The 121,896-nt window shown below is 49.0% G+C and overlaps 1 protein-coding gene across 1 annotated transcript; it reads left to right on the forward strand.

The window, feature by feature from the left end:
* Positions 1-1,813: 1,813 nt before the first annotated feature.
* LOC140428852 (zona pellucida-like domain-containing protein 1) lies at positions 1,814-121,591 on the forward strand. Its single transcript, XM_072515506.1, has 11 exons — positions 1,814-1,848; positions 5,674-5,786; positions 15,343-15,563; positions 16,821-17,002; positions 17,102-17,174; positions 30,275-30,372; positions 30,462-30,542; positions 32,596-32,767; positions 92,267-92,381; positions 105,791-105,820; positions 121,214-121,591. Exons 1-11 carry the CDS (start codon positions 1,814-1,816, stop codon positions 121,384-121,386), a joined length of 1,293 nt encoding a protein of 430 aa, XP_072371607.1. The 3' UTR covers positions 121,387-121,591.
* Positions 121,592-121,896: the final 305 nt, after the last annotated feature.

A 121,896-nucleotide genomic window follows, 5' to 3' on the forward strand; every position in this document is an offset into this window, starting at 1 on the left:
ATGCTGGGCTAATAAGCAATGCCCACATCCCGTAAATGAACTTTTAAAAATGAGCTAAAATTCTATTACAAACAAAACAATTAGAAATTCAGGGAAAAGATAAGGATTAAGAGATAAAGATAACAGAGAAAGAAATAGAAATGAAGAAATTTGAAATGCAGGAGAAAGAAAAGCAAAAAGAGAGAGCATTTCAAATGAAATTGAAATGATAAAGCCTGATGTGGAATGGAAGAATTAGTACTGGCAGGAAGGGAAAAGGAGAAATAGGGAGAATTTCAGCTTAAACTGCTGGTAGTTAAAAAAGAGAGACTAGAGCAGGTTGAGGAAGGAAGTAGTTCTGGACATGAACCTAGTGGGGAAATGTTTAAATTTATACAAGCTCTTCCAAAATTTGATGAAAAGGATGTGAAAGCATTCTTTATTTTTTTCGAAAAGGTAGTTAAACAGATGGAATGGCCAAAAAGATTTGGACATTACTTTTACAAACTGGATTGGTAGGTGGAACTAGTGAGGTGCATGCATCATTGTTGGAAAATAGCAAAATAGTTTTGAGTGTTGGATACTGGTATTAAAGATAAAGAGAACATAATGAAGACCCGAGAGAAGTCATTATTTTCGAAGAATTTAAAGATTCAGTTCCTTTGGTCATTAGGACACGCTGAGAAGAAAAAGATAAAACTACTAGACAGGCTGCAGAGTTAGTTGCTTATTACAAACTGGTCCATAGAACCAAATCTTTTTTCCATCATCCTTTTAAACATGAGAAGGATAGAAAGTGGGAAGGAGAAAAGGAAACAGAAATAGTTGAAACATTTGGGAAAGGTGAAGAAATTTCACCTCCGATCAAAAGGGAAAGTGTTGAGGATAAAAGTGACTTTTGACACCTAAGTGTTTCCATTCTAACAAAGTGTGACATATTTGGGCAGATTGTTGGAAATTAAATGGATCACCAGTTACAGTTGTAGGAAAGAAAGCACCTGAAAATAAATGGCTGTTAAATTGTATCACGGGTGCAGATGAAACAAGCTCTTTCAGGATCAATGAGAATGGGGGATAGATCTCAAGATAGTTCAGATATTATTTGAGTACTGGAAGAGGTTCTGGATGTTTTGTTTCAAAGGGAGAAAGTATTCCCTTACTCGTCTCACAAAACCAGTAAACAAATTAAACTTTTGAGAGATACGGGAGCAGATCAATCATTGATGGTAGCTGATGATACAATTTGTATTCCAGGAAGTTTTATGAAGGAATACATATTAATAAGTGATATTAATAGAAGTATACCTGTTTCTTTATGTAAAGTTAATTTAAGAAGTAATTTTGTTAATTAAATTGTTACAATGGGAATTATTGCTAAATTACCTATTGGAGGAATAGATTTCATCCTGGCAATGATTTGCCTTGTGGAGTCAGTATTATGATAATGACTGTATTGCAACAGGCAGATCATGGTGATCTTAACAAACTTTTGAAAACTACAGTGGCAAAAAATGAGACACTGCAGATATCATGCAATTGAAGGAAAACCTGATTAACACAGAAAATCAACTTTCTTTTTTTTGTTTTTTTCAATAAATTTAGAGTGCCCAATTGTTTTTTGTTCCAATGAAGGGGCAATTTAGCATGGCCAATTCACCAAACCTGCATATCCTTTTGGGTTGTGGGGCTGAGACCCACACAGACATGAGGAAACTGTGTAAACTCCACACAGACCGTGACCCAGGGCAGGGATCAAACCTGGGTCCTCGGAACTGTGAGGCATCAGTGCTAACCACTGTGCCACCATGCTGCCCGGTAAAACCAATTTTCACCTATGAAAGAGGAGTTTGTGAATGAAAAAGAGAACTGGTGAGAACAACTGATCAGCCAGGAAAGGTGGAACATTTGGCTGAAGACTTGAACTGTCGAAAGGATAAACTTGAAGTAGCAAATTTGGCAATGGTTGATCTTCCATTAAAAATTGGTGAACTTCAAGCATCAGATGTATTTATGAAGTATCATGGAAAATGCCTCAAACAAGAAAAGGATATTCTGGTAAATCAGAATAATTGGTTGAATGCAGGGTTAAAAAGCAAAAGTAAACAAATTGTTAGATAATCGTCGTGAGAACAATGAGATATTTGAACTTAAGCAAAATCGAGGAAATGAAGGAGAGGATGGATGATATGGAGTGTTGCAATTCCAAACGTTGTTCCTGTGAATAAAAACTCAATATCGAATTCTGACCCAATTGAGCAAAGAACTGATCCAAGTAATATTATTGATGTATCAAAGTCAGTAATGGATAATAAGAAAACAACCAAAATATTTGCAAAATTGGAAATTATGAATCGTCAATCAGAAGGATTGAAATTGCAAAGTGATCTGGTCAGTGACCAGAAACTCTGATTTTAAAATGCTTACCGGTGATGTTACACAAGGTGTACTAATTGGAAGAAATGCATGTGAATAGTTTGCCAAAGACCATTCAAACTCTACTTAGAACTGGACTGAGATAGTGCAGAAATTGTGCAAAAAAGTTGAAGGATCAGAACGAACTATGAAACTTCAGAGCAAGAGGAAGTGATTGACATGGCTCAAATATAATTTAAAAGAAGTCATTTGAAATGGGACAGGGAGAAACAACAGGACCTCAAAATGTTCAAAGAACTAACAAAGCAAGAGTATTATACTATTCTGAGTGACCATAAGCATCTGAACAACATTCTTGAAACGGTTAAAAGATTTTGACAAGAGAAGAAATGAAATGTTAATGCATAAAAATTGACATTTTGACTTTGTTAAATTGAAATCCATATTTACCACATGTGAATTTGGAAAGTGGGCTTGAGAGTGGAACTATATCTACAAGTGGAGAAAAGAAGAGTTGCACTGTAGTCATAAATGAAACATTCTTTTCTGTGTTGAAAACTGGAAATCAGAAGAAAAAAGAAAAACAAGATCTGAGAATGATTGTGTTACCATCTGATGATGCTGTTGAAGTCTTTGTTTTGGTAAAATCACTGTGATTGTATATTATAACATGTGTAATGGTGAACTAAGAAAACTGTACTTGTATGATGTACGTTGCGTGGTTAGATATTAATCATGTTAAGTTTGTGTAAAATGAATGTAACACCAGTGTAAAGAAATCTTCATTATTATGAAGATTTCTTTCATTCAAAGGGGGAGATACTGGGAAAACAAAGGTAGTTTTAAGGAATTTATATTTGTATCAGTAAACATCAGAAAGAAGATATAGTTTTCAGTGGATTTAATTTAATTTAATGTTTCTGTGGCTGGAAGGGGTAAATCTATAGTTAGATTCATGTTGGACAAGGTGTTTATATGTGTGGGCATTGGTTTCAATTCCAACTGTGATTCTATTGTGCTTCGAGAGGGCTGTTGTATGAAGAGTAAATAAACCAGCAATGGTTGCTTAAAAAGTAGAGCCTTGTAAAGTAAAGAATCTTTTAAGCTTTAGTTTAGCCAATTTGATTGCAGTTGGAGATAGGTAGTGAGAGAGGAGGTAACTCACACAGCTCTGCTAGAAGCAGTTGGTTTTAGAAGGCTAAAGAGGGAACATCTTTCTCAGCATTGCCAGGAGAAAAAACACACTATCGAGCAATGGTTAAGAAAACAAGGCCAGAAACTTAGAGTCCAGCTCGTTAAAAAAAACACAGAAATGAAGAGAGGTTTCCAAGAAGTCCAGAGTTTACAGAACCGAGGAAATTGAGAAACCAGACCAGATTACTGTTCAGTAAAATCACAGAGAGTTGAAAAGGCATTGGATCATGAGGAGCAAGAAAAATATTTGCATAGTGCTAAGGTTTGTGAGAAATTACTACAGTTTAGGAGGCCTTATTTGAAATAATTGTGGAAATCGGTGGCCAGGCCTTGGAGTTTGTAGCAATGCCTTTTGGAAAAAGGAAATCTGAAGGAAGAGTTGTAAAACCTGAAGGCAAACCCTTAATGGAAGCAGCGGAGGGAAAGCATCATTTAAGAGAAGATTTGAAAGCTTAACTTTTGAAAGCGGAATTTGAAATCAATGGCGTGGAAGCTGGAGTTCAGTGAGACAAAATGGCTCATGGTATAAGAATCATCTGGGGGGATTTTGAGAAGTCCAGACATTTACTTGGGTTCAGAGAGGTGTGTGTCTTACCACAGACATTTCATGTGCTCAAAAGTGACTTTGTGGTGCTAATGAGGTCTTGTAGATTAAAATCTGTGTGTAGTTTTTAGGCTACAGGGTGAATAAAGGAGTATTGTATCATAATCCATTTTTTTCATGTTCAATATTCTTTATTTCTTGTTGTTAAAACTAATTAGCAGTCCTGTAACTCTGTCCTCCATGTTTACTTTTTAAAAGTAAAAATTACGGAGTGGGGTCTGCCAGCCGTGTTTTCCCGCACGGTGCACCCCTGTTGGCAGCGGGATTCTCAGTTCCCACAGCCAGCCAATGGGTGTTCCAATTGTGGCCACCTCATGCCGTTAGGAAACCCACGGGCATGGGTGGGCTGCCAATGGACAGGAGGATCCCACTGACGGAGAATTCCACTGACCGTCTTTTGAGCCAGCGTTCCTTCTGTGATCTTGCCGTCTAGTTGGAACATTAACTGGGATCCAAACAATACAGTTAATTTTAGATGTTGTCCCAAATGCATAGTATCATAAAATTTACAGTGTAGAAGGAGGCCATTCTGCCCATCGAGTCTGCACCAGCCCTTGGAAAGAGCACCCTACCTAAGCCCACACCTCCACCCGATCCCCGTAACCCCACCTAACATTTTTTGGACACGAGGGACAATTTATCATGGCCAATCTACCTAACCTGCACATCTTTGGACTGTGGGAGGAAACCGGAGAACCCGGTGGAAACCCACGCAGACTCTGCACAGATAGTGACCCAGGCCGGGAATCGAACCTGGGACCCTGGAGCTGTGATGCAACTGTGCTAACCACTGTGCTGCCGTGCCTGCAAACAAGTTGTTTCTGCAATGTCTTAGTTGTCGCTGGGTGGTCAATGTAACAAAGCTACAACTTATCTCTGAGATTATTATTATTATTAAACAGTGGGATGGATCCATGTGAGGAACATTAAATCAGGCCCACAATCACCATTATTACACTGACTATTGGAAACAGCAACAGAAGTAGGAAAATTCAGGTTGATTAAATTGTTCTAAATTAGCAGATGATTAACACCTGCAGTAAAGTCACAGCTGGAGGGAGTTTTAGCCTGGTATGACAGCGCCAATTCAATTTCCAAATACTTTCGGGAAGGTATATAGCGGAAGTAATAAAATAACAATCCTTAGATTATTTTAATTGTTTCAGCAGACAATTGTACATTCATTTTTACACTGCAAACTAAGAAAGAAAACAAACTTGGATGTATATAGCACCTTTCATGGCTTCTGTACATTCCAAAGTGTTTCACAGCCAAGGAGTACTTTTGAAGTGTGGTCACAGTTGTGATGCAGGAAATGCAGCTCCCCCCCCCCCCCCCCCCCCACCCTCCCACCACCACCGTCATGCTGCACTGGAATAGGGGCCTTGATTATTGTACTCAGGTGATGGAGCAGGAGCTCAATTTGGAACATCTTCTAACTCAGAAGCGAGAGTGCTACTAACTGAACCACAGCTGACACTGGCAGGTTACACTTATGCAACTTGTTCACTTTTTTTCAACAGCTTTGCAATGGAACATTTCAGCTTTCTGCTGCTATTAGCTATCAAGATACATTCAGCAGATGCACAATTCAATGGGTACAACTGTGATGCTAATCTGCACAGCAGATTCCCTGGTAAGTTGGATCCAAAATTGGCAGGACGGAGAGGATAATGGCCGCTGAATGTTTTGTGAGTGGACGGCTGTTTCCAGTTATGTTCCGCAAGACTCAATACTAAGTGCTTGCTTTTTGTAGTTTATAACAATGTTTTACACCTAAATCTAGGGGCATGATTAAGAAGTTTGAAAGACAATACAAAAATTGACTGTGTTTGAAAGTGAGGAAGAAAACTGGAGACTGCAGGAGGTTATCAACAGATTGGTCCGGTGGGCAATGGAACTCTGTACAGAGAAATGAGATAATGCATTTGGGGAGGACAAACAAGATAGACAATAAATGGTTAGATATTGAGAAGTTAAAAGGTATCACGGGACCTTGGCATGTATGTCCTAAGACCCTGAAGATCGCAAGACTTATAGATAAAGCCATTATGAAGACATAAGAGATACTTTCCTTTATTAGATGTGGCACAGAATATAGCAGCAGAGAAGATGCACGCACGGCAGGATTTGGCGGGATTCTCCATTCCCGAGACTAAGTGTTGACACCGAGGCAGGATTCGTGGATTACCACGCCAGCAAAACTGCCGTCACACCTGGACCAATTCAGCAAATATGGAGGGGCTTGCACCAATGCCACGTGGAATACAATTGATTCCAATGAGAAACAGCGCCAGATTCACTGGGTCTGTGATTGACACTCGGGAGGCTGACACACTGCAGCCGCATTTACACATTACACTCCCCACACACACTCATCCCAACCAAGATCGCACTGGTTGCGCTGGAACGCACCCATCCCGCTGATGGGTCGGCTGGGTCCAGAGGGTACCTAGGGAGAGGCCCTGGGGGGACACCTATACAACGAGTAGCCCTAAGTTCACAGTGGGCAGTCAGCAGCATGCGCAGCTGCATGGCTGTCTTGCAGACCCTGTCAAGAGTGCTCCGTGCCCGTCCACCCCGACCCCGCAGCCCATCTCCTTGCCACCCCCTGCTATACCCTCTGGCCCTGCCAGAAGCCCCCCGATTAGCAGCACAGCTGTCAGCAAACTATGGCGATGTTCAACACTTTCCAAACCCCCTCTGTCCCCCTCAGCAGCCACGGCGCCTGTTTCACAATTTTTAAAAGCACAAGTGAACCTTACCGTCGGGAATTTGCCACATTGGAGGTGAAGCATTGCAAAGGCCCCGGAGGATACTGGGTCAGACTCTCTAATGGTATGCCAATGGAATTTACTGTACATGCATTCTGGAATGCTTTGACACCGCTATCAAGGCACAGGAGAATTGCGATTTGGCGTGAAACTGGCGTCCGCCACGATTTTGGCGTCAAAAACAATTCTCCACACAATCGCGTTTCCTAATTCTGAAGTCGGCCGACGGAGAGCCCCGCCCTCAGACTGTATAAAACTCAGGTAAGACGGCATCTCATGTGCTGCCTGCAGTTCTGACTCTCACTTTGCAGGAAGAATGTGATTAGGCCAGAAAGGGTCGTGGTAGGTTTAAGTCCATGTTACCAGGACTGGATAATTTTCACTTTGGGGCAAAGCTGGAGTTGTTTAATTTGAAAAAAAGAGATTAAAAGAAGATTTAGTTGAGGTGTATAAAACTATGTGATACCAAGATAAAGAAAATAGAAAGAATATATTAATTGTCCCAAATTTCCTGGGCGGGATTCTTCAAGCCTATGCACCAAAATTGCAATCGGCGCGGGGGCGGAGAATGGGCGTTGACGCCGAAATCCGCCGTGACACCGCTCCCGCGATTCTCCAATCCCCGGAGAAACTCTGTGGATCGCACGCGCGGTTTATGCGGTGGGGGAAGGGGGCCATTGACACAGGCCCCCGCGCCGATTCTAAGAGGACAACTGGCCGAGTACCCGATGGCGTGGTTCTAACCACGTTTTACCTGTCGGGAACGGCCGGCCGGCGGCTGCACACTCAGTTCACGGCCGCCCTGTTGGGGGCGGGGGGATCCTTCACCAGGAGGGGGTCTCACAGACGGCCAGGCAAGCAATTGGGCGGCGGGCGGGAGCAATCTCAGGGGGACCTACATTTTTGGTGCCGCTCCACGGGCTGGGTCCGCCATGTCGTACAGGGCGGCCAACGCAGTCTGCCGCCGTGCGCATGCACAGACTCCCGACCGGAAGTACAGGGCCCCGTATCTGCAGCTAGAGCTGCGAGAAGCACCCCGGCGCCCTGCTAGCACCCTCCAAATTGGAGAATCTTTCTTAAGGAAAGTCCAGAGTGAAACGCCGTGTTTTGACGCTGGCGTGGAGACATAGTCCCATTATTGGAGAATCCCACCCCCTGTTTCTGGCAAGGTCCCAATGGATTAGTAAACAGCAAAATAAAACACCATGGGTGCAATTTAATGGCTGCGTTTCACTTAAGCGAGAGCGTGACAAGGTCATTAAATCACGGGAGAGGCCAAAACAGGAACTGTGCCGGGCACCAATCTGAGATCTTACAGGACCGCTCCCGTTGGCGAAATCGGGATCCCGCCGTATCATGGTGGGAAACTAATACTCACCACCTAATCTCTATCTCTATCCAATTGCGGGATCGACCCCCTATCTAACAGTCTCCTGTGATCTAGCAAGTGGTCATGCGGGCACCAATTAGTACTCCTTTTTAAAAGCGTGAAGCTGGCAGAAGGGCTGCCGCGGTGGCCATTTTCGCTCACAGGCAAAGAGCCCTGGGGCACTGGGGTTGCTGGTACGGTGCTCAGAAGGGGGTGAGGGTGCCAACGTGGGGGCTAGCCTCAGTCAGGGTGGTCGCCATCAATGTGTGAGGGATGGGTTGCAGAGTTGGGGGGGGGGGTTGGTGGCAGAGCAAGGGGGTGGCCACCTATGTCCTGGGCTAGGCTTGGGGAAGGCAGAGAAAAGATGGGCATCTCAGCACCCGCGGGTTCTCCATGTCAAGCCCCAGACCGTGTGGTCCCATTCTGCAGACAACTCCAACCCATGCCCTTCTGCCCCACTGACCACCCATAAACCCATTGACTACGAAGTCCTCTGGTCGTGCGACTGAAGACTGTAGCTAATAGGGAATTGACAAACGTAGTTAAGTTTACACATCCCAAATGGATTCCTGTGGCGGGCCATGTAGCATGTGGGAGTTATTACCTAGCATCCCAATCAAACTGTGATGCTAGGACACTGTGCCTGAACACTGCAGGAGGCAACACCGAGGACGCAGTGGCCAACATCCGATAACCCAGTGGCTGAGCCCCAGCACCAGGGACATCTCTGCGACCAGAGGGTTGGCATGTGTACCGGGGAGGGGAACCATCTTCCCTCCCACAGTCCGAACCTCCTCAATCCCCACTGACTCCTCCAACCCTGCCCTATCCTCCTCTCCCACACTCCAGCCCCTCCAAAACCCCCCCATATACGACTGATCCCCTGGGGCCTCCGACCTCTACAACCTCTTATAGATCTCCTCAAAAGCGCTCTTCACCTGCTCCAGCGCAGCCACCAGCTCACTCACCCCATACTGAACCTGAACAATCTCCTGGGAAGAAGCCTGCCGACAGAGCTGTAAATGGACGCGGTGCAGTTGCCAATGGTATTCACCAGTCTGCCCAACCCCCGCATGTTCCACATTACCATTTGGACTCCCCTTCCTATCCGCCATAACCATCCCACGGGACATACCTGCCTCCCCGCCAATTTCTTAGGTCCACCGTCTTCCCCAAATGGTCTTCTCATAAACCACACCCTTTGTTTGGCTCACCTTGGCTTACCACTTTCCATGTAGACAACAGGTAAAACTGCAATTGCAGTTCCTTTCTATTGGCCAAAAGCGCCGGAATCGGATCCCCCGCATACTTCCCATCCATTTCCAAAATGTTGTCAACCAATCACTGCTGCTCCTCACCTTTGCCTCAAACGGGCTGCGCTTGCCCCTTACCACCGCCTTCAGAGCCTCCGATACCACGGATGAGAGACCGCCCAGTTTTTATTGAACCCCACATAATCATCAATTACCTTTGCCATCCTCACACAAAGGATGGCCTATTAAAGGCCAGCCGCCTGCCTTCTTGCCAGCTCCACCATAACGCCCTGGTATATATGAATACAACTACCTTTCCACCTCAGTTCCCGTTTCTACTTGGTCCATTACAAGACCCTTGTCATAGATTATCATACAATTTACAGTGCAGAAGGAGGCCATTCAGCCCATCGAGTCTGCACCGGCTCTTGGAAAGAGCACCCTACCCAAGGTCAACACCTCCACCCTATCCCCATAACCCAGTAACCCCACCCAACACTAAGGGCAATTTTGGACACTAAGGACAATTTATCATGGCCAATCCACCTAACCTGCACATCTGTGGGAGGAAACCAGAGCACCCGGAGGAAACCCACGCACACACGGGGAGGATGTGCAGACTCCGCACAGACAGTGACCCAAGCCGGAATCGAACCTGGGACCCTGGAGCTGTGAAGCAATTGTGCTAGCCACAATGCTACCGGGCTGCCCCGTGCTGCATATCTCGCCTTGTGTCCTTGTTCCTCTTTGGCGCCAGTGCTCTGGAGCGACCGTGCCTGGATGGGCCCGGCAGTCTACGGGTGTCACCGGTGACATGGTGCCAACCTGTTCTGCCAGCTGCCCATCGGATGCGCCAGGAACAGGTGGGGAGAATTCAGAGATGCTGTGGTATTCTGGAACCTCACGAGTGTGTTCCCGGCATGGGCCCCATCAACTCCTTCTTCCTCGGGGTGCCCGTGGCCCCCGGATTACTCCTTGGGATAGGGGCATGGCCAGAGTGAGCTCTGGGAGCTTCGCCGTCACCTGGCACTGCCGTTCTCGTTCCAACCAATCTCCATGCTCCCGGCCATGGAGCACAGGCACTGTCCCACAGTCACTCAGTGACCGGGTCAGCTCCCTCTGGGACTGGCTAAGGTCAGCCAGCGGCAGGCCAATGCCCTCGATGCCCGTAGCATGGTCCATTATGACTGGGCCAAGCTCTGGAGCGTAATGTCCATCTTGCTCTGATACATGCCTGCCTGTGACATGGCCACCCTGTCCTCGCCTTGGTCATCGCCCACACAAAATGCTCTAGACCTTGGACATCTTGACCCATGGCCAATACCTTTGCACTAAAGACTTCCACTGCAGACGGCAGCCATGTGGTGTTGGCCTGAATAGCACGCATGGTCGGCACTGTCTCCTCCCCCTGCAGGTTGTTGGAATCCTCCAACTACACGTGCAGGTACTAGATGCTCGCTGACACTCTCTTCTGTGGTCCCCGGCTCTGTGCCTGCATCTTTAACACTGATGGGACCGCTCTTTCCAAAAGCCCGAGGCCCGTCTGGACGACAGCTAGTCCCTAGGGTTGGGCTGCCCTCTGACCGCCTGCCCCTGGGAGTTCCTACCTCCACCTGATGTACCACTACATAGAACATAGAACATAGAACAATACAGCGCAGTACAGGCCCTTCGGCCCACGATGTTGCACCGAAACAAAAGCCATCTAACCTACACTATGCCATTATCATCCATATGTTTATCCAATAAACTTTTAAATGCCCTCAATGTTGGCGAGTTCACTACTGTAGCAGGTAGGGCATTCCACGGCCTCACTACTCTTTGCGTAAAGAACCTACCTCTGACCTCTGTCCTATATCTATTACCCCTCAGTTTAAAGTTATGTCCCCTCGTGCCAGCCATATCCATCCGCGGGAGAAGGCTCTCACTGTCCACCCTATCCAACCCCCTGATCATTTTGTATGCCTCTATTAAGTCTCCTCTTAGCCTTCTTCTCTCCAACGAAAACAACCTCAAGTCCGTCAGCCTTTCCTCATAAGATTTTCCCTCCATACCAGGCAACATCCTGGTAAATCTCCTCTGCACCCGCTCCAAAGCCTCCACGTCCTTCCTATAATGCGGTGACCAGAACTGTACGCAATACTCCAAATGCGGCCGGACCAGAGTTCTGTACAGCTGCAACATGACCTCTCGACTCCGGAACTCAATCCCTCTACCAATAAAGGCCAACACTCCATAGGCCTTCTTCACAACCCTATCAACCTGGGTGGCAACTTTCAGGGATCTATGTACATGGACACCTAGATCCCTCTGCTCAGCCACACTTTCAAGAACTTTACCATTAGCCAAATATTCCGCATTCCTGTTATTCCTTCCAAAGTGAATCACCTCACACTTCTCTACATTAAACTCCATTTGCCACCTCTCAGCCCAGCTCTGCAGCTTATCTATATCCCTCTGTAACCTGCTACATCCTTCCACACTATCGACAACACCACCGACTTTAGTATCATCTGCAAATTTACTCACCCACCCTTCTGTGCCTTCCTCTAGGTCATTGATAAAAATGACAAACAGCAACGGCCCCAGAACAGATCCTTGTGGTACTCCACTTGTGACTGTACTCCATTCTGAACATTTCCCATCAACCACCACCCTCTGTCTTCTTTCAGCTAGCCAATTTCTGATCCACATCTCTAAATCGCCCTCAATCCCCAGCCTCCGTATTTTTTGCAATAGCCTACCGTGGGGAACCTTATCAAACGCTTTGCTGAAATCCATATACACCACATCAACTGCTCTACCCTCGTCTACCTGTTCAGTCACCTTCTCAAAGAACTCAATAAGGTTTGTGAGGCATGACCTACCCTTCACAAAGCCATGCTGACTATCCCTGATCATATCATTCCTATCTAGATGATTATAAATCTTGTCCCTTATAATCCCCTCCAAGACTTTGTCCGGTGTGTCCGGTGTGCATCAGGTAGTGCCCCAGGAGCCTCTACACTAAAGGTGAGTGTCTCTGGGGTGGTGGAGCGTGCTGGTGATAGCAGTGACAAAGAGTTTAGTGTCGTACCCTGAGATGTCGTGGGGTTGCAATGGGGGCACGGGTTACCAGCAGGTCCTGCCCTATCACCAGGTGAGACTCGGGTTGCGGTGGGAAGGGCCCCAGATGGACCCGCCTCGTCGCCAGGTGATCCTGCAAGACAAAATGCATGGTTAGATCGTGGATAGGCATGGTGTGGGGGGGGGAGGGGTGATTCATGTGCCATAGAGCCATTCCAATTCGTTGGGGGCTCACTTTTGTCTCCAATGCCAACCACCGCCTTGGCGACTGCCTCATCTCCAACCCCGCCAGCCAGATCCAACGATCTGTGCTCTGTGACGGTGAGAGACTGCAGGTCCTGTGGGCCCCCTCCGGTCATCTCCCGCTCCCTCCGTTTGTGGGCTGCCTTCTCTTGGGAGGGCAGATAATGCACATCATTGGACCAAGGTAGCACAGAGAGTCTGCGGCCATTGGCCTGTATGTGCAGGGCACACAGTCATGGCGGGCGGAATGGGTGTTGGTATGTGGTGCAGGTTGCGGTCTGAGCGGCCGGTTGGGGGGTGGGGCTCGATCGCCCTGGGGGGATTTCCCATCCTCACCCAGCACTGGCTACTGGTCTGCTGAGTGGGGCTGTATGGTGGTGGGGTGGGGGGGAGAGGAAGTTTTGTGGGTGTAGGGAGAGTTGGACAGAGTATGGTGCTAAGGGCACGGTGGTGGTGGTGACTCATCCTGGCTGCCCTGAGGAGGTTTGTGTAGCTTCTTCCTGCACTGCTGCCTGGCCCCAGTAGTGGGGTCCACGGCACTCATGGCCTCTGCCACATGCGCCCAAGCCCGGTTGACATCTGCAGATGGCAGCTGCCTTCTCACCCTGGGGAACAGGTGTCCCGCCTCTCTTCCTTAGCATCCAGCAATGTCTCCAGCTCTGCATCTGAAAATCTCGGGACCTCTCTCCATGGTGGCATCTTCTTGCTGGAATGAGAGTGTGTGGGGAGTGGAGCTCCAGCTTGTCAGGCCCTCCAGTGCCAATCCCAACTGCAGCCAATCCGACACTGATTCAGTTGGAATTTCACTAGTTCCTTGTGGCGCCGGTGCTGGTCTATTAGCATATCCTGAATTGCTCTGGGACTGGTGCCACTATTAGGGCCGTAGAACACCTGGGATTGAGTCCTGGCATCAGCACTTAGGCTCTCAAATGGAGAATCTCACCCTTGGTTCGTCATTTGAAGTGCTTTAATTTACAGACTGGAGCAAGACAAAGTGGGATGGGGCTGGATCACTGCTCATTGGCTGATGCAATTAATGGGTGGCCTCTCTCCATCTTTAATTTTTATGATTCTCTGATTAAACAAAATAGAATGTACATAAAATATTTAATGCTTTATAACGTCAAACAGTAAATTCCATCTGCCTGGGCTGTGCTCAAAGCTGAACATTTCTAATTTTACTCCGTAGTTTCTGTCATGGTGAAAAGGCTGTCTGAAGAGAGACTCTCATCCAATTCATTCTGTATTTCATATCTTCAGCTTGCTCAATTGTAGCAGCTTTTTCGTTAGTTCTGTTTTCCCGCTTTCCTCCTGAAAGCAGTACAGTAGATCTTGACTTTACGCGATAGTATGGAATAGTGAGTAATGAGTCAACAATGAGTCCAAAAACTTGTAGATTAGGTGGATTGGCCACGCTAAATTGCCCTTAGTGTCCAAAATGTCAGGAGGGGTTATTGGGTTCGGGGGCTAGGGTGGAAGTGAGGGCTTAAGTGGTTTGGTGCAGACTCGTTGGCTGAATGGCCTCCTTCTGCACTGTATGTTCTATGTTCTATGTTCTATGTTCTCTAACAGCCTATCACTTCCAACCTGGGGAGATTTGTAAAATGGGTTACGACCCACTACCATCCAGTTTCTACTATTTCATAAAGTAATCATCCACCCCAGTGATTCTTACTGGGGTACCGTTCTGAACTATTCCAGGTAGATGATGTCCTTCTGAAACTGTGGGTAAATGAGTCCTTAACAGTGATATACACAAAGTTAAAATAACCTGATTTGGTCTAATCAAATATTCTTGAAATGCATTTCTACACCCCAGAGAAGGTTTTTTTCTGCTCTCTATTAGTGGCATAGCTGGAAGATTTCCAATGTCTGTGTTCAAAAAGATCAAGGAAATTGCAATCAGATAAATTGTCCCACTGTGTTTATAATGTCGCTAATGCAGAACAACCAAAGGGGAACATCTCCCAATTAGCATTGCTGATAAGTGTGTCGCTTTGTGTGAATACTTGAAGATAAATCAGACCAGAATTTCTTCCTCTTTCAACTTTGTAAACAGACTTACTACATTGCCTTTTCGCGTTTCACATTTCCTGTTCCAAATTGAATAACTTTCCATTTGCCCACATTAAATCTAATAACCATTCTTCAGCTCAACCAGCTAATTGATTTGAATCTTTTTGAATGCTATCCTATGCCCTAATACTTATCACTTAGCCAAATAAATTGGCATCATTAGCAATGTTTATAATATTACTAGAATCTAGGAAAGAATTGAATGGTTATCACCTGACCACTTGAATGAATTTATATCACTTATAACTTGATGTCTATGTCGCAGATATGTATTTTTCAAGTATATATCAACAAAAGTTAATTTAACTGCAATAAGTTGAGATATTGTTCACAATATATAATATCAGTCAATCTTTATTTAACTTCTTTGATCAGATTATAATTGACTTAATTCAATGTTTCTTCCTCCAGGTGAAAAGGATATCCTAGTCTTTTGTGGAGTTCAGACCATAACAATCAAGATCAATTTTTGTCCAGTACTGTTCTCTGGCTACTCAGAAACAGATTTAGCATTAAATGGCAGACATGGCAACGCACATTGCAGGGGTTTTATTAATAACAGTACTTTTCCCACAGTTGTCATATTCACCATCAACCTCAATACACTAGAAGGCTGTGGAAATAGCCTAGTGGTAAGATTAACTTTCTTCTTTCTCTTGTGAACAATAGATTATAGGTAATATTTCATAAGTACCTCAGAGACGTAGAAACAATGAAATGCAATGTGAATCTGTCATCTTTTTAAGATTCCACCATTTTCCATGTATGAATCTGTGGGAAACCTCACTCTAGTTATAAAGCATTAGATTTGATGCTTCGAAATTGATTATTTTGATGCAATGATTCCCTTGCTCTCAAAAGAGAGAGAAAAAGGTTAATAGCACAAGCCTTGTCTTTGCAAATAATTCTGGAGTGATATCCATAATTTCCATGGTCCAGGTCACATTGGAGAGGGAAAACCAGAGATAAAATCACTTGGGTTTCTCTCACGCACATCATAATGGCTACCTAGTCTCTTGACTGGCAGATGATGCACTTGCAACATGCTTCTCCATCAGGAATCCTAAATTCAGCCTAAAATTGGGCTTTGGACCTTTTGATTGAATGGGCTACCATGCAGTGTCTGTCTCATCCACATGAATATCTTGCAAATCTGCAGAGAGAGAATATTAGACATTTGGCTCATTGGCATTGGTCCAATGTTAAGGTTGGATAGGGTGGAGCCTCAAGGCTGGGGAGGAGATTGGTGAGTAGGAAATTGTGGATTAAGAGAGGATGTCTGCTTATCCTGATTCCACAGCAAGGTGTATTTGTTTAAATTTACTTTAGGCTGCAGCAGCTTTTACAGAAGCCTGAGTGGAGCAGGCCCATCTCCTTCTCCTCTCAGTGGTAAACAATTTTCCCGAGGAATCCCTAACGGGCTTTAGATTCCTCATTGATGTATACCCATACTTGGATTCCACTGCCTCGTGGGACATTGTTCCTCATGTGCCTAAAGCTCTGTGGGTGGAAGGTCTCCCTGTTCAGAAGATATATGGCAGAATCCTGTGATTCTGAATAGACATGAACCTTGAATCAAGGGACAGGCAATGACGGATGTATATCCAGGCTTCCTAGAAATTTTACCCAACAAATGTAATTGCAGCCAGAACACACATGAGGATTGGACGTGGGCCTTCTAATTGATACATTTGCTTTGTTACATCTATTTTATGAGTGGAACATGGATCAAACACATACCAATCTTTACCCCAGTGAATGGAAAATCAACTAAGATTCCTACATCTCTTTCAAATTCTTCCTTGACAAATTATATTCCCAAGAGGTACTGGTGCCTCCTATTTTGAATTGTAGAATCAGTAAAAATTGTTTTCTGAACTATTTTGTAGGTCTCTGCTGCTCAAGGACTCAATGCTTTAGGTAATATTTCGATGGTGCAATTTGGGAACATTTCAGGTTATATTGACACTCCAGATCCACCAACCATTATTAGCTACCTGCCAGGGCTACTGTATAAGTATAGCTGCAGCTACCCACTGGAGTACCTTATCAACAATACCCAGCTTGCTTCGTGAGTATAAATTTTATTCAGAAAACAATTTCATTTGCCTTAGATCTTGACAAATTTTCTGGAACAATTTTTAAAGTACTTTTACAACATTGTTTTTAGATCATCTGCAGCAATTTCAGTGAAAGACAGCAATGGTACATTTATCAGTACTTTGAACTTACTCCTGTACAATGTAAGTTTGTCCTAAATTTGTCAACTGTTACTGAAATAGCAATAGTCAACATAGCTATACATCTCTTCATAAAACAGTTCCAAATTAAGAAATGAATGCAAAATTGCAATGGAGAGACAATTCTTAATCATGCTATATTTCAATTTCTGTATTGTGTACGTATTATGGGCACGATTTACCAGCCGTGTCCCACCGGATTGGGGACAGGACACAGCTGGTAGAGCCTGGGAGAGGCCTTTCCCAGGATTACCGACAGTCATTAACCAAATATCGTGGACGTCGCAGTCTGGATCCCACCACAATGGACAGGATCCAGACTTGCATAGTTGAGCGAGCTTAAATCCCACTTAACTATGTCTATGCCTGATTGAATGGTCACCCAGCATCTGCCGGCCTCACAAAGGAGATCCCAGCCAGGTACCGTTTAGCACCGGTCCCCACAAATGAGGATCGGGCGAAATCGCACTTGGCGGGTCTCACAGGCAATCAGTGGCCCCCGGGTGGTCAGCCTCTGGCCAGACTGGCACTGCTGGTGCCACCCGAGCACCTTGACACTGCCAGCCTGGTGCTCTAGCAGTGCCACCCTGAGTGCCACCCGGGTGCCAGCCTGGCACTGCAAAGATCCCCAGGTGGCATTTCCAAGCTAGCAGTGCAGGAAATGCGGCTACTTGTGACACTAATAAAGATTATTATTATTATTATTATTATTAATATAAGTGTGGCCTCGGCAGGGCATTCCCCACCTGGGCCCGAAATAGCAACAAAGTGCCGTTAGATAGCGGGGTCGGTCCAGGCCCCAGAAAAGAGACTCCTGTCAGGAAGTCCCCAGAAGAGAGACTCGGGTCTGAAAGCCTCCCAGAAGAAAACCCCTGTCTGGAAGCCATGAGAGCAGTCCATACAGAGGCAGTGAGTAAAATCACTGCATTAGCACTCACTTGTGCAATACACCAGCTCGCTCAGACACAGGAAACACCTGTCATTCCTAGAAAGAGAAAACCAGTCAGCTGTGTTTAAACCCGCTCAGATCTCTGATCAGCAAGCCATTCATTAATTTCTCTTTTATATTGATTTTACTAGGCTCTAATTGGCAGCTTCCACACACCACAGCTGTCTGCATTGTTCCATTCATCTTCCTTCATGGTTGAGTAACTTTGCAATGTTTAGAAACATCAAGCTTTGATTGACAGTTCCTGGACCACTTTAAACAGAATTAAGTGCTTTCGAATCACTTCCCATCACGGTTGAGTGATTTTGAAGTGGTCAGCTAGGAATTGACAGCGCTGGGGGTGGGGGTCTCCATATGTTGGGTGGGCTGTAGGAGGGTCTCCATATTTGGGGGGTTTCTGTGAGAGGTCTTTTTATTTTTGACAAAGGGAAATCTTATCTTACAAATTTTATTCAATTTTTTGAGGAGGTGACTAGGTGTGTAGATGACAGTAATACGGTTATGTAGTCTACATGGACTTTAGTAAGGCTTTTGACAAGGTCCACACGGGGGGCTGATGAAGAAGGTAAGAGCCCAAGGGATCCAGGCCAATTTTGCAAATTACATCCAAAACTGGTTTAGTGATAGGAGGCGGGGTATGATGGTTGAAGGTTATTTTGTGACAGAAAGCCTGGGCGCGATTCTCCACTCCCACGCCGGTTGGGAGAATCGCCTGGGCCGGCAAAATTTCCGGGAACGCTGGTCCGACGCCCTCCTGCAATTCTCCCAAGCGGCGGGAACGGCCCGGTCGGGTTTCGCGGGCCGCAGGCTGGAGAATCGCCGGAGACACCCAAAATGGCGATTCCCCGGCACCCCCGCGATTCTGAGGCCCGGATGGGCTGAGCGGCCAGGCCAAAGCGGCGGGTTCCCCCCGACGCCGTCCACACCTGGTCGCTGCAGTCGTGGGCGGTGCGTGAACGCTGGGGGGACGGCCTGTGGGGGGGCGAGGGGGGATCCTGCACCGGGCTTTACCTTGAATGTGGGGTGGCCCGCGATCGGTGCCCACCAATCGTCAGGCCGTCCTCTCTGAAGGAAGACCTCCTTCCTTCCGCGGCCCCGCAAGATCTCCGTCCCCCATCTTCTTGCGGGGCGGACTTAGAGAGGACGACAACCACGCATGCGCAGGTTGGCGCCGGCCAACCCGCGCATGCGCGGATGACGCCCGTTATGCGGCACCGGCCGCGTCATCTATGCGGCGCTGCTTTTACGCGGGCGACAAGGCCTGGCGCGTGTAGATGACGCGGCCCCGATCCTGGCCCATTGTCAGGGCCTGAATCGGTCGGGACCGGGGCCGTTCCGCGCCGTCGTGAACCTTGACGGCTTTCACGATGGCGCGGCCACTTCGGCGTGGGGGTGGAGAATCCCTCCCCCTATGTCCCATGGTGTTCCGCAGGGATTGGTGCTGGGTCCCATACTGTTTGTAATATACATTAATGACCTGGATGTGAATGTAGGAGGTATGGTAAGTAAGTTCGCAAATGACACAGAAATTGGTGGTCTGGTAAATAGTGAAGAGCAAGGCCTTAGATTACTGAATGATATAGACGAGTTGGTTAGATGGGCAGAAGAGGGGCAAATGGAATTTAACTATGAAAAGTGTGAGGTAATGCACTTTGGAAGGACTAACAAGGCAAGGGAATGTAGAATGAATGGACCGACCCTAGGAAGGACAGAGGATCAAAGGGACCTTGGTGTGCAAGGTCCCTTTGATCTCTGAAGGTAGCAGCACAGACAGATAATGAAGAAGGCCTCTGGGATTCGTGCCTTTATTAACCAAGGCATTAAATATAAGAGCAGGTGTTAATTTGTCTAATTAAGGGACAATTTAGCGTGGCCAATCCATCCACCCTGCACATCTTTGGGTTGTGGGGGTGAGACCCATGCAGACAGGGGAGAATATGCAAACTCCACAGTGACCAGGGGCCGGATCAAACCCAGGTCCTCGGTGTCCTGAGGCAGCAGTGCTAACCACTGCCACCCCAAGAGCAGGAAGGTTATGCTGGAGCTGTTTAAAATTCTGGTTAGGCCCCAGCTGGAGTCCTGTGTACAGTTCTGGTCACCACATTATAAAAAGAAGGTGATTGCACTGGAAAGGGCGCAGAAGAGATTCACCAGATTGTTGCCTGGGCTGGCTCGTTTCAGCTATGAAGAGTCTGGATAGGCTGGGGCTGTTTTCCCTGGAGCACGGAAGAATGAAGGGGCACCTGATCGAAGTATATAGAATTATGAGGGACGTAGATAGGGTGGATAGGAAGGTACTTTTCCCCTTAGTGGAGGGGTCAATGACCAGGGAGCATAGCTATAAGCTAAAGGCTTTAAGGGCTTGTGAGAAAAAACCTTTTCACCCAGGGGGTGGTTGGAATCTTGAACTCACTGCCTGAAAGGATGGTAGAGGCGGGAACCCTTTAAGAAGTATTTAGATGAATTTAGGTATTTAGTAGTATTTAGGGGCTGGTTTAGCACAGGGCTAAATAGCTGGCTTTGAAAGCAGACCAAGGCAGGCCAGCAGCACGGTTCAATTCCCGTGCCAGCCTCCCCGAACAGGTGCCGGAATTTTGGTGACTAGGGGCTTTTCACAGTAACTTCATTTGAAGCCAATTGTGACAATAAGCGATTTTCATTTTCATTTCATTCATGAACACTTGAATTGCCATTGCATACAATGGCAGCACGGTAGCATTGTGGGGCAGCACGGTAGCATTGTGGATAGCACAATTGCTTCACAGCTCCAGGGTCCCAGGTTCGATTCCGGCTTGGGTCACTGTCTGTGTGGAGTCTGCACATCCTCCCCGTGTGTGCGTGGGTTTCCTCCGGGTGCTCCGGTTTCCTCCCACAGTCCAAAGATGGGCAGGTTAGGTGGATTGGTCATGATAAATTGCCCTTAGTGTCCAAAATTGCCCTTAGTGTTGGGTGGGGTTACTGGGTTATGGGGATAGGGTGGAGGTGCTGACCTTGGGTAGGGTGCTCTTTCCAAGAGCCGGTGCAGACTCGATGGGCAGAATGGCCTCCTTCTGCACTGTAAATTCTATGATTTAACAAGCCTGTGGACCAGGTGCTGGAAAATGGGATTAGTATAGTAAAGTACTTTATGGCCAGTGCGAATGCAATGGGCCAAAGGCCTCTTTCTGCGCTGTAAAACTCTATGACTCTATGACTGCGGGGAGCCTCTTTATTTAGGGGGTCTCTGTGGGGGGTCTCTTTATTCAGGAGGCCTCTGTGGGGTGGGGGGGGGGAAGGTCGAGTCACTCATGTACTTGAGGGGGTGTGGGGACCCAGAGATTGTATTGTATTTTCTGTTTTAAATTGTACCATGTTGTGGTTGCTATCACCAAAATGCTCCCCCACCAACACATCAAACACCTGTCCAGCTTCATTCCCCAGAATTAGGTCCTTTGTTGAACTTTATACATATTGAGCTCATAAGTCTTCCTGTATACCTGTTAAGAACTCCACTCCTTCTAAACCATTAACACAATGACTAATCCAATTAAAGTTAGTAAAGTTGAAATCACCTAATAAATTACCCTACTATTATTTTTATACTCCTTTGCAAATTGCACACATATTTGCTCCTCAATTTCCCACTGACTATCTGGGGATCTATAATAAACACCTATCAATGTGGCTGTCCCTTTTTATAGCTAAGCTCTACCCACAGAGCTTCATTTGATGCCTCCTACAAGATATCATCTCTCCTTACTGCAGTAAATGACTCTTTAACGAATAATGCAATGTCTCCTCCTCCTTGACCCCCTCCTCTGTCTCGCCTGAAGATTCTTTATCCCAGGATGTTGAGTTGCCAATCCTGCCCCTCCCTCAACCACGTCTCCATGATAGCTACTATATCACAATTCCACACGTCAATCCTCGCCCTTAACTCATCCGTTTTACCTGTAATACTCCTGATATTAAAGTAGAGGCCATCCAGCCTTGTCCTTCTCTCTTGAAACGTATTACCGCTGTATTCCCTCTTACTGAATTGCTTTTCTGTGTCATGCTGTGTCCCTATACTGCTAACAGTCTGCGTTCCCTTCACCAGCCGAATTAATTTAAACTCCCCTCAATATCACCAGCAAACCCACCAGCAAGGATGTTAGCCCCGCTCTGGTTCAGATGTAGCTGGTAAGAATAATAATAATGTTTATTACCACAAGTAGGCTTACGTGAACACTGCAATGAAGTTACTGTGAAAAGCCCCCAGTCGCCTGTTCGGGTACACAGAGGGAGAATTCAGAATGTCCAAATTGCCTAACAGCACGACTTTCGGGACTTGTGGGAGGAAACCAGAGAACCTGGAATAACCCAACGCAGACACAGGGAGAACGTGCAGACTCCACACAGACAGTGACCGAAGCCAGGAATCAAACCTGGGACCCTGGAGCTGTGAAGCAACAGTGCGAACCATTGTTCTACCGTGCTGCCCATATACTATGTTGCAACTTTTTGAATTCCTCATTGTCTCTGCTACTTGATCCATCAAATATCCATGGATCAAAACTAATAATTGCAAAAACTAAAAAAAGGGGAAATAAGGGAATTAACAGGAAGGGCCCTTACAACAGGATGTGGGCATCACTGGTATGACCAGCAGTTATTGCCTCTAACTGAGTATCTTACTGTGATGAACGGTTATTTTATTACTGTACTCTTATCATCATGTAAGGTGATGTCCCCTTTAAGACCAAGCTTGGAACCCTGGGGGACTCCGCCTCCGCCCACCTGGGAGTCGTATGTAAGGGGCTGCCTTGAAGGCGGCACCCAGTAAGCACCCGTCTCAACACCAGGCTAGTTCTTAGCTCGTTAAAGCCTTCTTTACCGTTTTACTCTCGAGCGTCGTTATTGAGGGTACAGCAATTTAATAAGCTAAACTACATCAGGATGGACGCAGGCCTAAAACCAGAGAAGCTCAATCTGGAAGTACGGACACCGGAAACAAAGGAAATTTTTAAATACTGGCTCCGATGCTTCGAGGCCTACCTGGACTCCTCAGAGCCTCACATCCTGGGGCCACGCAAGCTGCACCTACTCCACGCCCGGGTGAGTCACAGAATCTCCGCCACGCTCGAAAAGGTGACTACCTACGACGAGACGGTCGAGATACTACGCAAGCGGTTTGTCAAACCCATCAACAAGGTACATGCCCGGCATCTGCACTCTACCTGCCGGCAGGGCTCGGGGGAAACACTAGACGAATTTGTAGAAAAACTCACCACGCTCGCCAGGAACTGTAATCATCAGGATGTGACGGGGGAAATCCATATGAACCTGCACATCAGAGACGCTTTCATGTCCGGCATCCGCTCGACCTACATCCGGCAGCGACTACTCGAAAACAGGGCAAAAGACCTCCAGGACGCGCTAACGCTCGCCACCTCGCTGGAAGTGGCCTGACATAATTTAGGTACGTCCCCCGCGGACCCTGCGAGCCCCCCTCGGACTTCCCCAGACTCAGCCACGTTACGAGCCTGTGCCGCGCGGCGACCCGCCCAGACCGGGGGCACACCATGCTATTTCTGTGGGCAGGGCCAGCACCCACGCCCACGCTGCCCAGCCCGCTCCGCCATCTGCAGCGGCTGCGGGAAGAAGGGGCATTTTGTGAGGGTTTGCCTGGCCAGGCCGAAGGGCCAGAAACACAAAGAACAGCAGGCCCGAAAATCAGGCTCACAGGCCCGCAGGCCTCGTAACGCGGCTGCGCATTGACCCGACACGCTCCCTTCTGATGCGTCATCTGCCTCGTGCGAATCATGGGGGTGGCCAGCTTGGCGGCGGCCACCTTCTCGACCCGACACGTGCGACCGATGGCGGCGGCCATTTTACGAATCCAACTCGGACTACCCGCAACTGGGAGCGATCACCCTCGACCAAACGTGGCCAAAACACCTGCAGAACTCTGTGATGCAGGTCCAGGTCAACGTTCGTGACACTCCATGCCTTTTCGACTCCGGGAGCACGGAGAGCTTTATTCATTCAGAAACGGTAAGGCGCTACTCCTTGCGCACCCATCCCGTGTACCCAAACCATAGCCCTCGCCTCCGGGTCCTACTCGGTCCAAATCAAGGGGTATTGTATTGCGGATCACTCGATCCAGGGCGCCGAATACACCCGTTTCAAACTGTATATCCTCCCTCACCTCTGCGCACCCCTGCTGCTCGGACTGGATTTCCAGTGCAGCCACCGAAGCCTGACACTGAAGTTCAGCAGACCCTTGCCCCCCTCGCGGTATGCAGCCTTGCGACAGTGAAAGTCGCACCCCCTCTCTATTCGCGAACCTCACTCCCGACTGTAAGCCCGTCGCCACCAGGAGCCGGCAGTACAGTGCCCAAGACATGACTTTTATCAAGTCAGAGGTTTACTGGGAGAGGGGGCCATCAAGGCTAGCAACAGCCCCTGGAGAGCACAAGTGGTAGTAGTCCAGTCCGGGGAAAAGAAATAGATGGTTGTGGATTATAGCCAGACCATAAACCGCTTCACGCAGCTCGATGCGTACCCCCTTCCTCACATCGCAGAAATGGTAAATCGGATCACCCAATACCAGGTATTTTCCACGGTCGATCTCAAATCCGCCTACCACCAGCTCCCTTTCTGACCGAAAGACCGCCCCTATACTGCCTTCGAAGCAGCCGGCCGGCTCTTCCACTTTCTCAGGGTCCCCTTCGGCGTCACAAATGGGGTCTCCGTCTTCCAGAGGGCGATGGACCAAATGGTGGACCAGTATGGCTTGTGGGCTACGTACCCGTACTTGGACAACGTCACCATCTGCAGCCATGATCAGCAGGACCATGACGCGAACCTCGAAAAGTCCCTCCAGACCACCCGAGCCCTCAACCTGACCTATAAGGGCTGTTTAGCACAGGGCTAAATCGCTGGCTTTGAAAGCAGACCAAGGCAGGCCAGCAGCATGGTTCAATTCCCGTACCAGCCTCCCCGAACAGGCGCCGGAATGTGGCGACTAGGGGTTTTTCACAGTAACTTCATTGAGCCCACTTGTGACAATAAGCGATTTTCATTCATTTTCATTTCATTACAAGGAAAAATGCGTTTTCCACACAACCCGGCTAGCCATCCTCGGCTATGTCGTAGAAAACGGGGTCCTAGATCCTGACCCCGACCGCATGCCCCCCCTTAAGGAACTTCCCCTCCCCCGCAGCCTCAAGGCCCTCAAACGGTGCTTGGGGCTTTTCTCCTATTACGCCCAGTGGGACCCCAAATATGCGGACAAAGCCCACCCATTCATTTAAAAAATATATATATTTATTAAAGTTTTTTAACACAATTTTTCTCCCTAACAAACACTAACTCCCCCCTCGTAACAAAAAAAAACCCGAGAAATCGCGCAGAGCAAGATATATACATGGCAAAATGATATATTTACACAGCTTTGTACACTGGTCCTCACCCGTACGTGCCAGTTTCCCCAACCCTTCATGTTATCTCTTGCTCATCCATACTCCCAGGCAGCCCCCCCTTTCCCCCCCCTCCCAGGACGAACCCCCCCCCCCCAGGTTGCTGCTGCTGCTGACCGACCTTCCTCTAACGCTCCGCGAGATAGTCTAGGAACGGTTGCCACCGCCAGTAGAACCCCTGCGCAGACCCTCTCAAGGCAAACTTAATCCTCTCCAACTTTATGAACCCAGCCGTATCATTTATCTAGGCCTCCAGGCTGGGGGGCTTCGCCTCCTTCCACATTAGCAAGATCCTTCGCCGGGCTACTAGGGACGCAAAGGCCAGAATGCCGGCCTCTTTCGCCTCCTGCACTCCCGGCTCGTCCACTACTCCAAATATTGCTAGCCCCCAGCTTGGCTTGACCCGGACTTTCACCACCTGAGATATTGCTCCCGCCACTCCTCTTCAGAACCCCTCCAGTGCCGGGCATGACCAAAACATATGGACATGGTTCGCCGGGCTCCCTGAGCACCTTCCACATCTGTCCTCTACCCCAAAGAACCTACTCATCCTCGCCCCCGTCAAGTGCGCTCTGTGGACCACCTTAAATTGTATCAGGCTGAGCCTGGCACACGAGGAGGAGGAATTAACCCTACCTAGGGCATCAGCCCACAGACCTTCCTCGATCTCCTCCCCCCGCTCCTCCTCCCATTTACCCTTCAACTCTTCTACCAGCGCTTCCCTCTCTTCTTTCAACTCCTGGTGTATTTCTGACACCTTGCCCTCCCCGACCCATACACCCAAAATCACCCTGTCTTGAACTTCTTGTGTCGGGAGTAACGGGAATTCCCTCACCTGTCGCCTCACAAAAGCCCTCACCTGCATATATCTAAAGGCATTTCCCGGGGGTAACTCGAACTTCTCCTCTAGTGCCCCTAGGCTCGCAAATGTCCCGTCGATGAACAGGTCCCCCATTCTTCCAATCCCCGCCCGATGCCAGCTCTGGAACCCCCCGTCCATCTTCCCCGGGACAAACCGGTGGTTACCCCTGATCGGGGACCACACCGATGCTCCCATTGCACCCCGGTGCCGTCTCCACTGGCCCCAGATCCTTAGCGTTGCCGCCACCACCGGGCTCGTGGTATACTTTGTCGGCGAGAGCGGCAGCGGTGCCATCACCAACGCCCCCAAAGCCCACCCATTCATAAAGACCACGATAGTTCCCCTGTCAGCTGGGGCCCGATCGGCCTTCAGCTGCATCAAGGCCAACATCATCAAGGCCGCAAAGCACGCGGTGGACGAAACTGTAGCGAGCGATGTGTCAGACATCGCCCTGGCTGCTACCTTCAACCAGGCAGACCAGTAGCGTTCTTCTCCCGGACCCTCACCGCCTCCGAGATTCGGCACTCTGCAGTCGCGAAGGAGGCACAAGCCATTGTGGAGGCTGTGCGGAACTGGAGGCACTACCTAGCCGGTAGGAGGTTCACCCTCGTCACTGACCAACGGTCGGTAGCCTTCATAACGCACAATGGGGCAAAATAAAAAACGATAAAATTTTGAGGTGGAGGATCGAACTCTCCACCTACTCGTATGATATCAAGTATCGTCCAGGGGAGCTCAACGAGCCCCAGATGCCCTGTCCCGCGGCACGTGCGCCAATACGCAGGATGACCGCCTGCAAGCCATCCACAATGACCTCTGTCATCCGGGGGTTACCCGGCTCGTCCACTTTATCAAGTCCCGCAACCTACCTTACTCAACAGAGGGAGTCAAGGCCATGACCAGGGCTTGCCAGATCTGCGCGGAGTGCAAACCGCTCTTCTACCGGCCAGACAAGGCTTTTCTCCTGAAGGCCTTGGGGCCCTTTGAGTGACTAAGTGTGGACTTCAAGGGCCCCCTCCCATCCACCAACCGCAATGCCTATTTCCTCACCGTCATCGAGTTCTCCCGCTTCCCGTTCGCCGTCCCCTGTCCCGACATGACTTCGGCCACGGTGATTAAGGCACTGCACAGCATCTTCACCCTGTTTGGTTTCCCCGCTTATATCCACAGCGACCGGGGTACATCGTTCATGAGCGATGAACTGCGTCAGTATCTGCTCAGCAAAGGCATCGCCTCGAGCAGAACGACCAGTTACAAACTGCGGGGAAACGGGCAGGTGGAGAGGGAGAACGCGATAGTTTGGAAGGCTGTCCTTCTGGCCCTACTGCCGAGAAGTCTCCCAACCACCCGCTGGCAGGAGGTCCTACCCGATGCCCTACATTCCATTAGGTCGCTCCTCTGCACGGCCACGAATGAGACCCCTCACAACCGCTTGTTTGCCTTCCCCAGGAAGCCCACCTCCGGGGCCTTGCTTCCACCTTGGCTGACGGCTCCGGGACCTGTTCTTCTCCGGAGGCACGCGAGGAGCCATAAAACGGACCCCCTGGTCGAGAGCGTCCGATTACTACATGCGAACCCCCGATACGCTGACTTTGAGTACCCCGACGGCAGGCAAGATACGGTTTCCCTCCGGGATCTGGCACCCGCTGGTTCCCCCACTACAGGCGCCCCCTCCCTCATGGCTCCCCTGCGGGATCCGGCACCCACTACTCTCCCACCACCCCCCTGGTCCCACTCCCCGTCGGTGGACACCGACCGCACGCGCCCCCTAGCGCTCCCCCTCTACACCCCCGCCAGCGCCGCAGTGCTACCCCCAGCCCCAGCTGTTTCCCCTGCGACCAGATCCCCTACCCCGACCCAGACCAAGGCTCCGACCACCGTGCTCCTGGACGTACCCTCAATTAAGACGTCCGTGTCCGCCGCACCACCGCCCAAGCTGAGGAGGTCGATGAGGACGATCAGGCCGCTGAAACAAATGGACTTATGATTCCACTTCACCCCCGCCGGACTTCGTATTTTTTAATCAGTGGGTGAATGTGATGAATGGTTATTGTATTACTGTACCCTTATCATCATGTAAGGTGATGTCCCCTTTAAGACCGGGCTTGGAACCCTGGGGGACTCCGCCTCTGGCTCCGCCCACCTGGGAGTCATAGATAAGGGGCCGCCTTGCAGGCAGCACCCAGTAAGCACCCGTCTCGGCACCAGGCTAGTTCTTAGCTTATTAAAGCCTTCTTTACCGTTTTACTCTCCAGCGTCGTTATTAAGGGTACAACACTTACTAAGCCATTTTAGAGAGTAGATAAGAGTCAACCCCATTGCTGTGGATCTGGCGTCACATATTGGTCAGAGCAAGGAAGGACAGATTTCCTTTCCTAAACTATGTTCTGGAACGTCATGGGTTTTTACAGGAATCCAGTTGCTACATGGTCCCAATTACTGACACTATCATTTTATTCCTGATGTATTGAATTAACTGAATTTAAATTCTCCAGCTACTATGGGACAATTTGAACTCACATCTCCAAATCCTTAGCCCAGACCGCTAAGGAGTTAGCCCAGTATTATTTTTTTTTTAAATTTAGTGTACCCAATTCATTTTTTTCCAATTAAGGGGCAATTTAGCATGTTCAATCCACCTACCCTGCACATCTTTGGGTTGTGGGGCAAAACCCACGCAAACACGGGGAGAATGTGCAAACTCCACACGGACAGTGACCCAGAGCCAGGATCAAACCTGGGACCTCGGCGCACTTGCTGGCCCAGTATCATAAGAGTTATATATCATTGCCTAGGATGAATGAAGGTTAGGAGAAGGCATGCTGGGTTAAGTTGGGAAGGAATTAAGCAGAAGCCACAGGTTGAGTCTGGGAAACCAGGCTACTTCCTGAAAGTGCTTGGAATGGAGGATTAACAAAAGAAACAACGGAGAGCGATGCTGAAAGCTAAAATATATTCCAGTGATCTGATTAGTTTGTGATATCACAGAGTTAACAAACCAAACACCAATGTTCACTAAAAATTGTAATCAGCCAATATTACAGAGAAAAGGTTTTTAAATGTGTTACGTAAAATTTGAATTTTATGAATAAGAAGCAAAATTAAACACAACAAACTCCGACATGGATCATTGATTATTGTTATTTATTCCTGCCTGGGATCCAGAGAGTTCAGGTATGGAGTCAGGCAATGAACACCTCATCAGACATGACAATCCCTGCACTGCTGAGCCATGGTAATGGAAGAGGGGAGTTTTGTGAAGCACAGCAAGACAGCGATAGAAATTGAAAGGAGTGAAAGAATATTCTGGTGTTTTATTTGATTTGCTTTGTGAATTACTTATGCAGAACTCTGGGACTGGAGTGAAAATGGATGAGCTTACAGACCTTGCGAACCGGCGGGGGGGGGCCACTCCGGCGCCGAGGCGTGGTGTGAACCACTCCAGCATCGGGCCGCCCAGAAAGTGCAGAATCCTCCGCACCTTCAGGCACCCGACCGGCGTCGCGCGATTCCCGCCCCCGCCAAAACCCCGCCGCCGGAGAATTCGTCAGCTGGCGGGGGGCGGGATTCATGCCGCTCCCCGGCGATTCTCCGACCCGGAGAGGGGTCGGAGAATCCCGCCCATCCATGATAGAGTATACAATATGACACAAGGCCTTGAATCTCCATTCTTCACAGATTTGCTGAGAATTTCCAGCATTTTCTGTTTCTATTTCTTGATTGTCTGAATGCCCATTCCTCATTTAACATTTTGTCATTGGCTTCTTACACTTTACTAACATGGAACGTTACATACAAATTGGAAGCTGAAGGCTTCTGAGAACTTTGAACAATTTTTTGATTTCTCCAGGATTCAGCCTACAATCTCCCTCTAGTGATTCCACCCGTGGGCCTACCTTTAAAGACCAAAGTGTATGCAGCTGTGAAAGCTACAAATCTAGATGGAAGGTATCAGCGTGATTTTCACATTTATTTTATCCATTATAAATATGGTAAATATTTCTGATTTAAAAATAAATCTCTTGTTATTTGCATAGATGGCACGTCTTTATGGATTATTGTTACACAACACCTTCTGGTCATCCAAATGATGAACATAGATATGATCTTTTCTTCAGGTAAGTCATAGCTCTTGGATCAATAAGCACCAGTACTTCTTTCTGGCTGACTATCCACAGGTCAAATTATCATAGAATTTACAGTGCAGAAGGAGGCCATTCGGCCCATCGAGTCTGCACCGGCTCTTGGAAAGAGCACCCTACCCAAGGTCAACACATCCACCCTATCCCCATAACCCAGTAACCCCACCCAACACTAAGGGCAATTTTGGACACTAAGGGCAAATTTATCATGGCCAATCCACCTAACCTGCACATCTTTGGACTGTGGGAGGAAACCGGAGCAGCCGGAGGAAACCCACGCACACACGGGGAGGATGTGCAGACTCCGCACAGACAGTGACCCAAGCCGGAATCGAACCTGGGACCCTGGAGCTGTGAAGCAATTGTGCTATCCACAATGCTACCGTGCTGCAGTCTTCAATATATTCACTGACTGAGCATCCACCACCCTCTTGGGGGAAAAGAAAATCAGAGATCAACAAATATTCGAGTGAAGAAATTTTTCCTAATCTCAGTCCTAAATTGCCAACCCCTTAACCTCTGTGACAATGAACCCTAGTTGTAGTCACACCAGCCGAGGAAAGCAGACCCTATCATGCTTGCTAAAGAATTGTATATATGTTTCACTAAGATCAACTCTTATTCTTCCAAATCCCAGGGAATACAGGTCAATTCTATTTAAATGTTCCTCATAGGACATCCCTCTCATCCCAGGAATCAATCTAGTGTCCATCATTGTACCCTATCTAAGGCAAGTATATATTTCCTTAGGTAAGGAGATCAGAATTATAAACAATACTCTAGGCGTGGTCTTCCAAAGCCCTGTACCACCGCAGCAAGACTTACTCACTTTTATACTTGAGCCCCTTTGCAATCAAGACGAACATGTTGCACTATTAGCATTCCTAATTGTTTGTTATGCCTACATGGAATCTCCAGTAATTTGTACAGAAGGTCACATTAATCTCCCTGCACACCAATATTTACTCATTTTTGACCTTTTAAGGAATATTCCGCTTTTTTATTCTTCCTACCAAAGCAGATAATTTTACGTTTCCCTACATTATTATCCATCTGTCACTTTCTCGCACACAGAGATAATCTGCCCATATCCTATGGCAGGATTAATACTTTCTTTGCAAAATGCTTTTTATAAGTAGAATTAAAACCATTTTCCCATCCATAAGGGGGAAATAAGTGATTGTGCCAAATAAAATTCTCCAATTCTCCCTTTCACCACTGTCCATCATTTGGGAAGGTTTCAGATGCTCAATGTTGCTTTGTCCACAGCAACATTTTAGGGTGCAACTGGTGATTGACTAAACCCACTATAGTTGTTTGAGTTTCATGAATTTGCACAGAGCTTCACGTGGGCATATAATGGAAAATGGGGTTACAGCCCCAATTCTACACCTACATAAAGTGAAGGGATAAAAATTCATACTGGATTAGTAAAGCAAAGTCACCATAGTCCCAGATGACATATGCTGCTTTCCCCATTGAGGGGGAGAGCTCACTGGTGGTGATTTAACTGGAGGAGGCGAGGGGCAAAGTTGAGAAGGCTGAGCCTTCTGGGTATGTATTCAACTTCCCAATGCACACTGGAAGTGCGGATTTACAAATCCGATGCCCATAAAAAGCACCTACTGGTGCCAAAACTAAATAAAATGTCCAACAATAATATTTTTAGCAATTAATTTAATGGCATATTCCTGCTAATGAAGGAGTTCAATTTCATATGGCATGTTGGCTTGTGTGGTTTCAATTTGGAACCATTTTGGATTGGTTTGGGTTCGTCCAGGTCAAACCAAATTAAAATAACAAATATGGATTCCTCACTAATCCAAATGGTAAATACAGGGTTTTGGTTTGCTTGGATCCTCAATATACTCTCAATATACCATTTATTCCTTCACTGTGAGAATAGTGGCCAGTACAGTAACATAAATGATTTGAAAGTTAAACTTATTAAATGCTAGCATTGATTGGGGTGTGGTGGGTCAGGTTTTTGACGTTTGCTAACTTTGCTGTTTTTTTTTGGTGAAACCAGCTGCACCAAGGATCCACAGACGACAGTTATAGAAAATGGCAGGAGTCAGATGGGCAAATTCTCATTTGAAGTTTTCCGTTTTGTGAAACACAAAAACCAGAAGATGTCTCCAGTGTTTTTGCACTGTGTAACAAAGCTTTGCAAAGCAGATGACTGTCCTTTCCTGACACCAGTAAGTGCCATTGTTTATATTTATCTTTCTTTGAGACTGTTATGTCAAATTGTGCAGTTTGATCTGAGCTTCTAACCTCGTATCCTTTTCCTCAGAAAAATCACAATTTTCCTGTTACCATTCATTTTCTGCCTCCTCGCTTAGCCCATCTCCCACTGAAACCTTTTTTCGTGCCTTTATTATCACGTCTTAATTGCTCCTGCCGGTCTTACATACTGCACGGTATATGCACGGGGGCAGAACAGTAGCATAGTGGTTAGCACAATTGCTTCACAGCTCCAGGGTCCCAGGTTCGATTCCCGGCTTGGGTCGCTGTCTGTGCGGAGTCTGCACGTCCTTCCTGTGTGTGCATGGGTTTCCTCCGGGTGCTCCGGTTTCCTCCCACAGTCCAAAGATGTGCGGGTTAGGTGGATTGGCCATGCTAAATTGCCCTTAGTGTCCAAAATTGCCCTTAGTGTTGGGTGGGGTTACTGAGTTATGGGGATAGGGTGGGGGTATGGGCTTGGGTAGGGTGCTCTTTCCAAGAGCCGGTGCTGACTCGATGGGCCAAATGGCCTCCTTCTGCACTGTAAATTCTATGATTCTATGATTCTATGCACCCTCCCAAGATTTCAGTCGATCCAAAAATCTGCTATCTATATTCTTTCCCACACCAATCATCCCTTCCTAGAATCACAGAATCTAGAATACCAACAGCGCAGGTGGAGGCCACTTGGCTCATTGTGTCCATGTTGGCTCTCTGCAAGATCAACACTCAGAGCACCAACAGGGTTTGTAATGATGTACGGAGAGGTTGTCTCATAGGACAGCCCACTTAACCATGGACCGATCTTGTGAACCTTTCCTGAATCCCCTGATCTGATTGTGGCCTTAATTCCACCTGTTTGTTCCCCATAACCCTTAACTCAGCCTTGAATGGATTCTATGGCTAAGCCTCCCTTGGCCTCTGTGGAAGAGAATTAGAAGAGGCAGTGGTGCAGGGGCTTTGTCACTGGTCTAGTAATCCAGAGACCCAGGTGAAATTTGAATTCAGTAAAAATCTGGAATTAGAATTCTAATGTTGACCATGAAACCATTGTCGATTGTTGTGAAAACCCATTTGGCTCAATTATGTCCCTTAGGGAAGGAAATTTGCCATCCTTACCTGGTCTGGCCTTCATGTGACTCCAGACACACAGCAATGACTCTTAGCTGCCACTACTTTCAAGCGCAATTAGGGACGGACAAGAAATGCAGGTCTTGCCAGCGACGCCCACATCCCATGAAAGAATAAAGAAAAAGATTGCAAAGAGTAACAGCCCTCTGAGAAAGGATATTTCTCATCATCTTCATCTTAAACAAGACGACCCTTATTTTTCACTGTGTCCCCGAGTTCTAGATTGTCCTAAAAGAGGAAAAATCCTCCCAGCATCTACACTGTTTAACCCTTTCAGAATCTTATATGTTTCTATGCGATCATCTCTCGTGCTTCTAAACACCAGTAAGTGTAGGCCCAAACTGCTCAACTTTTCCTCATATGGCAAGAAACAATTATATAGGGCTCTGGTAAGTCACACCTGGAGTACTATGCACAGTTTGCATTTCCTTATCTAAGAGAGGACATACTTGCCTGACCTGAGAGGGAGTTCAGGAAAGGTTCATTGGGTTGATACATTGTTTGGAGGGCTGTCCTATATGGAGAGATTGAATAGAATAGGCCTATATTCTCTGGAGTTTAAGGAAAATAGGAAGCGATCTCATTGAAACATGAACAATTCTCAAGGGGTTTGACACAGTGGATGCTGAGAAATTAGTTCCCCTGGCTGAAGAATCTCGAATTGTGGGTCATAGTTCCAAGATAAGGACTTTAAGAGGGTGATAAGTAGAAATTTCTCCACTGAGAGGATTGACAATCTTTAAAATCCTCTACTCCAGAGAGCTGTGGATGTTCAGTAAATGAGCATATTCTCAATGAGTAAATAGAATTTTGAGCACTCAGGGAATCCAGGAAAATAGCAGGAAAATGGAGCTGACGTAGAAGTTCAACTGTGGCTTTACTGAATGGTGGGGCATGCTACAGCAGTTGCAAAATCTAACCGTGCCCCTATTACTTATTTTCTTATGTTCTTAAGAACTTTACTGTCTTCTGTTCATTTAGTTCAGAATGTGTGAGGTGTCTAACGTGAGGTAGGTTTTGGGTTTTGGTGGTGCTTCATGTGCCAGGAAAACACATTTTGAGAAACTAGATGTGGAGGTCAGAAGAGGAGAAAATGTTTGATTCTTACCTTCAAATGCACGTGTGATGGAGATGGGAAGAATTTATTTTCCTCCAGAGGGTCAATGATCTGTGGAATTCTATCCCCTGGAAAGCAGGGTTATTAAATGGAAAGCAGGCAGGTTAAAAGAGGTGAGAAGGGCTGGATCCATAAGGCTTTTACAGCATTGCTAGTGGGCCAAGAGAGTCAAAGAGTATATAGGAGGTAGGCAGGAAAGTAGAACGCAATTTCAAGGCCTTTTCACACCCGACTTGGTGTCTGTGATGATATGCATAAAGCAATTCTGTATATAATATTGTACATGGCCCCCGACCAGCAGGTGGCAGTTTGGCAGTGTAAGTCCACTATGGGGCTCCATGCCTCGAGGCAGTTGGGGGTAAGTCGTGTTGGAGGATAGACATATTTTGCAGTAGCTGTATAATAGTTAGTTAGTGTTAGTAGTTTCTTATTTATTTATTCCAGTTATCTTCACCACGCAGTTGTTTCATAATAAATTATTTAAACTAGATGTTCCGCAGTGCATCATTCATATCGGCCAGTCTACAGAACATGACATGGTACCAAGAGTGTTATTAATCAAGAACAAAAAGATTCTGCAAAGATCCGAATAATTAAAGATAACTATGAAGAAGAAGAAGGTACAATAAGAAAACAAAATGTTTCTGCTAACCTCATAAGCTACTGGCAACTGGTGCTCAACACGCGGTAAAACTTCGCAGCCCAGGATGGAAGGTATCAAGGCACCTCAACAGCTTCGGATTACCGATAATGTAGACGAGAATTGGTGGGTGTTTAAGCAGCAGTTCAAACTTTATGTTGCAGTCCTTGTTCTGCAGGAGCAGCCTGAAAAGAGGCGTATTGCATTGCTGCTTACTGTAGCAGGTCCCCAAGCAATTGAAATTTTCAACACGTTTGTCTTTGAAAGCGAGGCAGATAGCAAGAACTTCGATGAAGTTCACAAGTAATTTGATCGGCATCGCTCTCCTAAAGAAAAATGAGACCTTCAAGCACTACATATATTGCACGCGCACCCAGAAAGCAGGCAAAGCATTTGATACTTTTCTCACCGACTTGTGGTTGAAGGCGCAGTCGTGTAATTTTTGTACTGTCCAGTCATCAATGATCCGCGATTAGATCGTTTTCGGGATCTCTGAAAATGCTATCCAAATATGTTACGCTAACAAGTTTGCAGCAAAACAGATCAGCACATTGAATCGCTGGCATTTTGGTGCGAAGATAGAAGAGGTGGCCGATGCTATTAGTGTGGTGACGCAGTTGAATAAAAAACATGGTCCCAATGCAGGCAGCCATATTGAGCGGCTGACACGATCCGCCATTTCATGCCAGCAATGTGGCAAACAGAATTTCCTATGATAATGCCCAGTGTTTGGAAAGATATGCTCCAAATGTGAAAGAACAAATCATTTTGCTAGCCAATGTTTTTCTCGTCAAAAAGAGAAACAAATGAAAGCCATCAACGTAGTTGATGAAGTGTGCCTCGAAGACCTGTTTTACGTCGACATGGTCTCTAGCGGAGACATATAGTAATTGCATGCAAAATGACAATGTTGCAATGTTAATTTGTAGCAATAATGCAGAAACTCAAAAAGATAAATAGACAGTGCCATTAATGATAAATGACACAGTAATAACAGTCAACCTTGACACAGGTGAGAAGGCCAACCTCATCAATTTGTCCGATGTCAAAAAGCTGCGAATTAAACTGCAAGTAGTAAACAAAACAGTACTGTTAAGAGATTACAATGGAAATGAAATCACGACGTTAGGAGCACGTAAGCTCGATGTCAATGTAAAAAAACAGAATTTATATGTTGAAATTTTCCATTGTGGCGGCGGAACGTGAATCTCTGATAGGAACCGTGTGAGGAACTTCAGCTAGTTCAGCGGGATTATAGTGTAGACAGCACTGCAACCAAGGAGAACACGAAGCCAGTAATACACGCACCGAGACGAGTACCAGTTCCATTAAAAGACAAATTGAAGGCTGAGCTAGAAGAAAAAGACTGTGACAGTTCATTGGACTTAATGAAGAGGAGAAAGATGATTGTGGAAGCTCGAAAATGGAGTGTGCAGAGACTGAAAGTGAGATTGTAACAAAAGACAAATTAAGGGGCTGGTTTAGCACAGAGCTAAATCGCTGGCTTTGAAAGCAGACCAAGGCGGTCCAGCAGCACGGTTCAATTCCCGTACCAGCCTCCCCGAACAGGCGCGGGAATGTGGTGACTAGGGGCTTTTCACAGTAACTTCATTTGAAGCCTACTTGTGACAATAAGCGATTTTCATTTCATTTCAAGTGAGAACAAATCAAAGGAGAACATCCAGCTGAAAATTGAAGAAATAATCCCCATTTTGGAGGACATTGACCTGTCCAGGATACAGGCGCACAAGGGTTTGCAGATCATTCCTGAAGTCACAAACTTACCTTTGACTTCAAAGCATCCAAGCATCTGCTGACATTAGTTGACTCACCAGTGTCGTGTTGGGTGTTCTGGTCTACAAACCAGGTCAACACGGCTGGAGATGGTGTAACTCTATTTTATTAACAACTCAACTGTAATAACATACTGTAAATTTTGGTACGTGCATTACCAGCTTATCTGTGGACCCTGTCCTATCACTATCTAGGTGAGGCACTCAGCACATGGTGAATGTCTGAGAGGCAGGCTGTGAGCTCTGTGCTCTGAGCTGGCTGCTGCTAGAATGAGCGGGAACTCTGGTGTCCCCTGTCTTTATAGTGCGTGTGCTCTCACTGGTGCTTGGCTGCGATGTTGTGTATGCTGGTTGGTCCTACTGTATGTCCATCAGTGTGTCAGTCTGTGTGTGATTGCACCATGATGTGCTGATGTATATCATGACATCCCCCTTTTCGCAAAGAATATGTGCCGACATGAGAATAAATAAAGTGTAGTGAGTGTGTCTGATCATGTGTGTGCATTATTTACATCAATATGTACATGTGGCTATACTATATACACGGGAAGGTGCCAGGTGCAGAGGAAAACTATGTTACACCAAGAACAAAACAAATGCTATTAACAAACGATGAAAAACTCTTAAACAGTTCGGCAGAACAAGTCAGTGAGTCCAATAGTGCAAGGTTTATAAATCAAGTCTTTGGGGTGGGCGACGAATTTGGGTTGACCGTCAGGGTGGCACAATATTCGTCGTCCGGATCGATGCTGTGCACCGACAGCGGCTGGTGCGTTCGACTCGGGGACAGCTTGTTCTTGTTGATGACAGCAATGCGGAAAGGCTCCCTGTCCTCAGTGTCACTGGTCTGTATGATATCAGGATCGGACTCGGTGAACGTGGGTAGAATTACCCGAACATTTCTGCGAGGCTGGTTAAACTGTTGCGAGTTGCCAGGCTGAGGTGCTCGACAGCAGGCAGCATAGTGGCCAAGCCTGCCACAGCGTAGGCATTGTCGCGCTTTGGCCGGACATTGCTGCTTTAAATGGGCGGAGCCACAGTTGCCGCATGTCATGACGTCAATGCGTTCGTTGCGCCACCGCGCATGCGCGGAGCGGTCTTGCGCAGTGCGCGCCTGCACATCGCGTTCCTCTGCGTCAACGTCCCCTCTTTTGGCGCGTACAAGCGTGGGAGGCCTCGGAAAGCGCATGAAATGGCCGCCCTCCTCCGGGCCATGGGCCGGGAGGTACTCGATCGTTTGGACTCGCTCCACCTCGTGGGGCCCCTGCCGCGTCGTTTCAGCCGCCTGGATGTGTGAGTACTGGCCGGTGGCATTCTCATACAGGACGCAGGTCTCGATGGCCGTCGCTAGGGTGAGTTGCTTGATTTTAAGGAGCTGCTGGCGCAGGGTGTCCGACATGACACCAAAAACTATCTAGTCGTGTATCATGGAGTCAGAGGTGGGCCCATAGCCGCAGGACTACGCGAGGATGCGGAGGTGCGTTAAATAAGACTGGAAAGGCTCGTCCTTACCCTGCAGGCGCTGCTGGAACAGGTTGTTCTCCATGCTGCAGGATGGCGGATTGCTGATAGGTTGCAGGTAGGTCTCACAGGGGCTAGTGTGCGTCCCTCCTGGAACCATGTCGTGTTGGGTGTTCTGGTCTACAAACAGGTCAGCACAGCTGGAGATGGTGTAACTCTATTTTATTAACAACTCAACTGTAATAACATACTGTAAGCTTGGGTACGTGCATTACCAGCTTATCTGTGGACCCCGTCCTATCACTACCTAGATGAGGCACTCAGCACATGGTGAATGTCTGTGTTGCAGGCTGTGAGCTCTGTGCTCTGAGCTGGCTGCTGCTAGAATGAGCAGGAACTCTGGTGTCCCCTGTCTTTATAGTGCGTGTGCTCTCACTGGTGATTGGCTGCGATGTTGTGTATGCTGGTTGGTCCTACTGTATGTCCATCAGTGTGTCAGTCTGTGTGTGATTGCACCATGATATGCTGATGTATATCATGACAACCAGTTCATGGATACACACTACAGCTCTCGAACGCAAGCGCCAGGGATCAACCAAACCCCTTCAATCCAGCAAAAGCTCCAGAAACAACTAATTCCTTGGCCGAGATCAGCAGCAAGGATGATGCCAAAGGTTCACAGGCAGGTGAGAATGTGGACCTTACCAAGTTCGAGGATGCTGACACTAAAGCTACGAAAAAAGGAAAAAGAAAGAACTGGGGCTGGATTCTCTGTTTCTGCAGCTAAGTACCAGCTCGAACGGAGAATCCGGAGAAGGTTCGGATTTTAAAAATCGGCGCGATCCCCTCACCAATTCCTATACCGATGAGGGGCTAGCACCAGCACAGACTGGAACTCCCACATCCCGCGCCGAAAAAAGGCTGCACATGCGCATGGCTGACTACTTGCAGTGGTCTAGCCGTACAACATGGCGCCGGCCGTGCGTGACCCAATCCGTCATCTGCGACCCCACAGCCCACCTCCTGGTCACCCCCCACCAGTACCCCCAGCCATCGCAGAAGCTACCCCGGCCACCGGCACAGATTCCGGCCGAGTGTGGCAGCACTGGACATAGACCGCAGCTGCCACGCCTGGTTCACGATTTGTGGGACCACGCGTGGTCTACGCCGTCAGGAACTCGGCCCATTAGGGCAGAGCGTCGCAGGTGGGCCGACTATTGAGGCGCCAACGCCACTGCGACTGCATGTGGCGCGCATCATGATGACTCCATTTCTGGGGAGGCAGAGCATGGCTGACCGGCAGCAAACCGGCGCCGGCCCCGATTTTGGCATCGGAGCCCATTCTTTGCCTGATTGCCGAACACAATTGTGGCGTCAGGCAATGGAGAATCCCACCCCTTATCTTTCAAAAAAGAGGGACGTGCAAGAGAAGAGCCGAGGACACAGTCTATTGGCCGGGCATCAGCCGCGAAATTGAAGCAATGGCAAAAGCCTACACACCGTATAAAGCGTCAGTTACTCGAAGACCAGAGGGGAAACTGATCTTTCAAAAATAAATTAAACACAGCCACAAATTGAGCCGCCACTCAGAAAATCAACAAGACTACGACGTAAATGTGAGAGACTGAATTTGTGGTGAACTGCATATAATTAAATGTTTTAAATTATTATGCATTTCATATTAGTTAGGAAAAACAAAGACATGAATGTAAATAATTACATTTTCCAAAGGAAAGGGGATGTGAGGTAAAGTAATTCTGTATATAATACCTCCGACCAGTACAAGCCCACCATGCGGTTCTGTGCCTCGAGGCAATTGGGAGTAAGTCATGTTGGAGGATAGCCGTATTTTGCAGTAGCTCTATAATTGTTAGTTAATGTTAGTAGTTTGTTATTTATTTGGATACTCTTTGGATACCCCCGGGTGGAAACCAAGCTCAGTCAATTGGAGACCTTGGGTATCATCCGACCTGTATGGTACACTGACAGGGCAGCACCGGTGGTCCCCGTAATGAAGCCGGACAAAACAGTCCGTTTAAGTGAGGAGCACAAATTGACATTAAACACAGCTTTGCGATAGGATCGTTAACCCATGCTGCGCATTGAGGATCTCTATCCGAAGCTTGGAGCTGGGCATTCATTCAAAAAGCTAGATATGAGCCACACATATTTGCAGCTGAGGTTGGACCTGGCCTCCCATACATACATTACCATCAATTGGCATAGGGACTTGTATGAGTATACGTGGTTGCCTTTTGGAGTGTTCTCCATCTGTGCAATATTTCAGCATCTAATGAAGAGCATCCTGCAAGTGTTTCCATGTGTAGTGGTATTTTCAAATGATGTGTTGGTCATTGAAGCCTCAGAGCAGGAGCACTCGGACAACCTGGAGACAGTGTTGAAAAGGTTTTCTGAGGCTGGTGTCCACCTACTGCATGCATAAATACAGAGATACATAGAAGATAGGAGCAGGAGGAGGCTTTTTGGCCCTTCGAGCCTGCTCCTCTGTTGAAAAGGAGGCCCAGGCCATCGTAGAAGCTGTGAGACACTGGCGGCATTACCTGGCCGGCAGGCGATTCTCTCTCCTCACTGACCAATGGTCGGTTGCCTTCATGATCAATAACGCACAGCGGGGCAAGATTAAAAATGACAAGATTCTGAGGTGGAGGATCGAGCTCTCCACCTACAATTACAACATCTTGTATCATCCTGGGAAGCTCATTGAGCCCCCAGATCCCCTCTCCCGCGGTACATGTGCCAGCGCACAAGTAGACCGACTCCAGGCCCTCCACAATGACCTCTGTCACCCGGGGGTCACCCGCTTTTTCCATTTCATCAAGGCTCTCAACCTGCCTTATTCCATCGAGGAGGTCAGGTCTGTGACCAGGGACTGCTAGATCTGCGCAGAGTGCAAACCACACTTCTATCGGCCAAACAGAGCACACCTGGTAAAGGCCTCCCGCCCCTTAGCATGGACTTCAAAGGGCCCCCCCCTCCACTGACCGTAACGTGTACTTCCTCAACATCGTTGATGAGTACTCCAGATTCCCCTTCGCCATCCCCTGCTCTGACATGACCTCTGCCACCGTCATCAAGGCCCTTCACAGTCTGTTCGGGTTCCCCGCCTATATCCACAGCGATTGGGGTTCCTCCTTTATGAGCGACGAGTTGCGTCAGTTCCTGCTCAGCAAAGGCATCGCCTCCTGCAGGACGACCAGCTACAACCCCCGGGGAAACGGACAGGTGGAGAAGGAGAACGCAACGGTCTGGAAGGCTGTCCTTCTGGTCCTACGGTCGAAGAATCTCCCAGTCTCCCGCTGGCAAGACGTCCTTCCCGATGCACTCCACTCCATCCGGTCGCTCCTATGTACAGCTACTAACGAGACCCCTCATGAACGTCTGTTTGCCTTCCCCAGGACTGCATTGCAGGTCTCGCTCCCGTCCTGGCTGACAGTCCCAGGGCCCGTCCTTCTCCGGCAGCATGCAAGGAGCCATAAAACCGACCCCCTTGTCGAGAAGGTCCAGCTGCTCCATGCAAACCCCCAATACACCTACGTGGCACACCAGGACGGGTGGCAGGACACGGTCTCCCTTCAGGATTTGTCTCCTGCAGGCTCCGCGGAGACCATCACCACCACCCCCTACTCTACACCGTCTTCCCCCACCCCTGCCCACCTCCCTCGCGAACTGACACCCGCAGGCCCACCGGCGACAAATGCCACCACATCCGCCCCTACACCGCCCCCTCCTTCGCCGACTCAACACCTGGGTGAAGAAGCCTTTTGGGCCGCCACGTGCCCCTCTGCAGCCCGTTCCTTTGCAGCCTGGTCGCCTGCTGGCCGTTCCGCTGCTGCCCGCTCTGCTGCTGCCCGTTCAGCTGCTGTAGCTTTACCCTCCTCTCCGAGTGGCTACCGCTCACACGGCCACAGGACAAGGCAGCCAGCATTGCAGGTTGAACACCAAACGCCACTGTCTGCAGGGGGTCAAAGGCCGACATGTTAGCAGGTCGTATACTCCCGTGCCTAGTCAGATTCTATGGGCTGCACGGTGGCCCCGGTTGGCATTGGTTCACTGTGTAGAACCAGGGTCCGGGGGTTGGTGGTCAGTGGTGTGCAGCAAGATGGCCGCCATAATGGCGGGCGGTGCCCGGGCACTGCCCCAGTCCTGTGGGGGGAGGACTCCCCGGCTACTCGGCCTGTCCCCCCCTCCCCTCCCCTGGCCCTGGAAGGGCCCCCCCCCCCACCGCAGCCAGCACGGCCGGTGTCCGGGCCGGCAGCCCACAATCACTCCAAGCCGTTTCCTACCTCCTTTCTCTTGCTCAGCTGCCACAGCTCCAGGTTCACGATTTTTGAGAGCCCAACTGAACCACGTCGTCGACAACTCGACCCATTGGAGGCGGTGAATCCCGGAGGCCCCGGAGAATAGGGCGTCAGGCACGCTAATGATTTGCCTACTGTACTTTTACCCCGCACGGTGAGTGACGCATTTACGCCATTTATGAGGTGCCAGAGCATCTGGCCAGCGCCGTCCGCGATTTTGGTGTCGGAAGCTATTCTCCGCCCAATCGCATTTCGTGATTTCGGCGTCGGCAAGCGGAGAATGGGACCAATGGTGAGTCCCCTTCCTCCCCATCAGCCCAAAATCCAGGAGTGTTTCCAAGAATTTCCTCATTCCCCCTTCAAACATCTCAGGAGTTTACGATCAAAAGTCTTGCACACTGATCTGTGCAGAGACTTTTATTACAAGTTAGTTAGATCTCCAAATCACGACAAAAAACATTTTACATTTAATAATACAGAAGTATTAACAATGAACGTGATGTTTTAAAAAGTAACTAAGGAGAATCTATTGTGAACGTGGAGTGGGTCACGAGAGGCAGTCATTTTGTAAAAATGAGTTGCCGGAATAAAGTTTGAAAAACACTGGCCTAGAAACCATGACAGTATGAAAAGAACCATTGTGATGCTCGATCAATAACTCCAGAAGCGAGATTGGATGACAATTGAAGGCTTTATTGGACTAGATGTTTCCCCCAGCAGTGCAGGTACAGAATGCAGCTGCTGGGGAGACACAGACTCTTATACTCCGCCTTACTGGGCGGAACCAGCAGGTAGGCTTCACCAATGATCTTCATGCCTCAGGTACCTCCCACACCAATGATCTTACAGCCTCAACCTAGGTACCGTAGTACCCCTAATACCGACTACCACATTCACCCCCTGTTAAAAAAAAGAGTCCGGCGGGGGTGGTGGTTGCGCATCACACAGTGGTAGAGGTTATGGTGGTACCCGTCGGTGGTACAGTGTTTTGCCTTATAACATGTCCTAACTATTTACAGTATTCATTTTACATGTACATATCAGAATGAAGCAATTAGTCAATCGGGGGCCCTGGTCGTCATCTGTGATCGTCGCAGTTTCGGCGGTGATGCAGGCGCTGGCTTGGGCATCCGTGACTCCGGGAGCGTGACTTCGGCTTCTTCGGTGGCTTCATCACCCCTGGGTGGGACCAGTGGAAGAACCGATCCACCTGGGAATGGGGCAGCAGTGGGGTGCGCCGGTAGGAGGGAAGGTGGGGGGGGGGGGGGTTGTGGGTGGGGATCCAGCGGGCGCCAGGTCCCGTAGGGATCCGTATCCTGCCGGCCGCCAGGGTACGCCACATAGGCGTACTGAGGGTTAGCGTGAAGGAGTTGGACCTTCTCTACCAATGGGTCCAACTTGTGCGCCCGCACGTGTTTGCGGAGCAGAATAGGTCCAGGAGCTGCCAGCCAGGTTGGGAGCGAGGTCCCGGAGTAGGACTTCCTAGGGAAGACAAGGAGACGTTAATGATGTGTTTCGTTTATTGTGGTACACAGCAGTGATCGGATGGAGTGGAGTGCCTCGGGAAGGACCTTCTGCCAGCGGGAGAGTGGGAGTTTCCGGGACCATAGGGCCAGTAGGATGGTCTTCCAGACCGTTCCGTTCTCCCTCTCTACCTGTGATGCGACCATCAATTCACTCGGGAGTAGAAGTAAACTGTGGCTTTAATCAACTTAGAACAGTGCCTGCTTGCAACTGATCCAATACTGATAACCACCTACAGGTCGACTGCTCTTTATACCTCCCTTCAAGGGGAGGAGCCATGGGCGGAGCCCATACAGGCCCCAACATGTTCCCCTATGGATAATGGGATACAATAGCCCATAGGAGGAGCCCACAAGGGCAACAGCATAGCACAGATACAAATACAATGGTGGATTATTGGCATAATACATTCACCACATTCACCCCCTGTTAAAAAATGAAGTCCGGCGGGGGGTGACGGGCTCATAAGTTCAGCCAGTCTGGCGTACGGATTGTGCGCTGTAATCACCGAAGCTCTGGCGTTGTTGCTGGCCCGGGTGTCGAGCTCGTCCGTGCTGGCATCGGTCGTGAGGGCGCCGGTGCGGGTACAGACATGGACTCCGGGAGCGTCTCTTCTGGAGCTTCATTCCTGTGGATCGGTGAAGGGGGCTGGCGGTCGGGAGGGAGCGCGGGAGCCATATCGAGGCGGGGGCGCTGATCATGGTAGGTTGGGCGGGATATGGTGGGGGGCGGTGGTGGTGGTGGTGGTGGAACCGGTGGGCGCCAGGTCCCAGAGGGAGACCGTATCCTGTCGGCCATCGGGGTATTCGATATAAGTGTACTGGGGGTTGGAGTGAGGAGCTGGACCCTCTGTACCAGAGGATCGGACTTGTGGCTCCTGACGTGTTTTCTGAGTAGGACTGGCCCCAGTGTTTTCAGCCAGGACGGAAGCGAGGCCCCTGAGGTGAATTTCCTGGGGAAAACAAATAGGCGGTCATGAGGGGTCTCGTTTGGGGCAGTGCAAAGTAGGGACTTAATAGAGTGGAGCGCATCGGGGAGGACTTCCTGCCAGTGAGAAACTGGGAGATTCCTGGACCGCAGGGTCAGTAGGACGGTCTTCCAGACCGTCGCGTTCTCCCTCTCCACCTGCCCGTTTCCCCTGGGGTTATAACTGGTAGTCCTGCTCGAGGCAATGCTCTTACTGAGCAGGTACTGACGCAGCTCGTCGCTCATGAATGACGAGCACCGGTCACTGTGGACATAATTGGGGAAACCAAACAGGGTGAAGACACTATGTAGGGCTTTAATGGACGTGGTCATGTCGGGGCAAGGGACTGCAAAGGGGAAGCGGGGGAACTCATCAATAATGTTGAGGAAATATGTATTGCGATTATTGGAGAGGAGGGGCCCTTTGAAATCGATACTGATGCGAACTGCCGGGATGCCTTCACCAGGTGGGCCTTATCTGGTTGATAGAAATGTGGCTGCACTCCGCACAGATCAGGCAGTCCCTGGTCATAGCTCTGACCTCCTCGGTGGAGTAGGGCAGGTTGCGGGCCTTGATATAGTGGATAAGCCAGGTGACCCCCGGGTGGCAGGGGTCATCATGGATAGCCCGTAGTTGGTCATCTTGCACGCTGGTGCATGTGCCGCGGGACAGGGCATCAGGGGGCTCGTTGAGCTTCCCAGGGCGATATACTATATCGTAATTATAGGTGGAGAGTTCGATCCTCCACCTCAAGATCTTATCATTCTTGATCTTGCCCCGCTGCATATTATCGAACATGAAGGCTACCGATCATTGGTCGGTGACGAGGGTAAACCTCCTACCAGCGAGGTAGTGCCGCCAGTGCCGTACGGCTTCCACGATGGCTTGGGCCTCTTTAACGACAGGAGTGCTGAATTTCGGAGGTGGTGAGGGTGCGCGAAAAAAACGCTACCGGTCTGCCTGCTTGATTGAGGGTAGTGGCGAGAGCGACCTCTAATACGTCGCTCTCCAACTGGAAGGGGACAGACTCGTCCACCGCGCGCATCGCGGCTTTGGCGATGTCCGCCTTGATGCAGCTGAAGGCCTGGTGGGCCTCAGTCGCCAGTGGGAAGATGCTGGCCTTGATTAATGGGCATGCTTTGTCCACATAGTTGGGGACCTACTGGGCATAATATGAAAAGAACCCGAGGCACCTCTTCATAGCTTGGAGCAGTGGGGGAGGGGGAGTTGCAGGAGGGTACGCATTCGGTCAAGGTCGGGTCCGAGAACCCCGTTTTCCACAACGTAGCCGAGGATGGCTAATCTGGTTGTGCGGAAAACGCATTTCTCCTTGTTGTACGTGAGGTTTAGGGTTTGGGCGGTTTAGAGAAATCTGTGGAGGTTGGCGTCGTGGTCCTGCTAATCATGGCCGCAGATGGTGACATTGTCCAAGTACAGAAATGTGACCCGCAGCCCGTACCGGTCCACCATTCGGTCCATTGTTCTTTGGAACACTGAAACTCCGTTCGTGATGCCAAAGGGGGCCCGGAGGAAGTGGAAAAGGCGGCCGTCTGCCTCAAAAGCCGTGTAGTGGTGGTCCTCCGGGCGGATTGGGAGCTGGTGGTATGCAGACTTCAGATCCACCGTGGAGAACACCCGGTAGTGTGCGATCTGGTTTACCATGTCTGCAATCCCGGGAAGGGGGTACGCATCGAGTTGCGTGTACCGGTTTATGGTTTGGCTGTAATATACAACCATCCGGTTCTTTTCCCCAGTCTTGACGACCACCATCTGAGCTCTCCAGGGGCTATTGCTGGCCTCAATGACTCCCTCCCGCAAGAGTCGCTGGACCTCGGACCTGATAAAAGTCCTGTTCTGTATGCTATACCGCCTGCTTCTGGTGGCGACTGGTTTGCAGTCGCGGTGAGGTTTGCGAAGAGTGGGGGAGGGTCAACTTTTAGGGTCGCGAGGCTGCATATGGTGAGTGGGGGTAGGGGCCCCCCGAACTTCAGGGTTAGGCTCCTGAGGCTGCATTGGAAATCCAGTCCCAATGGGAGAGGAGCCCAGAGGTCTGGGAGCACATATAATTTAAAATTGCCGCACTTGGCGCCCTGTATTGCTAGGGTTGTGGTAGTGCACCCTCGGATTTGCACCGAGTGCAACCCAGAGGCGAGGGAGATGGTTTGGTGCGCCGGGAAAATTGGGAGCGAGCAGCGTCTTACCATGTCCGGGTAAATGAAGCTGTCTGTGCTCCCGGAATCGAAAAGGCAAGGTGTCTCGTACCCGTTTACCCGGACGGTCATCATGGAGGTGCTCCGGAGGTGCTTGGGTCGCGACTGGTCCAGGGTGACCGCGCTGAGTTGCGGGTGGCCGGCGTGGTCGGAGGTGCTGAGGCAGTTCCGCGATGGCTGCCCTTGTTGATCGTACACGTCAAGCGGCGTAGCAGATGGTGGCCAAGATGGTCGAGCGTGGGGGATGGTGAGGAAGATGGCGTCCAAAATGGCGGCCCCCATGGATCGCACATGGCCGGCTGCATGGGGGAGGATGGCCAAGATGGCGGCCCCCATGAGTCGCACGTGCTGAGAGGGCTGGAAGATGGCTACCCCCACGGATAGCACAAGGCTGATGACGCGTCTACAGGGGGTGGAGTCGGCAGACGCGCTGCCACACTGCGGGGTCTGTGGGCCTGTGAGTCTGAGGATCGGGCCTGTGAGTTAGAGTTCTTGGACCTGGCCAGGCAAACTTTGGCGAAATGTCCTTTTCTCCTGCAGCTGCTGCAGTTCGCGTTCCGGGCCGGGCAGTGCTGCCGGGGGTGTTGGGACTGGCCGCAGAAATAGCAGGGTAGCCCCCCCATGGTGGGCGGGCGGACGCGCGGCACAGGCCTGGGGTAGTCTTTGGTCGGGGTTCCACGAGGGGGTCGCTTGGTCAGCCGGGAACGCGTTAAGGCTCTGGAATGCTACTTCCAGAGAGGAGGCTAACTTTACCGTCTGATCCAGGTCCAGGGCCCCCTTTTCGAGTGGGCGCTGTCTCACGTAGTTGGACCAGACTCCCGCCACGTAGGCGTCTCGGGCGGCGAGTTCCATATGTTGAGTGGCCGTAACGGCCTGGTAGTTGCAGCTGCATGCAAGGGCTTTGAGGTCGCGTAGGTAGTCTTCGAGCGATTCCCCGGGGCGCTGGCGGCGAGTGGTGAGGATGTGTCGCGCGTAGACCTCGTTCACGGGCCGTACATAGAGACGCGCTCGAACGTCTGCATAGGAGGAGGCCTCGTCGAGTTGAACAGAGATTAGATGGCTCACCCGTGGGTGGAGGAGGTTCAGCTTCTGTCCGTTGGTGACGAAAGGCGTGGAGGAGGCTGCGAGATAGGCCTCAAAGCAGCGGAGCCAGTGCGAAAACATTTCTTTCACCTCCGCGGCCTGCGGATCGACTTTCAGTCGGTCAGGTTTGAGGGCCGATTCCATAGTTGCGTTTAAGTTGAGTAAATTGATGCGACCATCAATTCACTTGAGACGGGAGTAGAAGTAAACTGTGGCTTTAATCAACTTTAATCAACAGTGCCTGCCTGCAACTGATCCAATACTGAGAACCACCTACAGGTCGACTGCTCTTTATACCTCCCTTCAAGGGGAGGAGCCATGGGCAGAGCCCATACAGGCCCCAACATGTTCCCCTATGGATAATGCCATACAATGGCCCATAGGAGGAGCCCACAAGGGCAACAGCATAGCACAGATACAAATGCAATGGTGCATTATTGGCATAATACATTCACCATAATCTGTCCATTTCCCCAGGGGTTATAACTGGTCGTCCTGCTCGAGGCGATGCCCTTGCTGAGCAGGAATTGACATAGTTCGTCGTTCATGAAGGAGGACCCCCTATCGCTGTGTATGTAGACGGGGGAAACCGAACAGGGTAAAGATACTGTGGACGGCTTTTATGACGGTGGCTGCGGTCATGTCGGGGCAGGGGATGGCGAATGGGAACCGGGAGTACTCGTCAATCACGCTCAGGAAGTACGTGTTGCGGTCGGTGGAAGGGAGGGGCCCTTTGATGTCCATACTGAGGCGTTCAAAGGGACGGGAAGCCTTTATCAGGTGTGCTTTCGCTGGCCTGTAGAAGTGCGGCTTGCATTCCGCGCAGGTTTGGCAGTTCCTGGTGGCGGTCCTGACCTCGAGGGAGTAGGGCAGGTTGCGGGTCTTGATAAAATGGAAGAATCGAGGGCCCCCCGGGTGGCAGAGGTCCTCATGGAGGGCCCGGAGTCGGTCCACTTGTGCGTTGGCACATGTGCCGCCGGATAGGGCATCAGGAGGCTCGTTTAGCTTCCCGGGACGATACAATATCGCATAGTTGTAAGTGGAAAACTCGATCCTCCACCGTAAGATCTAATCGTTCTTCATCTTGCCCCGCTGCGCATTATCGAACATGAAATCTATCGACCGTTGTTCAGTGAGGAGCGTGAATCTCCTGCCGGCCAGGTAATGCCTCCAGTGCCACACAGCTTCTACTATGGCCTGGGCCTCCCTTTAAACGGAGGAATGACGGATTTCTGAAGCATGGAGAGTGCGTGAGAAGAAGGCCACGGGCCTGCCCGCTTGGTTGAGGGTTGCCGCCAGAGCTACGTCGGACGTGTCCCTCTCGACTTGGAATGGAAGGGATTCGTCAATTGCGTGCATCGTGGCCTTTGCGATGTCCGCCTTTATGCGGCTGAAGGCCTGGCGGGCCTCTGCCGTCAGGGGGAAAACCGAGGATTGGATTAGTGGGCAGGCCATGTCCGCATAATTTTGGACCAACTGGGCGTAATATGAAAAAAATCCCAGGCATCATTTCAGTGCCTTGGAGCAGTGGGGAAGGGGAAACTCCATGAGGGGGCACATGCGTTCGGGATCTGGGCCTATGACTCCAACATGTACCACGTTGCCGAGAATGGCTAGACGGTCGGTGCCGAACATGCATTTGTCCTTGTTGTATGTTAAGTTAAGGGTTTTTGCGGTATGGAGGAATTTGCGGATGTTGGTGTCGTGGTCCTGCTGGTCGTGGCCGCCGATGGTGACGTTTTCGAGGTACGGAAACGTGGCCCGCAAACCGTACCGGTCAACCATTCGGTCCATCTCCCGTTGGAAGACCGAGACTCCATTTGTGATACCGAAGGGAACGCTTAGGAAGTGGTAGAGCCGCCCATCTGCTTCGAATGCAATGTACTTGCGGTCGCCCAGGTGGATGGGGAGCTGGTGGTAGGCGGATTTGAGGTCCACCATGGAAAAGACCTTGTATTGTGCAATCTGATTGACCAAATCAGATATGCGGGGGAGAGGGTAATACCTTCCTTCAGTAGCCGCTGAACGTCCGACCTAATGAAGGTCCGATCCTGGGCACTGTACCATCTGCTCCTGGTGGCGACAGGTTTGCAATCCGGGGTGAGGTTCGCAAAAAGGGAAGGCGGGTCGACCTTGAGTGTGGCGAGGCTGCAGACAGTGAGGGGGGGGGGGGGAATAGGGCCGCCGAATTTAAAGGTTAAGCTCTGGAGGTTGCATTGGAAGTCCAATACCAGGAGCGTGGCAGCGCAGAGGTGAGGGAGGACGTAGAGTCGGAAATATTTTAATTGTCTTCCCTGGACCGTGAAGTTTGCTACGCAGAACCCCTTGATCTCTACAGAGTGAGACCCGGAGGCCAGCGAGATTCTTTGGTTAAGTGGATGTATGGGAAGAGAACAGCGCCTTACCGTGTTGGGGTGTATGAAGCTCTCTGTGCTCCCGGAGTCGATCAGGCAGGATGTTTTGCGCCCGTTGATGAGCACGGTCATCGTCGCGGTCGAGAGCGTTCGGGGCCGAGACTGGTCCAGGGTCACCGAGGCGAGTCATGGAAAAAGTTGCAGATTTTCCTTGGGTGGTGTGTGGTCATCCGAATTGGGGTCCTGATACTCCAGCCAAGATGGCGGCGCCCACGGGCCGCACGTGGTCCCTGGGGAACAAGATGGCGGTGCCCGGGGCCCGCACACGGCTCTGGAAAATGAAGATGGCGGCACCCGCAGCGCGCACGTGGCCCATGGAGAGAGTTGTGGTGGCGGCCCCAGTTTGCCCCTGGAGACAGCGGCGACCGCCCGGGCCTGGCATACCGCCACAAAATGGCCCTTTTTGCCACAACCTTTGCAGGTGGAGGAGCGGGCCGGGCAGCGCTGCCGGGTGTGCTTGGCTTGCCCGCAAAAATAACAGTAGGGCCCCCCAGGGTTGCCTGGTAGCCGCGCGGCACAAGCTTGTGGGGGAATGGGGGATGCATCGGGGTCGGCCGCGGGTGGGTTCCACGCTGCCCAAGGGGCTGCCGCGCGGTCGGGGACATCCGCGCGGGCGTTTCGGGAGGCCACATCCAGAGAGCTAGCAAGGGCCCGTGCCTCCTTGAGGCCTAGTGTCTCTTTCTCTAGCAGCCGCTGGCGGATTTGGGAGGACAGCATACCTGCCAAAAATGTGTCCCGGATTAAAGGTTCTCTGTGGTCGCTGGCTGAAACTTTGGGGCAGTCACAGTTCCTACCCAGTACCAGAATTCATCCAGCGATTCCCCTGGGATTTGTTGCCTTGTCGCTAGCAGATGTGGGGCGTAAACCTGGTTTACTGGGCGAATGTAGTGTCCTTTCAACAGGGCCATCGCGGCCTCGAAATCGTCCGCTTCCTCGATGAGTGTGTACATTTCTGGGCTCACACTGAAGTGGAGAACTTGCAATTTCTGGTCCTCCGTGGGTGCAGTCGTGGCCATCCTGAAGTATCCTTTGAAGCACGCCAGCTAGTGTTTGAAGGTTGCCGCTGAGTTTGCTGTGTGGGGGCTGAGCTGCAGACACTCCTGCTTGATTCGGAGCTCCATTCTTTAAAATCTAGTCCAATAAATTGATGCTCGATCAATAACTCCAGAAACGAGATTGGATGACAATTGAAGGTTTTATTGTACTAGATGTTTCCCCCAGCAGCACAGGTACAGAATGCAGCTGCTAGGGAGACACAGACTCTTATACTCCGCCTTACTGGGCGGAACCAGCAGGCAGGCTTCACCAATGATCTTCCTGTCTCAGGTACCTCCCACACCAATGATCTTACCGCAATACCCCTAATACCGACTACCACACATTGTTATAATGAAGGCACACAGCAAACAGTTTTATAGTCCAAACCGCTTCATGAGAACAGATTGGTCATCTGTCCACTCCTCCCAGTTTGATAAAACAGAAGGTAGGGGGGTTAAGCGAGGAAACGGGGGAGATGCTGCATTTCCACTGGCTCTGATGCTACTCATCTTTTAATAAATGTTTTTATCCTGATGCACAACCTATAATTATTTGATCCTGATGAGTATGATCTGTGTATGTTCCTGGAAGATCCTGGTTAAATTTTGGCAATGGAGAGCAAAGTCAAGTCAAGAAAATTCTTGTTTGATTGAGGCGGTTGGAGGTGGCTGGGGTGGGGCTCAGTTCGCAGGGGCAGTTTCGGTGGTGAATGGGCCTACACTTCAGTGATGCCATTAGCATCAAGATGGTTGTCGTGAATGAAGTTGTGTGGTAGTCACCACTGTTGTATTGTATATACCACATACAAGGGGTATTACGGTAAGGCCCCTGTACTACAGGTACGGGGGTAGATCCCTGCCTGCTGGCTCCGCCCAGTAAGCGGAGTATAAATGTGTGGGCTCTCCGAGCTGCAGCCATTTCGGCAGCAGCTGCGGGTGGCTACACATCTCTGCTTAATAAAGCCTCGATTACTCTCTACTCTCGTCTCGTCGTAATTGTTAGTGCATCAATTTATTACGCAGAGATTTTACAACGATGGATCCCTGCATCAAGCCGGATCGCCTGCAGCTGCACCCTCAAGCAGACAACGCCAAGTCGGCCTTCGCACATTGGCTGGCTTGCTTTGAAGCATACATCGGATCTGCGACAGAACCACCCTCAGAGGCACAGAAGCTCCAGCTCCTTTACATGCGGCTGAGCTCCGATATCTTTCCCCTCATCCTACGCTGAGGCCATGGCTACTGAAGGAGAACTACAATCAGCAGACCAACAAAATCTACGCCAGGCACCTCCTGTCCACACGGCATTAACTCCCCGGTGAGTCTGTGGAAGATTTCTGGCATACCCTGAACGTCCTGGTGAGAGATTGCGATTGCCAGGCCATTTCAGCTGTTGAACATTCTGACCTGCTAGTTAGAGACGCGTTAGTTACGGGCATAGGGGTCGGCCTACATCCACCAGCACCTCTTAGAAGGGGCTACCCTCGTCTTCGCGGCGACCAAGAAACTAGCGATCTCGCTCACAGTCGCCTCATGCAACGTACAGGTATATGCCCCCGACTGCACGGCCCACCCCTCATGGGCATCGTGGACCCCACCAGCGAACACCCCATCGTGGACCCCGTCAGCAACCACCCCCAGCCAACCCCAGGCCTGCGCCGCGCGGCAGCCAACACACCCCGGGGGACCCAAGTGCTACTTTTGCGGACAGACAAAACATCTTGCTCTGCAAGGCCTGCGGGAAGAAAGGACATTTCGCTGCTGTGTGCCAGGCCTGCTCAATCGCCGCTATTGTCCCTGCACCCCCCACGTGCGACCCGTGGGCGCCGCCATCTTGCTCGCCTTACATCACGTGACGCGTCTAATTGCAAGCTGTGCACGTTCATCACCCCGTTCGGTCGCTACTGCTGCAAACGGATGCCCTTTGGGATCATATCTGCCTGCAAAGTATTTCACCGCATCATGAAGCAGATGATGGAGGGCATCGAGGGGGTGCGAGTATACGTTGACGACGTAATTACCTGGTCCACAGCGCCCCAGGAACACATCACTCGCCTCAAGAAGGTATTCCAGAAAATTCATGAACATGGTCTCCAGCTCAACAGGGCCAAGTGCTCATTTGGTCAATCGGATATTAAGTTCCTGGGTGACCACATCTCGCAGCAGGGCGTGCGGCCAGATGCCAACAAGGTCTCGGCGATCAACGCCATGAAGACCCTGGAGGACAAGAAGGCGGTCCTCCGCTTCCTCGGGATGGTCAACTTCCTCGGGAAATTCATTCCCAATATGGCATCCCACGGCCCTCAGCCATCTCGTCAAGAAGTCGAGGGAATTCCAGTGGCTGCCCACGCATGAAGAGGAATGGCGTGAGCTGAAAGCAAAGCTCACCACAGCAACGGTTCTAGCGTTCTTCGACCCAACCAAGGAAACCAAGATATCGACTGATGCAGGCCAGGACGGCATTGGGGCGGTGCTCCTTCAGCGAGATGACTCCTCGTCCTGGGCTCCAGTGGCGTATGCCTCCAGGGCCATGACGCCCATTGAGCAACGGTACGCTCAGATTGAGAAGGAGTGTCTGGGCCTCCTGACAGGGATAGTCAAGTTTCATGACTATGTTTACGGCCTGCCAAAATTCACGGTAGAAACAGACCACAGGCCTCTAGTCCATATAATCCAGAAGGATATAAATGACATGACACCCCGGTTACAGCGAATCCTTCTTAAGCTACGCCGCTACGACTTCGAACTTGTCTACACGCCAGACAAAGAGCTGATCGTTGCAGATGCCCTATCCAGGTCCATCACCACACCGTGTGAACAAAGTGACTTAATCTGCCACATAGAAGCGCAAGTGCAGTTGTGTGCCACCACCCTCCCAACCTCTGACGAACGGGTGGTCCAAATTCGGGAGGAAACGGCCAAGGATCCTCTGCTGCAGCGTGTGATGCAGCACCTTAACAATGGCTGGCTGAAGGGATAATGTCCCCAGTTCTATAACGTGAAAGACGACGGTGGTGGAGGGAATCCTTCTGAAACTCGACAGGATGGTAATTCCTCAGAGCATGCGGGCTATGGTGCTGGGCCAACTCCATGAGGGTCACCTTGGGGTCGAGAAATGCCGACGCAGAGCTCGGGAGGCAGTCTATTGGCCAGGCATCAGCCAGGACATTGTCGACACAGTCGTCAACTGCCCCACCTGTCAGAAGTTTCAACCAGCTCAACCCAAGGAAACGCTGCAACAGCACAAGATCGTGACCTCTCCGTGGTCCAAAGTAGGTGTAGACCTTTTCCTCGCCAAGGGGCGTGACTACGTACTCCTGGTCGACTACTTCTCCAGTTACCCAGAAGTGGTGAAACTGTCCGACCTCACGTCGAAGGCGGTAATCAAAGCCTGCAAAGAAACGTTCACCAGGCATGGGATTCCGCGCACGGTAATGAGCGACAACGGTCCTTGCTTTTACAGCCAGGAATGGTCTGATTTCGCACAGTCCTACAACCTCCATTACGTAACCTCCAGTCCCCACTACCCACAGTCAAACGGGAAGGCCGAGAAAGGGGTCCATATTGTAAAGCGGTTGCTGTGCAAAGCTGCAGATTCAGACTCCGGCTTCAACCTGACAATGCTGGCATACAGGGCAACACCACTGTCCACTGGGTTGTCTCCAGCGCAGATGCTCATGAATCACACTCTGAGGATCACAGTATCAGCCATCCATTTTCCAAACCTTGACCACCTCACGGTCTTACAGAAAATGCAGCAGTCACGGGCCCAACAGAAGGCCACATACGATGCTCATGCCACGGATCTACACGAGCTGGCCCCAGCTGATCATGTTCATGTCCAGTTGCCTGAGGGCGGTTGGTCAGCCACAGCTGTTGTGATCAAACAAGTGGCCCCAAGATCGTTCCTTGTCCACATGGCTGATGGCTCCGTGCTATGGCGCAACAGACGGGCATTGCGAAGAGTTCCACGCCCGCTACCTGACCGAAGTGCCCCGCAGCCTACGATGCTTCCTCCAGACGTACCCTGCCACGAGGCCACCGATCTACCAGCAATCCTGCCGGCCCATGCGACCACCGCGATGGCAGTGATCCCGCCTATCCATGTGCAGGCGGCTCCTGATCCACCTCTGCGGCGATCGACAAGAATTCATCGCTCACCACAAAGACTAAATCTGAAGACTGCACTTTTGTACATTTTGTGTCTTCATCGCTTTAACCTCTGTAAATATTGTTTTGTTTGCCATGTATCTGCACTATCGACACCTTCCTATGTATATACGTTCATTTAAACACCTTTTGTATATAGTCAGGCATATATATATACGCACGCACACCTCAGTATTTATTTATCTAAAAAAAAAGGGGGGGAGATGTTATAATATCCACGCCTGTATATAATGAGATGCAGACAGGCAGTGATTGACACACAGGATGACCAGTAAGCACACAACACAGTGCAGCCAATCACCAGACAGGACACTACCTCTATAAAGCCAGATGGCACTAGGTTTCCCGCTCTCTCGGGACCCAGCCACTGAGACAGTCAGAGTCCACGAGCTAGCAAGTGCAAACACCATGAGGTAGCTAGTAAGTCTGGTCAGGCTACTACAAGGTCTCCAGTCAGTTCAGTATAGTGAATATGTATATAATTTCTATCATTGAATAACACAGTGTTGGATCTTCTCCAGTGTTAGACGTCTGTGTCTGTGTCTAGCTTCCCTGCATCGAGTACAGTCCACATCGAACCTACCTGCCTAACACATCAGCTATCACCAGAGACTGCCAGGTCTGCGCGGAGTATAAACCGCACTTCTATCGGCCAGACCGAGCGCAACTGGTGAAGGCCCCTTTGAACACCTCAGCGTGGACTTCAAAGGGCCCCTCCCCTCCACCGACCGAAACACGTACTTTCTTAATGTGGTCGAGAATATTCCAGATTCCCCTTCGCCAGCTCATGCCCCGATATGACGTCTGCCACCGTCATCAAAGCCCTCAACACCATCTTCGCTCTGTTCGGTTTCCCCGCCTACGTCCACAGCGACCGGGGATCCTCATTTATGAGCAATGAGCTGCGCCCGTACCTGCTCAACAGGGGCATTGCCTCGAGCAGGACGACCAGCTACAACCCCCGGGGAGACAGGCAAGTGGAGCGGGAGAATGGGATGGTCTGGAAATCTCCCGGCCTCCTGCTGGCAGGAGGTCCTCCCCGACGCCCTTCACTCCATTTGGTCCCTCCTTTGCACTGTGACCAACTAAACTCCCCATGAACGCCTCTTTGCCTTCCCCAGGAAGTCCACCTCCGACTCCCAACATGGCTGGCAGCTCCAGGACCCATCCTACTCTGCAAGCATATGCGGCTACGCAAGGTTGGACCCATTGGTTGAGAGGGCACAGCTACTTCACGCGATCCCGCAGTACGCCTACGTAGCGTACCCCGACAGCCACCAAGACATAGTCTCCCTCAGGGACCTGGCACCAGCTGGGTCCCCACACACCCCCGACCTCTGCCCCGGCGCCACCCTCCCAACCCCCAGCGCACCCCACCACAGCTCCAGGATGATCCGTCCTCCCCTTGGTCCCACCCAGGGATGAAGATGAGGTCGACACGCTCCCTGAATCTCCGATGACCGAACCAACGCTGAAATCGCCACCAGAACTGCGCTCGCAACGGCGAATCAAGGCACCCGATCGTCTGAATTTGTAAACTTTTCCTTCAAATGTTAAACACCTGAATGTAAATAGTTTTCCACCATCCCCGCTGGACTTTTATTTAACAGGGGGTGAATTTGGTAGTCACCACTGTTGTATATATCACATACAAGGGGTATTACGGTAAGGCCCCAGTACTACAGTAGGCGGAGTATAAATGTGTGGGCTCTCCATTTAGGCAGCAGCTGCGGGAGGCCACACATCTCTGCGTAATAAAGCCTCGATTACTCTCTACTCTCGTTTCGTCGTAATTGATAATGCATCAAGTTGTTGACGATGGTCTTGGCTCCCGGCACAGTTTATTGGTGCCCACGTTGATTAACTGCAAAATATCCTAAAGAGAATGGGCGAAGCGGAGAAAAGACTCCTGTCAGTTAATAGGGCAGCCTCCTCAGTGGGGGCTCACCTTCAGTCCTTGGACATCCTGCTGCATAGTATGTTGAACATCCTGATTGATTCAGGGAAATGGGGCTGAAGAAGGAATACCATCACACTTCATCCCCCAAGGGCAACTGCGGACGAATTCCCGGCTGAATTTGAGAACTGGCTGCCATGCTTTCACAATCTCGATTTGAATGTTGGGTGTTTGGAGTTCGGTGGAGCACATTGTATTCAGTCTTCGAGGACTGAGCTTGGTCAGATACTCTGACCACTCCTCAGTGTTCGTTGAAAAAGGTTGGAGGCAGCTGGACATGGTCTGCGTCACCCACTGTGGCCTACGTTTCTCGTTTCCGGGGCCTCAGTACGATGACATGGCGGAGGTGCAAGGGCTTTGGTGAAACTCTGGTTGGATTCTGGTTGCTGCTTGATGACCCTGAGCCATGGCTTTGGCCTTTCCAAGCTCTGTGGATGGTTACATTATCCTGCAGTTCAGCATTAATCCTGAACTTTATTCCCTTGTGATTTTACTCCTGATTTTGTCTTTTTGTCTTTCATCCTGACAAGGGTGTATGATATATGAGCACAAAGATGCCTGTTATCCTGAGAAAATAATGCTGAGTTGGTTGTATGACATGAGGGTTGTGCAGTATTTACCTTTTTTTATTTGCTGTAATCCTTGCTTTTACCTTGATGGAATTTTTTGCTCCCCTCCACTTCATTTATAGATGATAGTGCCACAGCAATGTGGCGGGTAGGTCATTTGGCATAGAGACGATCGGTATGACCATATAAGTCATCATTGGGGGTGAGGAAACCCCCCGTTACAACTGTTGTTGACGTATTTTTCTTTGTAACTTCTGTTACTTTGGGATTAAGGAATGCTTGTCTCCTATGAAGGTACAGGTGGATCATATTGTTTTGTTACGCTCTTGTCGTAGCATAAGCTGCTTCCTTGATGTGCACTCTGACAAAGGAAGGTTCAGACTTGGAGATAGCTTTAACATGTTTATTAAACTATTAACAATTCTCCTACTTGGATTCGACACTACTGTTAATCCTGCTATAGCTACTCAGACTGACGAACCAGTCTGCTACAATCCACGTGGTGGGAGTGATGTTCAATCAACCCTGTGTCTGTACTCACTGAGCGTCTCCACTGAAATGAGACTGAGCATGTGTGATGTGTCCTTTTATATGGGTTGGTGTAATGCCCTCCTGTGGTAGTTGTCGTGTTGGGTATTCTGCTACACAGATGAACCAACACGGTTGCGGAAGGTACAACTCAGTTTTATTACTAACAATATTAACATTTGTAAACTGGTTACTGCGGTTCGTTCATTACCCTCTAACCTGTGGACCCAGCCCTAACACTATCTTGGAGAGGCACTCAGCACATGGTGAATGTCTGAGTGGCTTGCTGTGAGCTCTGTGCCCTGAGCTGTCACCTGCTGGAATCTACCGGAAGTGTCGTGTTCCCCCTTTTATAGTGTGTCTGCTCTTGCTTGTGATTGGCTATGATGTTGCATGTGTATTGATTGGTCCGTTGATCTGTCCATCAGTGTGTATGTGTGTTTGCACCATGATGTTTATCTGAATATCGTGACATCCCCCCTTTTTTTATAAGAATATGTGCCTATGTGGTAATAAATATAGATGTGTACTGAGTGCAGCTGAATGTGTGTGTGTGCAATATCTACAACATGTACATGAGGCTAAACTATATACATAGGAAGGTGCCTGGTGCAACATAGCAATGAGGTTGTACCATCAACAAAGCAAGTGTAAACATCAAGCATCAAAACAAACTCCTGTAACAACAAAAGAGAAACGTATTAACATAGTGGCATAAAACTTTTAGTGAGTCCAATGTTCAAACAGGCTCATAGGTCCAGCCTAGTAGGTGGGCAACGAATTTGGGTTGACCGCCTCAAGGGTGGGTCAGGGACCACCGGCTGAGGAATGGGCCTGGCCACAGGCAGCAGAGGAATGGGCATGGTGGCAGGAAGCTCCACGAATTCGACATCAGGGGCAACAGGAGGGCGTGGCACCGGCGTATGATCACGTAGCGAGTGCAGAAGCAGGCGAAGAGCCCGGCGATTGCGCTGGCGAATGGAGCCATCAGGCATGCGAACCAGGAACGAGCGGGGAGCCACGCGCCGGAGATCTTCGGCAGTTGCCGACCAGCCACCCTCCGGTAGGTGGATGCGGACGTTATCTCCAGGCGCCAAGGCAGGAAGATCAGTTGCCCGAGTGTCATGTGCCACCTTCTGTTGAGCACGCTGCTGTTGCATCCTTTGCAGTACTGGAATGTGGTCGAGTGTAGGGACAAGAATGGATGGCACAGTGGTCCTGAGGGCGCGACCCATCAACAGCTTGGCTGGTGAGAGGCCAGTGGCTAGTGGGGCCGAGCGATAGGACAGCAGGGCTAAGCAGAAATCCGATGCGGCATCAGCAGCCTTGCAGAGGAGCCACTTGGCGATATGGACGCCCTTTTCCGCCTTGTCATTTGATTGGGGATGCAGAGGGCTGGACGTCACGTGTGTGAAGCCATACGAAGCAGCAAAAGAAGACCATTCTTGACTTGCAAAACAAGGCCCATTGTCCGACATGACAGTAATCGGAATGCCATGTCGAGCGAAGGTGTCTTCGCATGCCCTGATGACAGCGGACGATGTTAAAACGTGCAGGCGTATGACCTCTGGATAATTTGAAAAGCAATCTGTGATGATTACGTAGGCCGTGCCAAGCGCATGAAAAAGGTCCACACACACCTTCGCCCAGGGGGACATTACCAACTCATGGGGCTGAAGCGTCTCAGGGGGTTGCGCCGGCTGAAACATTTGGCAGGTGGGGCAGTTGAGCACCACGTTGGCGATGTCGTCGCTGATGCCCGGCCAGTATACAGCTTCTCGGGCCCTCCGCCTGCACTTCTCAACCCCCAGATGGCCTTCGTGCAGTTGGTCGAGGACCAGCCTGTGCATGCTGTGTGGAATCACAATCCAGTCCAACTTTAGGAGGACACCGTCAATGACGGCCAGGTCGTCTCGGACATTGTAGAATTGTGGGCATTGTCCTTTGAGCCACCCTCCCGTCATGTGGCGCATCACACGTTGTAGAAGGGGGTCAGCCGCAGTCTCCCGGCGAATACGGACCAGACTTGAATCGTCAGCTGGCAGATTGGCCGATGTGAAGGCCACATGCGCTACGACTTGACAGACGAGGCCCTCCGAACCGGGTGGTGTGCTCACTGCTCTGGACAGGGCATCCGCGATGATGAGGTCCTTACCCAGGGTGTAGACCAGTTGGAAGTCGTACCTCCGGAGCTTGAGTAGGATGCGCTGGAGGCGAGGGGTCATCTCGTTCAGGTCTTTATGTATGATGCTGACCAGGGGATGATGGTCGGTTTCCACGGTAAACTGGGGGAGACCATACATGTAATCGTGGAACTTATCTATTCTGGTCAACAAACCCAGGCACTCCTTCTCGATCTGCGCAGAGCACTGTTCTATGGGGTCATGGCCCGCGAGGCATAGGCAACTGGGGCCCGTTGTAGGGGTACCGCGCCAATGCCGGACTGGCTGGCATCAGTCGAGGTCTTCGTATCCCGAGAGGTGTCGAAGAACGCCAATACCGGGGCTGTGGTGAGCTTAATTCTGAGCTCCTCCCATTCCTTCTGGTGTGCGGGCAGCCACTGGAACTCCGTGGACTTCTTAACGAGGTGGCAAAGAGCCGTTATGTGGGAGGCAAGGTTGGGAATGAACTTCCCCAGGATGTTGACCATGCCAAGAAAGCGTAGCACTGCTTTCTTGTCTGCCGGCTGCGGCATGGCTGTAATGGCGCTCACCTTGTCTGCATCCGGACGCACTCCTGACCGGGATATATGGTCCCCCAGAAACTTTAGCTCAGTTTGGCCAAAGGAGCACTTTGCTCGGTTGAGGCGCAGGCCGAAGACACGCTGGAGACGACTGATGTGCTCCTGTGGTGTGGTGGACCAGATGATGACGTCGTCAACATAGACGCACACCCCTTCGATGCCCTCCATCATCTGTTCCATGATTCTGTGGAATACCTCGGATGCCGAGATGATGCCAAACGGCATTCTGTTAGAGCAGAACCTGCCGAAAGGAGTGTTGAAGGTGCACAGCTTTCAGCTGGACTGATCCAGTTGGATCTGCCAAAAACCCTTCGAGGCATCATGCTTTGTGAAAATTTTAGCCCGGGCCATTTCGCTCATGATCTCTTCCCGTTTGGGTATGGGGTAGTGTTCCCTCATGATGTTGTTGTTCAGGTCTTTCGAGTCGATGCAGATCCGGAGCTCGCCAGAGGGCTTTTTTACTCACACCATGGAGCTGACCCATGGCGTGGGCTCCGTGACCCGGGAAAGCACTCCTTGGTCCTGGAGATCCTGCAGCTGCTGCTTGAGGCGGTCTTTGAGTGGTGCTGGGACTCTACGTGATGCGTGAATGACCGGGGTGGCTTCCGGTTTGAGCCGTATTTTGTAGGTATAGGGCAGTGTGCCAAAGCCTTCGAATGCCTCCTGGTTGTGGGCAAAAAGCGAGTGGAGCTGTGCCCTAAATTCAGCATCCGGGAAGACTGACGTGCCTTCTGGAGGCAAAGCGAGTACCCGCTGAACGAGGTGGAGAACCTTGCACGCCTCTGCGCCTAGCAGGGAGTCCTTTGATGAACCAACAATCTCGAAGGACAGTGTGGCCTTATGCACATTGTGTGTCACCTGGAGCTAGCGGGGGCCCATGGCCGGGATAACGTTTCCGTTGTAGTCGACCATCTTACAACGGGATATCCGAATTGGTGGTCTGACCTTCAAGGCGTAGAAGGCTGACCATGCTATCAGGTTGGCGGAGGCACCAGTGTCCAGACGGAATGTGATTGGTGATCGGTTGACCGTTAGGGTGGCACACCATTCATCACACGGATTGACACTGTTCACTGGCATCGGCTGGTGGGTCCTGCTTGGAGACATCCGGTTCCTGTCGATGACCGCAACGCGGAAGATTTCCCGGTCCTCTGTATCGCCGGTCTATATATCGTCCGGGTATGATTCGGAGTATGGAGGTTGAATGGTCCGCACGTCCCTGCGAGGCTGTCGGAATTGGGGAGCATTGGCAGGTTGAGCTGCTCGGCAGCAGGCAGCGTAGTGGCCCATCTTGCCACAGCGGAGGCATTGTCGGTTCTTTGCTGGACATTGCCGCTTTAAATGTGCGGATCCACAGTTGCCGCACGTCGTGACGTCATGGCGTTCATTGCGCCATCGCGCATCCGCAGTTCGGTCCTGCGTAGAGCGCGCCTGCGCGTCTTGTCCCTCTGCGTCGACGTCACTTTTGGCGCGTACAAGCGCAGGGGGCTGCGAAAAGTGCGCAAAATGGCCACCCTCGGCCGGGCCGTGGGCCGGGAGGAACTCGATGGACTGGACCCACTCGGCCTCGCAGGACCCCTGCCCTGCCGATTCGGCCGCTTGAAATTGGGAGTAGTGGCTGGTCGCGTTTTCATGCAGGACGCAAGCATCGATGGCGGTGGCTAGGGTGAGGCTTTTTATCTTGAGGAGCTGCTGGCGTAGGGTGCCCGCGGTGACCCCAAAAACTATCTGGTCCCGAATCATGGAATCAGAGGTGGCCTCGTAACCATAGGACTGCGCGAGGATACGGTGGTGTGTAAGGAAAGATTGAAAAGGCTCATCCTTACAAAGCAGGCGCTGCTGGGAGAGGTACCTCTCGAAACTCTCATTTACCTCGACGCTGAAGTGTTGCTCGAGTTTGAGAAGGACCGTCTTGTACTTCGTCTTGTCCTCACCTTCCGCGAACACCAGGGAGTTGTAGATGTGGATGGCGTGTTGCCCTGCCGTGGAGAGGAGGAGGGCGATTTTCCTGGTGTCCGAAGCATTCTTCCTTTCTGCGGCTTCTAGGAAGAACTGGAAGCGCTGTTTGAACAACTTCCAGTTAACGCCGAGGTTTCCAGCGATTTGGAGCGGCTGCGGTGGGCTGATGGTGTCCATGGCTCAGGATGGCGGATTCCTGAGGATGCGTAGGTAGGTCTCACAGGTATGGGGTTCCACTCTGGTACTATGTCGTGTTGGGTGTTCTGTTACACAGACGAACCAACACGGTTGCGGAAGGTACAACTCAGTTTTATTACTAACAATATTAACATTTGTCAACTGGTTACTGCGGTTCGTTCATTACCCTCTAACCTGTGGACCCAGCCCTAACACTATCTTGGAGAGGCACTCAGCACATGGTGAATGTCTGAGTGGCTTGCTGTGAGCTCTGTGCCCTGAGCTGTCACCTGCTGGAATCTACCGGAAGTGTCGTGTTCCCCCTTTTATAGTGTGTCTGCTCTTGCTTGTGATTGGCTGTGATGTTGCGTGTGTATTGATTGGTCCATTGATCTGTCCATCAGTGTGTATGTGTGTTTGCACCATGATGTTTATCTGAATATCATGACAGTAGTGTCACCTCTGTGTGTATCGTGACTGCCCATTGGTCGTGTCCTATCTTACTGACCTATTGGTTGACTGTCTGTGTGTCATGTCTCTGGTGTTCCCGCTAGTGTCTAGCTAGGTGTAGTGTATGTACATTAACGTTTGTGTACTTACAATGATGTATATCACCACATCCCCCCTTTTTTCGTGTTACATATTTTCTGTACAGTGTTAAAGAAAATAGAACAAACTAGGTAGATGAGTGATACTCTGTACAAGTTATGATAACAGTGATCATTAAACAATAAGTCCAAATCATATGCATGAGTGCAAAGTTCATTAATTATTATGGTCGAGTGGCTTTCTTGTTTGCTTGGTGAGTTGGTGATGTTGATGGTGGCATTGCATTGTAAACGCCATCAGTGTCCCTGTGCTGAAGGAACCAAGAAGTGGTCAAATCACTTCGTTGTCGGATTTGGACTTTTTCTTTTTTCTTTCGATGCTTGTGGTGGTAATTTTTGGTGACATCTGTCCTGAAAGCCAGGTGGCCTGTTGGTAGTGCAACAAATGTGAATTGGTAAGATGCATCGTCCTGCCATGGCATGTCATTGTACTGAGCTGAGCAGTAACAGTGTCCCTCATTTGCAGAGTTGTACCATGTCGTACCAGTCGTAGTTCCATTGTTGTTGTTTTTGTTGTGCTTGTTGTCAACGTTGTTGCCTTTGGTACGCTTCTTGCTATTGTCTTTGATGTTGTTGTTGTGGTGGTTGGTTTTGTTGCCATGTTTGCTGCGCTCAAGGACCACACTCTGTGGATAATACGAGTCCCTCACACAGTTACTCGTGTTAGCGTGCTTTGTGGCATCTGCTGTCTCCTTGAGCGTGCCGTCACTGAGTTTGCGGCGCTCCCCGTCTGGAGTCAGGTCCGGCTTACTTGAATCAGCTTTGGCTTGTGGATGCTCCCCGTCTGGAGTCTGGTCTGTTACACCTGAGTCAGTTTTGGCTTGTTGATGCTCCCCGGCTGGAGTCTGGTCTGTTTCACCTGAGTCAGTTTTAGCTTCTTGATGCTCCCTGTCCGGAGTCATTTCAGGTTCACTTGAATCTTCTGAAGTTTCGTGATGCTTCCCGTCCGGGGTCAAAACAGTCAGGAATGCCTTTGCTTGCGGAGAGGCTCGAGCGAGTGAGGTTTGAAGTAACGTGGTGTCACCGGAGTCACCAGTAGTCTCACTGTGAGTGTTGAGTGCCTCTGTGTATTCCAGCTGAGGTCTGTCATGTTGCACATCTGGTATGGGAAGTGGGATGCCGTCGTCACTTGTCGCACATACAGTGGGTAGAGTCTCAGTGTGTTCTTGTCGTTCACTTGAGCTGGATAGACTGTCAGAGTCAACTTCTTGTTCACTGGAGCGTGGTAGACTGTCATAGTCTGCTTGCTGTACACTTGAGCGTGGCAGACTGTCATAGTCTTTCTGTTGTTCACTTGAGCGTGGCAGACTTGCATTGTCTGTTGCTGGTTGCTCAGAGGAGGTTGCTAGACCCTCATGGTCTTGTTCATGCAAGGACTGCACTGTGGAGTCTTGCAATGCTTCTATCGTGGAGGCTGTCCACGCGCTCACTGTGGAGGCTTGTGTCATTCCCTCTGTGGAGTCTTGCAGTGTTCCCTGTGTGGAATCGTGCATTGATCTCGCTGTGGGGACTGTCATCACGTCTTGTTCATGCAAGGACTGCACTGTGGAGTCTTGCGTTGCTTCTATCGTGGAATCTGTCCACGAGCTTGCTGTGGAGGCTTGTGTCACTGGAGTCACTTCTTGTGTGGAGACGTGCAGTTGTCTCGCTGTGGAGTTTTTCATCGCTTTCTGTGTGGAGGCTGGGACCCTTTGTGGTGCGTGGACCACTCTCTGTGTGGAGTCGGGGACACTTCGCGGTGCGTGGGCCACTCTCTGTGTGGCAGCAGGCCACTCTCTGTGGGCTTGTACCACTCTTTGTCTCTTGGTGTCAGGCCGCAGCATAATCCTGTACTCACAAGTCGGGATGTTGTATATGCTGGGCTGAAGATTCCCCAACCCGAAGAACTTGTCGTCGGGGTGTTCAATGTACAAGTCGAGTTGCGGATCGGATTTGGTACTGGGGTAGCCTCCCAAGATGAAAGCTTTGTCTGAGTCGTTGTCTTCCAAGACCATATCATCATGTTTTGTGTCGGAGCTTGCATCTGGCTCGCGATGTCCAAAGAAGAATTCAAGGTCTGAGTCATAGTCTTCAAGGACTGTATCATCTCTTTGGGCGGTGCTAACCGCTTGTTGCAGGGTTCTGCGGAGGATACTTTCAGCTACTGGTCGAATTTCAGGCATTGTGCTGTTGTTCCAGGTGAAAGAATCTGGTTTTGAGGCTTTAAATTGTTTTTTCCATGTTTTGGGACATTTCTCCTTTAAGTGGGCATGGTCCGGGGCCTCTGACGTCATGAAGCGTGTGACGTAGTGCGTAGGAAGCGATTGCGCATGCGCAGATCGCTGTTCCTTTACTTGGGGCCTTGTTATCAATTGCGCATGCGCAGCTTCTCACGCATGCGCAAACGGACCTTCCCGTTCTGTGCGCTCTTCGCGCAAATGCGCATGTGCAGCACCTTTTCCAAGATGGCTGCAATTAAAAACTGCCGTTCGTTGCTGCAGCCTACCTCGCGGTGAGTTTTGGCGCCTCTTTTACCTTTTCTTCTTATATGTTCCTCGCAGAATTCTTGGAATTTGTCCAGGACTGCCTGGAAGTCGCTCTTGTTTTGCCCCTTTGAGTATTTGAAGGTCTGGAAGATTTCAGCTGCTTCTGGACCCACGATGGTAAGAAGAAGCTTTAATTTCTCTGCATCCGCCACGCCATCTAGGTCGGACGCTACCAGGTAGATCTCGAATCTCTGCCTGAACCAACGGCAGTTTTCACTGAGATTGCCTTGGTACCTGAGCTGCTGTGGGTCCGGAACCTCGAACATTATCTTGCTTGGCTGCTGTTGCTGGTAGTCACTGTTTGCTGAGTTTTAACTATATGGATTGAAACAGATCACTCCTGGAATCATGTTTTGTTATGCTCTTGTTGTAGCATAAGCTGCTTCCTTGATGTGCACTCTGACAAAGGAAGGTTCAGACTTGGAGATAGCTTTAACATGTTTATTGAACTATTAACAATTCTCCTACTTGGATTCGACGCTACTGTTAATCCTGCTATAGCTACTCAGACTGATGAACCAGTCTGCTACAATCCACGTGGTGGGTGTGATGTGTTTCAATCAACCCTGTATCTGTACTCACTGGGAGTCTCCACTGGAAAGTGACTGAGCATGTGTGATGTGTCCTTTTATGTGGGTTGGTGTAATGCCCTCCTGTGGTAGTGTCACCTCTGTGTGTATCGTGACTGCCCATTGGTCGTGTCCTATCTTACTGACCTATTGGTTGACTGTCTGTGTGTCATGTTTCTGGTGTTCCCTTTAGTGTCTAGCTAGGTGTAGTGTATGTACATTAACCCTTTGTGTACTTACAGTGATGTATATCACCACACATGTATCCTTGAAAAGACTGGGTTCCTTTTTTGTTTCTGTCGTTAGCACCTCTGGTGCTGTAGGGGGAGGGGAAATATGTACTGGTGCACTCCTGAGCGTGGTCATAGAACATAGAACATAGAACAATACAGCGCAGTACAGGCCCTTCGGCCCACGATGTTGCACCGAAACAAAAGCCATCTAACCTACACTATGCCATTATCATCCATATGTTTATCCAATAAACTTTTAAATGCCCTCAATGTTGGCGAGTTCACTACTGTAGCAGGTAGGGCATTCCACGGCCTCACTACTCTTTGCGTAAAGAACCTACCTCTGACCTCTGTCCTATATCTATTACCCCTCAGTTTAAAGTTATGTCCCCTCGTGCCAGCCATATCCATCCGCGGGAGAAGGCTCTCACTGTCCACCCTATCCAACCCCCTGATCATTTTGTATGCCTCTATTAAGTCTCCTCTTAACCTTCTTCTCTCCAACGAAAACAACCTCAAGTCCATCAGCCTTTCCTCATAAGATTTTCCCTCCATACCAGGCAACATCCTGGTAAATCTCCTCTGCACCCGCTCCAAAGCCTCCACATCCTTCCTATAATGCGGTGACCAGAACTGTACGCAATACTCCAAATGCGGCCGTACCAGAGTTCTGTACAGCTGCAACATGACCTCCCGACTCCGGAACTCAATCCCTCTACCAATAAAGGCCAACACTCCATAGGCCTTCTTCACAACCCTATCAACCTGGGTGGCAACTTTCAGGGATCTATGTACATGGACACCTAGATCCCTCTGCTCATCCACACTTTCAAGAACTTTACCATTAGCCAAATATTCCGCATTCCTGTTATTCCTTCCAAAGTGAATCACCTCACACTTCTCTACATTAAACTCCATTTGCCACCTCTCAGCCCAGCTCTGCAGCTTATCTATATCCCTCTGTAACCTGCTACATCCTTCCACACTATCGACAACACCACCGACTTTAGTATCGTCTGCAAATTTACTCACCCACCCTTCTGCGCCTTCCTCTAGGTCATTGATAAAAATGACAAACAGCAACGGCCCCAGAACAGATCCTTGTGGTACTCCACTTGTGACTGTACTCCATTCTGAACATATCCCATCAACCACCACCCTCTGTCTTCTTTCAGCTAGCCAATTTCTGATCCACATCTCTAAATCACCCTCAATCCTCAGCCTCCGTATTTTTTGCAATAGCCTACTGTGGGGAACCTTATCAAACGCTTTGCTGAAATCCATATACACCACATCAACTGCTCTACCCTCGTCTACCTGTTCAGTCACCTTCTCAAAGAACTCAATAAGGTTTGTGAGGCATGACCTACCCTTCACAAAGCCATGCTGACTATCCCTGATCATATTATTCCTATCTAGATGATTATAAATCTTGTCTCTTATAATCCCCTCCAAGACTTTACCCACTACAGACGTGAGGCTCACCGGTCTATAGTTGCCGGGGTTGTCTCTGCTCCCCTTTTTGAACAAAGGGACCACATTTGCTGTCCTCCAGTCCTTTGGCACTATTCCTGTAGCCAATGATGACATAAAAATCAAAGCCAAAGGTCCAGCAATCTCTTCCCTGGCCTCCCAGAGAATCCTAGGATAAATCCCATCAGGTCCCGGGGAATTATCTATTTTCAGCCTGTCCAGAATTGCCAACACCTCTTCCCTACGTACCTCAATGCCATCTATTCTATTAGCCTGGGTCTCAGCATTCTCCTCCACAACATTATCTTTTTCCTGAGTGAATACTGAAGAAAAATATTAATTTAGTATCTTGCCTATCTCTTCAGACTCCACACACAATTTCCCATCCCTGTCCTTGACTGGTCCTACTCTTTCCCTAGTCATTCGCTTATTCCTGACATACCTATAGAAAGCTTTTGGGTTTTCCTTGATCCTTCCTGCCAAATACTTCTCATGTCCCCTCCTTGCTCGTCTTAGCTCTCTCTTTAGATCCTTCCTCGCTACCTTGTAACTATCCATCGCCCCAACCGAAACTTCACACTTCATCTTCACATAGGCCTCCTTCTTCCTCTTAACAAGAGATTCCACTTCCTTGGCAAACCACGGTCCCCTCGCTCGACGCCTTCCTCCCTGTCTGACCGGTACATACTTATCAAGAACACGCAGTAGCTGATCCTTGAACAAGCCCCACTTATCCAGTGTGCCCAACACTTGCAGCCTACTTCTCCACCTTATCCCCCCCAAGTCACGTCTAATGGCATCATAATTGCCCTTCCCCCAGCTATAACTCTTGCCCTGCGGTGTATACTTATCCCTTTCCATCATTAATGTAAACGTCACCGAATTGTGGTCACTGTCCCCAAAGTGCTCTCCTACCTCCAAATCCAACACCTGGCCTGGTTCATTACCCAAAACCAAATCCAACGTGGTCTCGCCTCTTGTTGGCCTGTCAACATATTGTTTCAGGAAACCCTCCTGCACACACTGTACAAAAAACGACCCATCTATTGTACTCGAACTATATCTTTTCCAGTCAATATTTGGAAAGTTAAAGTCTCCCATAATAACTACCCTGTTACTTTCGCTCATATCCAGAATCATCTTCGCCATCCTTTCCTCTACATCCCTAGAACTATTAGGAGGCCTATAAAAAACTCCCAACAGGGTGACCTCTCCTTTCCTGTTTCTAACTTCAGCCCATACTACCTCGGAAGAAGAGTCCCCATCTAGCATCCTCTCCGCCACCGTAATACTGCTCTTGACTAGCAGCGCCACACCTCCCCCTCTTTTGCCTCCTTCTCTGAGCTTACTAAAACACCTAAACCCCGGAACCTGCAACATCCATTCCTGTCCCTGCTCTATCCATGTCTCCGAAATGGCCACAACATCGAAGTCCCAGGTACCAACCCATGCTGCCAGTTCCCCTACCTTGTTTCGTATACTCCTGGCATTGAAGTAGACACACTTCAAACCACCTACCTGAACACTGGCCCCCTCCTGCGACGTCAAATCTGTGCTCCTGACCTCTATACTCTCATTCTCCCTTACCCTAAAACTACAATCCAGGTTCCCATGCCCCTGCTGCATTAGTTTAAACCCCCCCAAAGAGCACTAACAAATCTCCCCCCCAGGATATTTGTGCCCCTCAGGTTCAGATGTAGACCATCCTGTCTGTAGAGGTCCCACCTTCCCCAGAAAGAGCCCCAGTTATCCAAAAATCTGAATCCCTCCCGCCTGCACCATCCCTGTAGCCACGTGTTTAAATGCTCTCTCTCCCTATTCCTCATCTCACTATCACGTGGCACGGGCAACAACCCAGAGATAACAACTCTGTTTGTTCTAGTTCTGAGCTTCCATCCTAGCTCCCTGAAAGCCTGCCTGACATCCTTGTCCCCTTTCCTACCTTTGTCGTTAGTGCCAATGTGGACCACGACTTGGGGCTGCTCCTCCTCCCCCCTAAGGACCCAGAAAACACGATCCGAGACATCACGTACCCTTGCACCTGGGAGGCAACATACCAAACGCGAGTCTCTCACGCTCCCACAAAATCTCCTATCTGTGCCCCTGACTATAGAGTCCCCAATTACTAATGCTCTGCTCCTCTCCCCCCTTCCCTTCTGAGCAACAGGGACAGACTCCGTGCCAGAGGCCCGTACCCCATGGCTTACCCCTGGTAAGTCCCCCCCCCCACAAGTATCCAGTTAATCCTTGGATGTCTAGCTTTGCTTGTGTTGGTCTTTTATGTTTACTTGGCTGCGTGGATAGTGGTTACTTGATTACTTGGCTCATGGAATGTACAATGGGAATATCATCCTGTTGTTAGGGTTGTTGTGAGGAGGGGAGTGGGTTGAATCTCGTTGATGGGGGAGGGCCTAATCACCCCCCGGAGTCCTAGAGAAAGGGATAGTTTGCTTTGCTCAATTTGTAAATGTGAAGGGAATATCCTTGGCCCCGTTGATCCTAGTTTAGCTTGAGTGAGTAGGTTAAGGCAGTAGTAACTATATTTATCCAGGTCAGGTGGAGAGTGGGGGCAGAGGTCACCCTCCCCTGAGAAATGTCCCTTTTTGGGGGCTTCTGGACTATTCTCCTTCTTAAGATTTGGTTCCCCTGAGGTTCCTCCAGTTTGCTGTGGGACCTGAGTGCGAGTCTGACTGCTTCAGTTCAGTGTTGTCAGTCTTTCTTCAGTTGGAGATTAGGCTGGATGGAGGAGTAGGGCTTGACGTGGTCTTGAATAGGGTCCTCCTTCTTGAGGCTCCCTTGAAGGGGAGGGAGGTGGACAATATCATGTTTCTTCTAAGGTTATGCTGTTCTGTTCTGGTATCCATTTTGCGCAAGTGTACATTGCTAGACCATGCCTGACGTCTATTGGCTAATCCTGGTGTTCCTCTCTCTCTGAGGTTTTCTTTCTTTATTCGGGTAAGTGAGGTGCTGATACAATTCTGATCTGTTATATTTAATTCTAGAGGATGTCCCCTATGTCAGGAGGAGGAGAATTGTATTTTTACCTCGATATCCCATTGTTGTGTGGCTTGACGATTCTTCTTCTCATTGTCGGTGGGGTTTCCTCGGTGGGAAATGGTTTAAGGTTTCCGGTGATGGCGGGGCCTGATTTGGCTGTTGGGGGGAGTGAGGTTTGTTGTGTTGAGAGTTCTGGAATGATGTAATAATCCTTGGTTTACTGGCTTCTGTATACGAGAGTGTACACTGCCAAGCCACAGCTTATACCGATGGCAGTACCCTGGTGTTTCCTCCTTTTCTGGGGTATCCTTTCATTGCTTGGAGGTCTTGGGATGCTGAGTTAGGTCCCGACTGGTTGTATTTTACCCCACAAACTATCCAGTATAGTGTGTGGCTCTATTTTTGTTGGCCTGTGGGGGAGAATGTGCACCGTGGTGTCATATGCTCATGGTTCTATCCTGTTATCCTGAGGTTGGCCACTCAATCTAGTATCCTTATTAGCTGTACAAAAGGAGACACTGACTACTATTTGTACGAGTATTTGTTGTATGTATATGTGGTATAATGGTTATTCTGTACAGTACTAGATTTTGGAGATTTGTTGCATCTTGTGGTTAAATGGAAAATGGAAAACATTCAATAAAAATATTCAGTAATATAAAAAGAAACTGGAAGTTGACAGGTTTAGGCAGGCTTCATGTGTTATATTTTTAACTTCCCACCAAATCCAAACTCACCTGTTTTTTCTTGGGGGGCGGTGTGGGGGGGGGGGGGGGGGGGGGGGAGTTAAAAATTACCTTCAGTATGTACCCTGCTGAACTATGTCAATATATGGGATGCTTTGGATGTATTTGGAGATTCTGTGACAGCTCACAACTTGTAAATAGTAAATGTTGAATAAGTTGACAGGCAATAAATTATGGCACATGTAGCTTGCTCATCCATTCGATATATGGTACCATTAAGTTGCCATTATCTTGTCATGTTCCTCAAAGTACACATCCTCTTCCATACCTTCTCCAAGACAGCTAAGATAATAAAAATGAAACAGAATAACCTGAAATTTCTCAGTGATTTCAAACATTGCGATTGGAAAGCAAAGGACATTCCTGGATAGTTAAAAGATTAGTTTGTTTTCTAATCCGATACCTATGCTGATGCCACATAATTGATGAATTTTAGGACAGAAGCAAAGAGTGCTGTTCCTAGAGCACATTGTCTTCAGATTTAAAACTCCTTTGCTGACCTCTTCCATTCATGTGACAACAACTTATATTTATACAGCACATTTAACATACAGAATGTCCAAGGTGCTTTGCAAGCACATTATTAAACACAATATTATACTGAGCCACAGAATGGCAGTTCTTTATGCAATTTTGAAGGTGATAAGAACATTTAATCAGGTTGGAGGGCAGCGGGTGTGGCCCCAACATCTGCAACCCACATCCCGATTAAGTCCATGGCGGGAAGGGCATGAAGGAGTTCACACCGAGTAGTTCAAAGAAACTTAGTTCATTTAAAATAACTAGTATGCAGATCACACGGTAAATCCCAACTGGGTCTGCCTTGCCAATGCCCAACTGACCAGCTTTATATATCATACCGGTAGACATTGCTGAAAGATCCACCTGCCTACTTAACAGGGGATCTCATATTCTGCAAGGTTCATGGGGAAGTTAATTGTTCCCACCATGTAAGATATTTGTGGGTTATAACATTCTCCGCCTCCCAAAGTCCTCCAACTTCTGTGGGGAAGGAGGGTGGCGGAATCTTTTTGCATCTGGTTGGACATCGTGCACCCGAAGTTCCGGATCGGGCGGCTTGAACCTGGAAGGCAAACGCTGTTCCAAGTGGAACATTGTGGTGGCTGCTCCAGCAGTGGCTGCTGACTCCCATCGGAGATTTCCGATGCTTGCGTTACCATTTCCGAATATGTGTTCACGACCTCAGCCATCTCGGCGTTTTGACCTCCTTGGGGCTCTGTTACGGGCTGCAGCAGCATCGGAGTCGGCTGGGTGAGAACGTTATGCTCGTGAGGAAACTTTTGAAGAATTGATTGTCTGAACTGAATATGACCAAGGTGCTTCCACTTGATATCTCATCCTCGTCACCAGTTTTATAAGACCAGGAAGGAGTCCACACGAGTAGTTCAAAGGAATTTAGGGCGGGATTCTCCGACCCCGGGCCAGGTCGGAGAATCGGCGGGGGGGGGGGTGCGATTCACGTGACGGCGCTCCGACACCGGTCCGCCGATTCTCCGGTGACCGGCGCGGCGCCAGTCGGGGGCCGCTCTACGCAATTCTCTGTGCGCAATGGGCCGAGTGACCGCCGAGATAGGCCGAGTCCCGCCGGTGCATTCACGTGTGGTCCTACCCAGCGGGACCTTGCCGTTCATCCTGCGGGGGGCGGCCTGGTGAGGGGGAGGGGGGATCCGACCCCGGGGTGGGCCTACCGATCGGCATGCCGGCTTGCCCTGGTGGGGGCCTATGTTCCTCCGCGCCGGGACACTGTAGCTTTCCGCCATGTTGCATCGGGGCCAGCGCGTAGAAGGAAACCCATGCGCATGCGCGAATACACGCCGGCCGTACATGCATGCGCAGACCCGCGATGCCCGTTCTGACACCGGTATCGGCAGCTGGGGCTGCGTGAGTCGCTCCAGTGCCGTGCTGGCCCCCTGTGAGGCGCAGGATCGCTGCTCCTAGGGGCCTGTTTACGACAGCGACAACACTTAGCCTCAGGGTCAGATGAATCCCGCCCTTAGTTTATTTACAATAACTATTATATACTTTGGATTGGATTGAATTGATTTGTTTATTTTCACGTGTACCGAGGTACAATGAAAAGTATTTTCCTGCAAGCAGCTCAAATAGATCATTTAGTACATGAAAATAAAAGAAAAGAAAAAGAAAATACATAACAGGGCAACACAAGGTACATAATGTAAATACATAGACACCGGCATTGGGTGAAACATACAGGAGTGTGGTATTAATCAGGTCAGTCTATAAGAGGGTCATTTAGGAGTCTGGTAACAGCGGGGAAGAAGCTGTTTTTGAGTCTGTTTGTGCGTGTTCTCAGACTTCTGTATCTCCTGCCCGATGGAAGAAGTTGGAAGAGTGAATAAGCCGGGTGGGAGGGGTCTTTGTTTATGCTGCGCACTTTCCCCAGGCAGCGGGAGGTGTAGATAGAGTCAATGGATGGGAGGCAGGTTTGTGTGATGGACTGGGCTGTGTTCACGACTCTCTGAAGTTTCTTGCGGTCCTGGGCCAAGCAGTTTCCATACCAGGCTGTGATGCAGCCCAATAGGATGCTTTCTATGGTGCATCTGTAAACGTTGGTAAGGGTTAATGTGGACATGCTGAATTTCCTTAGTTTTCTGAGGAAGTATAGGCGCTGTTGTGCTTTCTTGGTGGTAGCTTCAAGCTGGGTGGACCAGGACAGATTTTTGGTGATGTGCACCACTAGAAATTTGAAGCTGTCAACCACCTCCACCTCGGTCCCGTTGATGCTGACAGGGGTGTGTACAGTACTTTGCTCCCTGAAGTCAATGACCAGCTCTTTAGTTTTGCTGGCATTGAGGGCTAGATTGTTGTTGTTGCACCACTCCACTAGGTTCTCTATCTCCCTCCTGTATTCTGACTCGTCGTTGTTCGAGATCTGACCCACTATGGTCGTGTCGTCAGCAAACTTGTAGATGGAGTTGGAACCAAATTTTGCCACACAATCGTGTGTGTATAGGGAGTATAGAAGGGGGGTAAGTACGCAGCCTTGCGGGGCCCCGGTATTGAGGACAATCGTGGAGGAGGTGTTGTTGTTTATTCTTACTGATTGTGGTCTGTGGGTCAGAAAGTCGATCCAGTTGCAGTGTGAGGAGCCAAGTTCTAGGTTTTGGAGCTTTGATGTGAGCTTGGCTGGGTTTATGGTGTTGAAGGCAGAGCTGTAGTCAATAAATAGAAATCTGATACAGGAGTCCTTGTGGTCAAGATGCTATCGGGATGAGTGTAGGGCTAGGGAGATGGCGTCTGCTATGGATCGGTTGCGGTGGTATGCAAATTGCAGTGGATCTCGGCATTCTGGGAGTATGGAGATTGATGCGCTTCATGACCAACCTCTCGAAGCACTTCATTACGATTGATGTCAGGGCCACCGGACGGTAGTCATTGAGGCACGTTGCCTGGTTCTTCTTTGGCACCGTTGTATGATGGTGGTCTTCTTGAAGCAGGTGAGGACCTCAGTGCGGAGTAGGGACAGGTTGAAGATGTCCGCGAACACATCTGCCAGCTGGTCCACACAGGCTCTGAGTGCACGACCAGGGAATCAATCAAGACCCGTCGCCTTCCGAGGATTCACTTTCAGGAAGGCCGATCTGACTTTGGAAGCTGTGACGGTGGGTCTGGGTGTATTCTGGCTGCTGGGGCACTCGAAAGCGGATCGATGGTCTCCTGCTCGAACCAAGCATAGATTGCATTGAGTTTATTAGGGAGGGGTGCACTGCTGCCGGAGATACTGCTCAGCTTCGCTTTGCAGCCGTTATGTTGTTTAGGCCTTGCCACAATGCTAGTCTGTGACTCGAGCTTGGTCTGGTATTCTCTCTTGGCATCCCGGATGACTTTGCGGAGGTCGTACCTCTGTCCTGCCGGCGTCTAACTGGCTGGCTTTATATATCATACAACTAGACAATGTTTTGTGATCCCTGCCCCAATGGGGGATCATGCGAATTACAGTGGATCAAAGCATTCTGGGAGTATGGACTTGATGCGATTCATGAAGCGTTGCGCAGGTCAAAGAGACACAGCCTGAGTGAGTAAGACACATCCAGAGTGGGAATTTGAAACTTGGTAATTTGGTGCAGTGAGGTAACCAGGAAAGTTTCGGGAGCCGTTTGGAGGAGGAGGAGCAGTCTCTGTGTGAGTATAAAAACCTACTTTAACCCGGGGATCGCGACCTAGTTTCGGGAGCCGTTCCGAGGAGGAGGAGCAGTCTCTGTGTGAGCATAAAAACCTCACGGTAACTTCGTTTTTTTTTCAAAAGTGACGTCGGAGGGAAGTTGTGATCTGATTGGTTGATAGCAAATCTGCCCCAAATTTTTTTTAAAGCACAGCTAAACTCGTAAACTTAAATTAAACAAATTAATTAATTAGAGATGGCTGGTCAGGTGATGTGCTTGAGCTGCTTGATGTAGGAGCTGGCAGATCCCATTGCGAGCTGCAACGGCCACATCTGCAGTAAGTGTTGGCTGCTCGAAGAGCTCCGGCTCAGAGTTGATGAGCTGGAGTCTGAGCTTCAAACACTGAGGCACATCCGGGAGGGGGCGACTTACCTGGACACTGTGTTTCAGGAGGTGGTCACACCTGTCGGAGTAAGTAGTTTAAATCCTGCCAGTGGCCAGGGACAGCAGGGTGTGACTGCAAGTCAGGCAGGTAAAGGGAACCAGCAATCAGGAACTCAGGAGCCTCAGCCCTTGACTCTGTCCAACAGGTATGAGGCACTTGCTCCCTGTGTGGATGGCGAACAGGGCTGCAGGAAGGATGAGCCAGCTGACCAAGGCACCATGGTTCAGCAGGCCATTCAAGGGGAGGGAGTAAACAGGCAAGTTGTAGTTGTAGGGGATTCTATTATCATGAGATAGATAGTATCCTTTGTGAGCAGGATAAAGAGTCCCGCATGGTATGTTGCCTGCCCGGTGCTAGGGTGCGGGACATCTCTGACCGGCTTGAAAGGATATTGGAGAGGGAGGGGGAGGATCCAGTTGTTGTGGTCCATGTCGGTAGCAAAAACATAGGCAAGTCTAGGAAAGAGGACCTGTTTAGAGATTATAAAGAGCTAGGATTTAAATTTAAAAAACAGGTCCTCAAGGGTCATAATCTCCGGATTTCTGCCCGAGCCACGTGCAAATTGGCATAGGGAGGCAAGAATCAGGGAAGTCAACACGTGGCTGAAAGAGTGGTGTGGGAAAGAGGGGTTCCTTTTCATGGGACACTGGCATCAGTTTTGGGACAGGGGGACCGATACCGTTGGGATGGTCTCCACCTGAACCGAGCTGGGACCAGTGTTCTGGCAAAAAAGAGTAAATAGGGTGGTCAATAGGACTTTAAACTAGAGATTGGGGGGGAAGGGAAAGTCAGGGAACCAAGAGGTGAAGTAATCAGTGGGAAGCGTAGCTGCTTAGAAATACAAAACAGCACAAAAGGACAAAACTCAGGAGAGGTTACGATAGTCCCCACCTCACAAAATATGACACAGTGTATGGAAAGGCTCAGTAAACCAAGGTCCACCACACTAAGAAAACAAAAAGGGACGGTCAATAGAGAATTAAAGGTGCTATATTTAAATGCACGCAGTGTACGGAACAAGGTAGATGAGCTTGTGGCCCAGATTGTGACTGGCAGGTATGATGTGGTAGGCATCACAGAGGCATGGTTGCAGGGGGTTCAGGACTGGCATTTAAACATCCAGGGATTCACAACCTATCGAAAAGACAGAGAGGTGGGCAGAGGGGGTGGGGTTGCCTTGTTAATTAGGAATGAAATTAAATCAATAGCACTAAACGACATAGGGTCAGATGATGTGGAGTCTGTGTGGGTAGAGTTGAGGAACCACAAAGGCAAAAAAACCATAATGGGAGTTATGTACAGGCCTCCGAACAGTGGTCAGGACCAGGGGCACAAAATGCACCACGAAATAGAAAGTGCATGTCAGAAAGGCAAGGTCACAGTGATCATGGGGGACTTCAATATGCAGGTGGACTGGGTAAATAATGTTGCCAGTGGACCCAAAGAAAGGGAATTCATTGAATGTTTACAGGAGGGCTTTTTGGAACAGCTTGTGATGGAGCCCACGAGGGAACAGGCCATTCTGGACTTAGTGTTATGTAATGAGCCAGACTTGATAAAAGATCTTAAAGTAAGGGAACACTTAGGAGGCAGTGATCATAATATGGTAGAATTCAGTCTCCAATTTGAAAGAAAGAAGGTAGAATCAGATGTAAAGGTGTTACAGTTAAATAAAGGGGCATAAGGGAGGAACTGACGAAAATCGACTGGGAGCAGAGCCTAGTGGGAAAGACAGTAGAACAGCAATGGCAGGAGTTTCTGGGAGTAATTGAGGACACAGTACAGAGGTTCATCCCAAAGAAAAGAAAGGTTATCAGAGGGGGGGATTAGGCAGCCACGGCTGACAAAGGAAGTCAGGGAATGCATCAAAGCAAAAGAGAAAGCCTATAATGTGGCAAAGAGTAGTGGAAAGTCAGAAGATTGGGAAGGCTACAAAAACAAACAGAGGATAACAAAGAGAGAAATAAGGAAAGAGAGGATCAAATATGAAGGTAGGCTAGCCAGTAACATTAGGAATGATAGTAAAAGTTTCTTTAAATACATTAAAAACAAACGGTAGGCAAAAGTAGACATTGGGCCACTCCAAAATGACGCTGGTAATCTAGTGATGGGAGACAAAGAAATAGCTGAGGAACTAAATAAGTACTTTGCGTCAGTCTTCACAGTAGAAGACATGAGTAATATCCCAACAATTCAGGAGAGTCAGGGGGCAGAGTTGAATATGGTAGCCATCACAAAGGAGAAAGTGCTAGAGAAACTAAGAGGTCTAAAAATTGATACATCTCCGGGCCCAGGTGGGCTACATCCTAGAGTTCTAAAGGAGATAGCTGAAGAAATAGTGGAGGCGTTAGTTATGATCTTTCAAAAGTCACTGGAGTCAGGGAAAGTCCCAGAGGATTGGAAAATCGCTGTTGTAACCCCCCTGTTCAAGAAGGGAACAAGAAAAAATATGGAAAATTATAGGCCAATTAGCCTCACCTCGGTTGTTGGCAAGATTCTAGAATCCATCATTAAGGATGAGATTTCTAAATTCTTGAAAGTGCAGCGTCGGATTAGGACAAGTCAGCATGGATTTAGTAATGGGAGTTCGTGCCTGACAAACCTGTTAGAGTTCTTTGAAGAGATAACAAATAGGTTAGACCAAGGAGAGCCAATGGATGTTATCTATCTTGACTTCCGAAAGGCCTTTGATAAGGTGCCTCACGGGAGACTGCTGAGTAAAATAAGGGTTCAAGGTATTCGAGGCAAGGTACTAACATGGATTGACGATTGGCTGTCAGGCAGAAGGCAGAGAGTTGGGATAAAATGTTCTTTTTCGGAATGGCAACCGGTGACGAGTGGTGTCCCGCAGGGTTCAGTGTTGGGGCCACAGCTGTTCTCTTTATATATTAACGATCTAGATGACGGGACTGGGGGCATTCTGGCTAAATCTCATAGATTATCATAGATTATCATAGAATGCACAGTGCAGAAGGAGGCCATTCGGCCCATCGAGTCTGCACCGGCTCTTGGAAAGAGCACCCTACCCAAGGTCAACACCTCCACCCTATCCCCATAACCCAGTAATCCCACCCAACACTAAGGGCAATTTTGGACATGAAGGGCAATTTATCATGGCCAATCCACCTAACCTGCACATCTTTGGACTGTGGGAGGAAACGAGAGCACCCGGAGGAAACCCACGCACACACGGGAAGGATGTGCAGACTCCGCACAGACAGTGACCCAAGTCGGAATCGAACCTGGGACCCTGGAGCTATGAAGCAATTGTGCTATCCACAATGCTACCGTGCTGCCCTTTGCCTTTTGCCGATGATACAAAGATAGGTGATGGGGCAGGTAGTATTGAGGAGGTGGGGAGGCTGCAGAAAGATTTAGACAGTTTAGGAGAGTGGTCCAAGAAATGGCTGATGAAATTCAACATGGGCAAGTGCGAGGTCTTGCACTTTGGAAAAAAGAATAGAGGCATGGACTATTTTCTAAACGGTGACAAAATTCATAATGCTGAAGTGCAAAGGGACTTGGGAGTCCTAGTCCAGGATTCTCTAAAGGTAAACCTGCAGGTTGAGTCCGTAATTAAGAAAGCAAATGCAATGTTGGCATTTATCTCAAGAGGCTTGGAATATAAAAGCAGCAATGTACTTCTGAAGCTTTATAAAGCACTAGTTAGGCCCCATTTAGAATACTGTGAGCAATTTTTGGCCCCACACCTCAGGAAGGACATACTGGCACTGGAGCGGGTCCAGCGGAGATTCACACGGATGATCCCAGGAATGGTAGGCCTAACATACGATGAACGTCTGAGGATCCTGGGATTATATTCATTAGAGTTTAGGAGGTTGAGGGGAGATCTAATAGAAACTTACAAGATAATGAATGGCTTAGATAGGGTGGACGTAGGGAAGTTGTTTCCATTAGCAGGGGAGACTAGGACCCGGGGGCACAGCCTTAGAATAAAAAGGAGTCACTTTAGAACAGAGATGAGGAGAAATTTCTTCAGCCAGAGAGTGGTGGGTCGGTGGAATTCATTGTCACAGAGGGCGGCGGAGGCCGGGACGTTGAGTGTCTTTAAGACAGAAGTTGATAAATTCTTGATTTCTCAAGGAATTAAGGGCTATAGAGAGAGAGCGGGTAAATGGAGTTGAAATCAGCCATGATTGAATGGTGGAGTGGACTCGATGGGCCGAATGGCCTTACTTCCGCTCCTATGTCTTATGGTCTTATGACCAACCTCTCGAAGCACTTCATTACGATTGACGGTAATTATTGAAGCCCGTTGCCTGGTTCTTCTTTGGCACCTGTATGTCAAAGGTTCATGAGGAAGTGAATTGTTCCCACCCCGTAAGATACTTGTGAGTTATAACAAGGCCTGTGGACAGCCTTCTCCATCCCAGGGAACACCTCCTACCATCACTTGCCTGAGTTGAGAGATTCCAACAAAGATCTTGGTCTTGAATGGGTGTATTACCTGCAGCAGCCACAGCAGCTGGGCAGAAGAGCTTCTGGCCTCTTATGGTGGCCCATCTGCATCTCGGCCAACGATCTTCAATGTCGGGACGTGACCCGCGGGTGATTCGTGGGCGTGTGTCGTGAGGGTCGCGGTGCCGTCCGTTGCGGCGCTCCCGAATACGCAGATTCGCGCGCAACAGCCGGAGCAGCCACAAAAGCCGGCTTTTAACTATGCCGACTGCGAGCGGCCTGTTTACCATATTAAAAAAATGCGGCCACACTGCGCGTGAGTGCCCACTCATTGGTGCACATGCGCAGAGTTTTCGCATGCGCACCAATGAGCGGGCATGCATGCGCAGTGCGGCCATATTTTCTTTATATGGTAAAAAGGCCGCTCGCAGCCGACATAGTTAAAAGGCGGCTGCTGCTCGCACTGCCCGGTTCGGAAGTGCTCGGTTCTTCTGAACGAAGCTAAGGGAGAGTTTCCCCCCAGCGACTAGCACCATCGAGCCCACCCGCAGAGATCCAGCGCCATGGCCTCCACCTCGGAACTCGCCTGTATCTACAGCGCGCTCATCCTGCACGACAACGAGGTCACTATCACCGAAGACAAACTCAATGCCCTGATTAAAACAGCTGGTGTGACCATTGCACCTTTCTGGCCTAGTCTGTTTGCCAAGGCATTGCTAATATTGACGTTGATAGTCTGATCTGCAACGTTGGTGCTGGTAGCAGTGCTCCAGCTGCTGCAGCAGTTGTTTCCATCGCTGACCCTGTTGCTGCTGAAGAGAAAAACGAAGAGAAGACACAGGAAGAATCTGAAGAGTCTGACGATGATATGGGCTTTGGTCTCTTTGATTAAATGTGCCGTGCAACAACATTGTTATAATTTGCAAAAAGTCAATAAAAATTGAATACAAAAGCCGGCTGCTGCGGCTGAAGACCCCGGATTTGCGCAATCGGAGCCGCAGAAGATTATTTTAAAAATTCCATGTAATCTTCCTGCCTGACAGGAGGCAGCGAGCAGGTCACGGCCCCCGAACGTCGCCATCACGTGATTGCGATTCCTCCATTTTGTCAGTGGCAAACTTTTGTGAGGGCCACGAAGAATCCAGCACGAGTTTTAAGGATACAAAGTAATAACATTTATTTACAATAACATATATATATATATATATATATATATATACACACCAGCAGCAACTTCCCTTGCTGCACACTCCTTCCTGCTGTTTCCAAACTGGCCAGCTTTATTTATACATGGAGTTTACTAATGGTTTCTCCGCCCCCCTCATTGGGGAAGCTCATACTCCCACAGGATTGTGGGATTGTCATTAGTCCCCAGCCAATGGTAAGTAGGCAGGTTATAACACAAACAAGGTAAGAGAAAGTGGTGGGTCGCGAAGGTCGGCCGGCATGGGTCCCGAAGGTTGGCCAGTTGGTAAAAAAAGTTTAAATAACACTGATCGAGGCAAAAGAAAAATCTGATTTATAATGGGATGTTGGTCCATTTAAGAATGAAGTTTCTCTGAATGATTTCTGGGAAAGCACCTGGCTTCCAGTAACTGATCATGTTACTTGGCAGGGGAATGGGAACCGGATTTGTAGTCCAGCAACTAAGGTAGCCGATATTCAGGACGCCAAAGCATGTAATGAGGCAGTGGGGAAGGGAACACTGACAAAGGAGAGTATTTGCAGGCACGAGATGGGTTGAAGTGTGTATACTTCAACGCAAGAAGCATCAGGAATAAGGTGGGTGAACTTAAGGCATGGATCGGTACTTGGGACTACGATGTGGTGGCCATCACGGAAACTTGGATAGAAGAGGGGCAGAAATGGTTGTTGGAGGTCCCTGGTTATAGATGTTTCAATAAGATTAGGGAGGGTGGTAAAAGAGGTGGGGGGGTGGCATTATTAATTAGAGATAGTATAACAGCTGCAGAAAGGCAGTTTGAGGAGTATCACCCTATTGAGGTAGTATGGGTTGAAGTCAGAAATAGGAAAGGAGCAGTCACCTTGTTAGGAGTTTTCTATAGGCCCCCCAATAGTAACAGAGATGTGGAGGAACAGATTGGGAAACAGATTTTGGAAAGGTGCAGAAGTCATAGGGTAGTAGTCATGGGCGACTTTAACTTCCCAAATATTGAGTGGAAACTCTTTAGATCAAATAAGTTGGATGGGGTGGTGTTTGTGCAGTGTGTCCAGGAAGCTTTTCTAACACAGTATGTAGATTGTCCGACCAGAGGAGGGGCAATATTGGATTTAGTACTGGGTAATGAACCAGGGCAAGTGATAGATTTGTTAGTGGGGGAGCATTTTGGAGATAGTGACCACAATTCTGTGACTTTCACTTTAGTAATGGAGAGGGATAGGTACGTGCAACAGGGCAAGGTTTACAATTGGGGGAAGGGTAAATACGATGTTGTCAGACAAGAATTGAAGTGCATAAGTTGGGAACATAGGCTGGCAGGGAAGGACACAAGTGAAATGTGGAACTTGTTCGAGGAACAGGTGCTACGTGTCCTTGATATGTATGTCCCTGTCAGGCAGGGAAGAGATGGTCGAGTGAGGGAACCATGGTTGACAAGAGAGGTTGAATGTCTTGTTAAAAGGAAAAAGGTGACTTATGTAAGGCTGAGGAAACAAGGTCCAGACAGGGCATTGGAGGGATACAAGATAGCCAGGAGGGAACTGAAGAAAGGGATTAGGAGAGCTAAGAGAGGGCATGAACAATCTTTGGCGGGTAGGATCAAGGAAAACCCCAAGGCCTTTTACACATATGTGAGAAATATGAGAATGACTAGAGCGAGGGTAGGTCCGATCAAGGACAGTAGCGGGAGATTGTGTATTGAGTCTGAAGAGATAGGAGAGGTCTTGAATGAGTATTTTTCTTCTGTATTTACAAATGAGAGGGGCGATATTGTTGGAGAGGACAGTGTGAAACAGATTGGTAAGCTCGAGGAAATACTTGTCAGGAAGGAAGATGTGTTGGGCATTTTGAAAAACTTGAGGATAGACAAGTCCCCCGGGCCTGACGGGATATATCCAAGGATTCTATGGGAAGCAAGAGATGAAATTGCAGAGCCGTTGGCAATGATCTTTTCGTCCTCACTGTCAACAGGGGTGGTACCAGGGGATTGGAGAGTGGCGAATGTCGTGCCCCTGTTCAAAAAAGGAACTAGGGATAACCCTGGGAATTACAGGCCAGTTAGTCTTACTTCGGTGGTAGGCAAAGTAATGGAAAGGGTACTGAAGGATAGGATTTCTGAGCATCTGGAAAGACACTGCTTGATTAGGGATAGTCAGCACGGATTTGTGAGGGGTAGGTCTTGCCTTACAAATCTTATTGAATTCTTTGAGGAGGTGACCAAGCATGTGGATGAAGGTAAAGCAGTGGATGTAGTGTACATGGATTTTAGTAAGGCATTTGATAAAGCTCCCCATGGTAGGCTTATGCAGAAAGTAAGGAGGCATGGGATAGTGGGAAATTTGGCCAGTTGGATAACGAACTGGCTAACCGATAGAAGTCAGAGAGTGGTGGCGGATGGCAAATATTCAGCCTGGATCCCAGTTACCAGTGGCGTACCGCAGGGATCAGTTCTGGGTCCTCTGCTGTTTGTGATTTTCATTAATGACTTGGATGAGGGAGTTGAAGGGTGGGTCAGTAAATTTGCAGACGATACGAAGATTGGTGGAGTTGTGGATAGTAAGGAGGGCTGTTGTCGGCTGCAAAGAGACATAGATAGGATGCAGAGCTGGGCTGAGAAGTGGCAGATGGAGTTTAACCCTGAAAAGTGTGAGGTTGTCCATTTTGGAAGGACAAATATGAATGCGGAATATAGGGTTAACGGTAGAGTTCTTGGCAATGTGGAGGAGCAGAGCGATCTTGGGGTCTATGTTCATACATCTTTGAAAGTTGCCACTCAAGTGGATAGAGCTGTGAAGAAGGCCTATGGTGTGCTCGCGTTCATTAACAGAGGGATTGAATTTAAGAGCCGTGAGGTGATGATGCAGCTGTACAAAACTTTGGTAAGGCCACATTTGGAGTACTGTGTACAGTTCTGGTCGCCTCATTTTAGGAAGGATGTGGAAGCTCTGGAAAAGGTGCAAAGAAGATTTACCAGGATGTTGCCTGGAATGGAGAGTAGGTCTTACGAGGAAAGGTTGAGGGTGCTAGGCCTTTTCTCATTAGAGCGGAGAAGGATGAGGGGCGACTTGATAGAGGTTTATAAGATGATCAGGGGAATAGATAGAGTAGACAGTCAGAGACTTTTTCCCCGGGTGGAACACACCATTACAAGGGGACATAAATTTAAGGTGAAAGGTGGAAGATATAGGAGGGATATCAGAGGTAGGTTCTTTACCCAGAGAGTAGTGGGGGCATGGAATGCACTGCCTGTGGAAGTAGTTGAGTCGGAAACATTAGGGACCTTCAAGCAGCTATTGGATAGGTACATGGATGATGGTAAAATGATATAGTGTAGATTTATTTGTTCTTAAGGGCAGCACGGTAGCATTGTGGATAGCGCAATTGCTTCACAGCTCCATGGTCCCAGGTTCGATTCCGGCTTGGGTCATTGTCTGTGCGGAGTCTGCGCGTCCGCCCCGTGTCTGCGTGGGTTTCCTCCGGGTGCTCCGGTTTCCTCCCACGGTCCAAAGATGTGCGGGTTAGGTGAATTGGCCAATGATAAATTGCCCTTAATGTCCAAATTGCCCTTGGTGTTGGGTGGAGGTGTTGAGTTTGGGTATGGTGCTCTTTCCAAGAGCCGGTGCAGACTCAAAGGGCCGAATGGCCTCCTTCTGCACTGTAAATTCAATGATAATCTATGATTAATCTAGGACAAAGGTTCGGCACAACATCGTGGGCCGAAGGGCCTGTTCTGTGCTGTATTTTCTATGTTCTATGTTCTATGTGGTCATGTTGCCTGGGAAATAAACAATAAACTAGTAAAGGGTCAACTAGAAGCTAAATATAGGGGTGAGTAGATTGTGGGGGTGGTTCTGGTCTCAATGAGCATTTTAGATTTTAGTTTTAGCACTTTTGCAGAGCAAAGAACATCTCTTTCCAGCAGAGCTCATTTGAAATTTGATGCACTGGCTAAAAGAGTTTGACCTTCGTGCTAAGCAAAGGACTCCTAACAGTGAGTTACTTCTGGGATAGCCAAGTTGAAAAAAGAAAAAGAGAGCTGGATTCTCTGATTCTGGGTCTATGTCTCCATGCCGGCATGAGAATGCTGGCGTTTTAAGCCAGAAAAACAGGCGCAAAACGGCCACCGATCCCCATTTTACTGGGGACTAGCAGGACGGCAGCGTAGAGCACCCAGTTCTAGCTGCCGATACGCCCCGGAGAATTGCTAGGTCCGTAGCTGCGCATGGGCAAGGCGGCGGCCTGCAGTGGCCATGCCGTGCGTCATGGCGGAGGCCGCTCACGGACCCGGCCCGTGAAATAGTCCCCCCCCTTCAGCCGGCTCGCGAGGCGCGGACTGCTCCATCACAGTGCCCCCAGCCCCAAATAATGTGTCCCCCCTGCCCACGGATCGGCCCTTCCCGACTGTGGCAGCGCTGGACTGAGTCCGCAGCCGCCGTGTTGGGTTCCCGGCGGATGATACCAGCCGGTCGGGGACGGAGCATCGGAGTCAGGCCTCAGGCAATGGCCTGAGGCCGTTCATACGTGGCGTGTCATACTCCCAGAGTACGGGCTGGTTTAGCTCAGTGGGCTAGACAGCTGGTTTGTGATGCAGAACAAGGCCAGCAGCGTGGGCTCAATTCCTGTACCTGTTGAGAATTCTGAATTCTCTCTCTGTGTACCAGAACAGGAGCCGGAATGTGGCAACTAGGGGCTTTTCACAGTAACTTTATTGCAGTGTTAATGTAAGCCTACTTGTGGCAATAAAGATTATTTATTTATTTTATTTTCAGAGTACAACACTTTGGAGGGGGTGGAGCATCGTGAAAGTAGCACCACCCCAGATTCGGTCGGGAAATATGATTCTCCGGCCATTCACCGAACGCGATTTCAGCGTCGGCCACTGGAAAACCCAGCCCAGAGTTTTAGATACAAGACTCCAGAGTTAAAGACTGCTAGAACCAAAAACGTTCTAACCAAAAGTAGCAACTTTTGGGCAGCACGGTAGCACAAGTGGATAGCACTGTGGCTTCACAGCGCCAGGGTCCCAGGTTCGATTCCCCGCTAGATCACTGTCTGTGCGGAGTCTGCACGTTCTCCCCATGTCTGCGTGGATTTCCTCCGGGTGCTCCAGTTTCCTCCCACAGTCCAAAGACGTGCAGGACAGGTGGATTGGCCATGATAAATTGCCCTTAGTGACCAAAAAAGTGAGGAGCGGTTATTGGGTTACGGGGATAGGGTGGAGGTGAGGGCTTAAGTGGGTCGGTGCAGACTCGATGGGCCAAATGGCCTCCTTCTGCATTGTATGTTCTACGTTCTATGTACTCTCAAGACAATAGGAATACCTCTGTTGAATAAGGAGTCTGTTACTGTGGAATGGTTGGGTGAGATTTGGAGGGAAAACCTTACCAGAAATAAGCGGAAAGCCCAATAAATCTCAACCTTTATATGAATCTTTGAAACAGTACTCAGACCAAGTTTACCTTCCAATATCTGATAAGTTTCTGATTTGAATTATTGGAGGTTTAAGTCATATGGATTTAGAGGGGAAATTGAATAAGAAGTTTGGTTTAAAGTATAAACTGGATGGCAGTGTGTGCTGTGAGGAGGATGCAAAGAGGCTGCAGGATGATTTGGAAAGGCTGGCTGAGTGGGCAAGTACTTGGAAAATGCAATATAATATAGGTAAATGTGAGGTTATCCACTTTGGTGGCAAAAGCAGGAAGGCAGATTATTATCTGAATGGTGGTTGCTTAGGAAAACGGGAAGTGCAACGAGACCGGGTGACATGGTGGAACCGTCGCTGAAGGTTCGCATGTAGGTACAGCGGGCGGTGAGGAAAATTAATGCTGGCCTTCATAGCGAGAGGATTTGAGTATCGGAATAGGGATGTCTTGCTGCAGTTACACAGGGCCTTGGTGAGGCCACACCTTGGGTATTGTATGCAGTTTGATCTCCGAGTTTGAGGAACGACATTCTTGTTATTTAGTGTGTCCAACAAAGGTTTACCTAATACCTGGAGAAGCAGGACTGACATATGAAGAAAAACTGGATCGACTGGGCTTGTACTCACTGGAGTTTAGAAGAATGAGGGAGGATTTCATAAAAACATAGAAAATCCTGATGGGACAGACAGGCTAGAATGGAAGAATGTTCCCTACTTTGGGACGTCCAGAACTAGGGGTCACAGCCTAAGAATAAGGGTCAAGTCATTCAGACTGAGATGAGGAAGAACTTCTTCTCTCAGACAGTTGTGAACTTGTGGAATTCTCTACTGCAGAAGCTGTTGGGGCCACTTCGTTGGATATATTCAAGAGGGTGCTGGATGTGGCCCTTGCGGCTAAAGGGATCAAAGCGGGAGTGGGATACTGAATTTGCATCATCAACGATGGTCATATTGAATGATGGTGCAAGCTCGCAGGGCCGAATGGCCTGCTCCTGAACCTATTTTCCACGTTTCTATGGGCTGGATTCTCCGAATATGGGGCTACGTACCAACGCCGTGTGGGAATGGTGCCGTTTTACGCCAGAAGAAATGGCGCAAAGTGGCCACCGATTCCCCGTTTTGCTGGGGGCTAGCATGCCGGCAGCGTAGAGCACCCGTCTCTAGCTGCTGATATGCCCTGGAGAATTGCCGGGTCCGTGGCCGCGCATGTGCACGGCGGCGGCCTATGGCGGCCGCGCCGTGTTACGTGGCGGAGGCCGCTCACGGACTCGGCCCGCAAAATAATATCCCCCTTTGTCCGGCTCGCGCACCCCGGACCACCCCCCACACTGCCCGCTGCTCGGTATAATGTCCCCCCCCCACCCACAGATTGGCCCTCCCCCGCAGCTGCCATGTCGCGTTCGCGGTGGCGGGCCTAAGGCAATGTCCTTAGGACGTCGACACATGGTGCGGTGTACTCCACATGAGCCGGCGGAGCATCGCAAAAGCGGCGCCGCCCCCGATTTGGTCGGAAACTTGGATTTTCGGCCGGTCGCCGAATGCAATTTCAGTGTCGGCGACCGGAGAATTCTGCCCTATGTTAGCTCTGCGTCCGCGAAACGTGGGGCCGCGTGCCTAGCTGCTATCTTGTTGGCTGGGATGGTGTGTGTGGGGAGTGAAGTGTGTAAACGCGGCTGCAGTTTGTAAGCGTCCTGAATGTCAATCGCAAACCGGCGAATCCGGCACCGTTTCTCATTCGAAGCGATCGTGTTCCACGTGGCTCCAGTGCTAGCCTCTTAACAGTAGCAGAATTGGTTCAGGTGCAGCGCCAGATTTGATGTTGTGAAAGTCAACGAATTCAGCGTTGGTGTCAACACTTCGGGCTGGATTCTCCGATTTTGAGGCTATGTCCGGAGCACTTGTCTAGTCTTATGACCAAAAGGTTGGTGCCACCCCACAACGATGCTTCACCCGGTGGGGGGCAAGCATCCGCGCCACGTAAAGCCCTCGGCTTTGCCTGCAGATACGGATCGAGAATTGCCGCGTCCACAGCCGCGCATGTGCACAGCAGCGACCTGCAGCAGTCGCGCCGTACAACATGACACGCAGACTGGCCTGCCAGATAGTGCCACCCCCGGACCACCCCCCACCAGTCCCCTCAGCCCCTGGCCAGCGGAATGGTTCCCCCCCATCCCCGACTGTCGTGGCGCTGGAAACTGTCCACAGCTGCTATGCGAAGTCCATGAAAACCGTGAGCACACACGACCCACGCCGTCGGGAGGAGCATCGGGAGAAGGCCTCAGTTGACATCCTGAGGCCGTCCCAAGGCGTGAGGCGTACTCAGCAATGACGGCATTTTTGAGGTGGCGGAGCATCCGAAAAACAGCGGCACACCCGATTTCGGCGTAAAAACAGATTCTCCGGCCAATCGCCGAACGCAATTTCGACAACGGCAATCGGAGAATCCCACCCAGGATCCATGAAAACCTGATAGTAGAAGAGAATTATGAAATAGATGGTAGATAATAGGAAGAAGTCCTACGTTATGGTGAGATAATGATGGCTTGGGTAGGGTGGAATCAGCAATGGAGCATCGATGAGCTGCTATCTCAGTTTGGAAACAGGTGTCGCGAGTGAAGTGCAGAGGCTATTGGAGAGTGGAGTATCGGAGATATTTTCAGAGTGAAAAAGATCCAGGAGGTGTACAAAAGTTCCATAGGAACAATGAACAATATTCCTACTTTCTTTGGGTCAACTTTCGCCAAGTTGATCCATCAAGGTTGTCTTCCAATTTGTTTAATTTTATTTTCAGTTACTGTTAACCTCAAACATTTCAAAATGCACAATGAAACATGGTCCATTAGACACTAATTCACATCACTGGAAGTATCATCAATGTCTACTGAGTAAATTATTTTTGATTTCAATTGACAGAATTGCTACAAGAGGAAACGAAGAGACATAATGGAGGTCACTACCACAATCCCTCGCAGTTCCACTGGGAATGCAATCATTACTGCAGGACCTATTATCACCAGGAGTGAAAGTGGTAAGGTTAATCTGCTATAATCCAGCAACAAACATTAATTATGAGTGTTAAATTCAGGTTTCATGTGATTGTATCTTGTGGCATGAGGTTAGAAATTACTGTTTGCAATAGTAGCAGATGAACTCTTTGAGGGTAATTCGAAATTGGGTATGCACTGCACATGATTTTCCAACTGAATGGCTTTGAAATGATGGTGATGGCTGCCAATCACTGTTATTTCACTATGTCACTAATTTCTGAGTCATGATTTAGTATTCTGATTGGCCAGATTTTGCTCCCAGTGGCAAACAAATGCATTTGTATCACTTGCACTTGGCTATAGACTTTGTTATGATGCTTGATCAGACCATTAGGTTTTTGGTAGGATTCAGTTCAGGACTGTTTTGTTTAACGTAGACAACATTTTGAGATTCAAGATACTTGCTCAGTGAATAAAGCCACAAGATCCCACAGGTTTTGAACAAACAAAAATAAACTTTGCTATATGAGGTCAGAAAGGTAAAATAATTTACAATATCTATTTATACTCGAACATTCAGTGTTAATATAAGGTACATGTGAATTAACAGGCAAACTGTGGTCGAACATACCACACCGCACAGTTAGTAGCAAATGCAGCCAAGAGCGAGTCCAAAGATTCCTCAAACCCACCCAGGCGTCACAATGTGAATTAACCAATCTCACTGAAGCTTGGTTCTCTCACATGGGACTTTTGTCTTCACTTTCAAAGATTTTGCCTTAGAATTCTCTCCATAAGTTGCTCCAACACAAATGGCCTCAACAATGACTGACCTCATCGGGTCTCAATCTCATTTACCAAGATTTGTTCCCCTGACTGTTGTGTTCTGTGGCCTTGCTGTTGCAGTGATGCCCACAGAAATGCTGGTGACTTAACTAGATGATTTACTCACGTGGAAAGATAACAAACAGAATACTATACAGACTAAGTTACTATTTGAGTTTTGTGAACTGTCCTGGAACTATCCTATGTGAGACTTGTGGTGATATGCATCACTGTAAATACACAAGGGGTTAATGCAAATACACTAAGACTAAATAAACACTAGAGGGAGTACCAGAGACATTATCATCATAGAATTTACAGTGCAGAAGGAGGCCATTCGGTCCATCGAGTCCGCACCGGCTCCTGGAAAGAGCACCCTACCCAAGCCCACATCTCCACCCAATCCCCACAATCCAGTTACCCCACCCAACACTAACGGCAATTTTGGACACTAAGGGCAATTTAGCATGGCCAATCCACCTAACCTGCACATCTTTGGACTGTGGGAGGAAACCGGAGTGCCCGGAGGAAACCCACGCACACACGGGGAGGATGTGCAGACTCCGCACAGACAGCGAACTAAGCCGGGAATCGAACCTGGGACCCTGGAGCTGTGAAGCAATTGTGCTAACCACCATGCTACCGTGCTGCCCGTGCATTATGACACACAGACATTCAACCAATAGGTCAGTAAGATAGGACACGACCAATGGGCAGTCAAGACACACCCAGAGGTGACACTACCACAAGGGGGCTATCCATATAAAAGGACAGGGCACACATGCTCGTTCTCTTTCATAGGCAACACTCAGAGACACAGGGGCAGATCAGGAAGCATCACACCCACCACATGGATTAGAGCAGACTGGTTAGTTAGATTGAGTTACTACAGCAAGATCAGCAGGAGAGTCGAACTCAAGTAGGAGAATTGTTAACTGTTCAATAAATGTGTTAAACCTATCTCCAAGTCTGAACCTTCCTTTGTCAGAGTATACATCAAGGAAGCAGCTTATGCTACATGAAGAAGCATAACACAACAAGACTGTCCTATTGTACTCCTTACTACCAACTGGAGTGAGTCTGATGTCACATGATCCATGTCTGATGATACCAGCTGGTTGGAGGTTGCATTGCTAACTATGTACAATATTATTCGCAGGCATATCACCATATCCCCCTTCCTTTGGAGATGTTTATGTACAGACATGATTGGTATTATTGTTTAACACATGTGGCATATGTTCATGTAGACTTAACTGTGCTTCAGTTCACATGATATGTCTGCTAAATGTGTCCCTTGTGCACAACTCATTGTGCATTTCCAACAGGATCATCCCGCTGATCGTCTGGTCTCTGGTCAGCTTTCTTGAAGACTGGTTTTCCACGCCGGTCTTTTATGCCTTAGCCTTTTTGACGCGATGCATCCTGAAGACTGGTGTCCTTGCTGGCCATGCCTGCGTCACCAGCTTCAGCGTCACCAGATTTTGTTGTGTCTTTACGCGATGCTTTTGCTGCTGCGTTATTATGTATTCTCCAGCCTGTAGGCCACATTGCCGATGTCTTCTTGCTTGGTGTCATCGGTGGGACGCATGATATCCCCCTGTCTCCATCTCTTACTCTTTTCGTTTTGAAAGCGTTTCTGTAACTGAGTTTATGACTGCTCCTCTTTTTTCGCTTGGCTTTGGAAGCACCGATCTTGCAGCTGGCCTGCGCCATGGGAGGAGTAGCTTTTTGATTGTGCGTTCGTGGTCAAGTCTGCACCTTCAATGGCTGGCTGCAGAGCCTCGCACTCTGGTGTTTGGGTTGGATTGCACTCTCCAACGTTGGGTGCTGTCCCTACATCCTGTATTTGAGCCCAATACGGTGGCTCCTCGTCACTCGAAATTACTATGCACAAATCATTTGTTCCTGAAGAACCAAGTGATGGCTCATCCTCGTCTTGTACTACCATATGCATATCATTTGTCATCATAGAACTTTTGATTGATACAGCCATCTGCTCCTCTAACTCATCTTTCAATGGCGTGGCCTCGAGCAATGGGGAGTGCAGTGCCGGAACCATTTCATAGGCCTGAGTTGACTTTGCATATGCCTCTGGAGCCAGATTCTCGAAGAGGGGAATTCTATGTTCCGTGATTAATTTGTTCACAGCTGAGTCGTGTGCCTCCGACGTGTCTGCTACTGCAATCGCACTTTCCATCTCTGTGAGCGCCATCTCAGAGCTTTCGCACTTCTCGGGGTCCTGCCCAGACTGGGCATCCCTTGCGATCACCTCGTCATTCCCGCCAAACCACCGGAGCAGCGCTTCGCGAGCTTCCTCATCTAGTTTACCATCACTCCCGTGAAACAACCTGAATAGCATTTCTTAGTCGTCCTCATCTGGCTCACCCTCCGAGCTTTTACTTTCTTCACCGTATTCATGGTCTTCTCTGGTTATCATCGTAGTATTCATCATCTGAGTCTGTATCATCTGCAAAGACTTCTCCTGCCAAATACAACATTGCAGAGGGGAATGGTGTGTTTGCGCAGGAGGCAACCAATTTCAAAGTTAGCAGCGAGTTTTGCTGCGGAACCTTTATTTAACACTCCATTTTGTGGAACTTCAGGAGAACTGAAAAAAGAGAAGAATGAGTCATTTGGTACAGTTTTCATAACTGTTTTACGAGTACTCCGACCCTTATGCTTCGGCTTGGTTTTAATAGGTTTTAGTGTGACAATTTTTCTAGTTGATCTGGCACCCTGTGCATCCCGTGATTTCTGGTTCTTTGAAGAATGAAGGTACAAGCTTGTCAGGCCGCGATTCCAGCTGGTATACTTTTGTAATCACCTCATTTGTAAAATACTTATTTGGCTCGAACTTAAACTCCAGAGTGAAGCATATTGGCTGTTCACGTTCTGAACGGGCAGCACAGTAACATTGTGGTTAGCACAATTGCTTCACAGCTCCAGGGTCCCAGGTTCGATTCCCGGCTTGGGTCACCGTCTGTGCGGAGTCTGCACATTCTCCCCGTGTGTGCGTGGGTTTCCTCCGGGTGCCCTGGTTTCCTCCCACAGTCCAAAGATGTGCAGGTTACGTGGATTGGCCATGCTAAATTGCCCTTAGCGTCCAAAATTTCCCTTAGTGTTGTGTGGAGTTACTGGGTTGTGGGGATAGGGTGGAGGTGTGGACCTTGGGTAGGGTGTTCTTTCCAAGAGCCGGTGCAGACTCGATGGGCCGAATGGCCTCCTTCTGCACTGTAACTTCTATGAAATCTATGAAACATTTAACGTTCACATCTTGTAGATGCTTTAATATGGGCTCATCATGCTCCTGTATCATGTCACTGAGTATATGCACCTTCTTGAAGACTGTTAACCAGAAGTCTGGAATTTTCTTTAGCTCTTCCATCTCTTCATCTGATTTGTAGTCCTCTGCCTCGACTTTCGCTTGCTTATCATCGAATAACTGCACCAGCATATCTCGTTGAGATTTGTAGTATTCATCTGGCCACTAGCTGTCTGGAACATACTACCACTCAATGAAGTACAGGGTCTCACACGCATCTGCTCCTATGATGGACGTGCTTTTCATGTCCACAATGGAAAATGGTAACATATACATTATGTCGTGCATGCAATATTCAAGCTCACATTCACTCAGCATCTCAATCTCCTTCCTACCGTAGTGTATCGGTAGTCTTGGTTGATCGACAACTCGCATTTCACCAATGTTCCATTGATCCACACGAAAGTTTTCCATCTGTTTTTTATGGAAAATCTTTTTATTGGCATTTCTCATATTTAGAAACAGTTGTTGTGTACATACATTACATTTTCCTTGCCTATGCTAATTTACTTTATTGTACAGAGAGGTTTATTTTGTCCTTCATTTAACTGGCTCTATGTACATTTTGTTGCACTCTGGATCGGTCTATAGTTTCCCCCTTCCCCATCCCCCCTCCCTTCCTCCCCCACCCTCCCCTTTGGCTTCAGCGCTCCTCCTCTCTCCTCTTCTCTTGTGGTTTCCCCACCTTCCTTCCGCCTCCCCAGTCTGCAGCCGTGAGTGATGCTGCTGATCGCCAGACGAGCGGGATTCTCCTGCGTGTGATTAGGGGAGCGAAAGCAAGGGCGTTAGCCCCCTTCCACATGTGTAACTCTGGCTGCTCCGATACCCCGAAGATTTCCACTATTGGGCATGGCTTCACCCTCAGCCCCACAACCTTGGACATTGCTTCGGAGAAGGCTGTCCAGAACCCAGCAAGCTTGGGCAAGCCCAAAACATGTGGGTGTGGTTGGCCGGGCCCCTCTGGCACCGCTCACATTTGTCCTCCACCTCCGGGAAGAACCTGCTCATTCGGGTTCTGGTCAGGATTCTGGATCTGTGAACCACTTTGAGCTGCATTAGGCTTAGCCTTGTGCAGGAGGAGGTGGAGTTCACCCTGCTCAGTGCTTCGCTCCAGAGTCCCCCATTCTACCTCTGTCCCCAGTTCGTCCTCCTATTTTTGTCTGGTCTCGTCCAGTGGTGTTCGAGCTCTGTCCATTAGCTGTCCGTATAATTTCCCACATAGCCCTCCCTTCTCGCTGCTTTTGCCTATTAGGTCCTCTAGTAGTTTGTTTTCTGGGGCCCTGGGGTACCCTACTGTCTCTTTGCGGAGGAAGTGTTTTCTTTGGAGGTGTCTCAATTTCTGTCCTTTTGCTAGTTTCCTCTTCCTCGTCGGTTCGTCCAGTGTCGCCAGTCTGCGCCCTACGCAGATGTCCTCGACCGTCAGTGTGCCCCGTCCCTCCTCCATCTTTTGAAGGTGGCTAGGGGGAATCTGTGATTGCCGCAGATGGGGGCCATGGGGGACATTTTAGTTATCCCAAAGTGTTGTCTCAACTGGATCCACGTTCTCAGTGTGGCCGCTACTACTGGGCCCATTGTGTATCTTGCTGTAGCCAGGGCACAGAGGGTCGAACGCCATGATTGGACTGTCTACGTTTTGGAAAAAGGCCTTGGAGATGAAGATCGGAATGGATCTAAACAGGAAGAAGAACCTTGGCAGTACGTTCATCTTGACAGTCTCCACTCTCCCCACCTGGGAGAGTGGGAGTGAGCCCCATCGTTGAAGGTCTTTTCTTACTTCCTCCACCAGCTGGTCAGGTTCCACTTGTGGATCTGGATCCCCAAGTAATGAAATCTGTTCTGGGCCATTTTAAACGGGAGCCCCCCCAGCTCTGTTAGTGGACCCTTTTAGGTTCACTGGGAATGTCTCGCTTTTGCCTAGGTTACGTTTGTAGCCCGAGAAGGTTCCAAACTCTTTCAGTATTTGCAGTATTGCCTTCAGTCCCTCCTGTGCTTTGAGACTTAGAGGAGCAGGTCATCTGCATAGAACAAAACTCTGTGCTCTCTGTCTCCTCTCCAGATTCCCTTCCAGCTTTTCGCGTCCCGCAGGGCTATCGCCAGGGGTTTGATCGCTCGCGCGAACAAGAGTGGGGACAGGGGGCAGCCCTGTCTTGTTCCTCTCTGTAGCTGGAAGTATTCAGAGCTGGTGGTGTTAGTTCGGACACTCGCTTTGGGAGCGTTGTACAAGAGCCTCACCCAGGCGGTGAACCTCGCTCCTAGCCCAAACTGTTCCAGTACCTCGAGAAGGTATTTCCATTCGACTCTGTCGAAGGCCTTTTCTGCGTCCAGGGAGACGATCACCTCTGATGTTCTCTCCTTGGGCGGGGGGTGGTGGGGGAACCATTATTACATTCAGCAACTGCCTGATGTTCACTGTGAGCTGCCCTTGACAAAGCCCGTTTGGTCCTCTGTGTCCACCTCTGGTATGCAGTCCTCCAGCCTTTTGGCCAGGGCCTTTGCGAGTATTTTCGCATCCACGTTCAGCAGTGAAATGGGTCTGTATAATCCACATTCTGTCAAGTCTTTATCTTTTTTGGGTATCAGTGAAATTGTGGCCTGCGCTAGCGTTGGGGGCAGGGTGCCTCTTGCCAGTGAGTCTGCGAACATGTCCCTTCGGTGTGGGGCCAGGACTGGTGCAGATTTTTTGTAGAAGTCTGCCGGGAACCCGTCGGGTCCCGGTACCTTCCCCGCCTGCATGGAGCTGATGCTCTCCATGATTTCTCCCAGATCTATTGGTGCTTCCAGCTCCCCCATCTGTCTTTCCCCATAACTTGTAGTTCCAGTCCATCTAGGAACAGTTTCATTCCCGCGTCCCCATTGAGGGGCTCGGAGGTGCACAGTCCCCGGTAGAAGGTTTAAAATGCCCGGTTGACTTCTTTTGGTTCTGTTACCAGTCTGCCTCTGCTATCCTTTACCTGCGCTATTTCCCTCATGGCTGCCTGCTTTCTCAGCTGGTGAGCCAATAGGCGGCCAGCCTTGTCTCCGTGTTCGTAGAAGGCCCCCCTTGTCTGCCGGAGTTGGTACACAGCTTTCCACCATCTGGTTTTGATGGCATCATGTTTGTCCTTACTATCTTTTGTGAGGGCCACGAAGAATCCAGCATGAGTTTCAAGGATACAAAGAAATAACATTTATTTACAATAACACATATATACAACAGCAGCAGCAACCTCGCTTGCTGTTCACTCCTTCCTGGCTGGTTCCAAACTGGCCAGCTTTATTTATGCAGGGAGTCTGCTAATGATTTTTCCGCCTCCCTCATTGGGGAAGATCATACTCCCACAGGATTGTGGGATTGTCATTAGTCCCCAGCCAATGGTAAGCAGGCAGGTTATAACATCCCTCCCCCCCCCCCCCCAAAGTCCAAGGAATTCACCAAAGACCCTGGCGAAGGAGGGCGTCGGACCCGTTTTGCCGCAGTCTGGGCACCATTTGCACGAGGTGCTGGGTCGGGCGGCGTGTAACGAGACGGAGACCGCGCTTCCGTGATGAACGGTGTAAAAGTTGTACATCCACGGCCCGTGGGGCCGAGGATTCCCCCTCTGAGGCGCCCTGTGTCTCCATCTCGGAGTCAGAGTCTGCTGCCTCCATCGTCTCTATCTCCACGCAGTTCTGTAACGACCTGCACAGGCTTTGAGTGAGGCATCAGAGGAAGATTGTGAGGACCACGTTCCATTGTGTCTGATTTCTGTGGCTGTAGAAATGAGCTCCGGGGGCGGGGAATCTTTGGAAGGGATAGTTTTCTGGACCGAATGTGGTCTACGGTTGCCGTCCTCCCCGAGGCCGCCCTGCAAGAAGATGTCGGATGGATCTTGCGGGGCACGGAGAAAAGGAGGTCCTCCTTCAGAGAGGCCGGCCCGCCAATCGGTGGGCACTGATCGCGGGCCAGACCCCTTTTCAGTCCTACCCCAGTGAAAGAACCCCCCTTCCCCCACCTCCCCCACGGGCCGCCCCCCCCACCCCCAGCGTTCCCGCACCGTTCCCGCCGGCAGCGACCAGGTGTGGATGGCGCCGGCGGGAAGCCGTCGTTTTGGGCAGGCCGCTCGGCCCATCCGGGCCGGAGAATAGCGGGTGTAGCGGAGAATCGCCATTTTGGGTGTCCCGGGCGATTCTCCGGCCTGCGTCGTGTAAAACTCGACGGGGCCGTTCTCGCCGCTTGGGTGAATTGTGGGAGGGCGTCGGACCAGTGTCACGGGGAAAAATGGAGCGCCAGGCGATTCTACCAACCGACGCGGGAGCGGAGAATCGCGCCCCATGTCCCTGCCGTTCTTGTGTCTGGAAAAACCATGCTAAGGCGGGTGCGAAGTCTTCGGCCCATTAGGAGTTCTGCGGGAGCTACCCCAGTCACGGCATAGGGGGTGGTCCTATACGAAAACAAAAAACAAGCCAGTCTCGTGTCCATTGACCTGGAAGACTGCTTCTTTAGGCCTCGTTTGAATGTCTGCACTCCGCCAACCCATTTGAAGCCGGGTGGTATGGGGCAGTGCGGATGTGGCATATGCCGTTCATCTTCATGGACCTCGCAAACTCCTCACTTGTAAATGGAGTGCCGTTATCCGTGACCAACACCTCGGGGAGGCCATGTGTACTAAAAGACAAACGCATCTTCTCAATTGTTGTGCAGGACATTGCACCTCTAGCCATTTATACTGGGCGTCGATTAATAAAAGGAACATGGATCCTTGAAAAGGGCCGGTGAAATCCGCATGCAAGCGCGCCCAAGGCCATTCCCGGTGATGTGGGGGCGCAACCGGCGGAAGCATCTGATGCTCCTGGCAAAATGGAGCAGTTTTGGGCCACCTTCTCAATGTCGGTGTCGAGGCCTGGCCACCAGACATAACTCCGGGCCAACATTTTCATTTTGATCACACCTGGATGCCCATTGTGCAAGTCTCTTAGTATCAGCTCCTGTCCTTTTTCTGGGACAATCACACGCGTCCCCCACAAGAGGATGCCGTCTTCCACGCTGAATTCTGACAGCTTGGAGGAAAATGCCTGCAACTCGCCTGGGAGCTGTCTATACAGGACTATGTGCCGAACCTTTGACAGGATTGGCTCTATCTGGGTCCACTCACGGATATGTGATGCCGTGACAGGCAAGGTGTCCATAAAATTTAGGGTTGCAACCACCTCACCGGTCGTGGGGGTCGACATGGGGCTGGTCGATAAAGGCAATCGGCTCAGTGTGTCGGCATTCGCTATCTGCGTTCCTGGTTTGTGCTCCAGAGAATACTCGTATGCAGCAAGCAACAAAGCCAAGCGCTGGATCCGTGCGGAAGCAATGGGCGGTATTGGCTTATCCTCTCTGAAAAGTCCCAGCAGAGGCTTATGATCAGTCACGATAGTAAAGTGGCGGCCATACACGTACTGGTGGAAACGTTTCACCGCCCCCCCTCATTGGGGAAGCTCATACTCCCACAGGATTGTGGGATTGGCATTAATCCCCAGCCAATGGTAAGCAGGCAGGTTATAACACTATCATTACGACTTTTCAGAAAGACTTTTTTTTAAATAAATTTAGAGTACCCAATTAATTTTTTCCAATTAAGGGGCAATTTAGCGTGACCAATCCACCTACCCTGCACATCTTTGGGTTGTGGGGGCGAACCCCAGGCAAACACGGGAAGAATGTGCAAACTCCACACGGACTGTGACCCAGGGTCGGGACTGAACCTGGGACCTCGGTGCCATGAGGCAGCAGTGCTAACCACTGCATCACCCTGCTGCCCCAGAAGGACTTTTATGGGTCGGACTTTTCTGATCCTTGGTTGAAATGAGATCAATGAAGGACTGTTCATCCGGAGGCATCTCATCAACTACATAAACTGATCTGATTTGGTCCACTGTAGGACGCGTGAAGCATTGTTTCGCAAAGATTTGTATGGCCCCACCTGGAGCATACTTTTCCATATGCTGAACTTTGCCGTGGGCCATGTCGGTTGCCACATTTCTGGCATAAGATGGCGGATCCGGTCGATGCCTAAAATGGCCAACCACACCGAGGCCACGTTTCTTTATTGACTACGTCATAGTGCTTATGGTGGCAACATTTTTTATGTTGAGCGTGCTGGTCTTCTGTGCAGCCCGTTCACTTGCATGACACATCTTGATATGATTTTCTGATTGAAGCTCACCTTTCTGGGTACGCGTACTAAATGTGTCACATTCATAGAATCATACAATTTACAGTGCAGAAAGAGACCATTTGGCCCATCGAGTCTGCACCGGCCGTTGGAAAGAACACCCTACTTAAGCCCACGACTCCACCCCATCCACGTAATCTCACCTAACCTTGTAGACACCAAGGGGCAATTTAGCATGGACAATCCACTTAACCACATCTTTGGACTGTGGGAGGAAACCGAAGCACCCGGAGGAAACTCAGGCAGACACGGGAACAAATTGCAAACACCACACAGACAGTCAGCCGAGGTTGGAATTGAATCTGGTGCTGTGAAGCAGCAGTGCTAACCACTGTGCCACCGTGCCGCCCCACATGCTTCGTTTTTTTTCAGAGAGCAATACCGATTGAAGTACTTAATCACCTCATCGTAGTACTTGCTCTCCTCTTCGCTGTCACAGGCGAAGGTATATAGTTCTGTTGCTTGAGGATCTGCTACCGTGAGCTGCAACGCAATAAGCCTCTCGTCAGGCTGTGCCTGCAGGCCAAAGGCTACAATATAGAATACGAATTGCTGCTTAAAAGCTCATCAATTTTTTCTACGTTACCTGAGAATTGAAGCTGGTGGGGTGCCCTTAAACCTTCCATCTCTAACCTCGCCCATTTCCTCTGGCTCAACATAGATTCCCCCCACTGTCCTTAAGTGATCCAATTCTTTCCCTGGCCACCCTCTTGTTTTTTATGAATAAATAGCTTTGGGATTCATCTTATTAGCCCTCCTAATTTCCCGCATAATTACCTTCCTACTTTCTTTATACTCCTCAAGGGTTTTGACTGTCCCCACCCTTTTAGACTGTACAAAAGCCTTCTTTTCCTTTTTGACGAGGTTCACAATATCACTCGTTATCCAAGGCTCCCTAAACTTCCCATACTTATCCTTCGTTCTCTCAGGAACGTGACGTTCCCAAATCCTAATCAACTGTCGCTTGAAAGACTCCCACATGTCCGATGCTGATTTACCCTCCAACAGCCACATCCAATCCAAATTCTTCAATTCCTGTCTAATGTTATCCAGTTTAACACCTTAACGCGAGAGATACCCTCATCCCTATCCAAAAGTACCCTAAAATTTACGGAATTGTGGTCACTACTCCCAAAATGTTCCCCTACAGAAACCTCAACCAGGTCCAGTACTGCTCCTTCCCTAGTTGGACTATCTACATATTGCATCAAGAAGCCTTCCTGGATACACCTTCCAAACTCTGCCCCATCCAAGTCCCTAGCACTATGTGAGTCCCAGTCAATATAGGGGGAAGTTAAAATCCCCTACCACAACAACCCTGTTGCTTTTGTACCTATCCAAAATCTCTCTACCTAACTGCTCCTCTATCTCTCGCTGGCAGTTGGGGGGCCTGTAATAAACCCCAACATTGTGATTGCCCCTTCCTGTTCCTGAGCTCTATCCAGGTTGCCACATTGTCTGAGGCCTCTGAGGTGTCCTCACGCAGTACGGCTATAATATTTTCCTTAACCAGTAATGCTACTCCCCCACCCCTCTTACATTCCCCCCCCCCCTCCCCCAACTCTCCTGAAGCTCTATCTCCTCCAACATCCAGTTACCAATCCTGCCCTTCCTGTGATAGCCAAACTTCCCTCCTACACCACCATTTTAGCCACGTATTTAGCTGCACTATCCTCCTATTTCTAACCTCACTGGCACATGGCACAGGGTGTAATCCTGAGATTACAACCCTGGAGGTCCTGCTTTTTAGCTTACTGCCCAACTCCCTAAACTCCTTCTGCAGGACCTCATCGCTCTTCCTGCCTATGCTGTTAGTACCTATGTGTAATACGGCCTCTGGCTGTTCACCCTCCCCCTTCAGGATGTCCTGTGTTCTTTCGAAGACATCCTTGACCCTCGCATTAGGGGGGCAACATACCATCCTGGAGTCTCTTTCACATCTACAGAAGCTCCTATCTGTGCCCCTTACTATGGAAAAAAATAATTGAGTGCTCTAAATTTATTTTTAAAAATGAAAAGGCAGATCCCTCCACATAAGCAAATTCACACTTAGCTAGTATCTCTCAGGAGCTAATCCTTTATGATTTGAACCCGACTTGGTGTCAGGCAACATATTGGGGTAAAGTTTTGCCTTCGCCACCTAGACAGCAAATCAGCAGAGCAGGTCGCCTCTAATGGGATGACAATTGGGAAAACCAGGAAATCAATGCTTTCTCATTACCAGCCAGGTGGTCAGGATAGAAAATCATTCCATTTGTATTTAAAATAAAAATCCCTCCTAGTCAACAAATATCCAAGCACACCTGTTAAAAGTAGGATCTGAACAAAGTTCCTTCTACTTTGCTCTAACAATTTCCTAAACTTCAAATGTGAATGTTTCTATTTCCCACATCGGCCATCTTAATGTTCAATCTGAGTAAGACTGACAGTTTGGGCAATTTTCTGCTGTGAACACATACAATCCAGGACATTACTGACATTGTCCAAACCCTTTTCATATAAAAACCTTGCAATCAGCACAGAGAAGAAACTTTGATCAGAACATTTTGTGCTTGATTCAAATCCAGATACTGGAAGTAAAAAGATGGCTTATTAACTCACCGTGTCAGCCAGTTCAAAGGATTGCTTTTATTGTGGCCTCTTTGTGAAAAATGTCTGATATTGTTTTGGGTTGACGACTCCATTACTGAGATGACAGGTTGCAATGAAGAATAATGGGTGATTGAATACTATGATGCAGTATTGCAACCTGGAGTTATAAAATTACCAGAAAATAATATGCATACACCAATGTCAGATTACACTGATTACAGAAATTTGCCTTTCAATTTATTAAAACATTTATTAACAAGGGACAACCAAGTATCAAGTGGAACTAAATATTTTGTTACAAAATCACAATAGGATGAAGTATAAATAGCCAAATAAGTTAGAATTCCATCAGGTAAATATTCTAATTGTTGAAGGTAATATACATTGCTGAACATGCTGTGATATATTCCAGTGGGGCGTTATTTTTATACAGGATGAAATATTTCAGTGCTGTGCAGATCTATAAATCACATAAAACCTTTGTTCTTGTATTGCCTAACTGCTTTATTGTTTCTTCTGCCTCTGACAGATGACGCAGCAACAAACAAATCCCAAGTTGGTAAGACTTATTCTGTTAATTTTCTTTTGAGTTTTAGATCATCATCAAATTTCCCAAGTTCAAAATGTCTCGTTGTCCCTTATCACAATATACTTCACTGGTGCCTTCAACAGAGTAGAGGGAAGGTAATTTGCTTAGGTTGCTATATATAGCATTGTTATAATTGTGCTTCTCAAAATTACCTCTGGCCTAAACCTGCTTCTTCTGAACGTGGAACAAGAGAGTGACACAGAGCAGGTATTGGAAAAATGTATGATAACATGCAGGGCATAATACAAAAGGAGTTAAAAAGCAAAGAATTCTACACAGGGTACTCCTGAAGAGCATTGGGAAGGCAGCTGCAGAGGCATCCATTTACTTTGTAGTAGCATCCCATCTCTGAGTCAGAAGCCTTGCAGTCCTGACTACTGCGAACTGGAACCCTGGCTCTAAATTCAGGCAGCAGGGATGCCCGCATCTGGTGAGTGTGGATGCCACCTCCATTCCCATGCTCCATAAAAGAGGTGGGAGCCCATAAAGCCCTGCCATCATAGAGGACTAACTTCCAAACTGCAACCAAGGAAGGAGCTTTGCTGTTTTGTCTCTGAGACATTTAATCAACCTGTTTACTCTCACACTGCTTCACATGTTTCCCCAAGGGGTGGAGATATCTGAAAACAACAACACGGATTGCCTAGAACCTTGAAAAATAGATCCAGAGTATAAGTGTTGTCCAAGAGACAAAAAACAAAGAACAAAGACAATTCTTGCACGGGACCAGGCCCTTCGGCCCTCCAGGCCTGCACCGACCATGCTGCCCATCTGAACTAAAAGCTCCTACCCTTCTGGGGACCATATCCCTCCATTCCCATCCTATTCATGTATTTGTCAAGACGCCTCTTAAAAGTCATTATGGTATCTGCTTCCACTACTTCCCCCGGCAGCGGGTTCCAAGCTCCCACCACCTTAGTAATTGACCCTTCCACTCTGTCCATTCTCCTGATAATCTAGTAGACTTCTATCAGTTTGCCCCTCAACCTCCAGTGTTGCTCCAGTGAGAACAAACCAAGTTTCTCCAACCTCTCCGCATAGCTAATGCCCTCCATACCAGGCAACATCCTGGTAAATCTTTTCTGTACCCTCTGCACAGTCTCCATATCCTTCTGGTAGTGTGGTGACCAGAATTGAACACTATATTCCAAGTGCAGCCTAACTAAGGTTCTATAAAGTTGCAACATAACTTGCCAATTTTTAAACTCAGTGCCCTGGCCGATTAAGGCAAGCATGCCGTGTGCCTTCTTGACTACCTTCTCCAACTGCGTTGCCACTTTCAGTAACCTGTGTACCTGTACATCCAGATCCCTCTGCCTATCAATACTCTTAAGGGTTCTGCCATTTACTGTATATTTCCCATTTATATTGGACCTTCCAAAATGTATTACCTCACATTTTTCCAAATTAAACTCCATCTGCCATCTCTCCGCCTAAGACTTCAATCAATCTATATCCTGCTGTATCTCTGCAGGTCCTCATCGCTACCCGCAATTCCACCAATCTTTGTGTCGTCTACAATTTTACTAATCAAACCAGTTACATTTTCATCCAAATCATTTATATATATATATTACAAACAGCAAGGGTCCCAGCACTGATCCCTGAGGAATGCCACTAATCACAGCCTTCCATTCAGAATCGCACCCTTCCACTGCTACCCTCTTTCTTCCATGACCGAGCAGTTCTGTATCCATCTTGCCAGCTCACCTCTGATCCCATGCGACTTCACCTTCTATACCAGTCTGTCATGAGGAACCTTGTCAAAGGCCTTACAGAGGTCCATGTGGATAATGTCCACTGCCCTACCCTCATTAATCATCGTCGTCACTTCCTCGAAAATATCAATCAAGTTAGTGAGACATGACCTCCCCTTCACAAAACCATGTTGCCTCTCGCTAATACATCCACTTATTTCCAAGTGGGAATAAATCCTGTCTCGAAGAATCCACTCCAATGATTTCCCTCCCACTGACATAAGGCTCACCATCCTGTAATTTCCTTGATTATCCTTGCTACCCTTCTGAAAAAAGGAACAACAGTGGCTATTCTCCAATCCTCTGGGACCTCCTCTGTAGCCAGTGAGAATACAAAGATTTCTCTCAAGGCCCCAACAATTTCCTCCCTTGTCTCTCTCAGTATTCCGGTGTATATCCCATCAGGCCCTGGGGACTTGTCCACCTTAGTGCTTTCCAAGTCTCCCAATACCTCCGCCTTTTGATCTCAACATGACCCCAAACTATCTACGACCTCCCCAGACTTATCCACTTTGGTGAATACTGACTCAAAGTTCACATTTAATACCTCACCTATTTCCTCTGGCTCTATGCACAGATTCCCCCCCCCCCCCCCCCCCTGTCCTTGAGTGGACCAACCCTCTCTGTGGCTACCCTCTTGCACTTTGTAAATGTATAAATGTCCTTGGGATTTTCCTTAATCCTGCTGGCCAATGACTTTTTGTGCCCCTTTTCACCCTCCTGACTGCTTGCTTCAGTTTCTTTCTACTTTTCTTGTATTCCACACTTGCTTTGTGTATTCCCAGCCTCCTAGCCTACTTATCCTTCATCTTTACAGGAACGTGCCGGTCCTGAATTCCTATCAATTTACACTTAAAGCCTCCCACATGCCAGATGTTGATTTGCCCTCAAACATCTGCCCCCAATCTACATTCTTCAGTTCCTGCCTAATATTGTTGCAATTAGCCGTCCCCCAGTTTAGCACCTTCAGCTGAAGACTACACTTATCTTTATCCATCAGTACCTTAAAGCTTACTGAATTGTGGCCACTGTTCCCGAACTGCTCCCTACTGAAACGTTGACCACCTGGCCGGGCTTGTTCCTCAATACCAGGTCCAGTACGGCCTCTTCCCTAGTTGGACTATCTATATACTGTTTCAAGAAGCCCTCCTAGATGCTCCCTACAAACTCTGCCCCTTACACAGCCCTAGCACTAAGTGAGTCCCAGTCAATATAGGGGAAGTTAAAATTACCACCACAACAACTCTGTTACTTTTATACCTTGCCAAAATCTGCCTACATATCTGTTCCTCCATCTCCCGCTGGCTGTTGGGAGCCTGACAGTAAACCCCCAACATTGTGACTACACCCTTCCTATTCCCGAGCTCTACCCATATCGCCTCGCTGTATGAGCCCTTCGAGGTATCCTCCCGCAGTATAGCTGTGATATTCTCCTTAACCAGTAGTGCAACTCCCCCACCACTTTTACACCCCCTCTTTCCCACCTGAAACATTTGTATCCTGGAATGTTAAGCTGCTAATCCTGTCTTTCCCTTAATCAAGTCTCTGTAGTGGCAACAGCATTATAGTTCCAAGTACTAATCGAAGCTCTAAGTTCATCTGCCTTCCCTGTTACACTTTTCGCATTAAAACAAATGCACTTCAGTCCACCAGACCCTGTTTGATCAGCAACCGCACCCCCACCTGCTCTTCCTCTGAGTCTTATTGGCCCTACTCTCTAGTTCCCCTTCAGTTAATTCACCTTTGTTTTGGTTCCCACCCCCCTGCCAAACTAGTTTAAATCCTATTACATTTGGAATTCCATTATTTGAGCATAAGAGCACAAGACATAGGAAGACGAGTAGGCCATTCAGCCCCTCGAGCCTGCTCAGCCATTCAGCAAGATCACCGGTGTTCCAATCATGGCCTCGACTCCACTTTCCTGTTTGCCCCCTTAACTCCCTTGCAGATCAAAAATCTGTCTAACTCAGGATTGAATGTATTCAATGGCCTGCTCTCTGGGAAGAGATGTCCAAAGATTTACAAACTTCTGAGAGAAGAAATTCTTTCTCATCGCTATCCTAAATGGAAAACCCATCATTCTGAAACAGTGCCCCTTTTCTAGATTCTGTCATGGGGGAGATATTCCCTCATCATCTACCGTGTCAAGCCCCCTCAGAATGAGATTTGGGCATTGCTGGCTCGGCCAGCATTTATTGCTCATCCATAAATGGCCTGGAGAAGGTGGTGGTGAGCTGCCTTCTTGGACCGCTGCAGTCCATAGGTTGTAGGTACACTCACAATTTCAAGATTTTGACCCAGTGACAGTGAAGGAACGTTGATGTAATTCCAAGTCAGGATGTTGAGTGACTTGGAGTGGAATTTCCAGGTGATGGTGCTCCCAGGTATTTGCTGCCCTTTACTTCTAGTTGGTAGCGGTCATGGGTTAGGAAGCTGTTGCCCAAGGGAGTCTTGGTGAGTTCCTGCAGTGCATCTTGTAGACAGTACACACTGCTGTTACTGTGCGCTGGTGGTGGAGGGAGTGAATGTTTGTGAATGGGGTGCCAATCAAGCGGGCTGTTTTTACCTGGGTAATGTCAAGCTTCTTGGGTGTTGTTAAAGATGTACTCATCCAGGCAAGTGGAGAGTATTCCATCACATTCCTGACGTCTGGCTTGCAGATTGTGGATAGGCTTTGGGAGCCAGGAAGTGAATTACTCGCTGAAGAATTCCTAGCCTCTGACTTACTCTTGTAACCATGGCTACACTATAACTAGTCCAGTTGAGTTTCTAGTCAATGGTAACCTCCAGGATGTTGATAGTTGGGGATTCAGCAATGCTAACGCCATTGAATGTCAAGGGATGATGGTTAGATTGGAGATGGTCATGTCCTGGCACTAATGTGGTGAGAATGTTAATTGCCACTTGTCAGCCCAAGTCTGGATATTGTACAGGTCTTGTTGCATTTGGACATGGATGCTTCTGTATCTGAGTAGTCATGAATGGTGCTGAACATTGTGCAGTCATCAGTACACATCTCCACTTCTGACCTTATGATGGAAGGGAGGTGATTGATGAAGCAGCTGAAGATGGTTGGGCCCAGGACACTACCCTGAGGAACTCCTGCAGTGATGTCCAGGAGCTGAGATGATTGACCTCCAACCACCACAGCCATCTTCTTTTGTATTCGGCATTACTGCAACCAGCAGAGAGTTTCCCCCCAAATTCCCATTAATTCCAGTTTTGCAAGGGCACCTCGATGCAACGCCCAGTCAAATGCGATCTTGATGTCAAGGGCAGTCATTCTCACTACAACTATGATGTTCAGCTGTTTACCCATGTTTGAACCAAGGCTCTAATGAGGTTCGGACTTAAGTGACCCTGGCGGAACCCAAACTGAGCGTCCGTAAGCAGGTTATTGCTGAGCAAATGCCGTTTGATAGCACTGTTGATGACCCATTCCATCAGTTTACTGATGATCGAGAGCAGACTAGTCGGGCAGTAATAGGTGGGTTGGATTTGTCCTGGTCTTTGTGTGCAGGACGTACCTTGGCAATTTTCAATAAAATCACCTCTCATTCTTCTAAACTCCAATTATGACAGGTCCAACCTGCCCAACCTTTCCTCATAAGACAACCCCTTGATCCCTGGAATCAAATCAATGAAATTCATTTCAACTGCCTCCAATGCACGTATATCCCTTCTTCAATCAGGACACCAACTCTGTACACAGTACTCTAGGTGTATTCTCACCGATGCCCTGTACAGTTGTAGCAAGATTTTCCTGCTTTATATATGTTTTCCTTGCAATGAAGGCCAATATTACATCTGCCTTCCTAATTAATTGCTACACCTGCATATACTTTTAGTGATTCACGTATGAGGACACTCAGATCCCTCCATATCATTGTATTCCGTAGTCTCTCTCTATTTAAATATTATTCTGCTGTTCTATTCTTCCCACCAAGGGGGACAAACTCACATGTTCTGACATTATACTCCATCTGCCATTTTTGCTCAATTCTTAATCTACTTATATCGATTTGAGACCCTGTGTATCCTCAAACTTGCTTTCCTATCCATCTTTTCATTGTCAGCAAATGTGGCAAATTAATATAGGTTTTAAATAGTTGAGGCCTAGATTTGATCCCAATGGCACCTCGTTACAGAAAACCTGAAAATGACCTATTTGTCCTGGCTCTGTTTCCTGTTAGAACATAGAACATAGAACATTACAGCGCAGTACAGGCCCTTCGGCCCTCGATGTTGCGCCGACCTGTGAAACCACTCTGAAGCCCATCTACACTATTCCCTTATCGTCCATATGTCTATCCAATGACCATTTTAATGCATTTAGTGTTGGTGAGGCCACTACTGTTGCAGGCAGGGCATTACACGCCCTTATTACGCTCTGAGTAAAGAACCTACCGCTGACATCTGTCTTATATCTATCTCCCCTCAATTTAAAGCTATGTCCCCTCGTGCCATCCGACATCCGAGGAAAAAAGCTCATACTGTCCACCCTATCTAATCCTCTGATCATCTTGTATCCTCAATTACGTCACCTCTTAACCTTCTTCTCTCTAACGAAAACAGTCTCAGGTCCCTCAGCCTTCCCTCATAAGATCTTTCCTTCATACCAGGCAACATTCTGGTAAATCTCCTCTGCACCCTTTCCAATGCTTCCACATCCTTCCTATAATGCGGCGACCAGAATTGCACGCAATATTCCAAATGCGGCCGCACCAGAGTTTTGTACAGCTGCAACATGACCTCATGGCTCCGAAACTCAATCCCTCTACCAATAAAAGCTAACACACCGTACGCCTTCTAAACAACCCTCTCAACCTGGGTGGCAACTTTCAGGGATCTATGTACATGGACACCGAGATCTCTCTACTCATCCACACTGCCAAGAATCTTACTATTAGCCCAGTACTCTGTCTTCCTGTTATTCCTTCCAAAATGAATCACCTCACACTTTTCTGCATTAAACTCCATTTGCCACCTCTCAGCCCAGCGCTGCAGCTTATCTATGTCCCTCTGTAACTTGCAACATACTTCCGCACTGTCCACAACTCCACCGACTTTCGTGTCATCTGCAAATTTACTCACCCATCCTTCTACGCCCTCCTCCAGGTCATTTATAAAAATGACAAACAGCAGTGGCCCCAAAACAGATTCTTGTGGTACACCACGAGTAACTGGACTCCAGTCTCAACATTTCCCATCAACCACTACCCTTTGTCTTCTTCCAGCTAGCCAATTTCTGATCCAAACTGCTAAATCACCCTGAATCCCATGCCTCCGTATATTCTGCAGTAGCCTACCGTGGGGAACCTTATCAAACACTTTACTGAAATCCATATTCACCACATCAACAGCTTTACCCTCATCCACTTGTTTGGTCACCTTCTCAAAGATCTCAATAAGGTTTGTGAGGCACGACCTACCCTTCACAAAACCGTGTTGACTATCTCTAATCAAATTATTCCTTTCCAGATGATTATACATCCTATCTCTTATAAACCTTTCCAAGACTTTGCCCACAGCAGATGTAAGGCTCACTGGTCTATAGTTATCGGGGTTGTCTCTACTCCCTTTCTTGAACAAGGGGACAACATTTGCTATCCTCCAGCCTTCTGGCACTATTCCTGTAGACAAAGATGGCTTAAAGATCAAAGCCAAAGGCTCAGCAATCTTCTCCCTAGCTTCCCAGAGAATCCTAGGATAAATCCCATCCGGCCCAGGGGACTTTTCTATTTTCACACTTTCCAGAATTGCTAACATCTTCTCCTTATGAACCTCAAGCCCTTCTAGTCTAGTAGCCTGAATCTCAGTATTCTCCTCGACAACGTTGTCTTTTTCCTGTGTGAATACTGACGACAAATATTCATTTAGCACCTCTCCTATCTCCTCAGACTCCACGCACAACTTCCCACTACTGTCCTTGACTGGCCCTACTGTTACCCGCGTCATTCTTTTATTCCTGACATATCTATAGAAAGCTTGAGGGTTATCCTTGATCCTACCTGCCAAAGACTTCTCATGGCCCCTCCTGGCTCTTCTTAGCTCTCTCTTTAGGTCCGTCCTAGCTAACTTATAACTCTCGAGCGCCCTAACTGAACCTTCAAGTCTCATCTTTACATAAGCCTCCATCTTCCTCTTGACAAGTGTTTCGACTGCTTTAGTAAACCACGGTTCCCTCGCTCGACCACTTCCTCCCTGCCTGACAGGTACACACTTATCAAGGACACGCAGTAGCTGTTCCTTGAACAAGCTCCACATTTCCATTGTGCCCACCCCCGGCAGTTTTCCTCCCCATCCGATGCATCCTAAGTCTTGCCTCATCGCATCATAATTGCCTTTCCCCCAGATATAACTCTTGCCCTGTGGTATATGCCTATCCCTTTCCATCACTAAAGTAAACGTAATCGAATTGTGGTCACTATCACCAAAGTGCTCACCTACCTCCAAATCTAACACCTGTCCTGGTTCATTACCCAGTACCAAATCCAATATGGCCTCCCCTCTCGTTGGCCTATCCACATAATGTGTCAGGAAACCCTCCTGCACACATTGGACAAAAATGGACCCATCTAAAGTACACAAACTATAGCGTTTCCAGTCAATATTTGGAACGTTAAAGTCCCCCATAACAACTACCCTGTTGCTTTCGCTCTTATCCAGAATCATCTTTGCAATCCTTTCCTCTACATCTCTGGAACTTTTCGGAGGCCTATAGAAAACCCCTAACAGGGTGACCTCTCCTCTCCTGTTTCTAGCCTCAGCCCATACTACCTCAGTAGACGAGTCCTCATCAAACGTCCTTTCTGCCACCGTAATACTGTCCTTGACTAACAATGCCACCCCTCCCCCTCTTTTACCACCTTCCCTGAGCTTACTGAAATAGCTAAACCCCGGCACCTGCACCAACCATTCCTGTCCCTGCTCTATCCATGTCTCCGAAATGGCCACAACATCGAAGTCGCAGGTACCAACCCATGCCGCAAGTTCACCCACCTTATTCCGGATGCTCCTGGCATTGAAGAAGGCACACTTTAAACCACCTTCCTGCCTGCCGGTACACTCCTACAACTTTGAAACCTTACTCATGACCTCACTACTCTCAACCTCCTGTATACTGGAGCTACAATTCAGGTTCCCAATCCCCTGCTGAACTAGTTTAAACCCTACCGAAGAGCATTAGCAAATTACCCCCCCAGGATATTGGTACTTCTCTGGTCCAGGTGTAGACCATCCCGTTTGTAGAGGCCCCACCGACCCCAGAATGAGCCCCAATTATCCAGATTTCTGAAACCCTCCCTCCTGCACCATCATCTCGCTATCACGTGGCACAGGTAACAACCCTGAGATAATAACTCTGTTTGTCCTAGATCTAAGTTTCCACCCTAGCTCCCTGAATTCCTGCCTTACATCCCTATCCCTTTTCCTACCTATGTCATTGGTACCTATGTGGACCATGACTTGGGGCTGCTCCCCCTCCCCCTTAAGGATCCCCAAAACACGATCCGAGACATCACGGACCCTGGAACCTGGGAGGCAACACACCAACCGCGAGTTTCTCTCGTTCCCACAGAATCTCCTATCTATCCCCCTAACTATGGAGCCTCCAATGACTAATGCTCTACTCCTCTCCGCCCTTCCCTTCTGAGCAACAGGGACAGACTCAGTGCCAGAGACCTGTACCCCATGGCTTACATCTGGTAAGTCCCCCCCTCAAACAGTATCCAAAGCGTTACTAAGGGGAATGACTACAGGGGATCACTGTACTGACTGCTTCCTCCCAGCCCCTCTCACCGTCACCCATCTATCTTTATTCTTCGGAGTAACTACATCCCTGAAGCTTCTATCTATAACCACTTCTGCCTCTCGAATGATCCGAAGTTCATCCAGCTCCAGCTCCAGTTCCCTAACGTGGTTTTTCAGGAGCTGGAGATGGGTGCACTTCCCACAGATGAAATCAGCAGGGACACTGGCGGTGTCCCACACCTCAAACATTCTGCAGGAGGAACATTGTACTGCCTTCCCTGCCACCCCTCTAGATAAAAAAAGAAAAAGCAAGAAAGAGCTTACCTGTTATTCACTCTACCCCTTAGATTAAAGGAGGCGGAAGGGTGGGCGACTCTACAAGTGTAGTGTCTAGGGTTTAGAAACTGCCCAACTTAAATGCAGGTAAAAATAAAACACTTAACCAGCAACCACTGCGCCCCACACAAAAGCAGCAATCAGCTGTTATGAGCCTGCACAAACAATTTAAATCTTTACTGCTTACCCAGCAGTCGCTCTGTCCTCACTCTGACTGGATTCAGCTGTAAACTCCCTACAGTAAATTTACTCCCCTTCTTCTCAGGCAGTCACTCAGCAACCATTGCGCACTGCACGATAACATCTCAGGGAAAAGAAAAACTACTTACCAGTCATCAGTCAATCACTTACCTGCAGGCTGTGACGTCACTTGACAACAGCTCCTCCACAAACCACCTTCAAGTTATGGTGACCACAATGCACGTATGTAAATTTCCCCCGCAACAGCCAATCAGCAGCTCCACTCTACTGCCCTCTGCTGGATGCTTGTCTTCACTTGAACAGCTAGGGTCTCTTGCACAGGTACACCTTCAAGTTACGGTGACCACAATGCACGTATGCAAATTTCCCCCGCAGCAGCCAATCAGCAGCTCCGCTCTACTGCCCTCTGTTAGTTAATCAATCCTGTATCCATGCTCATAATTTCTCCCAAAACCTTGAATTCTTATCTTGTGTAGTAACCTTTTATGTGGCACCTTATTGAAATCCAACTTACTGGTTTCCCTTTATTGCCCTTACTTATGACATTTTCAAAGAACGCTAATGAATTTGTCCAAACCAATTCCCCTTTCATAAATTATGTTCATTCTGCTTGATTGTATTTTGATTTTCTGAATTTCCTACTACTGCTTTAATAATACGTCTTGTGGCACAGTGGGCAGCACCCTGCCTCTGAGCCAGGAGGTTCAGTTTTGAGTCCCACCTCAGGACTTGATGGCCATGGAAGACATAGGAACATAGAAAATAGGAGCAGGAGGAAGCCATTTGGCCCTTCAAACCTGATCTGCCATTCATTATGATCATGGTTAATCATCCAACTCAATAGCCTAATCCCGCTTCTCACCATATCCTCTGATCCCCTTTGCCCAAAGTGCGATACCTCACTACTTCTTGAAAGCATAAAGGGCGGGATTCTCTGTTCCTGAGACTAAGTGTTGACGCAATCCTCTAATGGACCAATGTACTTTAGCTACTCTCTTCCTTTTTATATCATTGTAGAAGCTTCTCTTTTTCGATCTTTTATGAGTTTACTCCCTTTCTAATTTCTCCTACTTTATTTTTTTCTTTGAAGACATGACCAGTTGAAAGCGAACATATCTGACATCAGAATTTAAATCATCATTAGGAAGGTACAGATAAATCACGTACAATCAACATGGAGCTATTAAGGGAAGATCATGGGGGCGATTCTCCGATATGGAGGCCAAGTGTTCGCGCTGTTGTGAACGCCGTTGCGTTTCACGATGGCGCGAACAGGGCCCGGGCACGTGCCACAGGGGGCCAGCACGGTGCTAGAGCGGTTCACGCCGCTCCAGCGTCCTTACACAGCGCCAAATGGGCGCAGCGCCAACCCGCACATGCGCAGTTAGGGCAGCCCAATCCTGCGCATGTGCAGTCAGGGCAGCCCAATCCTGCGCATGCGCAGTTGGGCCGCGCCATCCTGCGCATGCGCGGGGAACGTCTTGCACACGGTGGCCCCTCACCAACATGGCGGCGGTGTTCTGGGGCTGCGCACGGAAGGAGGTAGGCCCGGGGGGGGGAGAGCCCGGTGGGCCCCGATCGTGGGCCACCACCCCGGTGAAGGAGCCCCCCTCCCTCCCCCACAGGCTGCCCCCCCCAGAGTTCCCCCCAGCAGCGACCAGGGGTGGACGGCGCCGTTGGGAGACTGTTGTGTCGTAGCGGCCGCTCGGCCCATCTGGGCCGGAGAATCGTCGCTCGCTGGTTCTCCAGCGCGCCGCTGGTTTCCGGGGGGTGGGAGAATCATGTGCGGGGGCCGGGGCGGCGTGGCACGATTCGCGCGGCGTCCCGGTGATTCTCCCACCCGGCGTGGGGGGGAGAATAGCACCCCATGTCTGACAAAGAACCACTGAATTTTTTGAGGAGTCAATAAAGGCAGCACATTGAGGACCAATGAGGGTAGCACATTAGATTTTAACAAGGTCCCATATGGCAGACTGATCAGAAAAGTAAGAAAACATGGAATGCAAAGGCAAGTGACAAGTTGGTTCCAAAGTTGGCTAAGTAGGAGGAAGTAAAGGATTAGCATTTTTGTAACTGGAAGGCTTTTTCCAGTGGGGTTCCACAGGGTTCAGTACTAAGCCCCCTGCTTTCAGATTTTGGCCACGATTCAACTGATTAAAAACAATGTGCTGCTGCTGGCGGGGAAACCAGTGAGTTTCCCATTGGTGCTGGCAGTGCTAATCGGGTGCGATTCAATAGCACTTGGAAACTCCTTTGGAGAGGGGTGGGTTTTGTACTGGCTTTGAGAGGGCAGGGCCTAAACTCACTTACAGGTCCCACTCCTTGGAGATCAAGGAGCAGGTCCAAGCCCTCCAACCCCCACTTCCCCTGAAGGGCTTCCACGGTGCCAAGGGGGCACCCCTTTCCCTCGCACTTGGAGTCCACAGTGCCTGTTCCCTGCTTGCCAGGACCAGCAGAGATTGGCGCCCGGGTAACTTCCAGCAGGGGAGCAGGTCCATAGCAAGAGTCCGGAGCATTCAGCCTCAAACTTGGTCAGTATATTTAAGTGCAGGTTGATCAGCTGTAATCAAGTTTTCCCCTGCTCTAGGCGAGAACCTCATCAGGCCAGGCACAATGGATCAGGAGATTCGCAACGGGTTTGACGCCCGGCGAGAATCCTGTTCTGGCCCTCTTGCCCAGTTCAACGGGCCATTGTGTATCCCGGCTGGGGCTAGTGACTCTGGAGAATTGCCACCATTGATTTAAATGTAAGGTACTTAATTAAGAATTCAGCAGTCATCATGTGATTGACCGTGACGAAGTAAACAGTGAACTGCAGGAAGATGTCAATGGACTGGTCAGGTGAGCAGAAAAGTGGCAAAAGGAATTCAATTCAGACAAGTGTGAAGTAATGCATGTGGGGAAGGCAAACAACACAAAGGAATACACAATAAATGGTAGGTTACTGAGGAATGTAGCTGAACTGAAGGGCCTGATGGTGCATGTCCACAGATCCTTGAAGGTAAAACTAGGTAAGGTGGTTCAGAAGGTACACAGGATACTTTCCCTTATTAGCTGGGGCATGCAATTTAAGAGCTGAGACTTTATGCTGGAACGTTACAAAACATAAGTAAGTGTAGGCGAGAGTACTGCCTGCACTTCTGGTCACCTAGTTACAAGAAGGGATCATGCTGGAAGATATTGTCAAAAATTCATATTTTTAGCTATGCAGAGAGATTGAATATGTTAGGGGTGTTTTACGTTGAACACAAGACACTGAGGGGTGATTAAATTGAGGCACATAAAGTTAAATGGACCAGAATTTTACACTCCACCATCGGCAGGTTCTGAGGTTGTGGGTTGGGGGGGGTGGGGGGGGGCCTCAAATAGCGAGGTGGGGAGCCTCAAATAGCACGGACAGCATTCTTTCCCACTCTGACCCAGATGCAATTTTACAGTGGGGATGGCAGAGCCTCACATGGGAAGCCCACCCTTGCCCTTATGAAGGCCGCTTAATCTCGAATGAGAAGAAGGCGGACGTTAATTGGAAGTCACTTTCAGCCTGAGGACATCATCCCCTCAGGGACCTGAGAGATCCAGCCCTCCCTTCCCAACAGGATAACCTCGTCTTACACTGAGATTGCCCTGTCCCCTCCTGACCCTTTCCCGCCCCCCCCCCCCCCTCCCCTCAGCCCATCCCCTACCCTACCCTCGCCCTCCACCCCTGGTACTTACCTGAAGTGTGGTCCAGGCCTTAAGTTCAGGCCCAGCGATGCAGTGCCTCTTCCTGTCACTGCAGTGCTGGGACTGAACTGATTGGCAGATAGCTCTCCAAGGCGGGACTTCCATCCAAATGTGGACAGAAGTCCAGCCTGCTGTTAATTAATACTCAATTGAGTGTGAAATGGCAGCGGGCCTGTCAGCGTCAGCAGGAATGCATACACGCCGACTCTTGGGTGCCGTGCGCTTACGATCCTGAAAATTCAGGCCCATGGTGTCTATATAGCAATATCCAATGAGCTATAGATTTAAAGTAATTAATAGGGGGGAGTGTTAGAGAGGGGGGTCGTCTCGGCGATTTACGGGAGGATTTTGGAGGAGGATAAGATGTTCAGAGAGGGGTTAACACAAAGTGGGAGGAAGATATGGGAGCGGCGCTGATGGAGGGATTGCAGTGTGAGATGCTGCAGAGGTGAACGTCTTGACTGTGTGCGGGGTTGGGGCTGATACAGCTGAAGGTGGTGTATAGGGCGCACCTTACAAAGTCTAGGAAGTGCCGGCTGTTCGAGGGGGTGGAGGGTGTCTGTGAGTGATGTGAGAGGGCCCTGCAAACCATATACATATATTTTGGTCCTGCCCGAAATTGGTAGGGTTTTGGAGGGCTGTTTTCAGAACCATTTCGGGGGTTCTGCACACTGATGTGGAGCCCGGTCCCCCAGAAACCATACTCGGAGCGTCGGACTGGCTGGAATTGCAGCCCAGCAACTTTCACTGCGCGGCCAGATGTCAGGCAAAGATGGCGGAATTCTCCTTTATGGATCCTCTACCCATCAGGAGAGTCCCCCTCACCACACCAATATTTCCTTTCACACTTTATGCTCCTCCCCTGCCTCTCAAATCTGGCCCCCCTTCCCAAACCCCTCATCAGCCTGACCATGGCAAAATCCCTCCCACTTACCTTGCTATTGCTCTCCATTGAGGGTTGTATGTAGTCCCAGAGGTGGCTACCACTCCTGCGTGGCGTGCTAGGAGCACAGAACTATATGACATCTGATTGGCTGGCAGCTATCTGAGGTGAGACTTCCTGTTCCTGAGGGGTGGAAATCCCACCTCTTCCGGTCAATTGAACATTTAATGACAGCCATTCTTCTCCTGGACAGCGATTTTCCCGACTGACATTCTAGCCTGGGTGGGGGTGGTCATGGTGCCCCATAAAATCTAGCCCTATGTTTTCCTGCACCTGCTCACCCACATCCATCATCAGGAGAGAACAGTATGGCAAATTTTGTACTGTGTATAACTATTGCCTATCTTTTAAAATAGATACAAAGGTCCCTTGAAGTCATAACATACTCAAAACATTTACCTCTTTAGGTGATGCTTAAATCAGATCTCGGAATGTGACGACTAGAGGCATTACACAGTAGCTTCATTGCACTGTTAGTGTAAGCCTACTTGTGACAATAAAGATTATTTTTATTTGTTTTATAGTTTGCATAAATAAAAGTAGCACTTAAGCCTCAAAATCGAGTTGTCAATGCTGAAGTGGAATCTTATTCAAAATAACGCAACTTAATTTACTATTATATCTCTGACCTTTTTTCCATTTTCTTTTCAGGCAACATGGGAAAAACTACCTTTCATTTCAACTCTGTGACAACTTCATTAGTTTCTGGAATTGTTATCCTGAGTGTGATGACCATTTCCTTTTTTATAACCTCTGTCGTTTTGAATAGGAAACGGCAAAATAGTACCACTTTAACTGGAATCAGAAATCCTGTTTTTAACTAGCTGGATCTGGATAATTTGGATGGTTTTCTTATCTACATAATACAGTTGGTTAGCATATTTCCTGATTACGCTATTTTAGGGCAGGAGGTTATGAGATTTTTTTTTCATTCTAAGAATCAAGCATAGAGCTGCTAAATGTTTTTGTAATCCAGTTCATTTTTATTTCCTACCATATAACAGAGTCAGAAAGGAACACACAATTATTCCTACAGTATCTCAGTGATATTTTAATGTAAAGTCTCATTTCTTGGACATCAGCTGGGTTGGTGAGGAGCGAGTGGCTCTACAAGGTTGGCAGCAAGTTGAACGGTTGGCAATCATGGTGGCATCTGCTTGGTAACAGAGCCCAACTATCGATTAAACTTAAATATAGAAGGGAGAGAAGAAACTTTGAGCCAGTTGTGGCATTTAGAAAATGTTTTGACTTGATTTCTGTGCTCACAAAGCTGAGGAATGATACCGCAGGCACTCAATGCTGACATCAAGCATTCCCAGGTCCGAAAAAAAAAC

This window comes from Scyliorhinus torazame, chromosome 8 (genome assembly GCF_047496885.1).
Source record: "Scyliorhinus torazame isolate Kashiwa2021f chromosome 8, sScyTor2.1, whole genome shotgun sequence".
Taxonomy (NCBI): Eukaryota; Metazoa; Chordata; class Chondrichthyes; order Carcharhiniformes; family Scyliorhinidae; genus Scyliorhinus; species Scyliorhinus torazame.

Excerpts from the sequence above, each read along its gene's own strand:
- LOC140428852 (XM_072515506.1), top strand. The coding sequence starts at position 1,814 with ATGAAAGAGGAGTTTGTGAATGAAAAAGAGAACTG. Across the intron at positions 5,787-15,342 it reads TCTGCACAGCAGATTCCCTG|GTGAAAAGGATATCCTAGTC; the intron begins GTAAGTTGGATC and ends TTCTTCCTCCAG. Across the intron at positions 30,543-32,595 it reads AGATATGATCTTTTCTTCAG|CTGCACCAAGGATCCACAGA; the intron begins GTAAGTCATAGC and ends TGGTGAAACCAG.